A 121,896-nucleotide genomic window follows, 5' to 3' on the forward strand; every position below is an offset into this window, starting at 1 on the left:
GCTGCAAAGCCATCGGGCTGGAAATTTCCCACAGGAGTTGACCAAGCTGTTGCTCTTTTGCCCAGCTAGGCAAGCCCGCCCGGGATGTCTGGATTAGTCACTGTTAGGATCTTTGTATTTCCCCATTATAACCAGTAGCTGAAAAATTGGCAATCTATTGATGTGAGTATAGTGCTTAAACCAACTCACTCCTCTATTAATCTACTAAGGAAAGACATTAATCTACAAGAAAAGCTCTTAATGTTTTTAAGCTTTCTCTGTGCCACAGTGTTTGCTAAAATACCCTGTTTCCCCTTCTCCCTGCTGTGAATGGTACCTGAAGTTTCCTCCCTGGACCTGAAAAAGGAGTGGAGAACCTCTGTAAATGCAGAAGGAGCAGAGATGGACAGTGGACAAGACAGGATGGTGAAGCTGATAGTTACAGGCTACAGGTACTAAAGTTGGGAGAGAACAGTAAGAACTGAAGAAGGACTGGTATGCGTGGCTGGAGCTATCACCATTAGACACAGTTTGAGTCCAAGATAAAGTGTGTCTGTGTGAATTGTGAGGCACTGTAATTAATGTCAGGCTGAAAGGGCCAGAATAATTCATGGGACTGAGAAGACACAGGGTTGAGAAGTGTACAATTAATTTATGTTGAGATGGTAGGCATGCGGGAACCTCGGATTGAGGACAAGGGATCCAGATTTAGCCATTTGGAGTTTAGGAAAAAAATGAGTCTTTTGTGTGACCATACAGCAGGCTGTGCAAGTGTATGTAATTTATGTGAGTTATAGGATATTTGTTGTTGTTGCAAAATGTTGCCTGTTTTGAAATGCTAATGGCATCTTGCATCAGCAGGCCAAATTCTGCTTCAGTTACACTGGGGTACTGATAAATTCAGCGGGACTGCTCAGACATGACAGTAAAATGTAAACAATTGACTTTTTAATTTCTGGAGTCGTGCTGCATAGCAGTCATTGACAGCATGTTAAAAACATCTACATTGCAGTTATTAAATCTGTGGTTTTTCTAAGCTACAGAAAACCTGTGAAAAATCCTAATCTCTGACTCTGAAATCATTTACACCCATTTCACATGATGTAGAACTAAAGATGCACATAAAGTTACTGCACAATTATATTGATAAAGGGAAACAATTCGCTATAGAACCCTATTATACAAAATCAAACGCAAAGGAAATTTAGACTATTTAACAACCACAAGTAAATCAGAAAAGTATTTGAATCCCTACTATACAATTGCAAATGGACAGAGGTACTATTTACAGTAGAAAAGGGATGCACCCATACTTTCCCACATCAAAACTAGCACTGCCCACTATCTCTCAGACCTTGTGCAGCAGCACATCTAGCAAAGCCTGTTGCAGAAACAGGAAAGCCAACGGTGCTGGATGGGGCAATGGCAACAGCACCCTTAGGCCTGCTTGCTGCTGCTCTAAACCTATTGCGAAGGATCTGTCTAGGACCTGTCTTCTAGGGCAGCATATGGTTTGCTAAATGGTTTTGCAACTGTAGGATGGCACACATCCAGGCGGCTTTCATTCCCTGCCAGGATTTTAACGAAATGTTAACAATGTTTACACTTTTCAGTTTTGACAGCCTCTAAAAATTACCTATTTAAACCTTCTCTCCCTCTCTGACAACACAAGATCCTGCTCCTCCTTCAGATGTGAGGTGCCACAGCACTTATTCAGTTCTTCACCACGGGATTCAGAGGAGAGAAATCCTGTTGGCAGTGCTGCTCCCCCTCTGCCACATCAGTGGAGCCTTGGTCAGTGCTGCAGCTCCTGTGCCCAGGCTACCTAGGACTGAGAAACAGGAACATGTCCACACTGAAGAAATTCAGTGCCTCAAATCTGTTTTGGGGGAGTAGCAGTGGAATTTTAACAGCTGAGGAGCTTTTGTATTGTGATTGTTTCTAGGAGGAGATACATCCATAATACAGGTGTGCAAGAGATGCTGGGTGTGAGTTTTGACAGTCAACTCTCTTTAAAGATAAGGAACTGCCCCTCATTACTAAATCAGGCTCTCTCCTCTCATCCCTTTCTGAATAAACACATCTCTACTGTCAGAATGATGAAGTCTGATTCGTACCATGTGAAGTGGATTAATGACAGTTCTAATGGAAGACAGTTCTAACGAATGGAAGTTCCTCCCTCAGTACGTTTAGAAAAGGAAGATAACAAGACTTCAGGGAGACACTGTTAGTGGGATCCTACAGCACACCAGGGGACGTTTAAATGAAATGTAAAGAGCAATATTTTTTGCAGGGTTAATGACAGAGACCATAGTCAGGGTGTTTCATTTTGAAATGGACATCTGGCAAATATTGATCTACAATTGTATTTAGTGTGGCATGGAAAGTGAAGGTTGTGACATGAGCAGTCAATAGATTTTTAGACTATTGATCCTTACAGTGGCTATTGATTGGTTTTTAGGAGATAGCACAATCTATTTTTTCATTTAAGTTAGCTTGAACAAATCGGATTGCAAGTTGAGTGACTGTATATGTGGAAAGGGACTCAATATGCAAATACTGTTTTTCACCACTGGCAGTGTATTTTTAAGCATTTTTTTCTCCCCTGCTATTTAGTAGGACTGCTCAAATATAACTTTGATAAGATAAAAAGTGAAGTTGGCTTCATGGGGATCGAGGTGCCACCACCTCTCCTCTGCTGCCCAACTTCAGCTTTTTTCTCAAAACAAATCTACTTCTATTAATAAAGTCAACTGTTAGAATGAACACTTGAGGGATCTAGCTGCTTTCTGTAGATGTATCATCTATTTGCTTATTCTCATCCCATCTGATTTGCTTGCTCTCTTCTGCAGAGAAAATATGCTGTTGCCTACCACTTGGGGATTTTATATAATGTTCAACAAGTACTCTTGAGTGTATTGGATTTTGTGCATTGTAAAATAAACTGAAGATTTTTCTTTTCAGTTAAAAGAAGTTATACATGGGAAGGACTGGCATACGAGAAATGGAAGTAAACTGCGAGCCAGGTCATGCCTTGAGGTGTTAGTTCTTGTGACTGCCAGTTATATTTCAGTGCAGACTGGAGTCTTTCTTTTGACCAAGGCATAATATTCCCACTACAGGCAAAAGGCAGCTAACGCTCCAGCCATGCTGTAAATAAATTAATCCAGTGTTTGCATTTGGTCCCTCCTGCAAGAGCTAGAAACAGAACCAACGTGTTAGTTGGACAGACTCATTGCTTACCTATGCTGACTTTTGGAGTAAATAAAGTGTCAAATATATGCATTCAGCAATGCTATTTATGTTATCTAGACAAGCTGAGAATGCACCATTATGCTATACTGCGCTTTCCCAGATCCAAGAAAGCAAACCACAAATCTTTCTGCTGTTATCTAGCAAGCAGTTGTACACCACATTTACACCAACACCAGTAGGGAATGCAACCATTTTTTCAGGTGTCATATATATATCCTGACACACTGTCCTGAAGGTCATGATTCAAATCATTCTTTGAACAGACTTTTATCTAGTCTGAAAACGTTAATCACTCACATCTAAAATAAAGAAAACAAAAAAAGCCTATCAGAAGTGTAACAAAAATGAAAGCTTACCATTATAAGTTTAAATAACAAATGTTGCAATGATAAAATGATGCAATTTGACCCCTGCAGAATGAAAAACCAGGCTGTTGAGTATTCTGAGAATTCACCCTTGACATTGTTTTAAGATAAGTTTGTGTAACACACCTGCGAAAGCTATTCACTGATAACAGCTGCATACCTTTTTAGTATGTAAGAATTAGGGATTAAGAATTCAGTACATTGCATGTTTTGGTGGGATTACATGAGATATTTGCTTATAATGAAAGATGTCTCTTCTGATTTGGGAGTGAAAAACTGCAAAAGCCTTCAATTTCTTATTTTAGTGTTACATAAATGTGAATTTGACCTACAATGTGAAATCTGAAGCTGAATCACAACTACATCAAAGGACCTAGAGCTCCTTTGGTCAAGACCTAGAACCGAGCCTTTCCTGGAATGCAACTTCATTCCAGATGAAGGACTGCAAACCATCCCTCCCTCTCAGTGATGGTTTGGGATCAGAGAAGGTGTGTGGTTAGACTGGATCTGGGCCCATCTCTAATAACTGGTCTCAAAAGCAAAGATTTTTTGAGGCAAACTGCTGAACTTTCTTGACTTTCATTGATACCAAACCAGCAAACAAAACAAGGGCAAATGTCATACAGACAGCATTTTAGTCTTTAGAACACTGAAAAGTACTTTAACCTGATGTCTGTATCTGCCTCATTAGTTTTCCCTTGGTTGTAAGATAAGGGCTTGTGCAAGTGGCTGTGCAACCTAAAAGGCTGTTAATTGTCTGAAATAACAACTGAAGCAGCTTTCTTCTGCACCATGGTCTATTTTAGTGTCATAAATTCACTTTGGATGGAAGTTTCTCTATTAGAGAAGGTTTTTTTCCTCTCAATCTCCACATTTTTATGAAGAAAGAAATCAGCATTTTAAGCATTTAAATGTCTTCTGGGCAGTAGCTATTTATCATGCAAGACAGTATTCCAGGACATCTTTATTTTCTTTGAGAAACTCTGCAAAAATACGGTATAATGTCAGTTCCTGCTGGATGTGCATGCAGAGCAATATTGTTCAGTTGCCTGGTAACCAATGAGAGGGAGGCACTTCGGAAACACAGATAGAAAAAGAGAAAGAGAAAGCTTAACTTCACACACTTGAGCAGAAGACTTATGAAACTGGTATTTGTTCCAGGTAGGTCTGGAGAAGAGCTTGGGTCAAGGTTCTCATACGATTTTGTGAGGTTTTCCCCATTGAAAAACCCAGCAGGTTATTTTCTTGTGTTAGAATTTAATGACGTGGCTTATTTTTTCAAGCCATGTTTAAAATCTGCATACTTTGGAAAGACGAATGTTACTTTTTCTGAACATACATTCTTGAATACTTTTTGAAGGTGTGTTCTCCTTAGAATCGTGCACTGATAGTGTTGTAACAAAGCAAATATGCAGAAGTGTTTTGAACTGATAATGACTGACTGATCACAAATGTATTTTCAAAGACAAAATGCTCTGACAGTTCCTGGATTACTGAAGTGTGACATGTTGTAATAAAAACAATTAATAAACAATAGATTTGCTGAGTCAAACGAACAAGCGAACATGAAAGAAAACCAGAAAATATTTTAGCTGTAATTCAGTCTGGCCATTGCTTCCTGTTTTACATGCAACAGAACGTCAGCTTAAAATTAAGGCTGAAGAGGTTAGTTCATAGGAACCAGTTTAACCTTTGGCCAAGCTCAGACAAAGAGCTTGTGAGGAGTTTAACAGACTGGATTAACGTGTTGTTCTCTGACGCTTCCCTGACTTCCTGCTTCTGACCAGTGTCAGAGGCAGGCGGTCTTTTCTGCGTGATCTTTCTTGCCATAAAGTGAGCAGGAAGTGCTGAAAGCTTGCAAGGCAATTTATTGCTGCAAGATTTACAACATTGTTTGGGGAAGTTAAAAGGGTTGTGTAGCCCAAGTGAGATTTGAGATAGTCTTTGAATTTCAAGGTGTTAATTTGAATGGAACTGAATGCAACTTTTCTTTTTACCGCAGCTAGTTAAACTCAGCAGCTTTGTGAACCTTATTGATTTTACCTGTAGAATAATGTTTTACTTCATGCTGAACACCAGTTTACTATGAAGAAGGAGTGATGCATCTTTAGATGCTGATCATTTCACTCATTACTGTGTGCTGGAAAAATTAAGGTCGGAGATCAACTCCTTTGTAATAACCTTCTGTGGCATTCAGCTGGTGGCAGAGAGTTCATGTGCAGGATAAGGAAAGCAGGAAGATGATGATACCCTTCAAATCAGTGTGTTAGCTTCTCACATTCCCTCTTCTAGAACAACTAGAATATCATAAAAAAATATTAAGTACACAAGCACTGGAAAATTCTTAATTAGGATCTCACTGATTAATATTTCCTTTTATAATATATACCTAATGCATGCATATCAGGACCAAGAAGGAATTTTAGCCTAACAGAAAGCCTTGGAATTTTTGCTAGAATCATTAATCCAAGTTACTTGAAAGTCTGAAGGAAGCTTAAAGATGAACACTGTTGTTCTGACTCCATGATCATGTCACTTGTTAAAAAATCAATTCCTCCTAGTAGAGTGGTTCACTGAGCTTTTAAAGCCTTGCATCCTGCATGTCACAGCACAAACAAGCACTATTGGAGAGATCTGTAAGGGCCAGACATGGCTGGATATTCCTATCAGGCCTCATAAAAGGTGTATTCTCTTTCCCTTCTGTGCTTGGTACCTCAAAGAAAGAACTGGTAAGTGACCACGAAACCTCATTCTTTGTGAATTACTGTTAATGATGCTACACAGGAAAAATATATCAGTAATGAGGGCAGACAGCCATTCAGTTACTGTAGAGGAAGAATAAAAGCTAAGTCTGAGCTATGTCTCACACTGAATAATTGACTTGCTGGGTTGTAGGGCAAAGAACCAATATTCAGCTGCCACACTGCGATACTAGCTTATGATTAGACACGCAACATGATGCTGAAGTATCTTGATGTTCTTTTTCCACCACAAATGCTAGCAAGCTTGGGGTCTGGTCATTTGCCCGATCTTAAAAAAAGCTCTCTCACAAAGATGCAGGAACTATCATTGCTGCAAAAGTTTGCCAGAGAGCAAACCAGGGGTGACAGAAACTTACCCATACTCTGTGGAGCAGGTTTAGGGTCACGCTCAGGCCTTACCTTTTCTATTCTTTCAATCTCAACACCCCACAACACTGCAGAAATACACAGTGACAATTAGAAATACCTTATAATTATTGGAAGTGATTGCATACCTTTTCCATGGGGTTGGATCAAAATTTGATCCAGTAATTGCTCACTGAGTATAAACTTGAGTATTTCAAGTAATTTGTAAGGCAATTATTACTGCATAAAGTGTCTGTGCAATAATAATAATTGTGTATGATCTCATGAAAGGTTCAATCATTCGAAGTACTGAATAGTCTGTGTCCATCAAACAAAAAAGGACAGGTTTAGCTTTACACAAATAAGTAGTCCCATTGACCTCACTAAGGCCACTCATCTACTTAAATGTCAACATGTATCTAAGTGCTTTCCTGGACTAGAGCCAGTACATTTTGTCTTTTGTAAGACAAGGCCCTAAGAAGACCTTGTAGTCTGCAGAGTCCCAGAAAGGTGAAGCAAAATAAAAAAGGACAGTATCACACTGTAACATAGTTATTCATTTATTTAAGGAATGCAGTTTATCATTAATAAAAGACGGCAATACTAGGGGAAGGAAAAGAAACATCACTAGGTATTTGAAACATGCAATAAGCCTGGAAAGCAGAGGGACTTTGCAATCATGATTATCTTTTTAGTGACTCAGAGTTATGGGTTCTTCAGCGCTCACTTTGCAGTGGAGGACTATTTTGTACATTACTGCTTTTAGAGTCCCAGCTGTGAAGGGGGGTCATATAAAAATGAACCAAGCTTCAAAACTGGCTTGCCTGAAGGATGGAGTACACCCTTTCCCTCCTGATCCTTAGTTTCTGAAGGGTCTGAAGTCCATGAATTGCAGTCCATAAAGATTCAGTGCAGCTGAATCCTCTTGGCCCTGTTAAAAAATGGAAAAATCTTAATGCAAACATTCTTCTCTCTATCTTGGTCCAAGTGAATACAATGTGAGCCCAAGCACATCACTATGAATCAAATAGAATTCCCTTCAGGGTAGCTAATGTAGCCGTGGCCTTGCAGGTCACTCTCAGTCAGCATAGCCAACCTAACTTCATATATGTAATCTTTAATTTATGTGTTGACTTTCTCAACTGCTGTGTTTCCACAAGAAAAAAAAATCCTGTATGTAGTTCTTTTTAGTTGAAAGCATGATAAAGAATACCCTGCGAGCCCTAGGTTACAGAACAAAATACAGATATTCAGATAATAAGTAATAATAAGTTTTAATTAAGTCATAGCTTACAAGATGTAAAAATATGTAATGTCAAGCTGCTGCCCAGCACTTTTTGCTTCTCTGGGAATATCTGTCCTCTGTTTGCATTATACCAACTTTTTATCAGCTTAGCTAGCACTATTTCTTTAGGCTAAGGTAGAGCAGGAGGGAGGCTATGGCTAATTATAGTCTGCATTGAAAGAAAAGCAGCTCTGTATGTTGAATAATATGTTTTAATACTCAGTGGTTTTGTAATGTTCAAACTGTTGTATTAAAGCGTACAATCAAAATGGAAGATTTACCTTGCCTGGCTGGTATTTCAGAGAAATTTATGCTAGTGAACTGATAGGTCAGTCTTTAACTACAAGAAAAAGGAAGAATTACTATGCAGTTTGTATATTTTACATTATTCCTATTGAAGTTTAAAAATATACTAGACAACTTCAGGAAAACTAGTTCACATATAATGAAACAATCTTGATGCCATAGGGTACGGATATTTTTGCTGAATTCATTTTGGATTCCCGCTGGATTTGTAGGTCATTCACATATTAAAATCTTAAGTTGATTCCAAACCCCAGAAATTCAATAAAGTACCTATTTATGGAACCTACTGTATTTCTAGCCAGTTTTTCTCTTTTCCTTGGGCAACTCATGTTTATGTTTACAACCAGTATTTGTGAGGTGTTTCCCATACTGGGGAACAGTGCTGTATATATTGTTCTTTAGCTTTATTTAGTCCTTTCGCATAGTTTGTTTTTCCTGAAACATCTATTTCATCTGCTTTGTGTAACTACATCTATTTTTTTTCCAGAGCACAGCTTTGTATTTTATTGGGGAAAACAAAGAATCGTCACCACAGAATGTGGAAACAAAGAAAATAGTTGTGAATATGTGTGTGTGTGCACGCATACTCATCATCCAGAAAGCATGCTGATAAACAATGTGAAACAAAGCATTATTAATAATTCAACAAGCTGGATGGCAAAAAAAAAAAAAAAAAAGGAAAAAAAGCTGAAGAAAGTGTTTGGGTTTTTTTTTTTTTGCCCAGCTGGACAATATTTAAACATTTGAAGTGGTACCTCCTCAATCAGAAGTAATGACTGAAATCAGCAGAATTGAAAGTTCTGAAATAACTGGTCAGAAAAAGAGCTGAACTTAAGGTTTGGGATAAACACACCTGCATTTCTAAATGCTCAGGGAGCCTTTGTGAGGCTTTAAAAGATATGAAGTCAAATAAATCAGTCCCTGAATTTCATTGCTTATCTTATGTTAAAATGCTACACTTAATGAAGATTAATCAAGATAATTTTCCTTTCATTGACACCATCACCCTTTGCACCTGTACAGAATCATTTCTGTAAAACGGCTGGTATTATCATAGTGCCTCTTACTTGAGACTTCAAATAATATTCAAGTGTATGAGGTGCCTTAAAGTAATTAAAACAAATGAAAATACAAAGATGCAGACCTGTAGAAATCAGTGAAGCCTACTGATGTACATTAGTGGATCCTCAGGGCACACACAGTGCTTCAGTTCTTCACTGCTCTTTTTCCCAAATTCCTTCCAGATACATGCATGCACACCAGAAGACATTTTTCCAGAGAAGATAAATGATCAAGTGATTAGAAAAGGGGTCAGGAATTTTGGAGTTCCTGGATCCATTTTTAACTGTTAGACATTTCCTAAATTACCCAGAGAATGTCTTTGTGGTCTTTTGCTAGCAGATCCAAGATCACACAGTTTGCATTGCAAGCTGGGTGGCTAGGTGCCAACTCTGAAGTGTATGATGCCATATATTTATACAGTGGCAACAGCTGTGAGCCTTGATCTTGACTGGGGCCTTTAGTCTTTTCTGTAATGCAGATACAGATATGATAAATTTTAAAAAGATTAAAATCAGTAATCTGATCTTATTCTGTATAGATATGCAAATTTGTGTTCTGTTTCGCTTAGGAAGGACTTAGGAGCTTAAAGGGGGAGAAAAAGAGAATTTTCAATGGAGTGAAACCCCAGCATCCTTTTTTGCCAGAAAGTGACTTTATTAAGTACTGAAATGACTAATGTCATACAGTCAGAAGCATGCATTTGGGCCTCAGCTGTTTCTGCCAGACAAAAAGCATGCAGAACATATCAATGTTTGCAGTATAGTCTGAAAGAGAAAATCCCTTCTTCAGCCTGTGTCTGTTACTTCCTCGTTATATCTGGACATAAGGAGCTCTTGCATTCATAATCATTTCATGAGATCGGTCCCATTTTCTTCTTCCCATGTACAGTCATAACCCTTGACAGCTAAGTAAAATTTTTGAGTTTTATTGTAATACTGTATCTCAAGACATTCTTTGCTATATTTTTTCCCATCCAATCAACATTTTTTTTTTAATTTAATTTTGTCCTCTTTTGGTTTCAACTCTGTTTTCCAATTCCAGTGGCTAACAGTTCTTATTCCCTTTCTCCTACCATGTCTTTCCATTTACCAGTTCCTCTCCAATTTTGACTTAACCTTTACCTCACAGTTCACTCTTCTTTTTTCCTAACACTGTATTAGAGCTATGGAATATGATGACAATAATCCTGGAACTCATTATAAGTAAATTTTAATAGTTTTTACCATTATGTCCTTTTGTTCTTCTTTGCTGTTCCTTTTCATTAGTTTTCTCCATTCATCCTCTTCCCCTATATACTGTTTTCCTAACTTTTCTGGTGTTTGTTCCATCTGTCCTTGGGCAGTGACTTAGAAATTGCTCAGAGGATCGAACTTGTAGATTCTTATCTTAGATGGAGAAGGAAGAAGCAATTTGTACAATGAGTTCAAGGAAAGTGAAATGTGTAGACCCCTAACAAGAAGGAGGATCTGCATGGGAAAATGAAGGATGGAAGGATTTTTTTCTGTACAAAAAGGAGTCAGAGGAGTGCCAGCTGGAACAACTTTGTTTTCTCAGGCCGCTGATACATGCAGGCAAAAAGGTGAGAGAACTAGAAATTCCTCAAGTACTGCTTAGTTTTGCCATTGTCTAGACATTTCCCCTCCTGGTGACTCTTCTTCCAGGAGTATGCCATAGCAAAGAACAGAAGTGAGGAATTTCCCTTCTGTTTTTTGGCAGAAGAAAAGTGGTGCTTTCCCATTACTTCAGCTGCTGTCTACTCAGAAAATGATGGTGCTGTATATTAACAGTGAGATTAATCTGAAAATCCAGAGAATATAGGAAAATTTACATTAACGATCAGGACCCTGATTTTTATGGATGGTTTATGCGAAATATAAATGTTTTAGAGAAATGAAGAAGAGCATTTCCTGCCTACTGCACTCCTATCACTTTGTGGTAGTGGTACAATAGATGCTTAGTTAAAGTTCTGAGCAGATGTTTTAACCATAAAGCTATTTTAGTAGAGAAGTTTTGAATATGCATATGAAAGCATCTATAAATACTGTAACTTATTAGCATTTTTACAGCTAAAAATAAAGAAAACAAATATGACTGTTGGCTTACGCTTCAGAAGTTGAAAGATTAGGTAACAAATTAAATGGTAAAATTGACTTTTGTTAAAACCTGCGCCGGTTAGTGCAACATACCCAAGCCTACAATCCCTGTTGGACAAGAGCCGATGTTAATTTTACACAAGTGAGCAATATGAAAGAAATTAATGGGATTAAGGAGCTGCATTACAAGCTTTGGTACAGGATACAATCTCACTGGCTGTTATGATGCAGTCTATGTGTCTCCATGTCAAACAGCATGAAAACTATGTTCCACCATGTGTTAATAACCTTTTTAAAACCTGTTTCAAATAATTTGTGCTGTGTGACTTTTCTCAAATGACTTAAAGGAAATTCACTTGTGTCATGGAGTATGATGAGTTTAATCAAATCCTGTTCTTTCTCCACATCTTTTGTGGGCATATACTAAGAATATAATATAATTTCTTGTAGGTCAGAAAAGCTACTAGGCAAAAGTGAATAATGTAGATATTGATTGCCATTCATTCCTCTTTTATTCATATCTTTCCTCTTTCTGTGGTGTTGCGTGCTGTAAGCTTTCTAACAAAAGAAACTAACCCCATCATATAGTTAACTGTTTATCAGCACAAATGTGTATGTGTTTAACTTTCCTATTATGTCTTCACTTTGAAGACATAACACACTACAATTCCTACTATGCATGTGTAGACCCAATGTTTACCCTCATGGACATGATAAAATGAAGACAACTTTAGAGGGAACTCGGATGACAAAAATCAACCTATTTTATTTACTTACCCTCCTATCATGGAAGAGATGCAGTTTTCCTCAAAGCAGTGACAGTGTTTAATATTCTTTTATAAAGAGAATTCACAAAGCATATCATCCTGAAATGACAAACTAAAAGCTTTATGTGTTGTTTTTACTTTTTTTTTTTTCTATGTGAGAATTTAATGAAAGGTTTTGATCAGCATTAACACTTTGGTTAGTTTACAAAACAAAAATTTAGGTTTGAAGAAGTTTGAATCTCATTGTGGCATATTTTGTTTGCATGCTCCTGTAATAACCGAGTCAGATGCCTCAAATTACAAAAATAGATGACTTAAGAAATGCCTTATGTCCCGGAAGTCAAATGCCTCTGTATATATCCAAGAGTTACTAACAGATAAAAGGAGGGACAAAATGAAACCCAATTCTTTGCAGAATTCTGGCTCTCAGCCCATTTTGTAACTCTGTAGCTTCTCCTTAGGGGGCAGAGTACAACGCTGGGAGATTGCAAACACTGCTTGTATGCTCTTTTTAATGATGCATCAGAAACACTTCAAGAACAGGTTTGTTGTTGCAGTCTCTCTGGTAAAACATATGTGCCTCAGCTGAAATGCACATGATGCAAGTCTTATCCATCCTATCTATCTTTCCTAATAGAAGAAAATACAAATATTGCTCCATAGAAACCTTAGCCAATATAACAAAATATTATTGTTACAAAATAAGCTTTTTCCAAAAGGTGGTACTAAAATGAAACAGAAAAGGTTTGATTTTCAGCCTTTTCAAGAGTGGCAAACAACCAGCATGCTACTGAATAAGATAAGCTCTAATTTCCAGTTAAGGTAACTGCAGGATCCCCAACAGGGTTACTCAAAATTAGTGCCTAGGGCACGACTTTTGAAAGAGACTTAATTTCTAGTTTGCAAACTGAGGCCTTAAGGGAGCCTGATTTCCAGAGATTTCCAATTCATGTTTGCTCTTTAAAGTTCCAGTGAGGTGTCCAGTTCACTATTTTAAAGTCAGGGAATACTGTTGTTCTGTTTTGAAAAATCTTGACCTTTTTTTTAAGCATACAAACAGTTTCATTTTCAAAGCAATTTGATTTAAAGCTACACTGCAACCAACTAACCGCACAGCATGATAGTTTAGAGAAAACTTTGGAAGGATTGTGACTTGGAAAAACTGTCCTTCAGGTTTCAATAGCGTGCAGGGGAAGAGATGATTTACTGTTAATGTCTTGTTAACCCTCAACTATCAAATTTAGTAGATTGATAGCCAAACTAATTGGTATAACAGTAGGATAGACACTAAACATTCCTTAGGCAGCAACTGATAGGCTAAAATGGTTGATCTGCTTAATTAAAAAAAAAAAATCCTTGCACCTACTGATAGTATAATGAACTTTCTATAATCATAAACATAATTAATTTCAAGTACTCAATGTTAACAAATGCTTTCCAGTAAACAAATCTGTCAATTTAGCCTATGTTTGCCTACCTACATCCGTTCGTATTCCCCTACTTGTACTGTGTGCTCTTTTTATGTGCATACAACACACCTGCACTTTACAGATGTTATATACAATAATGCATTATTTATAGCTAAACTTTGGTTTGGATTAATTATGAATTAGATTCTGACTGTAATGGGACTGCTTAAACATGTATACTTAATTATAAACAAGTATAATAAACAAGTATGTGCAAGAGTGTAACCTGAACAATCAAGTCAGGCAATTAAAAAAATTATCACTGGAATTGTAGAGATACTTACAATAATGAAAAAACATATTCCAAGCAGACATGTCAGAAAAGCAACATTATTTAAACAAGATAATTGCTAATGACAATTTTTCATGTTTGGAATAAAAAGTGTTTGGGATATTAATAATAATTTGGTGTTTGGGTTATTTAAATACTGGTCATTTAGTCTCTGGTTAGAGGTTTAAACATAGCCTGTTTCCTGGCCAGTCTCTGCTGCCATGCTGTTTGAGTTAGGAAAGTTCAATGGGCAATATTAGCTTAGCTGTGGAACTCTGATATTTAATAGGATTTTATGAAAATATCCAGTATGTGCATATGACAGCAAGTTCTCACAGTTAAATATTGTCACAGAAGTGTCTTTTGATTCCATTATAATCCTGATTTCATTTTACAATTAAACAAATAGAGCCTGCTGAGGCCAGTATTGAATAATGATAACGAGAAAGTCTCTTCTCCCCATGATATTCAAAATGTTGTGGCAAAAAAAGTATATGGTTTATGTCAGTATAATGTGAACTACTTCTTGAGCTCACTGGGATAAAGAAGGTCTCTATAGACCATTGCTGGGACTTTGGTTTATCAGAAATGCTTCATTTTGTATATGGAAGTACTTTTCAACTTATGCATTCAAAATGCATCTGAATAAACGCTTTGCTAATACTAAGGAAATTCTGCAAACAGAATGGGGCAAATAAAAATCACTGAATAATCATCAGAAGAAATCTAAGATTTAGATTAGATATTAGGAAGAAATTCTTTACTGTGAGGGTGGTGAGGCACTGGAATGGGTTGCCCAGAGAAGCTGTGTCTGCCCCATCCCTGGCAGTGTTCAAGGCCAGGTTGGATGGGGCTTGGAGCAACCTAGTCCATCTAGTGGAAGGTGTCCCTGCACGTGGCAGGGGGTTGGAGCTGGATGATCTTTAAGGTCCCTTCCAACCCAAATGATTCTGTGATTCTATGATTTGGTGAAATAATTATTTGCTGCCTTCATCCTTCTAGCTCAACCTTTCTAGTTTAGTGTTTGATACCATGTTTTTATCAGTAATTGGATTTCAGTAGTTAGAATAAGCATAATGCTAGTACTATTACATTGACTTGCAGGCATGTGTCCTCAAGAGGACGTTCGGAAGTTTTACTGGTTCCTTTGTATTAAATCATCACTTTTACAGCCTAAAGTCGGGCAATGTCTGCAGGTCTTGATATCATTCATTACAGAACTGCCAAGGCTAAAGTGAAGTGATTTCTTTTTCAGTGGTGTTATCTTGTTTCTATACAGGTTGGACAGATAAGCAGAGTTGAAAAGGGAAGGGTTTTTTCTTCTTTTTTTCTCTGAGACAAGACTGATCAAATTTTGCTAAAGGCCTTAGAATTGGTGTTTTAGTATGTGCATCTTAAGTAGAAAAATGACAGAAAGCACACATCTTCCTCACCAGTTTACTGGCAACACCTTGTGATGAATGATTCTTATAACATTTTGTACCTCTTGCATGTAAATCTCACCCCCCAGAAGAAACAGTTATGATCCTAATGGGAAAGCATCTCCTGTAGGGATGGTCTGTGATGTGCACATCTACAGATACAATACTGAATGTTCCTTTAATATTCAAGGCTACCTTTCCTACTTAAATAGCAAGATGTTCAGGCAGGAGACGTTCAGATAAGGGCAAATGGTAAAATCTCAGCTAATGAAAACCACAAACTCTGGGTATTTCAAATCTGAAGTTTAATACTAGTGTCTGTCAGTATTTACAGCCTAAATCCTGCAAATGTCTAGGTTTTCATTTAAACTTAAAGATTGTTAGTAGTTTGATTAAAAGTGGGACCATATATATGAGTGATGTAGTAGTGTAAGGTCCCCTTGTCCCCTAGGAATGATACTTAATAAGTAATATCCTCCAAATAGGTTCATACTTTCCTCCAAGCTGTATAATACTTCATGGTCCCTTTTTCCTACAGTGATGAACACCATTGTCCAGAGTTGCAGGCAGACTAATGCCTGCAAGTCATGGACCAGAGATTAATGATTTATTACATGCAATTATTAGGCACCCAAAGCAGATTTATTCTGGGTGAGTGGCTTGGCACTTCCTTGACACAAACCCAAGCAGATTCCTGTATCATAGTTACTGGAACTCTTCCCTGGAAGGTGAATTGTTTGGTCCTTTCCTTGGTGCAAAGACAATTATTTAATAATGCCCATGAGCAGGTTACTGCTGAACTGCAGTCAAATTCCCACTTGTGCTCTGTCTTCCTTCTGGCCCAGTGTCTCTTGGTTTCCTTTCTGTAGTGTGGCACAGCTTCCCAAGGAAAACACTCTCATCAGAACCAGTCTGTAAGCTGGTGGTGGTCTAATAGCAGTGGGGACATGGATGTGAATCCCTTCAGGAAGGCAGGGGATTGAAATAAGGGCTGTGATGGAGACAGAAGGAGGCATCACTCCTGTGGCTCTCTGTGTTTTGGAGGACTGAGCTGGCAGCTGGCACCTTGGTGCTCCAAGAGAGAAGATGGAGGTGCCTTCCCTTTCAATACAGCTGAAGGGAGTGGGCTACCAACGGAGGGAAGCAATCTGTGGTAAGGCCCTGGAGCCAATGAACAGGACTGAAAATGTCCTCTTTTCTCTCCAGTGCTTCCACTGTGTGTCTCTGTGCCAGCACACCAAAAGGGGGGTGTGTGTGTTTTGCTACTTCATTCTAGGTATCTACAATAGGCACCTGATCTCTGGTGCCGAGGCTCCAGATGCAGTCAGTGATCTCCAGAGGGCAACTGAGGGAACCTAAAAGTGAAGTGCTTTCATTCGGCTATAATCCCACTGAGGCTCCTGCATTAAGCACTTGAGCCAAACGCTGAAGGTCAGATGGTGTGGGCCATCTTAGGTGTCTCTTTGCTCAGCGAGACTCCTCACACTCCTATTTCTGCGGCTCCTAATTTTGCCTATGCTCTCGATGCATGGCTCCCTGCCTGACTCAACTCAGTTTCAAGCAGAGTTTCAGTTCCAAGTGTAATGTGGCATTTCATTTGCCTGTATTCAACTCGATCGTGAAATATCAAGCTCTTGTAAAGCACAGCCATGTCAAGACATACAAATAAATGTGTGGCTCTTTGAATTATTCCTTGTACACAGAGTCACTCATGTTTGTCTCACCAAATGTAAACAAGTATGCATGGGTAGATTTAGAGTAGACATTAGGAAGAAGTTCTTTACTGTGAGGGTGGTGAGACACTGGAACAGGCTGCCCAAGGAGGCTGTGGATGCACCGTCCCTGGCAGTGTTTAAGGCCAGGTTGGACGGAGCTTGGAGCAAGCTGCTGTAGGTGAAAGGTATCCCTGCCCATGGCAGGCGGTTGGAACTGTATGACTTCTAAGGTCCCATCCAACCAAAACCATTCTGTATGCTCCTATGTATGGGGTATTTAAGGGCACACCGACAGTGCTTGCTTTGTTGAGGACACACTTCTCAGGGTAACCGGCAAGCCGAGTTTTCATTCGGCTTTTAACGTTCCCTCACTCCAGCACCTCCTTTCCTTCATTACTGGCCCCGGACACATCGGCTCGGGCCAGCTGTGACCCGAGGGGCAGCCCCAGCGCCCAACTCCGGCCATGTCCCGCTGGCGTCCGCGGGTCACCTCACAGCGCGCGGGACCGACCGTTGGGCCCCCGCCCTTCCTGCGTGCCCTGGCGGGCGATGCCCCGCGCCCGCGGCCGGGTGAAGGGCGCGGGGCGGGAAGGGCCGGCGGAGCCGCCGTCCGGTGTGAGCCGAGCCCGGGGCCGGCGGGAGCAGAGAGCGCGGGATGCGGCCGGGCGCGGCGCCGAAGAGCGGGCTTTTTAGTGTTAGCCTGAGGCGGCTACGCCGGGGGGAGCGTGTGGAGGAACCCGCCGATAACCCCGGGGCGAGGGAAGGGGCCGACCCGGCAGGACCAGGTCCTGCCCTCCGGCGGAGCTGCTGCGAGCTGCCGGAGGGGGGTGCTGGCGGCGGGGCCGCCCAATCTGCGCGGAGCCGGCCCCTGTGATTGGCAGCGGCGGCGGCGGGGGGAGCCCCGCTCGGTTACTCTGCCTTCCCCGGAGAGTTTCCTATCGGGGGCGGCTGGCGTTTTCCCCCCTCGAGGCTGCTGCCGGGCGTTGACCGGGGGAGGCGGCAGCAGCAACAGCACAGAGCGAGGGAAGCAACCACATGAATCAGTTTCTCTCCGTATCCGGCTCCGGGCAGAGGCGGCGACCATAGCGGCGAGGAGGAGAGAGGGGGGAAAGCGGCTACTGCAGCAGCGAGGCTGGCCGTGCCACCTTGCCGCTGAGGTGGGTAGCGGGGGCGCAGCGTGCGGGAGGCTGCGGGGTGGAGGCGCGGCGGTGGCGGCTCTGGAGGGTGTGAGGGCTGGGGTGCTGCCGCCCGTGAGGCAGCTGGATGTCGGCAGGCGGCGGGGAGAGCAGAAAAGTTGCCGATGGCGCCCGGGGGGTGCCCCGCGGGGCGGCGGCGGCGGCGTGGCTGCCGTTCCGCCGCTTCTCAACGCCGCGCGTGGCCGGAGCGGGGCTGCGGTGGGTCGTCCCCGGAGGGCATGGGACGGGCTCTCCCCCGGGCGGGGGCCGGAGCGTTTGGGGCGTGTTGTTCGTCAAGTTCTCTTTTCGGTCCCGCTCGGATGCGCCGCGATTGCGGGTTTCGCTGTGGAACACGGGTGAAAATACCGCCATGAACGCCGCTCTTGTTTTTGCTGGCTGAGCAGCCCGCGCGGCGCAGTTCCTCCCGTCCCTCTCACATCTTCCCTCACCTCCCGCGGCCGCTTCGGGCCCTTCTCCCCGCCGCGGGGCTGCGCTCGGCGTGTGCCTGGTTCCCGCGCGGCGCTGAGCCGCACCAGGGCCGCCGAGTCGCGATGCGCGGAGACCTCGCAAACCCTCCAGCCCCCACGCGTGTCCGTGTGTCCGTAGGGAGCGCGCTGTAGTGTAACGCTCCCGCCCGCCGCCCCGTGTCACGTTTCGTTTCTGTCCCTTCCCCAGGTGCCGGAGGAGCGGTGTTCGCCGAGGCGCAGCTCAGCCGTTTGTCTGTGCCCCCTGCCTGGAGGAGCAGCGCGGCCTCAGCTGCCAAATGTGCGGAGGGGAGAGACTTGTGCTCAAAATCCCCCCACGATCGTAAATACACGGAAAGCGGAAGAAGAGCTACCGCCGAGCAGCTGCAGGAGGAGGGGAGGGGGACAGCGGTATCGTTGCTGCCGTAGTCAGGGAGGCTGATGGCGGAGTTTGGCAGTGGTGGCAGTACCGGCGGCGGGGGGCTGCCTTCCTCCCCCGGGCCGGGCCAGGGGAAGGTGGCCTTCAAGGCAGGGGATGGGGAAGGAGGAGGAGACGGCGGAGGTGGTGGTGGCGGCGGCGGGAGATCCCGCTTTGACAGTGGTGGCAGCAGGGTCTCCAACGGGGACTGTGCCCTGGCGGGAGCCGGTGACCAGCCAGGATCGGCTCCTCCTGCAAGCCCGGAGTGCAGCAGCAGCAGCAGCAAAGAGAAAGGATTTACCACCAGTCAACAACGAGAAGGCAAACCCGGCATCCCCCGGAGGAGCAGCATAATTAAGGTAAGAGCACTTGCTCCTCCCCATCGGGGTCTTGCCTCTTTCTCTGTGACAGAGGCAGGGAGATGTGGGTGGTAGGTTTGGCTTGCAGAGCCTTGGCTCCAGATCTTTTATTTTTTTCTTTTATTTTTTATTTTTTCATTTCGCTGTGGTGAGGGGACTTGATTTTTCCTTTGTCAGAAGTGGACAACCAGTGAGAGGATGGCTTTATACACATCCATGCTTGGGGTGTGGAGAGGGGGAAGATGTCATGTTATGAGGTTTATTAAAATAGAAGGCTCTAACTCCTGTTGGAGAAGGGCAGGGAAACTAGCTGGCTTGTAAAGAGACAACAGGGGCACCAGCCTGGCAGGGAAAGACATGGATTAGACAGTATCCTTGTTATTTGGGATGCACCTGTGCAGAGCAATTTTGTGGCTCCATTGGCTTGTGTGCGTGACAGGCACACAGCAGGTGATGAGAGATTCTGGATCTCATTGGGCTGGGGGTGGGAGAAGGTAGGGTAGGCAGCATTCTTCTTGTTGAAAGTGACAGCGCATTTAACAGTAGGTTATGTTGTATTTCACCTATAGAAACATCTTTATCCTTAGCTATGCATATTCTGAATGCTAATGTTTCAGCTTGAAAAGTAGGGGGAGCATCAGTGGTGGAATGTAGATAAAAAGGAATGGGTTTGATTTTTTTAATACAGTTTTTTATACAAATACAGTTGTTTCCTTTCCTTAAATCCATGGTTCCTGAGATGACATTTTGTCTTGGGTTACCTTTCCCCAACTCCAGTGAAAAGGTTGAGAGAACATAAAGAAATTACTCCATTGGTATAATGACTGTATTAGCTGTAAAATGAAGCACAACTTCAAGTACTTAAGAACTGAGTTTAATCAAGGTCAGCTAGATCAAAATCAAGCTAGATTTGTTGTCTTCTTAGATATTTACATGCCTCCAAATCAGCTGTGATGGGTTGACCTTGGCTGGTGCCCGGTCCCCACCAAGAGCCTCTCTATCATAACCCCTCCTCAGCTGGACAGGGGAGAGAAAATGGAACAAAAGGCTTGTGGGTCAAGACAAAGACTGGGAATCATCCAGTAATTAGACACAGGCAAACCAGACTCGACTTGGGGAAATCAGTTTAATTTATTGCCAATAAATCAAGAGTAGGATAATGAGAAATAAAACCAAATCTTAACTTCCCCTTCCACTCAAAAAAACCAAAAAAACAAAAAAACCAACCAAACAAACAAAAACAACCCTCCAAACCCAAAACTTCTTCCCCACCCATCCCTTCTTGGGCTTAACTTTACCCCCAAATTCTCCATCTCCCCCTGCCAGCAGTACAGGGGGGATGAGAAATGGGGATTGTGGTCTGCTTGTCACACGTTTTCTCTGCCGCTCCTTCTTCCTCAGGGGGAGGACTCCTCCCACTCTTCCCCAGCTTCAGCGTGGGGTCCCTCCTATGTGAAACAGTCTTCCATGAACTTCTCCAATGTGAGTCCTTCACACAGGCTGCAGTTCTTCACAAACTGCTCCAGTGTGGGTGCCCTATAGGGTCACAAATCCTGCACCAAACCTCCTCCAGCTGAGGCTTCTCTTTCCATGGGGAAGGGGTCAGAGCCTCCTTCAGGAATCCCCTTGATCCAGTGTGGGGTTCTCCAGGGACTGCAGGTGGAGGTATCTTCATAGATCTCCAAGGGCTGCAGGGGCACAGCTGCATCACCATGATCTGCACCATGGGCTGCAGGGGAATCTCTGCTCCAGCACCTGAAGTGCCTTCCTCTTCCCCCCACTTTTTCACTAACCTTGTTGCCTGCAGAGTTAGTTCTCTCATGTATTCTCACTCCTCTCTCTGACTGCTGTTTTCACAGCAGTTTTTTCCCCTTCTTAACTGTGGTATCCCAGAGGCACTAGCATTGTTGCTGATGGGCTTGACATTGGCCAGCAGTGGGTCCATCTTGGAGCTGGCTAACATTGGCCCTATTTGGCACAGGGAAAGCTTCTAGCAGCTTCTCGCAGAAGCCACCACTGTAGCCCCCATGCTACCAAAACCTTGCCACATAAACCCAATACGTTCCAACCCTCACCTCTGTGAATTGCATATTTAGAATTACCATTAAAATCTACATCCATCACACAGTCTTAAGTCACATCAACACAAAAAGAATTCCCTACACCAAAATCCCTACACCAGTGCCATCACAGCACTGAACAAATGTAGACAGTTTACACATCCAATCCACCCCTTGTCACTTCACCACAAGTAGAATAACAAATGCCTCATGATGGTTCTGCTCTCTAATGTTAGGTCCATGTTCTGCCTGTTACTTCTGTTCTGTTGGCTGGATGATAGAAAAACGTGTGGAAATCCAAGACTAGTAGTGTATCTCAAGTTGTGTTACTGTCTCCTGGACCTTTCTGTAAAAACCAAGGAGAGAGCAAGGGCAGGCAGCAGTGGAAGGCATTTGACAGCCTGCACCCACCCTTCCTGTTAGAGCTCTGATGCTGGGCGTGTATGTTTGTGTGTGTGTGTGTGAAAGAAATTACAGCAACAGACCAGGGGCAGTTGAGCTTGGTGATGGAGTAACTTCATGTTTACTAGATTTGCCAGTGATTTTTTTTACAGGTCTAATGTTTTCCTAATAGTTTTGTTTCTCTGTGGTAGCCCAAGTAAGATACTAGTGTTGTTTGCAGTGTGTATCATGCCATCACACTACTTTGTAGTGTAGGATTTGATTATATAGCAACCTTCTGCCTCTCTGGAGACTAAACAAGGATACAATACCTAGGGATTCGTGGTATACTAAGATCAAGAAGCATGAGATAAGGAAATATGTTTAGGATTATATTTTGTGAATACGTAAGTCAAGGTTCTTAGTTTCTACACAAATGATAGCATTTTGTAATATAAAATTATTCAACTTTCTGGTATTATTACTCATGAATGCCATTTTGCACATGTGAACAGTAATCTGTTTAACTGCCAAGAACTGATTACTACACCTTTGTGTTACCGTTTAGATAATTATGACATGAGTGGAAAAAACCTCACAACACTCTATTCAAAGTTATGTGATCCATATTTATTTTATATATGACTGTTTTAATACTTCTGGGAAAAATCACTTCACGTATACTGAATATTCTTCAGCCTGCTCAGTTCAACAGTTCAGAGGTAGTTTGAATCCGGTTGTATAGGTGCCTACTTCTCAATATGAAACTTCTTGGAAGATCTGGCACGAGTAGTAAACCTTCAGATGCTTCTTGTTGTCTGCTCTTGCAGAGCACTAGTCTGTAAAACAGAGTAGAAAAAGTAATATATAATCTATTTTTGGAAAATGTTCCTAGAGTTTTAGTAACATGCATCAATGATGTAAAACTGCTCTTAAAGAAGATGTAGAGTAACCTCAGGGAACAGGTCTGTCCCATCCAGATGCAGATTTCTTATGCTTCATGCAAAACACAACATTGTTAGTTGGTCTGTAAAATGCATGTTTATAGAATATCCAATACTTTAAATGTTTTGCCTGCTGATTACTTGTAGGCTTTTGAGTCACAGACAACTGATGTTTGAATAATAGATCCAGTTGAGATTAAATTCTCTAGAACCCCATGTTTGTGCATGAGAATCAGGAGCACAGAAACATATTTTAATTTGGTTTTAGTCTGTGCTTTCATTGGTTGTCTGTTTTCATAACTCCTCAGAGCAGTTGCTGCCCTTTTTCCCTTTCCTTTCTTACTTGCAGTATCTGTACTTTCTTTTTTTCCCTGGTTCCATATTTTTCTTTCTTTTTTTTTATTTTGTGCACCTGCACCATTTTGGATTTTTCTTTCTTTTTTGGTACAAGAGGATATCCTCTTCAAGGCTGAAGTGTCATCTAGGATGATGACAGGTGGTAGGGCCGCTATTACTAGAAAAGCTAATATGATCTTCATACCATGGTAGTTTACTTTTCACTCTTGTGTATAAGCTGTGTTTAGGCTGAAGGTGTTAAAGCTTGTACTCTTCGTCTGTAGCAATTTTAATGGAATAGCCTATTTCATTGTTTGCCTTTGCTGAACCAGATTTGAGAGCTGGGGACTGCATTTCTGTGTTTATAGAGACTTTTTCACTTTCTGTTTCTTTCTGTCTGTATTCATGAGATTCTGTATGTTTCAGAGGTGGTAGTGACAACACATTCATGGGATTTAGGCTCTTCAGATACTTGATTTGTGGACTAATTTATGTGCCACTTATTGGTATGTAGTGTTTCTTTCGGTCACTGTTTTGTTTTACCATAATATTTTCCTTCCTGCAACTAACTATGGTATCCTGTAATTCCCTGTAACAGTTCCTTTAATGGTCTGTAAAATGAATTTACAGTGAGTCCCTCTTGCAGTTCAGAGTGGATTTGAGCATCCTGTGAACTTCTCTTGGCTACACTCAAGTTGGCAGTGAGGTTTCTTTATTTTTATGTGAGGTTCCTCTGCATCTTTCTTAAAGAGACTTGGACGGGGTAGGACTTCGAGAATCCTTAAGGCAGCAAATGACTTGTGGTGTGTATGTTTCCTCAGAGCTGCTTGCTCCCAGGGGTCTCCAAGAAATGCTTACAGGACCTCACAGTTTGTCAAAACTATAGACCTAGATAGAAAGAGATCCAGTGGGATAAATATGTCTTTGTTAGGAGAGGTGTTACAGTAATAAAATGAGAAAAGATACACTTAGGAGAGACTGCAGTTATTTAGGAAGACAACAAAGAGAAATAAATGGAGAAAGGTGGTTTGGCATTTTGTGAGCAGGAGTGTTCGTAGCTATATGTGTCTGGAAGAAAAGTCCAGGGTTTTTTTTGCATATAATAATACTGATCTCAGTGTCAATAAACTTCTTGGCTGATAACTTAAACAATTTTGTATCTCCATTTTATTCTGGGTGTAAACTCATGCTTTTTGTGAAGTCATGCACTTGCTAAGCGTTGGCAGCTCCTAAGTTTCAAAGTCTATGAGAAGAGAGGAACCAAATATAGCAGGTATATATTTTAGGGTATAATTTTCAGCAGAGCTTTGCTTTGGAAACTAAACATTCGTATATCTGTGTCTTTCTGTGACTGAGGAATTATACAGCATATGCATCAAGATCTTGTTTCTTATTAAAATGCCAGCATACGTTATTATCTTGTTCAGTCTTTCATGATTTCTGGTTCATACTGCGTGCCTATTTGGATCAGGTGTAAAAAATAAAAATATGGAGAACCTTACGCAGTATTTTTTATCACTGTGGTTGTTTTAGAGGCATTAATAAAGCCTTTTGCATTCACAGTAGATGCTAAAGTAGTATTTTCAGTAGAACTATGTTCTCTCCCCTCCTAAATGACCTTAGCCGTAATGGCACGTTACCAAGTCTTTGTGGAGAACCAGGCATAGATCATAAACATCTCCTTCCATCTAAAAGAATGTAAAGAACTTAGATTGCTGGAGTCAGTTTAAAATATATGAAATTACCTGATTTTCAGTCATCTCTCATGTGTGGAAAGAACCCTGGGTAATGATGCTGTTGTGATATTTACACATATATGCATTTATGCCCAGTACCTTTCAGATGTGCTAGGCATTTTCAAGTAAACTTGATTGAGCAGTCACAAGTTCAAAGGTGCTAAGGCTCCCTAAGTTGAAAGCAAGCAGCCATATAGAGGAAGGAAGGAGAAAAAAACCTAACATGTACCCGTTCCCCATGGAAACAAAACGTTACAGCATCAGCTGAATTCTTCTTAGTTACAGAATCTGTGTGGAAAAAAGACATGAATGTCCCAACAATAGAAGATGTCTTGCTCAGAGCACCCGTACTAATTGACACTAAAATTGGCACCACTATAAAGCCTATATTTAGGAAACAAGGCTGTGACAGTTGAGCTACTCCTACGTCTTACCTTGGGCAGGCTTTCAACTAGACAACCAAAGTGTAGATTTTTCTGAGGAGCTGTTTTTGGGTTTGTTTCATTTGTTTGTTTCTTAGTTTCTTCTTGTTGATGTATTGTAGATCTTTCTCATCTCTTCGGTTTGTCAGATAGTGTGACAGTTCTGCTAAGTGCAGCTCCATAAATCCTTTTAGAGGATACTTTCTTTTTGATCTGTGGATTCTCAGCTAGACTATAGAAGGTTGTTGGTACCTATTAGTATTTGCATTCTTCCTTCTTCATCCTCTACTACTTATTATGTACTGACTTCCTAATTTTTAAAAATATAATCTCTATTTTAAAACAATACAGAACACCATATAGTATCTGTTCCTAAATATTTTTTTTCTGTCAGAGCAAAGCTGTAAACCATAGGTATTTGTATATATAGTGTTGTATATATGTATTAGATGCATATGTCAGGCAGTTTACTACTTGTTAACAGTGACACTGCGCTGAGATATGTCACAGCCACTAAGTGGATACATGAGGATACTTGCTTCACCCAAGCTCAGTATGTAATTTAGTTAGCTTATGTACTGCAGCCCATGAAGATAAGGTATTTTTGCTAAAACATGATTTGAAGCAGGGGCTTAATTTGAATGATCTGAACTTCTCTGACTTCTCTTCTGGAAGAGCTTACATGTCTATTTCTGTTGACTGAATAAAGACTTTGGCTAGTGTGAATAATAGCACTTCTTCACTCCCTCCACCCCCAGATCCTTAGGATTCCACAAAACATGTTCAGTCTGTTCAGTGGTGAAAAAATAATTAATGGAATTTTAAGTCACTGTGAATTTAAATCACCTGATGAGATTTCTTTAATGCCTATTATCAGGCTTGATCAAAGGTAGGACAAGCAGTTTAGCCTTTTTTTAAACTAGGAGTTAGAGCGGTGGTCTACTACCCCTGGCTCACAGATAATACGTTGCTCCCATGATTTGTTTAAATTAATGGAAGATTAAAACATTTAAACTGAGACTGACAGGACAAGTTAATTGCATAGTTCCCCAGCCTTTGCTGGTCCATGCGTGATACTGACAGTGATCTTTGTTTTATTCCCACTGACTCTGTTAAAAAAAATCCCTTAAATAAGATTTGCTGGTTGGTTGTGGGCCAGATTAAGTTAAAACACATGTTATAATACTGGGATATTAATTCTAAAATATTTATCTTTGCACACAAATGTGGGATTGTGTTCAAAATTCAGAAATAGACTAAATCTAAGTAGAGTAGGAGATAGATTTTGGGGGAAGAAAGGTGTATAATAATTTATGTTTAACATATGTGGAGAAGAGGAAAATATGGTGAAAAGCAGCATCATATGTGTATTGTTCAAAAATAGGGCTGGAAGAGACCTCAAGAGGTCAGTCTACTCTACTCCACTGCTCTGTTAGGGGATCAACTGTTAATAAATTTCACCGTGATGCTGTTTGTCTTTTAATCACCTTTTGTTTGTGGTCCTTCTATACAGCACTGCTAGCTGATTATTCTTCTTTTGAGTATGGGCAAAGGCAATCATCTGCCTGGAGTTTAAAAGCTTGTACTTGTCCTACTGACTGCATTCTAATTATTTCGGATCGTATCTTCAATTTGTCAGGTTCTTCCTGATTTTAACTTATTTTCTAGAATGTATATAGCTTTTCCATCTTCAGGTGAACAGCCAGTTTTAAATATGCTCTCGTTTCCATCATACAGTGATACATGATCTTTTTTTTGTTGTTGTTAAATTATTGTAGTTCATGGGTTTTAAATGTAAGTTCAAATTATATACTCCATGTTGAAGATAAAAATCAGTTATTTTTACTCATTACAGCCTATAACCTGAACAGTGCTATGTTGCAGAATCTAATTCACAAATACCATTTATGAGAAAATGGCTTTCCTTCTAGTATGTTAAAATAATATTAAGTACAAATTCATAAAATACTTAATGGGTTGCAGTATTTTCATAAAAAAGGGCTCTTTGAAAGGGGTGGCTTGTTTGTCTTTAAGGAGAATAAGTAGCAAGCGTCCTCCTTGCTTTTCACTTGTGCTTATGAAGACTTACTGTTTTACACTTGATTTTCACACCTGGCTTGCTTTTAAGAATAGGGTAGTGCCATCGCTGTACTCTCTTCTCCCTGTTGTAGGAGATGTACGAGGCAATCCTTTGGAAGGATATGTTGCTCATTCTCTTGACTGCAGTACATCTCTTTGTTTCTACTTAACTAGTTTCCTTTCAGGAGCTCTCAGTATAGGCTTATTTGTCCCTTACATGCCTGAGTTCACCCACCTCTTCCCTCCTAGACCTTGACTTCACAGAACATTGAAGTTCAAGACAGTGAGGAGTGCAACGCAGCATGTGACTGGAAATCACAGTACTGAGGCTCACTGTTAACTGGTGCAGCCTTGGGAAAGTTAAATAATTCTGATTCATTTCTGCCTCTCCTGGGATTCCTTTTAATGTCATTTGACCCCTTGGAATAAGTAATAAAATATCCCTGAGTACTTCAGATTGTGTACTGTGTTCAGGGATCTTTTGGGATACCAAACACTCATGTTCTGGACATTGTAGTATGGAGTTCATAAGTGCAGGCAGACAGGAAGTGCCTTTAAGCAAACAAACAAGCAAAATCCTTTTCAGAATAGTGGTGGAGAGTTTAATCAAATGAAAAACATAAAATAACAAGATATTAATGTGGATTTCCAAATTTACTGTAAAAATACTTTAATAAAGGGAACTTATTTGTGGGTTTTATTTTGATGTAAGAAATAAGACCTCCTTAACATGGCAGGTACCTTACTCTAGTAAAAGGTTATACTCCCAATAGAACACCTCCATGCTTCCGCCATGAGGGGGTGAAACTCCCAACTGGGTAAAGACCCCCTTAACATGACAGTACCTTACAAACATATAGTGGATAACTGATATTATGCACATTGATATATGCATATTAGTGTCATGACTTTCCTAATACCTTTGCTGAAATTGCTGTAAATGTTTGGATATTTACTCTAAATTATGACATAATCAGTATTTTACAAGAAAAAGAACTGTTCCATTTTGCTAGAAAGCATTTCCACAGAATTTTCAAGTTCTTTTTGTAGTTGGACTTCTGTGATCATAGCCTTCTGTGGCTATGATTTCTTTTTTCCTTCCCTGTTTTCATTTATTTTATTTTTTTCCCTCCCTCTTACCAGCATTACTATTTTGCCTTTGCTAAAAAAGGTAGAGCATTGTAAGGGTCTGTGCATGCTTTGATGTGTTAGCATTCATGTATGTAAGCATATCCCCGTCCCTTACTGCCCTTTTTAGTGTAGGATAGGAGAGGAAGAATGATTCTGAAATTCTGGGTTTTGTTTTGTGATATGATGGAAAATCTTGGATGCTTTGTGTATTTTATTACCTAGTTCCTGATGGCAAAAGTGTTTGACTTTGTCAACTGCTTACTCTTAACTGCATTCCTTAAATTAAACGTAAATGACTGTTTATTTAAAATAAAAATAAATAAATAATTGCTTAAGTCTTTGTATTATTAAAATGTAATTTGGACTAAAAGGACAGAAATTCAGTTCACTGTCAAAGCTTTTGTTCCTTCATGTTATTGCAGGTGTTTTTATGATAGGCAGTTGTTTGTTGCATTTAGTCAACTCTTGTAAACCCTACAGGAGCAATTGTTTAAAAAAAAGCAAGACAGCAACTGTGTATGCTCTACCATGCTTTAGTAAATTAGAAGCAGAATAAGTATCTTTCGCGTACATCATTTGCTGTAGTAATATTTACATTCAGTACAATATTTGTTTTTATAAATAAGATACATTTTTGCTACATAAGGCAGGAAAACATCAGTAATAGTTGGAAATAAATCACTTCAGGGAATAGCTTGAATCAGTTGAAATGTATTTTGCCATTTACAAAGAATTGTCACTAAAGCCGGGTTTTTTAGATACGTTGGTAGCAGATTGTTGCAAACAGCATTTCCAGTCTGAGTCCTAGAGTTAAAGACCTAATATTTATGCGAAATGAGAATGCATTTGGTCATGGCACATTACTACCACATAGTGGAGAAAGTAGAGCAGATGAACTAGTTTTGGGTTCAGATAGTATTGTTTTTCTTGCTTTTGAAGAACCCTCAAGAACATTTTGTGGCTTACTTGGAGGTACTTCATTTGTTAAACTCCAGTTCTTTATTTTCTCTTTGTTCTCCCTAGTTGTAGTAGTTGCAGTGGTACATCTCATGAGCATTGTTTGAGGTTGACAAAGTTGACGCTTTTCAGCTTTATTTGTTTCTCATCTTAAATAACACATACCGTGTACCTTGTGTTTGGTCCTTCTCCTTTGTATGAGCAGCCTGACTTTGAGTCTGCTCTGAGAGTAGTGGTAGTGTTCAGGCAATGAGTGCTTTTAGTTGTGAGTGGTGTCTTCTGGTATTTTGTAGATTTAGAAATGAGGCCCTGGAAGAATTTGTAATGTTATGCTTTTACTATCCTGCATGGCCTGGTTCTGGTTTGTGTCACCTTGTCTCTTGTGTCACTCTGTCTGTTTGTCCCTCCCTTTCTTTGGTCTCTCGCTATCCCTCATACACCCTGGGTTTTCTGCTTCAGCAGCGGAGACCACAGACTGGCCATATTCTGCTTTTCTTCTTTAACAGCTAGTGGAGATCCTTCTGTTTCCAGCAAAGCACTAGAACTGAGCAGAGCTCTTTGCAAGAGTTCAAGCCTGCTTGCAAAATCCCCCAAAAGGAGTAACAAAAAGGGAGTACAGATTCCTATGCAAGGCTGCCAACCTTCACAATGGGGTGAAGTCCCTCAGGGTTTGAGGCCAGATGAAGGCTGACTGCACAGCTTAGGGTAGATGAATCTGTTTCCCCCAGTCTTCAGAAGTTGCCAGCCCTTGTGAACTTAAGAAAGGCTGCCAGAGTCAGACCGGAAGTCCATTTGGCTTGTTAGCTTGCCTCCAACAGCAACTGCTATGAGAAGGAAGAATAGAAAAATCCTCCTTTCCTAACATCTGCTTCTGGCCTTAAGTGACTTGAAGCTAAAGCCCAGTTTGACTTCTGTAGGCTTTTCACTGCTGTAATGTCCTTGTGGCAGCTTCTTAACTATATGTTATGTGAAGAAGTCCTTTTCTGCCTGGTTGTACCTGGCAGGTACTTAATTGTTTACCTGCTGGTTTACCTTACCTGGTTCTTGTGTTAGAAGAACACTTTCAAGTTACTTGTATCTTGAAGTCGGAGTCTAGTTGGAGGCCGGTATCTAGTGGGGTGCCTCAGGGGTCAGTGCTGGGGCCAGTATTATTCAATATCTTCATCAATGACCTGGATGATGGAATTGACTGTACTATCAGCAAGTTTGCTGATGACACTAAGCTGGGAGGAGTGGCTGACACGCCAGAAGGCTGTGCTGCCATCCAGCAAGACCTGGACTGGCTGGAGAGTTGGGCAGGGAGAAACTTGATGAAATATAACAAGGGAAAGTGTAGAGTGTTACATCTGGGTAGGAACAACCTCAGGTTCCAGTACAGGTTGGGGAATAACCTATTAGAGAGCAGTGAAGGGGAAAGGGACCTGGGAGTCCTGGTTGATAGGAGGATAACCATGAGCCAGCACTGTGCCCTTGTGGCCAGGGAGGCCAATGGCATCCTGGGGTGTATTAGAAGGGGGGTGGTCAGTAGGTCAAGAGAGGTTCTCCTTCCTCTCTACTCAGCCCTGGTGAGACCGCATCTGGAATATTGTGTCCAGTTCTGGGCCCCTCAGTTCAAGAAAGACAGGGACCTGCTGGAGAGAGTCCAACGCAGGGCGACAAAGATGATTAAGGGAGTGGAGCATCTCCCTTATGAGGAAAGGCTGAGGGAGCTGGGTCTCTATAGTTTGGAAAAGAGGAGACTGAGGGGTGACCTCATTAACGTTTATAAATGTATAAAGGGTGAGTGTCACGAGGATGGAGCCAGGCTCTTCTCGGTGAGAACCAATGGTAAGACAAGGGGTAATGGGTACAAACTGGAACACAAGAGGTTCCACTTAAACTTGAGAAGAAACTTCTTCTCAGTGAGGGTGACAGAACACTGGAACAGGCTGCCCAGGGAGGTTGTGGAGTCTCCTTCTCTGGAGACATTCAAAACTCGCCTGGATGCCTTCCTGTGTAACCTCATCTAGGTATTCCTGCTCCGGCAGGGGGATTGGACTAGATGATCTTTTGAGGTCCCTTCCAATTCCTAATGTTCTCTGATTCTGTGATTCTGTGTCAAGAATAGAGAAAGGTGTTCCTCACATTTGCTTTTATGTCATCCTTTTTTTTTTTGTTCCCAGGCTAAAGAATCTGAATGTATTTGGTTGTTACATCTATTCAAGCTTTTCTGTGCTTTTTAAAATTCAGTTGCCCTTTAATGTATTTTTTCCTTCTGTTCTATTTTTTTTTTTTTTTTTAGGACTAAAACACTGTTGCAAATACGTGCCAGTTAATGTGTTAATCCCCTATGGCATAATGAAGGTTAAGCAATATTGTGATGTTGAGTTGGATTGTAATATACTTATTTTTAGTGGTGTCATCATCAAAGGTTTAGATGGTATCACTGTCACTAATTGGCAATGGGAGAGTGCTGTTAAAACCTTTGACTAAATATTTAAAACCTCTCTTTGAAGAACTGTGTAAGAATGCCTGTGCTGGTGATGATGCTTGTGTTGGAAGTGACTGGCATTAACATCTTCGCACGAGATAGAAGTTCTGTTAGAAATCTTTTACCATATTATAAAGACTTTATGGTGCTGGTGGCACACAAATTGCTGATTAGCGCATCTAGCTCCTAGGTATAGTCAAGTACGTTTGTTTGCCTAGTAACAGAATGAAATGGCATGGACATTGCATAAAGCTGAAAAATATAGTACTAATAAAAGTGCTTTCCTTTTATAGTAAGCTGTTAAATATGAAAGAGGAAGGACCTTGTTTTTGTAAATGCAATCTGAGTATTTTGGATGTCCTAGATTTTTTTGTTTTACAGTTCTTGCCCAACACTCTTGTTAATGGATTATTTTATTCAATCTTATACTTGTTTTGCTTTTGTAATTTGTAAGGCTGTTCAGGATGCCCGTATCAGAGTCCAGAACAGCAAAGAAGGCATTTCTGGTCTTTAGTAAACTCAGACAAAGTATAACAATGAGACCAGAGAACTTCCTGAAAAGCATCTAACATTTCACCTCAGGGAAGAATTCATCTGAGGGTTAAACTGGTTATTACATGGTTACAGTAACAAATGAAGGATAAAAATAACTGGAAGTTTTTAGATCCCACAAGATTGATACAAAAGCATTATCTTGGAAGGAAATCCCAACACTTTGTCACTTCAGCTGTTGAAAGTAGAAATGGTGTGAGGAGTCTGTCAGGATACTGTCCTGAGTTTTTCTTAGGATAATCTCCCTTCCCCTTCCCCCCTTCCCCCCCCCTTTTTTTTTTTTCCTTCTTTTTCTGTTTTCTTTCTTTCTCCTTTGAGAAACTTTCTGGCTAGGAAAAAGTAAACTAGGAAGGAGAGTGATTCCTGTTAGCCTATTCCTTCTCAGCCAGATTGATGGAGAAGACACTTCTGTTATTCCTGAATTCCTGAGGATTCTGGAATCCTCATGCTTTTGTGTGTCCACTTTGTGACAAAATCTAGTATCTGACTCATAGTTTCTGAGCATTACTTTCAGCAGTGTTATTGTTACGTAATTCTTAACTTTAAAGGCTTCAGGTAATTCTACTTCTTGTTTTTAAAAGTCTGATTATGTGCTTGTTTGGTTTTTTTTGTTTGAAAATGACACTCTGTTGGAGTAACAGGAATAGAACATGACATAGATTTAAATTGTTTTATATGTGGAAATAAATATTTCTGTCCATAAATATTGAACTTCAGCTCCCAAAATAGTAGTTGCTCCTGCCTTGCCAGGAGAAAACTGATCCTGGTAACTGCTGATGAATTTTTATATTAACCAGAAATCACAGCTCAAATACATGCTTTCAGTGTGCTCAGCTGCAGCAACTTTTTTTTTTTATTATTCCACATCTGACTCGAAATTCAACTCTGTCTGTGAGGGATACATAAAATTTACTATAATCATTTTGAGGGGGAGGTAAGTGTGATAAAAAGGAGCTTTTGTAATAAAAAAAGTGTGATAAAAAAGAGCTTGTGATTAAAGCTTTGGCCTCTAAAAAATTATTTACAAGATTAACCACTTGCTACAGACCTAAGTATCTTGAATTAATTTTATTTAGAAAAAAATAGATTCCAGTATTTGGTCTGCAAACAATCCGTGCATGTATTAGAAATACAGTGAAGTAAATAATTTTTGAATTTATTTCAGGTATTTATCACTTTTTCTGGAGAATTTAGTAAAATTACATCATGGAATGCCACTAACTAAATGCATCTTTTGCCAAGAAAACATACCACCTTGTGGTTTAACATGGTGCCACCATGAAATAGGTTTTGTATTAATTCAGTGGGTGCTCAGAGTACTTTATCAAATAGTGCCTGAGGCGCTGGCGAAATAAGATTTTTCTGATGTGTTCTGTTAAAGTACAGCATAGCTGTTAAATGTTTAAAAAGATTTTGTATAAAATAAATACAAGTGAAATTATTTAGTATATAAAACAGAAATTCAGAGCAACATTATCTTTTTTTCCGTTCGGTTCAGAACCTTACCCTTATCTGCTGTGTCACTACAGTTTGCAAGAGTCAAATTTGATTGTAGTGAAAGCTACTCCTTACTGGTTTTTTTTCCGTACTATTTAAAATATTTAGAACACAGTTATGTATTCTAGAAATGCACACCTCGTAACTCTTCCATATTTTAAATTTGTGATCTCCATCCCTTACTGTGGTTGATGGGAATAAGTCATGGGCTTCCGCTGCAAACTTCTTGCCTAGAAGACATGGCTGACAAACTTTTGGAGGTCCTTGCAAGATGATGTAAACAGTGTTGGTCTTGATCTGATGATAATGTAGTTTAAAGGCCTTCTTAACCTTCTGTGTCCTTGAATGCTGATTGTGTTCAGGATAAGCCCAGTATTATTGAACATTCCTGTCCATGAAGCTCACTTGTCCTCATGGAAAGAAAGCTCAGTAGTAACTTCTTCAGCCTTATCCTTGAACTTTTTTGGGACTCCCCAGCTGAATTTTCTTCCTTTGTTGATATCTCAGTTGCTTAAAACGGTGTGTACTCTTTTAATTATTTCAGTTGTCCTTTTCTTTGGTTTAACTGTAGTGAAACCCTTTGCAATAAAGTGTATGAAGTTCATGTTTTGCATTCCTATTATGTTAACCTACAGTACTGTCTAACCTTAATGTTCAAAAATCACAAGTCAAGTCCTCAATCTCTGAGTATTTTTTTTTTTAATAGTAAGACATGAAAAGTAAGATATTGGTTTGCTTTCAGTGATCTTTTTGACATAAGACATTTTGCGCATGTGCCATATTTTCCAAATATGGACATAGAATGTATTAATACATGTAAAATTCAAGTTAATTTGGAGATTCTGGGATCTAAATATCCGTAAAGGCTTTAAGAAAACACCCTGTATTGTTGCCATAACATTTGGAAGACCAGATAATGTTAGATGATAAAACATGGTAATGATAAACCATTCTACTTTCCATCTATTTACATAGGTGGTCTGACTCTTTTGGTTTTGTGTGTAATTGTTTATTTTTTGCAAGACTAGCAAGGTGCTAATATATATTTTAAGTATTTTCAAACTTCTCTTAGCAAAGATTTTATGGTCTTTGTAGTTAAATGTCTAATGTTTAAGAAGAATGTTAACGGTTCTTTAAATTGTTCCTTAAATATAAGTTGGTCCTTATATAATAAATTGTTATATTTGAACTATTTGTTTTGGCAATTTGAGAGTAATTGCCATACATTTCTGAATGGTGTTAGAATAGAGGCCCTGCAAGCTGTGATAACATAAATAAGATGCTCACAAACTTTTCTTTAGCTGACTATTTATGAAAATTTCTTTAGAGGATAAGAAATCTGGATAAAGAGTTCCAAAAAAAGTCTCAGAACTTACAACCAGATACAGAAATCTGAGGACCTAAAACATACCGGTTTAAAAAAAAAGGTTATGGTAGTTTAAAAATTCTCAAAATGCTGTTCTTGACAGGCAAAACTTCAGAGAAAAAAAGAGTGTGAGGCCCCAATTTAAAGCTATTAATTTGTTAGAGAAGAAAGAAAATACTTAAGTATTATTTCAGGCCAACAACTTGGCAGGAATTTAGATCTGAGTCCAAGGTTTCTGAAACTAGAGGCTTGAGAATGTTAACAGGTTTCAGTGCTAGTAATGAAGGGAAAATACAATGATTTCACAGATAGCCGAGAGATTAATCATAGTCACAATGTTTAAAGGAGATATTTGGAAACTGTAGAATTGCATGCAATCACAAACAGAAAGAGGTGTTAAGTGTTGGTGTTGAATGTGTTCCTTGTTGCTAAGTAGTAGGGCAGTTTTTGAGAGGTGGTGGAAAAAAGAAAGGATTTCTGCTTGTGGGTCAGGAGGAGTTTTATGCCAAGAATAATGTGACTGAATGAGGCAAGATATTTTTGAGTCCTCTACCTACAACTTTGGTAGCTCATAAATGATTTCAGCATGGTATAGCATTGCCAGGTTGGACAGGGCTTTGAGCAACCTGGTCTAGTGGAAGGTGTCCCTGCCCAGGGTAGGGGGTTGGAACTAAATGGTCTTAAGGTCCCTTCCAACTCAAACCGTTCTCTGATTGTGAAAAGCTACACTTACTAGTATTCTGTGATGGTGGGTTTTTTTCGTCTTCCTGGGAGTCCAGTTAATTTCTTGCTGGAAAGTGTCTTGAGAGATCTTATTGTTAGAGGCAGTTGTTGAACAGCAGCAAAATCCTTCTGTGACTTGTCAAATCATCTTCTCTCAGCATTGCAGTGTATGAAATTAATGTGACACTTCTTAACCCTCCCTCTGGAAATAGGGTTCTTTTTATGGTGGTTCTTACTTTGTAAGATTTCTTCCTTAATGTAGGTGGAATAAAGTTTTGTGTCTAATATAGTTTTCTTTAGTTTCTACGTTGCTTTTAATGAAAGTCATGGTCATCCCAGGGAGGAAGCTGCATTTTCTCTCCAGTGTTCCAGTGGGAAAACAAGCAGGACTGCCATTCTTGCACCTGCTACATTGAAGAAAGGGAGAGAGACAACACTTTAGAGAAAATGAAAGGTATTTGGACTTTTTTCTACATTGCACTACTGCTCACTAATAAGAAATGTTCTCATCTAACTGTGTTTATGTAGATGATACAGGAAAATTCACTATGTCTGTGGTCATTCTATGTGTTCCACTAGCTGCAGTTCTGTGAGGCAGAAATTATGCTGCTTGAAGCTTCCTCATTTCCATCCATGTTGTTTTTGTAACTTGCCAAACTCATTACTTGTTTTAACTCGGCAATGAAAAGCCATTTCTCCTTGCCTCCAGGAAGTCTTTGTTTTAATGTAATTTGTTACTGTAAAACACAATAAGAAATGTACTATAACTGTAGGAGACTTTGAACCGGACTGTTACTGAAAAATGTACTTATCTCACATTTTACATTTTATTTCAGTGCTCACAAATAACTGATTGGGAGAAAGTGACACCTGCTAGAATTTTATAACCCTGTTTTGTTTACATGTAAGAATCAGAAGGAAAAAAAAAATCCAAACCAGAGCAGTCTGGATTTAAGCTGTAACTTCAACCACAGATAATAGAAAAATTAAAAGTTTATGGGCAACTTTTCTCCAGTTCCTTGACCAAGCTATTTTGAGATTCCTTACTAAAGGTATTTGTTGTGCTCAGCATTTTATAATCTATTTTCCTCCAGTGATTGCAAAGCTTATTAGGGCTGAGACACTTGTTTGCAATTGTGTAGAGAAACAAGGTCTCAGAAATCAATGTAAGGGACAGATCCATGATCAAAAAACTGTTTCTTAACAAATGCTTTGGAAAGAAATCTGACAGTTTTTTAAATAGAATGAAATAATCACTTGATGCAAGAAGGTGTTTTCTAAGGTAGCATCTTGTAACTTACTCACTTTTGATTCCATCCACATGATACCTTTTTACTATTTTTTGTTTGGGTTTTTTTTGGTTTGTTTTTGTTTTAAAATATTTTTTTGTATGTGTGTGAGACTCTGGGTGTCTCTTCTCTGGCCTATCTATTTGAGTTCTGTATAGCTGACCTATGTTGGTAGGCAAGAACAATAAAAAGAATAGTGTCATTTTATTTTCTTCTACTATATGCGTAAAATTATTGTACTATATGTATTTCTTCTCCTTGTAGCATTCGTGTCCATTGTGTATCACTGCATATTTTTGGAATTTTTTTTTTTCTTTTAAAAGGTAGTAACATAAATTTATCGTCATTTTCTTGGGCCAAGCTTGTTAGATAGTTCTACTTAGTTCAATGTACAAGATTAACTGAATAGACTACTTCTATTTTCGTGACTGTATGCATTTTAAGGGGAAGACCAGTTTACCAAGAAGACAAGATATCCTATTTAATATGAGTATTGTTGAATCAAAGTTATACTTTCCTATGAATCAAGAACAAATATAATGGAATGTTCTTGATTCACAAGATTTGTTGGAAGAGCCAAATGTATGAATGAGTCAGAGTTCTGTTTGCATTTAAAATTGTCAATATAAACTTAAAACTAGAGATATTTAAAATATTCCTAAATTAAGATTAATTAAAATTACAAGTTACCATTCAGGTTTATTTTGTCGTTTGTAGATAATTAACTACACAGGAAGAGAATGTTGTGTTGCTATGCTCTTTCAAATTGACCAACTGGCTTCTGGTGCACGGTGATACCAGTTTGCAGTTCCAATGCGTTCGTATTGTTAAAAAACCACACCACAAAGCAGGTTGTAGCGTTAAGGGAGAGTGTTTATATAAAGGGAAAAGGGAAAGGTACAGAGTGCTGGAGTTGCATATCTCTTGTGTTCTGGTTCTACATCTCATTTTCCTTTACACTTTGATGAAGCCAAGGAGAGAGAAAATGGAAAGTAGCTCAAAGCTACCTTATATATTGCTCTTCTCTTGGGGCAACCACAAGTGTGGTGGTAGGATCCTTGCCATGAGCAAAAGTAGCTTCATGGGTTGTTGCAAAGGCTAAGTTCCTTAGTAAAACTCACTTCCATCTAGCTGGTATTCCTGTTGGGGAAAAAACCGATGGGTTTTGGAGGCTGTTGAACTGGTAGTGGAACTCTGTTCCAGTGGAGTGCTATAAAGCAAGCATGGTGGTGGAATAATCTCCCATTATGTGAAGTGAATCAAAGACTTAAAAACAGCAATATAAATAAATTTATTCTCAAACACACATCTCTTAAGCTTTCTTAAGTCTTCTTTTAACAAGGACTTTTCTGCATCTAGCCCTTTTGATGCTTTTCTGCATCATCCTATCTCCAGTGAAAGTGGGCATGCTTGAGTAAGTGATTGGATGATGCTCTGAGAAGCATACAAGGAAAGCAGAGCTGAAAGTCATGTAGGCAAAGGCTGAGCAACAGGGCAAAAGAAACTGATAGCTCAGTGCCCACTGGATAGATACTAGATGGAACAATCTGCTTGGAAAAATACAGGGAGTGGAGTTGCATGGCTTGGCAAAGGCTGAACTCAGTAACTGGTAAACACAACATGGTGCGAATGTCCCGACTGCCCTGTCCCTGATGCACAGGCACTGGCTGGATTCTAGCCCAGGGAAGGATGAGGTACTAAAGTACCGCATTGGAGCCCCTCTAGCAGCCCAGGTGCTTCACAGTGAGGTCACCTGGAGGATATGGTCACACTAGGGCTAGTGCAGCCATCACTGCTGCCTTTGCCTCCGGGGCTACTTTGCCCTTGAGCTGTTGACTGCAGTCAGGGCTGCCAACCTGGAGAAGCTGGGTGAGAGCTGCAGTAGGGGAACCTTGTAAAGCCGAGATCCAGCTGTGCAGCTTCATCACCTCTGCAGAGTTGGAGAGGACTCCGGAAGGTGCCCAGGTGCTGTTCTAAAGGGAGCAAGCGCATCTTTCATTCATTATCTCAGAGACGTCAGTATGGAGGAAGGAAGAGATAGGCAGTGAAGCCCTGGTCTGTGCTTTGACCTTAACTACAAAAAAGTTCACTGCTTGTTCCTCACCATCTGCAGCTTTCTGCAGAGAGAAGTGTGAGGATGAAGTAAGTATGTATCGTTATCCCTCAGTATTGACCTAGTATTTTTCAGTGACTTATTGCTCAAGGGTTTTCTGAGTCAGAGGTGGTATTCTCATATTTAGTATCTGCATTTAAAGGACATTATTTTTCCAAGTTTATTTCTGAGCCCTGTACACTTCGGCATCTGTAGTGTATCTCGTGGCTCAGAGTTCTGTATCTTGAATGTGTTTATAATGAAAAGGTACCTTCTTGTCTTTATTTTGAATCTGGCACATGCTAGCTTAATTTGATGTCTCCTTAATTCTCTTTATAGGGTGAGATGGTGAGCAATCATTCCTTATTCATGTTCTTTATTTCACTGTTTAATTAATATTCTGATGTTGCATTTGCTCTCTTGTAAAGTACTTGTGTATGATGTATAACTTCAAAGATTTCTTGAGATCTTGGAATCATATTTTTAACATAACGGCTGTCTTGTCTGCTTGAAAAGTATTGAAGTCTTTTATAAATGATGTGCTGTGTCTCTCAGCCTCTTTTTCCTCAGCGTTTGAAAGTATCTTGAACATATGTGGAATCTCAATGCAAAGGGATCTTATGTGTCATATGTGTTGACAGGAGTTATCTCATTTAACTGTAAGCCACCTTTCACCTGTAGCAGAGCTCTTCTATACTAGCAGCTTATTTTGACTTCATGAACTTGTGTGCTGGTAGCAATTTCTCACTGACAGTCTGAAACATCTGTCATGTCAACATCCTCATTTAAAGTTCGGCATTTCTGTTTCTCCATATTGTCTGTCTGCATTGTTTAAATGTCTCTTTTCTGTTTTATCCTCATTCACTATTGAAGTGCAGTCACTTTCTCTCTCTTCCTTGAGTATACAGGATTCTTCCACAAAGGATTCATCATTTTAAAATTTGTGCTGTTGAATCTATAAAGGCTTTTCTCAATGATTAAATTTCAAAAGGTTACAGGAAAGTGTTGAATTAACTTCCTGATACTGTTCCTTTTTGGTTTAGATGAAGCTTTCTTCCAGCATGTGCTTACACTGTTTCTTACAGTTTTGGCAAATCTGCTTGGAATTACTCTTTCCAGAATTAGCCTCTCTAGTGAGAGATGAGCTTTATATTATTATTTTTTTATTCTCCTTCTTTTCCATTCACCTCTTTTACCCATATAAAAAGAAACCCCTTCGTAGTTCTGCAAAGGATGGGAATGATTTGATGACTTCTGTGTGTGGGAGAGAGGTTATTTTCTTCATTCTTGTTGCCTTTTTCTCTTTTCAAGGAGTTCAAGCTGGCCTTTTGTTAACAGAAATTGCTTGCTGATTGAATCCATTAACAGCATTCTTGCATTCAACTTAAGATACCTGTGGCTATGTCATGGTGGGTACTGGAATTATTTCTTCATGCTCAGTGGGGAACGAGGAATTGTGGTTTATATGAGAGGTGAAAATGATCAGAAAACTGTTCAGTGATTATCCATAGCATTTACTAATAAACTGATGGGAATTGATGAAATCCAGTTGATCTGGAGGGTCCTTAGCAGGCCAGTCTGAATCATTTGGAAGTGGAGAATATTCTGCAGATGTGAAAATGACAGTTGTCAGTGTTCATCCCTAAAAGCTGAGGCTACAAGAGAGGATTTCTTTCACGGCTCCTGATTAAGACTAAAGCTTTATTGCTGCCATGTATTTATTACTGATTGAAAGAAGGCAAGATAAAAACTTTGTATTATGTCCATGCTTAAAAAAAAGTAAAATATATATATATTAATTGTAGATCCAAATTAGAATTAAATAAAAACTCCAGAATCTTAAGGAAAATGAGCGTGTAAGTCTGTTTGCTTAGAATGGCAGAATCTCTGGCTGGAGGATTCACAGAAATCGTAGTTTTATTTTCAAGTGATAGTTCTTTTGTTATTTTTGATACTGGTTGAGGGCTTTGAACTCTGGCCTCTTTCAAGACCTTTGGGAGAAATCTCCGTTCCCTCTAAGGGAAATGCGAAGAATAGCTAGTCCCTCACAAGATTGTTGCACACATTTTCTGTCTAGAGTACTAGAAACGACAGATAATTTGGAAGTAGAATCTAGAAAAAACAATCTGTACTGCGACTGGTTAGACTAAACAAATAGCAGTTTCTGGGGTACTGAGAAGAAATTTGAAAACACTCTGGCAACACAGCTGTTGAGCATGGTAAAACTACTCTTAAGAATCTTAAATGATTTCTGTGTCTTACAGAAGTTTGTACAGGTTTATTATCAAAATAATGACAATAAAACCCCAGAAGAAATTGAATTGGTAAGTTTTCTTAGTCAGAAACTAACCCTGCAGCATTTTTCTTGGCTACCTCCCCTCACCTTCAAATAATGATCTTTTAAAAACTGAAAGGACAATGTTATTAATCCCAAGAATGTGCTAGTGATGATCCTTTTAGCAGAAAACAGGGCTGGAAAATATCTTGAAGTTACCATATGTAGTGGGTTGACCTTGGCTGGCAACCAAGCGCCTTTTCTCTGTGTAGTTGGGTTTAGTATGCTGAGGTCTTAAATAAACCACTTTTTGTGGTTAGCTGTTGACAAATGCAGGGAATGTGATACATTTGTGTTTAGAAACTTGCATACAACTAGTATGGCTTTGAAAAGTGAATGCCTTTAAATGCTTAGCAGCTCTTTGGAGTACTTAATTTTAAAGTATTGCGTACGTTAATTAAAAATTTTGGCTCAATCTGTGGTAGAGATTGAATCAGCTGATGCAGAATGAAGGCCATCAAGGCTGGCTTTACAGGTGTGCTCTCTTCAAATTTCCCTTACTGCTGCTAATACCAGTTTATTTCTCTTCTTTAGTTGTGCATGCCTCCTCCCATCATTTTCCAGTTAAGAATAGAGTGGTGTTAATAATGATAAAAAAAATTTAAAAAATCTTAAGGTTTTCAGGCTTCCCAAGATAAAAGATACACCCTGATCATTTGGAAAAGGGTGACAGTTCACTCCTCTCAGTGCCGGAGAACCAAAATCTCCATGAGTTTTTCAAAGTACAAAGTTAATTTTTTGTAACAGTGAGAGACTTTGATCAATTCTAATTTTCATCTCACAGTCTACCCAGTGTTTCAAACTTCCTTATAATTTCAGTAATTGTGTGTAAATTTTTAGGAATTAGCTAGAACATGTAGGTCAAAAGTCTGATAAGATAATATTTTAATTACATTCAAAAACAATTAATTGCTCCTGAACTCCAAAACCTTGTCTTGAATTCAGAGAGAAAGTGCTATGGCTTGTGATCTACATTACTCATAATATTTAGGAAAAGGAAGTTTGTCTTTCACATAAAAACTGTTACACTGAAACTGTAGAGAAATGACCATAGTTACTGCTCCATTGTTCAAGTAGCTTTATTTCCTCTATTATGCAGGTGAGTAGCTTAGCAGGAGTTAGTTTGAGAAATAGATCCTAGATTTTGTATTGCCTATTACTCTTTTTCCATGTGTAGGTATTTAAAACAGGACCATTAATTAACTGCTCTTGAAAGCCCTTGTGTATTTTTGCTTGTATAAAATTTTGGTTTAGATGTTTGACTTACTATAATTTATAGGTGAAACTTTAAAGTTATTATCATTGTATAAACAAAATCAAAGATTTTTGATTCTCGTAGTTGTTCCTCAGTGAATGTGGGGGTTTTAAAAAGTAAAGTATTAAATGCTTACAGAAAATGCGAAGCTTGACTTGTTTTCCTGTAACTAACTGCATTGGCACAAGTAGGTGCAATTTTATACATGAATGATTTTGAATTAAATAAGAGATACACCAAGTGCTAAATTAGCATTAATTAAATTGGCATACATCTTTTACTACTTTCTGTAGCCATCAGAATATTGCCAGCTAAAGTGCTCTTTGGCTGACATCTGAACATGTATTGTACATTCTTTGAATATTGCAATTTGAATATTTTACGAAAGAAAGCAGTGTTAATTTTGCTTCTCTATTGTTACAGAGGTTAGTATGTGAGTGTCCTTAGTATCTCAGGCTCTTCCTTGTGTTTTTATGTAAAGCAAACAGGAATTGGAAAGAAAGTCCTTTTGCCATAGAAGAACTTACACACTCATTTACCATGCAGCGCACTAGCCTTGCATGCAGCTGAACAGGCTAGCAAACAGTCATCAGACGGCTTGAGAAACAGACAGCCGTAGACAGAACTGTTACTGATGGAAAAATACGTTCCCAAGCTTGGCATCCGAGTCTGCCACTGCCAGAAATATCTATGAATGGTCTGTTTGGAAACACATTAGGGAGAAAATGTTTAAAAGAAGCACAGTATTAATACTACAAACAGGAAGAAGCAGTGCCAGGATAGAATTGGTTTTATCCTTTGGCCAGTTTTCTTTCTAGCTGCAGTATGGTAGAAGGCCAAAGTGTGAGTTACGAACTGTGTTTCATTCCCACCATATAGAAGTTGCAGAGAAAGGACTGCTGAGCAGGCATCCACTATCAAACAAGTTTTAGTCAACTGTTAAACAGTGCCAAATAGTTGAATTTTTGTTTGTGCATTGTTAGGGAAAGTTTATTAGTCCAATTAAAGCATATTAGTTCTATTAAACCTGGTATCTTCAAACAGGATTGAGAAACTGCTCTTGTTTTAAAATTTGGGAATAGAAGAGTACTAGAATGGTTAATGCTGGAACATGGATATTATACTATTAAAAGCAATTGTTTGAAGAGGGTATTTTTATCTTTTTCTCAGCAGTCTTGCATTCCTTAGTTGTTGTAATTTTAACATGTAAGACTTGCCAAAGTTAGATAGAATGTGGGAAGAACATACTTGTTCTTAATTAGCATGCATTTAGAAGTTAGGGAATGGTGGTGGGGGAAAAAAGACACTGCAGAATCTAATATCTCTGCTGAATTCTAGTACTTACATCTGTTACTATGTTCTTAGTCTTTGAAATATAAAATAGGGGGTTTTTTTTTTAATGTTTTAAAGCTTAAGAAAAAGGTGTTTGATAGATGAAGGAAGAACGGAAATGGTGAAAGGTTATCAAAGAGCCAATGGGATATTTTTTTTTTTTGGTTGCAGCACTGAAATGAAAATATCAAGCCATACTGATACCGCACTTTGCACTCACTAAAGTAGAAGTAAGCAGCTGGTATATAGCTTAGTGTTAAACACCATAGTGCAACGGTCGTACCAGTAAAAGCAAAAAATTAACTTCCTGTGTTGTGCTGGAGAATGTTTGCACGTGCTGTTCTCAAATGAAGACCTGACCTGTAAGGAAGTGTTTGCTGATTTTAAGTAATGAGGTAATCATCATGCTTTTCTGTGTTGCCTCCAAAGACATGACTTTGAGTAGCTGTTCCCTCTCCCCTTTGTTAAACCTACCTATGGAGAGAAACTTTATGTATATTTTGCGGTCATCTGAACAGCATTGCTTTCTTGACTTAAAGTCAGAAATAATAAGAAAAGTGCAGATGGGTTTCAGCACTTTGATTTCAAAGAAAATGACGCGAGCAAAACCATCTTTCTAAATTGCAAGAGTGTATAGTTTGGAGACACTTGAAATTCAAAATGTCACCTTTCTATTTCATTTGAACTACTTCCAGAGTGCTTGTGATAGTTAGGCAGGACAAGTGTGTTAATAAAACAGGGTAAAATAAAAGAAAAGTCACTCAAGCTTGAAGATAAATAGGCACTTTTTAAGTTGCTTGGGTATAATTCATAGAAATAAGATACCAGAAATATACAAATGGGATGATCACTGACAGAATCTTTTTACAAAAAGATTTTCACTCCTGTAAAGACAGTAGCTGGCCACAGCAGCTATGTGACTGCCCTAATACTGTCTGTTCTTGGTCACAGTATAAATGTACCTTTGAAGGAAGTAAGAAAGAAATTGCAGTCTTCCTTAGTTGCAGAATTACTTGACTAAGAATGTTCAGAACTACTGATGATAAATGAATACTTACTCCAAAGAGTAAGAGTGGAAGTAGTTCTGTATTGCCGTTTATAAATGTGCCTGCACAGTACCTTTCTAATGCTAGTGCAAGGGACTTGGATGCTGGGGAAGGGGTTCTATCTCTGTTCTATGAACATAGTTTCTAGAGAATGAGTTTCATTCCACTGAAGTGCTGTTTTTCAGTAAAAAGTGGTCCAAAGGTTAGGTTAGTTAACCATGTGAACCACTGCTGAGAAGTCACCACTTCCTTCCTTTTTCCCCCTCTTTTCATTGTGACAACTTCTTTGAGCTGCCTTTGCCTTTTCCTCCAGTTCCATGATCTCACAGATCATCTTCATCATTCCAGTCTTGATTTCTTAAAAAAAAAAAACAAACAAAAACAAACAAAAAAACCCAACCAAAAACAACACCAAAAAACCCCCCCAAACCCCATGCAAAATGGCTTTTGTCATGTTTGTCACCTGTGCTGTTTGTTTTCCTCTGGTCACCCTCATCAGGCTACTTTCTTTAGTGATAGTTGCCTTCTTACTTCCCTCGCTTCACCATGCATCGTTTTATTTTATCTAGACCTAAGGTTTTACCACTCCTAGTGGGATATTCTGAAGGACTCTTACCTCTCTAATTACAAATGCTATCTTTATTTGCTCTGCGAAGTTCATTCAGTGTGTCTTGTCAGCAGTGAAAATGAAGTGGAGTATACCTGTAAATGATTTAATACTGAAGACTCTGGTAGCTCGACGTATGATAAAATTCCTGATCTTGAATAACACCTTACTGCTTAGCAGTTTATAGAGTGCAGAACAAAACCTAGGGACTCATGATTTATTTTTGTGAACTCTGGGACTGGCAGTTTCTGGTAACTATGTTCAGGTACCTCTCCTAACAGCATCTAAGCACTATCACAGTAAACTGTAGAAATTGCTGAACTGACGTAGTTTTGCATCCACTTCTGTTTAAATTTTGGAGGGCAGTGTAGAGTTCGTGTCTCTTCCTACTGCTGGCCTTCAGGAATTAGTCAAATGTGTGCAAACATTTGTAATCTCTCACCCGAGAGCAGAATAAATTTGCTGAGCCAATTCTGTAGTCAGTGTGCTTGCGGTGGCTGTTAGCATTTTCTTAGATTTTATAACATGGCAGCCAGAAATGTATATAACTAACAGAATCAGTTAATTACAAAGCAGCAGCTTGTGTCAGTTGTAAATAATAATAGGCACAGAATGCAGCCCTAACATTAGCAGTTTGTTTTTGTAATGTGTTTATGGAAGTATACTGTTTAGATTCTATCATTTATTAAAGCTTTAAAAATATTTATATTGGCCCTGCTGACATCTCAGTTTCCTGGTATTTATTTCAGTGTCTATATGGTTAAAACAAAACTGCAAATATGATTTGAAAAGACTTGCTGTGTTACACTGTATAATGGGTAGGGCAGTGTTTTGAAAGCTACTCTTGCTATTCAGAGAATATCCTCCTTCACTGAGGACCTTGTAAGTGGAGAACTCTAGTGTTACATATTACAAGTGATTAGTAACAAGGACATGAATTTGACAAGCTAATATACAGTGTAGCGCTGGAAAAAGGTGTAGGGAATTGACTTTGAAGTTCCCAAGTATAAATGAATAGATGTAAACCTGTGTTGCCCATTGTGATTAAGGTCTGTAATAGGAAACTTCAAAATCAATGCAGATACTTAAATAGCTTCATTTTTTTTGTTAAAGTCAGAACTTGAAAATTATTTCCTAACTGGGGTTAACATTTTAAGGTATATTGGGATACATTTAACCATTTACACATGTTGTGACAGATTCTGAGTAAAATGTGGGGTTCAGGCACATACCTCACTGCTTTACTAAGAAGCAGCAGGGTTTTTGTTTGTTTGATTGTCAGTAGTCTCAGGAAATAGTTTCTTCCTCTCCTGACCAAAGCAATTCCATGTTTGGCATTGAAAGTTGTCTGAATTGCCCCAATATCTTAGACTAGCATACACTTTGATATCGAATCCTTATTTGTCCTTTAGATCATTAGACCTGGAGAAGAGAAGGTGCTGGGGAGACCTTAGAGCAGCCTTCCAGTACCTAAAGGGGGTCCACAAGAAAGCTGAAGATGGACTTTTTACAAGGCCGTGTAGGGATAGGACAAAGGATAATGGCTTTAAAGTGGAAGAGGGCAGATTTAGATTAGACATTGGGAAGAAATTCTTCCCTGTGAGGTTGGTGAGGCACTGGCACAGGTTGCCCAGAGAAGCTGTGTCTGCCCCATCCCTGGCAGTGTTCAAGGACAGGTTGGATGGGTCTTGGAGCAACCTGCTGTAATAGAAGGTGTCCCTGCCCTTGGCAGGGGGTTGGAGCTGGATGATCTTTAAGCTGCCTTCCAACTCAAACCATTCTGTGATTAGGATCTATATCACTAGAAAAAAAAGGTGTAACTGTTTTCATGCACTGATTGTGACTGCTGTCCTTACATCAGTATAGATAGGTAGTAAAATACTGGAAGTGGAATGTGTGCACTACTGATTACTTAATAAGCATTATTACTTAAATTAATTATGTTTATCTGGGTACTTGACTGTGTTTGCTGCTGATGCAATCAGAAGTTTCAGAATAGCTAAATATGTTGACATTTTGTGTAGACAAGTGTGTGTTGAGAGATCTCTGAAAAAGGTTATATAAATTAATTGTTAATGCAGATGTTATAAAAATTACTATGGAAAAAAATGCATGGAAGTTAGAAGTGTTAAATTAGAGTTCACTTGGTTCTAATTTACTTCAGAAGTATTCTGAAGTATTTAATAATTAAATATTTAAATTAAATTAAAGTAATTAAATACTTCAGAAGTATTCTGAAGTATTTAATGCGATTATAAAGTATTGATAGGTATTGCATTCTGCTGCAGCAGAATCCTGTTAGACTGGGTTGCCTGGGGAAGTTTTTTTACAAATGGAAGCATATACCAAAAGATGAGTCTGCATTTTTATATAATTAAAGAAATAAGGTTCCTGGTCAACAACACGTGCTGATACTGGTCGTGTTCTTAGTTGGTAAAGTTTTATGACTTCATATATGAGTAAATGAAAATGAAGTTCCGTTTTGGTTCTACGGTGGAGGAAATCCCAGATCTTGCAACTTGTTGCCAGAAGAGGTAATGATGACTGTTGCCTTTCCCACATTCAGGAAGTAATTCAAAATAACTTTCTTCCCTAGATTTTCAGAACATGATGTCCTCATTTGCAAATTAATTTTAAAGGGAAGAAATAAATGTTACTTTTTGATATTTGGAAGGGGAAGTTGAGAAAGTGTTTCTTAGTGTTGTGATGTGAGTTTAGTTTCGGGTTTTATTTTTTTAGATGCACTGAACACTTACAAGGGTTCTATACATTCGTATGGGCACAGGAATTGATAGACATTAATAGAAAACGTGTAAAAGCTATAGTCAATATAATGACTTACTAGCTGACAAGAATCCAAGTGTCTGGAGTCAGCTTCCCCCCTGTCCTCCAACAAAGATTAAAGTCAGGAGTGATAATGCTGATTATTTAAGGGACTCATGCTGAATTGTTGAAGATTCTGGAAACAAAGCGGAACATGTAATTGGTTTTAATATATATTGTTACCTGTCAACAGTGATCAAACCTACTGTTTTCTGCCTTGAGTAAGTAGCACTAGCTCTTAAATGGATAGATGTAATTTACTTTTCAAACCAAATCAGGGCATTAGCTTTCAATATTTTTTATGCTTAGCTGACTACAATTCTGTAAAACTCGAAAACTACTGCCCATAATAGCAGTAGTAAGACAAAACATGCTTTAAAAATTGTATTTGTAAATTAGAAAATCTCGTGTAAATTGCAATTGCGTAAGCTTCAAAGGAGTACAGCGTTTTTCAAAACTGCATTAACTTCATCATAAAAATGCTCCACTCCAAAACAATGAGGTGTAAGACATTGCAGCATAGTACCTTTCTGAGATGGATTATAGAGTAATCCAGAGCAATTTCTGGTATTCTATAATCAGTTCTACAGCCCAGGGGAATGGGATATGCTTTATTTATGGGATGATATACTATGAGGATGTTCTGGGACTGATGAGAGATTTCTGATTACCATCTGCTGCAAGTACTCAAGCTTCAGAGTGGGTTAACTATGTATACTGAGATTGTAAGGTCTTAAATCCAGCTCTAGGCTGTTTATCAGTAGGCTGTGTAACATCTCCTTGGATAGAATGTCTGAGCCTTTGTGTACAACAAAAGAAACTTGGCACTTGGGAGTCACAGTGTTAATGAAGCAGTTTTTCAGTCAAACTGCAAGTTTTTGTTCCTTAAATGCTACTTTTCCATTTTGGAGAAGACAAAATTCAGAATTGAATCTCTTGGCTCTAAGGATGAGACAGTGGCCAAAATGACTTTGTAGAAGTTTGCTGTATCAGCAGCTATGGTTTTGCTGTCTGAATAAACTGAAGCTGAAGTTAGAATATCCTTTTGTTTGAAATTCTGAATCTAAGACATGTTTCAATGCAGATTGAATTCTTGAACACTTGACTTCCGTGCATCTTTCTGGTTAGGAACACAAGGTGGTTTATGGGTAGTAGAAAAAAACGGGGCTTTATAATAGTAATTGTAAAGCTGGATACATATCTTTAGAAAACTAAGAACTTCACAGTAACTATTGTGAAGTTCTCCTGTTAAGCCGCATTCTTGAAAAGGCAGCAGTACAGGTAGCTATGATATGGCAACGGGTTGATGAGTTTTGATGAGCAGCTTAATTTTGCCCACCTTTTCCAGTGAGAAATACTGATTCGAATCTCCCTTTTTCTCACACGCAATTTTTAGGAAAAATGTTGGAATAAAATGCTGCGACAGATGTCTGTTTCCTTTTTCAAATTTCATTAAGATATGCTAATACATCTAAAAGCTGTGAGTAGGGGACTGTAAAAGGGAAACACTAGGTGAATATTTAAAGTATTTACCTAATCTGTGTGTTCTCAGAGAAAGCTAGTTTAAAATATAGACGTATCTCTTGCTGAAAGAATAAACTTAATTGCATTGATAAGGATACAACCCTTTCTTAGAAGAATGACAAGACCTTATATAACTTCTCTTGTGCTTCACTTGTCAGTCTGTCATAATTTTCCTGCTTGACAGTCTTCTGTGGGAATTTGCTTTCTGTTTAGGGAGGCTTTTTACTATTGATAGTAATGTAACTCTGGTACTAGTGAAGCTATATAATTCTTTTATGAACCATAATTCATAATTGTAATCTAACTGAAGTAGTTTCTCACTTGAATAGATTTTGCCTTCCTGCAATCTGTTGCATCCCAAATAACTCCTGATGTGTGGTTACTCTGTTAGTTGAAGCTGACAGCCTGAAAAGGGAGCAGGGAAGCTTTTTCATTATTCTTGAAACAGCTGCAACAGGAAAGAGAATAAAATGTGCTTAAACTCTTTTTGGACTAGTGCTTTTCCAAGCAACTTTTAGTAAACATATTTTGTAAAGGCTATAAAATTAAAATGCATGTTCTGAGAGCTGTCGTCTTTGATTTTATTGTTTATTGTAGTGGTAGGTTAATTAATGTTTGTGGTATGATCAATGACCTCATGAGTGGTAGTTAGAGGCTGTTGTGGTTGAAGACTTGGCAAATACTTTTAAATGAAAAACACTGGCTAGTTTTTGCAAAATGGGTGGTAATCTTTCTGGCAAGCTAAAGTAGCATTAGCAGAGGAAGAAACACATTTTTGTTATTGACTAGAGAACTTGGATTTCTAACTTCGTGTTATCACTGAAATAATTTGTTTTCACTCTTTGTCTTAGTTGCCTAGGAGCAATTGGTTTACAATATTGGAAAGTACAGAATAGTGGAATTTCACAAATCAGACAGTACTGTGATCAGGAAATGATGAATAATTTTGGGTTCTTCTGTCATGGTTGTTGTTGTTGGGAGGCATACTTCTTTACTAAGATTTTAGTAGTGTCTGCAAGAAAAAAAGAAAACCCAAACCTAAAACCCATGGAATGAAACTTGTACATATTAAATTTCCTGTGAAGTTACAAGAGGACAACAATTGGAAACTGTACAATGGGATTATCAGTTAAATTCTAAAAGTCATAGAATTGTAGAATGTTTTGGGTTGGAAGGGACCATAAGATAATCTAGTTCCAAGCCTACTGCCATAGGCAGGGACACCTTCCAACTAGACCAGGTTGCTCAAGGCCCCATCCAACATGGCCTTGAATGCTGCCAGGGATGGAGCATTCACAGCTTCCTTGGGCAGCCTGTTCCAGTTAATGATACAGATCTGATTGCATCAAAATTTTATAGAATACTTGCATACAAGTTGTCATATGTAGTAGTGCCCTGATTTCAGAGCAGCAGGCTTTCAGAACTCAATCAAAACACACTTCAAACTGATTTTTCAGTGCCTTACAATTAGCAAGAACTACCCAGATCTGTAGACTATGGGCAGTTTGAGTCCATTCAGTAATTTATAGGCATAAGCTGTTTGAAGAACAGTTTACGGGAATCTCTAGAAACATAGTCACTTTCCATCTAGTGGAAAATGTTATTTGAATTACAAAGTTCTCTCACAACATCCAAGGCCCAAATAACGCTTATAATACCAGAGCACCAGGTAAGTGGGAAAGAAAAAAAGAATAGTTGGTATTCATTTTGAAAACTCAATGAAATATACAGAAAATGAATGAAAAATAAAATTGATTTGAAAATGTTTATTTAGATTGGTCTTGAAGTATTACCCAGTGCTTTCTCACATTTTTACATCTGCACAATACATTCTCTACATTTTATAATGATGAAGATGCACAGTATTGCTCTTACGAACTCACAAGAGTAAGAGTCCAAACACTTTTCCAGGCATTTCGTCACTTCTGAATACACAGTCAAGTGATCATATCTGTGGGCTGGAAGCAGGAGCTCCTTTGTTGTTGCATAATGTGACATTCCCAACATTCTCTGAGTTTTGAAAGTCCCTTCCAAGAGTGTTAGCCCTTCACATTCAATGTAAATATTTGTAGATATATTCAATTACTATCAAGTGAGTAGCATATTACTCCCAAAGGAATGTCCTGTACTTTTGGAACAAACATTTTGAAGAGTATTAGCTAGATATTCTGGCTAGGAAGAGGGAGAAGTATTTTGACCCATCTACTTCTGAATCACGCTGGTTTTCTAACATCCTCTAGAAGTGTTCGTATTTAGAAAGCCATATTATACACATAGACATGTGCATAAGTGACCATTATACAGATAATTTTTGAGTTCCCTATTTCAACTTGGTTAACACATGACTCTATAGGTTTAACCTGAAAAAAATTTGTCTGCAGAAAACAGTCAAAAAAAGGAAAATAATGATTAAAAATAAGCTTATCCAGTTCACGCAAAAAAGACAATGACAAAACTATTTGATTTGAAGATCATGTCTGCTGTGCAACCCATCTTCACTACTGATTCTAATCCTGTAAAGTCAGTATCCACAAATAAGCAGAAACTACAGTGGAGTAATAAGGGGTTCCTTTTATAAGAATGATTATATGGGGGGTGGAAAACCCGAAACAAACAAACAGTTACAAGGCACATAATAAAGGTTGCACTTAAAACCAAATTTATTACTTCATTTTTTAGATACGAATCAAACTTAAATGTTATGTTTCTCTCTTATTGAATATATTATCTGACTTCAACTAAATTTCTTCACTAAGTGCTAGCAATTTGCAAAATGAAACCCTACCTAAGGTTTTCTGGGAGTTACTGCAAAGCATGTGAAACAATTTTATTAGAAAATTCCAGGCAAAACCTAAAGTTAAAAAATAAAAAAATCTGTAACAATTTTTTAATAAGAACTTTTGGTTCCAAAATTGATGACATTTATACTTTGCCCTGTCTCTAATTCCACCAACAGAAACTTTTTCTTTGCTTAACCACTCTCTAACTACTAGCTGCAGGACAGCATCCAGATTTTCCTTGTTGATCTGTTTTTAAATCAAATGTTAAAATCAAGTATTGTGGATTTTCAGTGCAGTGCAGCTAAGCAGAATTTGACTTAATCCCCTTATAATAACCCTACAACTAGCTTGTTCTGGCCATTTCCAGTACCTGAAGAGGCCCTACGAGGATGTCAGAGAGGGGACTTTTCAGCGGGGACTGTAGTGACAGGACAAGGGTAATAGGTTCAAACTTCAACAGAGGAGATGTAGGTTAGATAGAAGAAGAAGCTATTTACTGTGAGAGTGGTAAAGAAAGAGGATAATATCAGTGGTCATATTTGGCAGGATGCAGTGCTTGTGGTTTGTTTTGAAGTAGAAACTATGTGAGACTGGAAGATGGCTATTCCTCATCCATTTTTATGTTTTGTGTTTGTGTGTTTACATGTGCCCTGGGTTCAGCAGTAGCAGTCATTTTTCTCCTTCTTAGTAGCTGGTGCAGTGCTGTGGTTTTGACTTTCAGCCTGAGAACAACGCTGATAACACCGATGTTTTTGTTGCTGCTCAGTAATGTTTAGCCTGACCAAGGACTTTCTGAATCTCATGCTCTGCCAGGGAAGAGGGGAAGCCAAGAGGAAGCAGAGACAGGACACCTGACCCAAACTAGCCAAAGAGGTATTCCATACCGCAGCATGTCATGCCCGGGTTGTAGAGCTGAGGGCAGTTACCCGGAAGGGCTAGATCACTGCTCGACTGGGCTGGGTATTGGTCGGCGGGTGGTGAATGGTTGCATTCTCTTCCCTTGTTTTTTCCCTTATCATTATTATTACTGGTGGTAACAGCAGTGATTTGTGTTATACCTTAGTTACTGGACTGTTCTTATCTCAACCCGTGGGAGTTACATTCTTTTGATTCTCCTACCCATCCCTCTGGGAGCAGGGGGAGTGAGAGAGCGAGCTGTGTGGCTGGGCTTAAATCACGACAACATGTATGTATACACCCAGAACCCCCTACGTTTCTTTCCCCTCCCAGGTAGAATTATTACTATTATATTATTCTCTTCTTTTCATTTAGCATAGGGTATGGTGTTCTGTACTTGAGAATCATGGCTTGGTCCTACTGTAAAAACAGGTCCTTTTTTGTCTCAGAAATTTGAATCTATATTGTGAAGTGTTTTTAACTCTAAAACAGAAGACATGAATGAGAGATTAACGTTGAAAATAAGAAGTATAAGGAGGCCGGAGTATTATGTCTTTTTTTTTTTTTTAACTTTTCAAAAGCATGTTACTTTTTTCCTTTTTTTTTTAATGAATGGAAAAACTGCAAGAGAATCTTAACTGGTTTTTTTTTTTTTAACAATTTTTAATACAACATGGGTTTTTTTTGTGTGTGTGTGTTTCAATATCAGTTATTGGAGAGTGTGATTATCTGTTTTTCCCCTGCTGCCACTGTGCTGAAGAGGAACAGGGTCAGCTGTTTTGAAAGTGGTTCCAAAGCTGTGTTTTCTTCTGTCTCCAGTCCTAAGCTCGAAGAATGATGCCAAAACTCTTACTGATCATCTCAGTGTGTTTTGTTGAAAGTTGTTATAAATAAAATAACTCCACTGGTTATTTTTTTGGTTGTGTTTTTTTTTTTTTTTTTTTTACTGAACTGATGGCATCTGCTACAAATGAGCACTTTCCTTTATACTACAGGCTTGCTCGGCTAGTTTCCTTACAAACCCAAGACATAATAAAGAGGAGGTACTGTTCTATATTGCTGATTTAAAAACTTAGCAAAGGGCTTGTAAACTAAATAGAAAGCTGTGATTCTTTCAGAGAATAGTGCAGATTACTTTGAAATGTAAGTGTGGCAATAGTGAGGTAAACAAATTAGAAAGGTCTGTGTGGCAGTGTGACTAACTGTATAGCCACTAAAATATTTTTGATAAATGAGAAAACATCCCGGTTTTACTGTCTTTTTCTCCAAGCCTGTAGTCTTTTCTCTCCTGTAAAAACTATATCTGTTTTTTATAAAACCAGCGGGGACTGATCTTTTTTGTATGTGCTTCCTGTCTGGAGTGCTCAAGCAATGGAAAAATAATTTGATTTTAATGTTCTAGGATGCTAAAGTAAACCCTCAGGAGGATTCTTTTGTTTTGGGGGAAGCAAATGATAGTTATGTGTTTCTCATACAGTGTATTTTCCCTTTAATGTTTGGGACATCCAGACAGGTTGCACCTCCTTACTTAAGTGAAAAAAAAAAACCACGGTGAAAGACAGAGAGGAGTATAATAAATTAGTTACCTTGATACCTTGATCATTAGAGCTTAATCCAAAGATTCCCCAGTTGTATCTATGAAGTTAGATTATAATTCTATGAGAAGATAATTTTTCCAGCCTGGTTTCCCAAGTGAGTTATTGCATCTGCCTGCCACTACCTAATTTCTGCCAAATAGAGAGTAATGGATAAAGGTATTGGACACAACTTAGTTTTTATAAATTTCATGGGCATTTACAGCTGGGTGGAGAAAAGTGGCACTGTTTATTCTTCATTACAGTAACTTAGGAAAAGTGCAATCACTATGTGTTCTTTTAGTCTTACTGAGCAGGCAACACATCTGTTGCCTTGCCTTTGAGCACAGGTGTCGTCACAAATGAGCTACAACACATCCACTCTCTTGGCTGTCCTGCAAGCCACGTGAACAAAGTACCAAGAGGAAAAGATTAGGATTCACGTAAGGTAAAGTAGGAGCACTGCTCAGATGGGAGGAAGCAGTGGAAAGGATGTGCATGATTGGGAAGATGAGGGATGTGATTGAAAATGAGACTTACAGCAGTTGTGGAATCTGGCAATGTGAGAATATGTCACTTCAGGCTGTGCTGAGGTGTGTTGAGGTTGAGAATGATTGTTTTGCTCTCCGTGTTCACTTCTGTCAGTTCTGTTAAGAGAAATTCTCTCTGAAACACCCTTCTGGACTGGGGCTCTTACAGTGCTGCAACAGCTGTAGTGGCTCGATGCGGTGCAGTGGGTTGCGTTCATGCATGGCACATGCAATTTTAACGTAAATTGGAGTCTCTTGAAACATCCATAATTTACATTAGCTGACCATGACCTCAGAGGTTGCCCTGGTAACTGGTGTCCCAGGAGCCTCTAAATATACCCGAAAAGTGTCCCAAAGTCTACATGCCAGTGCACTGTCTAAAAATACTGAGTAATTATGTTTATATTTAAAACCAGTTATAGCAAGGTGGTTTTAGTAGCAGTCTCACCCAAATATAAAAATAAGAAAAATCTGCAAGATAGCATACACTTTGAAATTATGTGGGTTGCCTAAAAAGACATCACTGAGCACTCTCCCAAATTGTGAGCCATTATTTGATGATACCTTCTACTTTTACCATAATGACTTAATTAACAAATTAAGTTCATTTAGTAAGAATTATATTTAAGTCATTAGAAAAATGGTTAAGGAGGATTGGGTTAGAGATCATTTGGACAAACTTGACATCCGGAAGTCCATGGGTCCTGACAGGATGCGGCCACAAGCGCTGAGGGAGGTAGTGGACGTCATTGCTAGGCCACTCTTGGTCATCTTTGAAAGGTCATGGCAATCAGGAGAGGTTCTTGAGGACTGGTAGAAAGCAAGTATCACCCAGGCTTCAAAAAGGGCAAGAAGAGGGCCCTAGGAACTACATGCCAGTCAGCCTCACCTCAGTTCCTGGTAATGATGATGGAATGGCTCATCCTGGAGGCCATCTCTAAGCATGTCAGGTTAGACGTAAGGAAGAAGTTTTTTACTGTGAGGGTGGTGAGGGACTGTAACAAAGTTGCCCAAAGAAGTGGTAAATGCTCCCTGGCAGTGTTTAGGACCAGACTGGACAGAGAATTGGGCGACATGGTCTAATGTGAGGCATCCCTGCCTGTGATGGGAGTGTTGGAACTAGATGATTTTAAGGCCCTTTCCAACCCTAACCATTCTAAGATTCTATGATCAGGAGTAGTCAGCATGGATTCACCAAAAGGAAATCATGCTTAACCACTTGATTGCCTTCTATGATGGGACAACTGGCTGATGGGTTGAGGGGGAATTAGTGGATGCTCTATATCTGGACTACAGCCTTCAGCAAGGCTTTTGACAATGTCTCCCATGGCATCCTTGTAGGCAAGCTCAGGAAGCGTGGGCTGGACAAGTTCATGGAGACATGGATTGAGAACTGGCTGAATGGCATGTCTCAGAGGGATGTGATCAGTGGCAAAAGCCTAGTTTGAGAACTGTAACTAGCAGTGTTCCCTATAGGTCATTACTGGGTCCAGTAATGTTTTAACTTACTCATCAATGACTTGGATCAGGACAGGGTGCCGCCTCAGCAAGTTTGCTGATGACACAAAACTGTGAGGAATGGCTGATAACCGAGTGCTATGCTGTAGTTCCGAAGGATCTAGACAGGCTGGAGAGATGGGCAGAAAGGAATGTTAAGAAACTCAACAAAGGCAAGTGCATAGTCCTGCACCTGGGGAGGAATAACCCCATGCACCAGTACAGGCAGGGGGCTGACCTTCTGAAAAGTAGCTCTGTGGAGAAGGACCTGGAGGTCCTGGTGGACAAGAAGTTGTCCATGAGCCAGCAGTGTGCCCATGTGGCCAAGAAAGCTAATGGTATCCTGGGTTACATTAGGAAGAGCAATGGTTAAGGTAGGTAATCTTTCCTCTCTACTCAGCCCTGGTGAGGCCTCACCTGGAACACTGTGTCCTCCTCTGGACCCCCCAGTACAAGATGGAGCAAGTCCAGCAAAGGGCTATTAGAATGATTAAGGGTCTGGAGCATTTTCATATGAGGAAGGGCTGAGGGAGCTATGCCTCTTCAGCTTGGAGGAGAGAAGGCTCAGAGGAGTTCTGATCAGTGTGTAAGTGTCTGAAGGAAGGGTGTCAAGAGGATAGAGCCAGACTGTTCTTGGTGGTACCAGATGATGGGATGAGAGGCAGTGGGCATAAACTAAAACACAGTAGTTCCACCTGAACATGAGGATGTCACCCTCTTTACTGTGAGGGTGAGACACTGGAATAGGTTGCCCAGAGAAGTTGTGGAGTCTTCCTTCCCTGAAGATATTCAAGTGCCTTGCGTACACTATCCTGGTTAGTGTGCTCTACGTGACCCTACTTGAGCAGGGAGGTTGGATTAGATGACCTTTGGTCGTCCCTTCCAGCCTCAACCATTCCATGATTCTCTGACTTCTTCCTTCATATGAAATAAAAGAAAGAGGCGTGGATCTTGCACACTTTCTGCTTTCACGCTGTTTGCCTCTAGACAAAGGAGCCAAGAAGGTACAATATTTTAAGACTTCAAGTACATTATATAATGGTCAGATTCATTAATAAAATTTATGAACTCATAATAAATGATAAAATTAATAAAATTGTTTCTCCTCCCTTATGGAAAATCCATATGGATTAGCATTATTAGCAAAATGTTTGACAGTTTAGCAGAATTTTGGTAGGTCTAACTTCTAATAAGGGAATAATTCTCTTCGTTGTATGTAATTGTTTCCTTTCTTTCCCACCCTTGCTCTCAGTTGTGAATCCTGAGGAGGAAGTGGCTTATTAATGTTGGCACCTTGCATTTTTTTATGCAGTTCAGGGGAAGAGTGAGCTGTATTGCTACTAGCTTTCAGTTGGAAGATGCATAGTCTCACCTGTGTCATAGAATGCCTGTTCTGTCATAGTTACCTTGGCTTCTGAAAAGCTTTTTCTTTTGTTTTGTGGACAAGCTATAAATAGAAATTGTAGAAAGCAGTCTAGTTTATTCCCATTTAGAAAAAATAGGACTTGTGAATCCTTATTTAAATCTTGACATGTGGTCCGTATTTAAATTTAGTAGCTGTACAGCTTGGTTTCAAAACATACGTCAATGGAATTTTCCTAGTAAAACAAGAATTTGGACCAGTGTCACAAAGACTTCCTGATTGTACTGTAATTTCACTAAAATAAGAGGATCGGAAATGTGTACACCGGTGACATAATTATTGGATGGTAAATAATACCACTGAACAAGAATATATTAAAATATCAAAAAGTGTAACAGTTGCTATGGTTGTGTGTTTTATAATAGAGCGGTCCATTCCTGAAGTAAATGCTGATTTATTCTTTAAAAGGAATCCAAGTGATATTCTTAAACTAGTTTGTGGTTACAGTAGTAATTTTATCTAAATACTGTTTTTAAATAAAGAAAAAAAGATTACAAGGTGAACATTATGACCATATCAGGCAAGCTTTAGAAGGTCGTGGATTCTATAAATACTGGCTTGCTGTGGCAACATACAAATAAACCAAAGGAAAACATATATAAAAGTACTACTCATCTCTGTTGCTATGGATTAGGGAACTGACTGTGAGGAAAAGAATACATGATCTAGTCCCTTGTCTTTTATGTCCCTGAATCTTAGTTTTATCTGTATAGCCTTCATATTTTTTATCACTCTTTATCTGATGGTGGCAAATGAGCCAGTCTGTTTTCCTCAGACTTTGGACCACATTTGTAATATTTAAAGTCAGTTAAAACAAATTAATGTCACACAGTGAGTCAGAGCTGCAGCCTGAATTTGGAACAGGTTCCTGAAACTTGTTAAGAGTCTTTGGTTGAAAAGCATCCAAAAGATTTACTGTTGTTTACCCTTTGGGTTCAGCTGTTCAGTTTGTTTCTGGAATGAGCCCAGGACAGATGTGTGTGCAGTCTCACCATTAACACTCATTGCCATCCAGTTACTTGTTTTTTATGACTCCTCCACACATTGCAGGATTCAGAGTTGTGAGAAGTCTGTCAGTTTTTCTTGAGGAGTCTTGTACTGCTAATGTATATGTCGTTCAGTTGTGTCCATAACAAAAGGATGTGTATGGCAGACTTGTTATTCATAAAGTTATATATATATACCTAGACTTTGGGTTTGGATATGGTAATTTACTTTTAATCTTCAATTGAATTGCAGTCCTCTTACCATACAGTACCGAATTTTAGGAAAGTTGCCTGTGTAATCAGTGAATAATATAATTTCATGCATCCATAAAATGTGTATGTCTTCTCTGAATGACATTTTTTCAATCTGGTATATGGGAATGAATCTAGAATCATAATACTGTAGCTGCCAAATACAGCAAAGTGCAGTGAACAGCGAAATGGAGTAGAAAATTTTGGATATGTTTTCATGCATCTTTTTCATGGAATGGAATACTGGTGCTGTGATACTGCTTCAACAACTATTAATTAGGAACTAAACAAGGATTACTGTCCTGTAAGATTTCCTTGAGATTGAAAATCCATTATTGTAGAAATGATGATGTTAGACTGTTCATTTTAGGGTGCCTGACTTCCAGCACCTCTTTAAAGGAATGACATATTGTTGCTAGGGTTGAAGAAAATAGATCACTTAAAAAGCTTTGGTAGAAGCAGATGGAAGTTGAGCTCCAAAAATCTAAGCTGGTCCAAGATGTCTGGGGCTATGTAATAATAATTTTGGAATCTTTTAGAACTTTGTGGGTTTTCAAAGTGCCTTTTAGTCTTGTCTAGTTTCTAGACCCCTAGAGTTATCTAGTAGAGTTATAACAGGGTAAGTTTCTAACAGCACTCTTGCTTTGAGTTACCTTTTTTTCATGCATCACTTAGAAACAATCCAGAAACTCTGAGAAAACCATATGCTGTAAGTCATAAATCTTAGAGCATGGAAGATATTATCTTGAGGCTTTTCAGAATGAAAGAGTTCTTATTAGTCCAGTAATGATCGTAACACAGTTCAAATTACGTATGGTAAAAGTCCTTCCCACACAGTTTCTACTGTATACCCCTTTCTGTGATGTTATGGTTTTGCCTTAAAACTATTCTTACCCACTTTGCAAGGTTGCATTCCTTTGGCTAGAAGTAATGGACTGTTGAATCCTTTGGGTGTCCAGTATCATCCTTTGCATGTGCTTTCAAGGCCAGCTGATGTCTTCCCAGCTCTGTGCTCTATGCTGTTTTTATTCTAGGGTGACCGACTGTTTATTCCACACAGGTCATCTACTCCTTATTACTGTCTGTTAACTACAAAAATACATGGTGTTACATTGCACGATTGACCATAATCTAAACCAAAGCAGGTAATAAACATCTTGGTGTTAGATTATTGCTCTTACGACTAGACAAGCTCCAAGCAGGTCATGGCAAATCCAGACAAACCTGACATGCCTGAGGCTTTTGGTATTATTTTAGCTCAAAGCCTGTGGCCCCTTAGTACCAGTGTCTTAAGAAGAGTACTTCAGCTAGCCTTTTATGAAGCTCTGATCTCCCCTAAGAGAACAAATCAGTTGAGATTAGGGTAATCTTTACTGCTTTAACAAAATGAACTAATTTTTGCAATCTTACAGAATAATTCATATGTTCTAATACAGACAAAAGACTGTCTTCCTAGAAAGAAGTTTCATGATTCTCTTCTGTGTATCCATCACTTGTCAGTACCCACTAAGGCCAGTGGGGTGGGTGGTTTTGTTTAGAGGCAATTTACAGCTGTGGTGATAGAAAAAAGAGAGTGAATAGTACAGTGCTAGCTTTAAGCACTTCAGGCAATACGTGAATTTCCTACATTGAAAGAGATACCTGTTGATCATAGCAGGGATTTTGACAGAGATTAGGATCAGTTCTGGAACCTTTCCTGTTTCTTCTCAGAATTGCCAATATCTTCTGTGGGAAGACAGCAGGCCGTGCTCAGAGGAGATAAGGAATCTTAGTCTCTGTAGTGGCAGAGGGTGTTGTCTTTCAAGAGACAGGTATTCTACATCTGCCTTTCTTGGAACAAGGTTTGACTAAAAATGTTGCACAACAAGCTTTTGTTTTTCTTATCGTGCCCTCAGGAGTTGTTAGAAATGCCATAATGTCTGCTGAAGAAATCTGAACGAGGGGCAGTAAAGAGAGGCAGTTCAGAGGTTTAGATTGGAGGGTTGTATACCTGTTTTGTTTTGTGTGAAGCCAGAATGAATAAAATGAAGGGTAAAAATTGTTCTTTGACTAAAATTTTACTTGCCTCTGGGAGACAGCATTGTGGAAACTGGCAGGATCTTTTCTCTGCTTTGGACTTAGTTATGTCTGACACAAAATTAATTGCATATGAACTCCAGTAGGATTGTGTATGCTTGGTTGACTTGGAGATCCAAGGAGGTCTGAACTCTTGATCTATGCTTTTTTAATTATTTGAATTTTATTATTTTTTTAATTCCTGGCTGCTAGTTTTGGAAAACTCGTGGAGTCTGGTTGTTCTTAGATCTCTTCTTTTGTCAGATTTAGTTGAAATCAAGAAATACATTCTAAGTTAGGAGGAAGGATATATAAAGAGACAAACATAGGCAATGTGATCCCTAGGATTATTTTCCTAGGAAACTATCTAAAACATATAGTTCATTGGTAGCCCTGGAAACAGCTTGCTTCTCTCTCAATCACTTCTGTCATAATGAAGCTTACTCTGCCATGATTTTCCTCACATAAATCTGTAGCTTGCTTTTAAGAAATAGTTTTTATTGTAACTAAATGCCAGTGTGAGAAGTGTGCAAATAGTGTGGTATGAAAAAGAGTGAGATGCTGTGTATAAACTGGGATAATTCTGCTGTGGTTGAGTGCAAACCATTTAATGGAGCTTTCTGAAGTCTGAGCTCGTTCAAATTCTGGAAATAATGTTGTGTTGAATGGGACCTGCAGGAGACGAAGGGTATTTAAATGGAGGGTATTTATAGTAAATTATTGAGCCCAAAATGAATCCTTTACGATGTAATGCATACAACTTCAACTGCTCTCAAAAATGCTAAAGTAAATAAGCTGGTGCAGTAAACTGGGACCAAACTGTTGTTGATTTTCCAAATCTGTAAAATTTTTGCATTTTTCTATTGTAAAGTTAGTTTGTTTCCTTTTACAAGTTCAAATAGCTAGTTTATACGTTCGTAGATCATTGAAATAGACTTGCAGCATAGAGCAAATTAGTGAAATAAGATTTCAGTATATATTGAATGAGAAGTTACCAAACATCAATAAAATAGTTACACCACTTACTGCTTGTTCTTCCCTATCCTGACAGTTAAAATCCAATGACAGAGAACAAATTGACCAGCAACAAGTTACTACAGATAGGAATAGACAGTTCTGGTAACACTGTCAGAATGCTTTTGCTATGTTCAGTTTACTTTGTACCTCAGAGAATTAGTTGATTTATAGCATTTTGAATTATAATGTGGCTATTTTTAGTTCAGAATTCAGAAGTGAGTAGTAGATAATGAATTCTATACTCAGATGTATAGATATGCAAGATGCAGTATTCAGATAATTTAACAATTTTGTTAACTTTGCAATTAACCATTGCATCAAATTAATTCAGCAAATTGTTTTCCCTTATATGTATTCTTTCTGTTCTGTCTTAGAACAGAAATCAAAATCTTCTGAATCAGCATTCCACTAATGGTGCATCTGCTTCCTCTGTTTTTATGCTTCCCTTTGGCTCCTCTGTCATTTCAGACTTAAGTTCTGTTGAGTCCAACAGGGCAAGTCATGCTGCAGCATGAATTTACCAAAATATGTGGAAATCCGGGTAAAGCTGGTTAAAGATGTACTTTTAAAATGTTTTACATACAGTCTGTTTTTCAACCAAAAAAGCAACAGTTTCAAATTTTAATGTCTGTGCTTTTCATTGTTTTCTTTTTACCTAACAATCTTTTTTGGCTTTGTAAGAAGTTAGAAGATTTACTGTTTTAATCTGTGTAATAATTAAACTATTCAGAGAGTTTAATATACAAAATGTAGGTCCTTCAGTTTATTATTGTAGCACTTGAATGCTTGCCTTTATTCTCAGGGTTCAAATCTAAGTATTAATACTGAGGACTTGTCTGCTTGTGACTGGATTTATTGGTAGAGGTGACCTGAGGGGCAGCTCTATTTTTAGGGACTGCACAGATTCTAACAGCAAGCTTCTTTTGCACATGTAATTTAACTACTGAAAGGAGGAAGCTAAGGTAACCAAAAGATGCATTTGCAGATACAACTATGTCCATTCTAGTCTTTGGTACACTGCTGTCATTTACAGCTGGGATTTTCTTGACGTTACTGTTTGCTGTACAGGCAGATTTTCAAATATAATCTAAATATACTCTCCAGCCCATGTTGATTACACTATCTGCATATGCTTTATGTAATTATATATATATAAATAAAATTATGTAATTTATATTAATATTATATATAATAACATATAGTAAAATATATAATAATAAATATATATAATGTACATATGGTATATGTATAAAAGTGGCTACTGTGATTTTTTTTTCAGTTCTGGTTAATAGTATTAGGAAAAGAACACTTTTTTTGCATAAATGTTTCTGTATTGAAGATGAATGTTCAAAAGTTTTTTAAATATTATTTAAAATATGAACTATTGAAATTTTAAAATGTATTTGGAAAGTTTTTTGTAAATCAGTAATTATGACAAAACTGAAATGAAACAGTTGAATGTGGGAAGCTGGGAAACTGAGAGCACAGTCTGCCCAGAGAGTGGTAGATGCTCCATCACTAGAGACATTCAAAGCCAGGCTGAATGTGATTCTGGGCGACCTGATCTAGATGAAGATGTCTCTGCTCATTGCAGAGGGTTTGGGACTAGATGACCTTTGAAGGTCCCTTTCAACCCAAGCTATTCTGTGATGCTATGATTCTATGATTCATTATTGCTCATGCAAAGTGTTAAATACAATGAGCTGTGAAAATGAAAAGTAGGTTTATTTTTACCTACCATATTATACTGAAGTTTGAGTGCATACTGGATCCATAGCCCCCCGCATCTAGAAAAATTCAAGATATTTGACGTTTATCTTAGCACCCCAAGTGCTAGAATTCTAATTTATATTGAGAATTTGTACTAAGATCATCAACTGCTTGCTAATATGCTGCTGTTGTACATGGGATTTCAGAAGTTGTCTTCAGCGTATTTGTTCTTGACTCTTGCATCCTTAATTGCTTGACACTTTGAAGTCCAGTATTAATGCTTGTTCAGCATTTCTCACAAGGTAAACTTGTAGCTAAGAATCAAAAAAGACCCCTTTAAAATAGTAAAAGTCTTGAGAAGATGACTATAGCTGGTAATTTTTATTTGTTTAATTGTAATTGCTTGGTAAAGCATACAGATGACTTCTTAGGTTTGGTTTCTCAAAGCTGTGAGCACTTACATGAATTTAAAATCTAAAGAGCATATGTCTTGCTTATTTTTTTGTTGGCTTAGGCTAAACAGATACTTTACACTATTTGGTTTTTGTTGTCTTTCTCATGTCTTTCTGTTACAGTCATCTTGTATTAAATATTTATAGTCCACTGTTCTAAGTGCTTGTAACTGTTATGAATAATTAAACAACAGAGTTAAAGGGAAAGAAGGGCACTGATGTAGCATTCAGAATGAGAATTTCCTATAATTGCTTGACAACTGTAAATTACATACATCTGAAAATCAACAAAGAGAACATATCAGAAGCAGCGGTGTGTGGTTAGCAAAGGTACTTAGGTTTGTGTCTTCTCTGCCAATGTGATCACTGAGTGATTGTAACCTTTTGTCTAATTCATAAAAATTATCCTCCTTAAAAATAAACAGTTAATTATCACTCTTAATTATCAGTGCCATCTAAGTAATGAGGTTGAAATAGCAACTCAAAGAATTTGCAAGATAATATTTGTTTAGCAAGTAGTAAGTTCTGAAAAATTGCAACTTTTACGCTTAATTTAATATTGAATTATGTACAGCTACTCTTCATGGTATCGGAGAGATAATACTGGTAATGGTCACTCTCCTACTTGACAATGAGAAACTTGCCTCAAACCACAAAAGCAGAACAATTCAGTTTGTGAAGGCCCATCTCTTTATTTAGAGCTATTTTATGAAATTTGCTAGTGCAATTGCAGTTAGTCAAGAAGCAGATCTGAAGAGACCGTTCATCAATCACTAGAATGAATAAAACCAGTTGATGAATAGAGGGCTGCAGGGCAGAGGTAATGATAGTTTTTAGAATTAAAAAAAAGTCTCAATTTTATTCCTCTTAAGACTGAACATTTTGCTTGGATGAAATAACCTTTAGGCGGTAATTTCACTTCTGTGTTGTTCCTGGAAAGCACTCAGTGACAGGAAAGGACACAAAAAAGCCACCAGGAACTTTCCAAGAGAACAGATGACATTTGGATTGAAATTTGGACAATACATACAAACTGTCAGTACAGGTGGCAATGAACATTTTGCTATATGAGTGACAGTGAAATTGCATGATTTAGTCAGGTAACCTCTTGCAGAGAGCTTGGGTGGGATAACCTGTGTGGATGTGTGAAAAAGTCCTCTAAATTGGATCACACCTCCGTGGTCAATTTGCTGCTCATTTTTGGTGAGCAAGAGTTGTTTTGCAGTTATGGGAGTATCACGCAGACTACTTACCATGGTAAAAGAGAGACAGTGTGCTTTTCTGCTTTCTGACTAAAGTAGTAATTTATAACAAATGCAGCTATTTTCATTTGTTGACTGCACTTGCAGCATTGAAAAAGACGAATCTTGCCTGCATGGATTAAGAGGTCCTTTTCTTTATTACTGGTTTTTTTTTAATAATTTGCATTTACATTTATGTAACTTTGCATCATGGGGTATGTACCTGTGATGATACCCTAAGATTCATGCTGTACAAGCTTGTTTTTGTCAGGTGGTTTGTCTTCTTGTCTCCCTTAGCTCTAAGTGACATGCAGAACATAGGAATGTTGATATTCATAAAACGAAACTTAAGTCAGTTAATTGCAGAAGAGCTTGGGCATCCCAGCTCTCAGTGAGAATAACTTTCCTCTTGGCATTGAAAATGCCCTTCAGCATGATCTCTCAGAATGATTCCTTACTTGTCTTCTGCGATTCTACCATTTTAAGTCATGCAGAAGTGTGAAAAGTACCATGTACACACAAATACATACAATTATGTTACTTTTAATAATTAAACCTTTGGTTCTTCAGAAGTAGTTCAGTTTGCTAGGAAGCCTGTAGAGTTAGGTTCATGAAGTGTTTTAAGTGTTTAAGGAAGTGTTCAAGGCCAGGTTGGAAAGAGGTTTGAGCAACCTGGTCTAGTGGAAGGTGTCCTTGCCCATGGCAAGGGGGTTGGAACTGGGTGAGCTTGAAGGTCCCTTCCAACTCAAACCGTTTTATGATTCTATGAACTGCTTCTCAAAGGAAACAGTGAGAGGCTGGCACAATAACGGTTTCCCTGTTTTGTGAACAGAGGACTGCTGCCTTCATGTTTCAAAACGCCTTCAGTGAGTGTCTTTTTTTGCACCATTGTAAAATTTTTCAAAGCCTTATCTAATTCTACGTTGCTTATTTGGAAGTAATGTGGAAACAGCAGTCTTTAACTTACGGTCAACACGTTGTGCACATACCTACGCAGAAATTGCCTTGTGGGTTGTGAATCAGATGGGAGGATGTCTGGGCCTGCTAGGTAGGAAAGTTGGTAAAAAAACAAGCCCCAAAGAAAACAAAACTAACTCTTATGTCTGTGGGAAACTTTGGAAAACCTGCTGGCAAGGCTTTACCAACAGGAATAGAAAAGGGTAGGGAGGCATGAGCCAGTGCTCACGCTCACCTCTTGCTGATCCTGCTGTTGGCTTCTCTTTCCTTTCTGATGCTGAAGAGGAGCAGCACAGGGAGAGGTGAAGCAGCTTTCTGCAGATTCTGTGCTGCATCTGAAATCACAAAAGTCTTAAATGCAGTGACTGTGTTATAAGTCACCCACATGCTGTATTTTTGCTTTAAGCTGTGAAGCCTGACAGCTGTGTTACGGAAGTTACTTATTTTGCCAATTCGGTCAAATTGTTGTTTATGCCTGAAATGGGAAATGGGAAAATGCTGTACTTTCTACCAGTGGAACTGACTTGCAGCTATGAATACTTAAAAAAAAAAAAATAATCTGAGATTCAGCTTCAGAATGATTGCTGTAGTATTCTGCATATTAAATCTTGTCAACAGGTTTTGAAAAGCTTGTGAAAATGAAGCTTTGCTGTAACATTTGGGTATTTAAAACATTATTGAAGAAATGCAAATGCTCTGAGTTTAACTAGTAGTGCATGACTGCAGAAAGAGTGTCTTGCTGGTTTTAAGGATAGCAGCAAAGACTTGGAGGCTTCTTCACTCCTGAGCCACACTGAAACCTGTTGAGTGCACTTGCTTGTTTGAGGCCTCCAGTACCTTCACCTGTAGTGTCAGCCTTGTCATCTTCAGTTATTCTTCGTGCTGAAAGTGTATATAACTATTATCCCTTTGTCTGATCCTTGATGACTGAAAAAAGAAAATGCTTATACTAAATGGCAGTTTATAGTAGTTAAAATGGTCTGTCATAGTTTAGATATAATTTCTTAGTAAATGAGAAATAGGAGTCTAAAACACTTTCTACTTACTTATTACTTATTACTCTTTTCCTGCCATCAAGTAATTTTTAGCAACTTTCTGACAATGCAGTCTCCTCAGGTTAAGACTGATCAGTAACTTCTGGTTTTCATAAATAATTATTGTAGTTTATATGAACTTGGTTAAAATATTGCTTGTATGGATCTGAAACATACATGTTTTGCTTTTTTCAAGCTTGTGAAAATCAAGCTTTGCTCTATTGAAGCTGTTGCCCAGAAGCCTGAACTGTAATTAACTCAATAAAATTAAAAACTTAGATGCTCATGCCAAGCATAACTCAGTGCTCCCAGCAGTGTGAGTAGTTTCCTTTCATGGTTCTTATTTATTTTGAGATAGACTTTCCCTTTTCCCCTGCTCATCTGTATTGTAAATGAACCCTTGAAACCCAAGTGCTCCTTTATTTTAATATCATGAATATGCAGATGTACTTCCATATGAAGAATGCCTCAGTGTTTGACTTTTTTACTACTGTATTTTAATATTCAGGTATAATATTGTCAGGTTCTGTAATTATGTGTATTGCTTTAAAATATAATCATGTTTGTGTAAGTTACAGTAAGTACTGCTAGAAGGCAAATGTACTTGGACCATGGAACTGCAGAATGGAAAAGTCTTAGTTACTACCGACTTTTTAAAATCTAGGTCAAAATCGAACATAGTATAAGTAATTAAAACCACTTTATTTTCATCAGAGTAAGCAATATCAGATTGTTTACTTTCTTTTGAAAAACGTGGAAGAATTTATGGGTGCTGAGTTAATATGGTGAAATACCACTGCAATTTGATGTTTTGTTTTTTAAAAGGTTATTAATTGACCCTCAAGGAATCAGGCATACATTTTGCCATTAAAAACATCGCCCTAAGAAGAGATGGCTTCACTGTTTTGGTTTGTTAGCCTCTGTCACTGTTCTGTCATTTAACTGAAGAACATTTTCAAACTGAGCTGTCGTTTCTTTTTTAGTTCTCTTTGTAAAACTTGCAATATGACTTGCAAACACTAACAGTGAGGAATATGATACAGTTAATGTTTTGAGACATGAAATTTGTTCATACTGCTTTGGTGACTTAGCACTGGAGTTAGAACATTCTCTTACTTGCTCAGCTTGTGTCAGCTCTAAGAGCTGAGTGCGAAGGGAGCAAATGGCAGCATGCCTGTGGGTGTCTTGGGCATCTTGGTGGAAGAAGTGTCTGCCTCATAACAGAGGTTCATGGAAAGATCCCGTGCGACATACTGTGAGAGCATTTGAGTGTTGAAGATCCTAAGGATACTTAGGACAGAAATATAGAATCATGGAGTGGTTAGGGTTGGAAAGAACCTTAAGATCATCTAGTTCCAGCCCCCTGCCATGGGCAGGGACACCCCACAGTAGACCAAGTTGCTCAAAGCCCCATCCAGTGTGGCCTTGAACACTGTCAGGGATGGAACATTTACCACTTCTTTGGGCAACCCATTCCAGTGCCTCACCACTCTCACAGTAAAGAACTTCTTCCTTATATGTAACCTGAACTTCCCCTGTTTAAGTTTAAACCCATTCCCCCTTGTCCTGTCGCTACAGTCCCTGATGAAGAGTCCAGCGTCCTTGTAGGCCCCCTTCAGATTCCGGAAGGCTGCTATGAGGTCTCCACGCAGCTTCTCTTCTCCAGGCTGAACAGCACAAATTTTCACAACCTATCTTCAAGCATACTTAAAAAAAAGTTTCTTTACTCTTAATAAACTGAACAAATGGCTAAATAAGCTCTTCTGCAGTAAGTTTTACAAGGAAAACCTTAGTCTAAACTTTATTTGCAAAACCATATCCCGTTATTTCCCTGCTCATTGTAGTCACAGTCTTTAACTGAGTTAAATTGCCTGCTCTAAGCCAACAAGGACAACACAGGATACCATATTTCTCTGCTCTTCTTCAAAGGTAAGTTGTAGTAGTCACCTCTCTCATACAGTATGCTCACATTTTCTGCTGTCCTGTTTCCTTGAAGAGAAGCAAAACAAAATGAGCCAAAGGAGCCCTGAGAACCTCAATTCTGTTACTTTATGGTGTTGGTAGTTCTTTCTTACTCCTCACCTTTATGATATTTTTATGAAATTGTGGATGGACATTCTGTGAGGATGGACCAAGAGGAGAGATTTTGTTTTCCCTAAGGACATAAAGGTCTCTTGTCAGGTCATATAGGATCTGATTTCAACAGAACAGTTTTAACTGCATTGATTTTAATTCAGTTATTTTTTTTATAAAAGTGAGTTATTCTGTTCTTTCCTCCCATTTCTAGTGGGAAAAGAACTCTGATACTTACCCAATCACGTGGCAGATTGTTTCAGCTCACTAAAACTGCAGAAAACTAATTCAGCGAAAAAAGATATTTTTCATTTCCCGAGGCATTGAGGTAAATTAACTTACTGTGGGTCAGAGAGGTGCTGATGTGGGCCTGAGGGGGTGAGCTGGGCAGAAGGGAGATGCAGCTGGGGTAGGAGGAGGAAGAGACAGGACAGGAAATTAATGTTGTGAAGAGGGTTTGAAGGGGGAATTGTTTTAGTGTGTTACGAACTATGCAATTAGCTGATCTGAAGTAATATAGATCATTTTTGTTTGAATACTGAGCTAAGACTTCCCCCTGTGTCTGTATTCCTTTAATGACAGTATTCCTTTAGTAAAAAAGAAAAAGATGATAAAGGGAAGAATTGTTACTTGTGCATCTAATCTTCATATTTTTCTTTCCTCCTCACTGTTATTTATAACATTGTGTAACTGGGTCTGTCTGGGGTCAAACCACCACACGTTAAAAAAAATACATTTCTCTTAAAAGGATCTCTGCAAACAGCAGATTTGCCATGAATACCAGTTTGGAAAAATACTTAAATGCTGAGCTCAAATATAGTGATTCACTGTGAGTGGGAGGCCCTGTGTTTTCCAAATAGCTGATGTTTTGTCTCCCCCCAAATGCCTATTATTTCAGTTGAGGACTCGCTACTTTGTATTAAATACATCTGTTCACTGCTGCGTACTATTCATCAGTGGCTATAGTGCCATTCAGAAACCATTGTACATGATGTGATTTAGTTTGTGCCATTTCTGAAGTGTTTGGGATTCTGTCAGCTGAACTGCTAATTAGTAGGAGAGTTTTTTCCTGTTTTGATTTTCACATACTCTGCAAGCTTTAGACGGCTGTGTTAAAGCATTATAAAGTATATGGCTTTTAGTGAATTTGGGTCACTGTGTTAGTAAGAATCTCCAAGTAATGGCAAATTAAAAGGTACTGACTAGGAAGGAACAGACATACTTGGCTGGAGGAGAGAGGCTGAGTGGTGGGTGTCAGCAGGTTCTTCTGCTGAGTTGTTGGTTCTGGGAGAATTAGGCTGAGAAAGGGTGCCGCAAGGACATAGACCTCCCTCCTTCCAGGGTATGGCTCCTAATGGTGAAATGGCTTTCCTGCCGCATCTTCTCTGTTCTTTCCCTCCCCCTTTCTCTCTTTTCCTCACCCTCTTGCAAAGACAACTCTTATTCCACCTTTAATTGCATGTAACTTTTGAAATCAATCCTAAATTCTATGTAACAAAGATGAAACATTGCTGACTTTAGTTACCTGTTGTTTTCCTTCCTATTTTCTACTGACTTTCTCACACGAAAAGTTGCTTAGCTTCTTTTATAATGCATATTCTGGAATAACCTGGAAGCTGTATGTAGGCTACCTAGACATAATAATGAATTCTTTCTTGTGTGTTTGCAAAAATAACTTGTCCTGTTTATTATTGCTGGATCAGTAAAGATATATTTTCAGCAAAACCCCTAAATATTTATGCAATGAAAATATTTATAAAGGGAAGGATAATATGATACTGACCTTGCATTTGTAACTCATTTGCTGATCTGTGCCTTCATTTATCTCTCTAAAACCACAGATGAAACCTTGAAAAGAACAAATTACTGGCATTATTGTGTTTTTATTAAAATGCATTTAGAAATTGAATGTTTTAAAATACTGCCTGAAGTATTTGGTTGGGATTTTTTATTTTCCCTCTCCTTTGAATAGACATAACTATATATAGACCTAACTATATATAGACTATATATATATATATATATAAAACATGCTTTTTTAAATATAAAGGAAATCTGTAGAATTCAGGGTTCTGCAGAAAAATGTTTAGGAATCTTAATTAAATAACTAAAGCTTCATTATTGTTCCTTTTTTTAGCCACTTCTTGAAGTAGGCTTATGTTATACATCATATAACATAAGCTAGGTGATTTTGCAGTTGCTGCTGAGTTGTATTTGATGAAGACATGGCCATTTTCATACTCAAACTGGCTACTTAAGTATCACATGCGCTATAAAACCAAGTCATCAATGAGTTGTATAGTGTCAGAAGAGTAGTTCACTCTATGTTCGCCATGAAGATCATTAGATTGTCTGTTCTTGTCATAAAGCAGTAAATTGTATTGCAACTGTCAGCTAGAGATCTACATTAAATTACTTCTAAACCCTGCACAAGGGTGACACACAAGCTTTCTTAGGTTTTGGGGGGTTGGGGAGAATGCACATCCCAAATTACAGTTTGATTGTAAGCCCTCTCTGTCATGTGACCTGGAAGAATGATTTTAAATGGGGCCCTGAGCAACAACAAGCCTTTGGGCAAATTAAACGTGAGATAGTTCATGCAGTAGCCCTTGGACCAGTCTGGATCGGGCCAGATATAAAAAATGTACTCTACACCGCAGCTGGGGAGAATGGTCCTACCTGGAGCCTCTGGCAGAAAGCTCCAGGGGAGACTTGAGGTCGATCCCTTGGCTTTTAGGGTCGAGCTTTTCATGCTATTTGACATTAAATAATAGAGTGATTAAAAAAAAAAAAAAAAAAAAAAAAAGGAAGAAATTAAACTTAGGCATGGTCTGCATTCTTACCTACTCACCAGTAACTGCTCAGAGTATAGCCACAACACTGACCCTCAGAATCATGTTCACTTAATTCAGAATTTACATGCAAAAAAATTAATTGATTTATTTAAAAGCTCTTGAGACACTATGTGATTGCAATCTTGTAACTACACATACGTACAGACATTGCCAGGCTTTGCTAAGGCAGAGTCACTCAGCATCCATATTGTTTCTAAGCCTGTTTGGGATTAATTCAGTAGTCATTCTTGGAACTGTGGCTCCTGTGGACTGCCACAAGATGTGTGATTTTCTTCACACATTGTCAAAGCTCAGGCATTCACAATCAGAAAGCCTGCAGTGAGGTGCTGTGGTTGAGGGAGGTGGCTTGTACTCTGTTCTTTACGTAGTTGCTTGGTTGGCAGAGCACTCACCTACCCATGAAGTGGTTGGTGAGCCCTTCTGCCTGGGGATCTTCAGATGAGCAGCTCCTCATGTGCTAGCCACATGCTCTCAAGAGGAGAATGGAGCTGCCTTCCATGCTTCTGATGAACCTCTGGTATACAAACAGAAATAGAAATTTTGTATGGTTAGAGTGTTAACAAGAAGCAGCAGATCTGTCACTTGGGGAGGCAGTTATCCTTACACTTCTGAGAGGGCAAAAATTCAGTCTTCAGGTCCCTGCTGCATGGAGTGTTTGTGCATTTTGCATTCAGGATCACCAAGTGAAATGTTTATGGAGTAATGTCATCAGGGACTTTCACTTCGCAGACCAGTGCTCTGAAAATGTGTCATTCTGCCACTTCCTCTTGTTACCATTTTCTTTTCTTTGTAAAGTCCTGTGTCCCAAAAGAAGTACCTTAGTGGGCTAAATGCAGATAAGGGCCTTAATGCTCAAATCCCAGCTAGTATATCTGTGTCAAAGCTGCTTTAGGTCTGCATGGAGAGAAGCAGGATTGCAGACACTCATTTCTGGCATGTTCATTGGTGATTGTAAGGACTGTTCTGTACTGGCAGACGGAAGGACTGTTGTACACAGTGCTCTGGTTGCAGATCCTCACTTCCCACCTCGGGGGGATGGCAAACCACTGCCTTAGGCTGTAAATTTCTTCCCAAAGTGTTCTGGATTCTACTGTTCTAAACTTCTTGGTAACTTTGGGATTGAATGTTTTAAGAACTACTTCTTTTCCCAGGGAGTCTTCTGAGGCATGATTCATTTGGGCATTTACAGGTAATAAAGTTCATGCTCTGCATTCTTTTCTTTAGTAGATGTTTTTTAAACATCTATCATCCTGATCTCTTATGTTACCAAATCTCTGAACTTCATCACTGTGCCTGTCAGTACTTGTGGTTGTTGGAACTGCTCTTTAAGTAATTCTGTGGTAAAGTTGTGTGTATTAAAAGCTTTGCCATTCAGGAATGGTGTATCTCTCAGCATCCAATTCAAGATTCTTTGTTGTCTCCGGAATTCTGTTTTCTAGATAGTGCTGTTTTAGTCACACAACTATTTCTTTGTCAGTACCTGCAAAGGAATAGAAAAGAGGTTATCATGGAGATACTCTTCCCTGCTTGCTCATTTTAAGCTGTTTTCTCCAGCTGTCTCTGTCTCTTCAGTGCCATATATGACAGCTGGGATTATTTCTGGTTTTTACACTGCTAGATATTTTGTTTTCTGTTGGTACAAACTCCTGAATAAACTGAAGTCTCTGTGTTGTCACTTGTAGCAGATATTAGCAGAGTTTCTTAACAGTTACATCTGTGGTCTGGGCTCTGTCTCAGAACTTCTTGTAGGTGACCTTGGATGTGGCACACATGGTTTTAGGAAATGTATTGATGAGGTGGGGATCCTGGTTTTAATGTTAAAGGCATAGACCTTTTTCGTGTTTGGTAAATACTGATTGTGGTCAGGCAAGGTAATACTTCCCAAGCCTTGACGATTCTGGCGTTAGGAGGTTATCTGTCAGCTGTCCCTGACGGAAGAGTTCAAGAAATATATTCCCCCTCCTCTATCTGTGACTGAGAAATCTGGAGCATTATGGAGTTTCAGCATGCTTCATTCCAAACCTTAAGGTATTGAACAGGAATCTAATTGCTCATTTCTGTGGGGCTGTCCCTTACCACTTTTTCAGGTTAGGAGATGTAGATATGTAACCAGACAGGAAGCTGGGCTTGAAATAGAGCAACAATTTTGCTAAAAAAATCACATTTGTAATTTCTTAATTTTTAAAATTAGGGAAAATGGCTTTTATTTAAGAGCAGTCCTTATGCCCAAAGGCATAGGTGTAGTGAGATTCCAAGAGTCGACCCTGTGGAGTATCTATTGCAGGTGTTTGATCTGGAGTTGGAAGTAGAACAGTCCTCTGAAGGTTTATTCACTTTTACTGGTCTCTTGAGAACTTGAGCAAAGCAAATTCTGCTATCATTAAAGGTGCAAGAATCATATGGTTGATTAATTTTCTCAAAGACAGAACAGCAGCTATTCAGTGTGCTTACTTTACTAATCACTGTTTTTGGTGAAAGCCTTTTTGGATGCTTATAAATCAATATACAAAACCAGAATTCTGCATTTTTATTTTAATGAAATTGAGCATACAGCACATATACCCTGAACTGGAAATACATTCTGTAATGGATGTTTTTCATTTGAACATCTGTTCAGCATAGTGATTGTGAAAAGTTTTCTTTCCCTCTCCTTTTTGCCATATAAGCAATGCTGATTTGCACTGGAACATAGTTCAGATGAAAAACTATTAGAGGGAAATTCAACATACTGCTTGTATAAAAAGTATTTTTTTGAGCTGTGTTGGAATGTCAAAACAGTTCTAAATAGAAAGATTATTATTATTTTGGACTAAAACTTAGTTTATCAAGACACATGATGTTCTTAGAAAAAACAAAACCAGCATCTTTTCAATCTCAGAAAATGCAGATAATGAAAGCACACAGGTTTCTTAAACTCACTTTTTTCTCAAGAAATTGATTGTACTTAAAGTCATCTGTTACGGATTTATTTGCGCTTGTTTGAATTAGTGCCAACAGCAGAGGTAGCTAAATTACATTATTTCCTCTCTTCCGTTTTCATATGGTTTATATAAATGCAGTTTTCTCTCCCCACTTTCTCTAGTAAATTAAGACCTCTGGGTTATTACATTGTTTTAAGAGCAAAGGAGAATCACTTTTGGTCCCTTTCCAACCAGGTCTTGCATTTTCCCTTAAAGTTCTTCCTAATGATACACTGTGATTTCTGATTATATGCTATGGGCAGTCTGTGGGAAGAACGTGGATGGGTGCAATTGAGGAGGGAACTATGCATAATTGAAGTTAACATTTTGTATGCTTAGATTAGGACCATGTCCTATGAAATTTATGTGGTTAATCGTGTATTTACGTTTCTCTGGTGTTCATAAGGACTCTGTCAGCATGGTGTTAAAGTATTATATTCCGCACTGACAATCAGCAAGTATTTGTCAGACCATATAAGGACTCAGAAAAGCTTACTTCCTACTGCCTTGGCTTTAGAACCCGTTATTTCTGTAAGTAGGTTATTACTGATAAAGTGCATTTATACAGCATTATTGTTTCATTAGCATTCAAAAGTTGCTTTGTTTACTTTTGTGTTCTTATAAATATTAAAAAACAAACCCTAACCCTGGAAGATTACTTATACAGGCAAGAACACATATTAAGCCATGATCAGTATTTTCATTTGTGATGATTCCATTAAGTATTTCCGTCTTACTGGTCATCACATAGATGCTAGACCTTTTTGAACTACTTTATGAACTTTTAGCTTGCAGTTGGAAACTTTCAATGTTGAGCAAAATCATACTGATACTTGTTTTCTTTTTTCTCACCCTTGTTTCCCAGGATGGTACGAAACAAAAGCGGGAACGGAAAAAGACTGTGTCATTTAGCAGTATGCCAACTGAGAAAAAGATCAGCAGTGCAAGTGACTGTATAAATGCAATGGTTGAAGGCTCTGAGCTCAAAAAGATTCGATCCAACTCTAGGGTGTATCACCGATATTTTCTTTTAGATGCAGATATGCAGTCTCTACGCTGGGAACCTTCAAAGAAGGATTCTGAAAAAGCAAAGATTGATATTAAATCAATCAAAGAAGTAAGAACAGGAAAAAATACAGATATTTTTCGGAGCAATGGGATATATGACCAGATATCAGAAGACTGTGCATTTTCAATTATATATGGAGAAAACTATGAGTCACTAGATCTTGTTGCTAATTCAGCAGACATTGCGAATATTTGGGTTACTGGCTTAAGATACCTGATTTCTTATGGAAAACATACTCTAGATATGATAGAAAGTACTCAAGATAATATGCGGACTTCATGGCTTTCACAAATATTCAGTGAATCAGATGTAGATAATTTGGGACATATACCCCTGTGTAATGCTGTACAGTTTATAAAAGACTTAAATCCTGGTTTAAAAACTAATAAAATTGAACTGAAATTCAAGGAGTTACATAGATCCAAGGAAAAAACTGGTACTGAAGTAACAAAAGAAGAGTTTATTGAAGTTTTTCATGAGCTTTGTACCAGACCTGAAATCTATTTCCTGTTGGTTCAGTTTTCAAGCAATAAAGAATACTTAGATACCAAGGACCTCATGATGTTTTTAGAAGCAGAACAGGGTATGGCACACGTCACGGAAGAAATAAGCCTGGAAATTATTCATAAATATGAGCCAGCCAAAGAGGGGCAGGAAAAGGGTTGTCTTTCTATAGATGGGTTTACAAATTACCTTACTTCACCAGACTGCCACATATTTGATCCAGAACATAAAAAAGTTTGTCAAGATATGAAACAACCTTTATCTCATTATTTTATAAATTCGTCTCATAATACATACTTGATAGAGGATCAGTTTCGAGGGCCTTCTGACATCACAGGGTACATTCGCGCTCTTAAAATGGGTTGCCGAAGCGTTGAACTGGATGTATGGGATGGCCCGGATAACGAGCCTGTGATTTACACAGGACATACAATGACATCACAGATTGTCTTCCGTAGTGTGATTGACATTATTAACAAGTACGCATTTTTTGCTTCAGAATACCCTCTTATTTTGTGTTTAGAAAATCATTGTTCCATTAAACAGCAGAAAGTGATGGTACAACACATGAAGAAAATTTTGGGAGACAAGCTACATACGCAGTCTCCAAACATAGAGGAGTCTTACCTTCCATCACCAGAATCACTTAAAGGGAAAATACTAATTAAAGCAAAGAAGCTTTCCTCCAATTGTTCTGGACTAGAGGGAGATGTTACAGATGAAGATGAAGGAGCAGAAATGTCACAGAGAGTGGGGAAAGAGGGGGTGGAACAGCAAAACTTAATGACAGGGAAACGATTTCAGCTCTGCAAAGAACTCTCGGAGTTGGTAAGCATATGTAAATCAGTTCAGTTCAAAGAATTTCAAGTTTCATTTCAGCTCCAGAAGTACTGGGAAGTGTGCTCCTTTAATGAAGTGCTTGCTAGCAAATATGCCAATGAAAACCCGGGAGACTTTGTCAATTATAACAAACGTTTTCTTGCAAGGGTTTTCCCCAGTCCCATGAGAATTGACTCCAGTAATATGAATCCCCAGGACTTTTGGAAATGTGGTTGTCAGATAGTAGCAATGAACTTCCAAACGCCTGGCTTAATGATGGATCTTAACATTGGCTGGTTTCGACAGAACGGCAACTGTGGCTATGTCCTTCGTCCTGCTATTATGAGAGAAGAAGTATCCTTCTTCAGTGCAAATACAAAAGACACTGTGCCTGGAGTTTCGCCTCAGCTGCTTCATATTAAAATCATTAGTGGGCAAAACTTTCCTAAACCCAAGGGATCAGGTGCCAAAGGTGATGTTGTGGATCCTTATGTCTATGTTGAAATACATGGAATCCCTGCAGACTGTGCAGAGCAAAGGACTAAAACTATGCATCAGAATGGGGATAATCCAATTTTTGATGAAAGCTTTGAATTTCAAATAAATTTACCAGAACTAGCTATGGTGCGTTTTGTAGTACTGGATGATGATTACATTGGGGATGAGTTTATTGGGCAATACACTATTCCCTTTGAGTGTCTACAGACTGGTTATCGGCACGTTCCTCTGCAGTCTTTAACTGGTGAAAATTTAGCACATGCATCCTTGTTTGTGCATGTGGCCATTACTAATCGAAGGGGTGGTGGGAAACCTCATAAGCGGGGCCTCTCTGTGAGGAAAGGCAAGAAATCAAGGGAGTATGCTTCCATGAGAACATTATGGATTAAAACAATAGATGAAGTGTTCAAGAATGCTCTCCAACCTATTCGGGATGCCACGGATTTGCGAGAAAATATGCAGGTACAGTTTTTACAATGAATTTATTGGTTCTTACGTGTATTTTTGTATTATGATGCATATGGAATATATGTTTTTGAGAGTCTTGCTGTATTTTATCAGTTACATTATTTGTGTCTAATGCTGAACAGCTTTAAAAATGGATTATGTCAGAGCAGCCTTTTAGGTGATACTGTCTGTTGAGGTAACTTGGATGCATATGCATGTTTTGTGGAATGTAAACTGAAAATATGACTCAAGTGTTAGAACTCTGGCTTGTTGACTTGTCCCGTCTCTTTGAAGGAATGTTAGAGGCACACTAGAAGAAAGTATGGCGCTATTTTAGTTTTAGAAAATTAAGTCAAATAGAAATGCAGGAAGAAAATACATCTATCTCCTGATAGAAAAATGAGAGATTATGCCTTATTAGAAAACTTCCTGTATGTGAAAGTATGTTTAGCGTAGTTTCACTGAGGTTTTGGTTTTTTCTCATTCCCAAATAGAAGGCAGTGCTTTCTGAAGCATGTTTGTTTTCCATGATTCTTTCTAGTACCTGTATGTTAGAAATACACGGAATTAGTGCTAAGGCATTAGGAAGCATCCTCTAGAAGAAATAACCTTACCTTAAAGGTCACATAAAATTAACACATTGAACCTCAAGAGAAAGTACAGGCTGAGGTGCTTGTTTTTCTGGAAGTCAAGAGATCCCACCTCAAAAATGCATTGGTTGGAGATTCCATTAGAGGTTCCAGGTAAATACACCCTTTTAGACATAGATTAAAGTGGATTGTAAGGTTGTATTTTATTCAGTAAAGCTTTTAACTGTCTATAAAATTCTGATGGAATACTAGCAGTGATCAATTAAATAAAGCATAATCATTTCAAATGAAGTGACCTATTAAATCTTCTTATGTAATGTTAAAGGGAAACTGATTGAAGGAAATGCCTGAGACTTGATTCTGGCACATCAGTGTAGATAATTTTTCTTCATGAATAATCTTATATTGAAGAGATTTTAATAGTAATACAGTTTTAAAACTAATTTTTCTTCATATGAAAGAAGAAATTAGTACAGCATTGTGAAGTTCACCCATCTACTTGGTATATAAAACTACTACACTGAAAGATTATTAAAAAAATATGGGGATGATATTTTGACTCATAAATGTTTCACATTATGGGTAACATGTAAAGTGAACTTTACCTGTAGTTAACCTACTGAAGGCTAGAATTCTATCATGTAAAGGATACTGTGTGTTAAGATAGCTTTCAGTGAAGAGCTTAACCTAAGATTTGATGAAACACTGAAAACACAGGTTTTTTGTAGCTACCTTGAACTCTTAAGTGTGAATGCTGCAGTGTTTTCCAGAAATGATATAATTGAAACCAAGCTCTACAGTGTGGTTTCTTTGAATATGAGATATTAAAAGGTATTTTATGTATTTTATTCTGTCAGTTTGAAAGTTGTGCTAGCAACTAAATTCATTATCATCTCTCCAAATGCTATTAAGAAGATATTTTAGGTACATGAGGGAATAATGGTTTTGCATAGCTTTACTGACAGGTTATGTAATGTGCATAGTTTAAACTTTGCAAAACTAAGGTTTTACAGCTAATAGAAGTAAATAAATCACTCAAAATAAATATGAATAGGAATGTGAAATTTGTTTGGTTTCTATATCACTGAAATTTTGTGTTACAAATTGTTATGACTTTTATGATAGAGAAATAATGTGCCCACAAACCAGCTTATAAAAAGCAAAGTGGTTTTTTGTGGTTGTTTGTTTGTTTGTTTTTAATACAAGATGGAAGAAGAGAAGTGCAGATGTGAGTCTAATGGTTTCTCTAAATATGTGTAGAAATAGCCAGCCTTTTTTCTTCTTTGTTAGGTACTACATTACTGCGACAAAGGCTAATGTCATAACTTGTTATTACATATTAATCATAATTAATGTGTAACATGCTTGATTAAACTGGCTGTGATGTTGCATGTTTGAGTTGCTTGACGGTATGAGGGATAGTCTCTGGATACAGAGTTGGAAGTCCAAAGGCAAAGAGTTACAGCTATAGTTCTGTCCTGCCTGCAGTTAGTTAATATGTATGTTCCCTGGTCCTCCTGCCTGTAAAATTGATGTTCATAACGGCTTACCCGTGATGTTTATCTCAAACAAAATCTGTTTGAATGGGCTTATCGATGTCTGTCTTTTCAGTTATTTGATTATTGTGTCGTCAAGGTGCAGTCCAATTAATAAAAGTAATTCCTGTTTCCTGGGCATTTACTAGATGCTACTAAACATTTACTTAGAGTTAAGGTACACTGCAACTGACTGTAGTAGATGTAATCTAGTATTCATGTCATTTTACATGAATATGCTACATATACGTATTTTGAAGTCATCTTTGGGTGTTCTGTCTCATGAAGTGACAACAAAATATTTCATGTTTGATTCCTGTTTGCATTAAGTTTGGCGTTATGTCTAGGAAACTTGCCCATAAATGAGTTGCATCATGACAGCAAGGAGGAAGGTGGTTTTGATTAAGATGAAAATCTGAGTCAGATACCCTGCTTGGGTAACACATGAGAGAAAGGAGCATTGAGCACATTTGTAACTTAAATACACCATGTTTTTGTTTTTGTTTCCTGCAGGAACAGAAACTCCAGACCTGCCTTAGATCACCAGCTCCCACTTGGTACAAAAATCCTAAATTCATTACAGTGCTGAGACTATGCCCCTCATGGAATTTCAGTGGCTACTTGGAGTCACGTTGTATTTCTAATACTGGAAATTTTCTTAAAGTTTAAATGTGTAGCTTTATATTCTACCATATTGGATATAAAATACAACTATAATAAATTTAAGGGAAAGGTACAAATTGGTATTTATATTAAGGTGCCTTAAATATTCACTTAAGTGTGATTCTGTGATAGGAATGACATCGGTAGTGGAGTGCTGGGTTTGTGAATCACACCAAATGGGAGCCAGCAGATCCACAGCACGTCTGGACTATAGTTCAGGTATGTTTAAAGTTACAAATGTGCTGAATTCCTCCTTCCATGTCACTTTTGCTGATTTGGGATGTTCAGCACCTAATATTTTGTTTCTCTTGGTGGCATTTTAATAAATATTATGAAACATATTTTAGAATTTTTAAAAATACATAACCAGTATGTTTTAGAATTCATTTATTTGCATGGTTAATTTTAGTAGTGGTAGAGACCAGACATACTTGTTCTAAATAGGCTGGGTTTTTTTTTTCCTATGACAAGTATTGAATTCTGTTTGAATTTTTAACATTTTTGGTAACATGTATCTGTAATATTGATTACTTTAGAGAACTGCCAGCTCTTCAGGGAAAAGCTGTGGTAATTCCACATAACAGTTCAACTATAACAGTGAAGTATTTTATCCTGAAAGAATAAGACATTAAAATTCATATTTAACTGTAAAGGAAACTCTTTCTTTCCTTTTTGCAGAATGCGGTAGTTTCATTCAAAGAATTATGTGGCCTCTCTCCTGTAGCAAATCTTATGCAGTGCATTTTGGCAGTGTCTATGCGCTTGGTTGGGCCTGATAGTACACCCTTGGTAGTACTGAATCTCAATGATCAGTATCCAACTATGGAGCTCCAAGGGATTGTTCCAGAGGTCTTGAGAAAGATTGTAACAGCATATGACATGGTGAGTAATCCTTTGTGGTTATTTTATGTGCTATTTGAAAGACCTTCTTTTTGTAATATACAGACCTTCTTTTTGTAATAAACAGTGCCTTGCCTGTGTTGAAATGTCATTTTAACCTGTGACTTCCTATTTCATGATGCATTTAGTCTGTTTGACAGTGATTCCCATGAATGTACAGCAGCTGATAGTGTTTTCATATTGAGTAAAACATAGAGATTAATAGATGACATGCAAATACATGTTTGCACACTTTGGAAGGCAGAGTGGTTCTAATCAAGAGGTTTTAACATGAAGAGGATGTATTAATTTACCTGTTTTGCAGTAACTTGAAACTTTTTGCATATTTATAAACCTCTTACATTAATTTGCTACTTTACATTTTCCAGTTTGTGGACCTTGATTTCTTTTGGCTTTGACTCAACATAGGAACAGAAAAACATCAGGGAATGCTTTAAGGAGTTGTATTTTTATAAGCACCTTGAAGTGTTAATTCTGTACATGCTTTTTCATTTTCCTTTGCTATATCTTTCTTATAGATCTGATTTACTTAGGCATTTTCACATCTGTAAGCAGCTGTAATATTAACTTCAGCCCTTATACTCCAGGAAATGCATCAATTGTGTATTTAGAGACTGGAAATTAAACATTTTGCAAAAAGGAAGAACTGATACACTGGGAAATACTGATTTACATCTGCTTTTCATTAATTTAAAGCATGGAAAAAGAATCCAGACAAGTGTGATTTGAAATGGCCTCCTTATTTCTGCTGAAGTAATTTGGCACAAAGTAATCGAGCCCACATTTGTTTAATAATTTCTTCAATTTGATATATGATTGGACAATAAGTAAATGTTTCTAAGATAATTTTGTTTGCTAAAATTAGAAACCTCACCTGGCAGGGTCAAGTCACTGTTTTAGAAACAGTCCATGCTATTTAAAGAAAGAAAATGAAGGAAAAGAAAGCAGTAGCCAAGTTTCATATCTGTCTTTAAAACTGCTTTCTAAAGAAAAAGTAGCTTTAGAATAGTGCTCTAGCAAGGTCTGAAAAGGACTCACTACTAAATAGCAATTTAGGTAGAGTTTATGGAGTTCAGTGATGATGTAAATACAGTATTTGCTTGGAATGGTAGCAGAGTTACAAGGAGGTAGTGGAAAAATCCCTCTTAGTGGTAGCTTATAAGATGTCACTGTAATTAGAATGCAAACAAGCTTGATTGTTGGGATTGCACCTGTAACATACATAATGAAATTCTGTCCTCTTGATGGAGATATCTCTACCTGAGGTTTGTTCTGATGTGGTAATGCTTTTTCTAAGTTATTAAACTATTCCAGATACTTAAAATCCTTTTGTAAGTCAGGGTGCTTACATAGAGGTTACTCATGACTCCAGAAATCTTTCCCATCCAAGTTTGGTTTGTCTCTTTGTCTCTCACATGCATTTCCCTCCTTCCCTGAATCCTGTAGTCTACACATGATTTGAATATTTGTGTACTTTAGAAATGTATATTTTCATATGTAAGAATAATAGAATATTTATTTAGTGGCATGTTCAAACAATTTTTCCATCTCCTCTTCCCTAAAGGATAAAGACTCACTTTCAAACTAAAAGCATGATAGTACTTCTAGACATAAGTGGTATTGAAAAATAAGTAAAAATTAAGTTTATTTTCATCAAATAAAACTTCTAGATTAATGAGATGCGTCTCAATTTGTGGTCTTGCCAGTACCCTGTCCAGGTTGACAAAAGGTTTTAAGGCAATTAAATTTGTAGGGTGTACTGGAAAAAGAAATCAGCCACGGAAACCATGCTGATAGCTCTTGCTTATGAAAGCACATTGTGAAACAGTAGGAGACATCCATCCATATCATCCTTTTCTCAAGGAGAGGAGTTGTGAAGCTATTTACCTGATATATTAATATTTGCTATAGTGGCAAATGTTTAGAGTCTGATACTGTCATAGCTAGTGTCCTTTTTGTATGTTTTTTTGTGTAGATTAATAAAATGAGCCCTCAAAATGACATGTTTTATCTCAATGGTTGGTTTTGGCTTCAGGATTTTTTTTTACATGATTAATTTACAGGTGGGTGTAAAATTCAGCTTAAAAATGAGAATCCTTACCTAGAATTAAGAAACGGTGGATGTTGAAATAATAATTAGCCACTTGTCTTGTTTTCTGCTGTCTTAGGCCTCAATATAGGTCAAAATTATTATAAGTATGTTCTTCCAGTGTGTCAAGTACTACAAGTATGAGATCAAGTTGATAACAGAGATTGTGTTAAACGTTTATTAAATAAACTTTGGTAAATACCACAGGCTGTCATTATCTTCTGTGCATTCTCAGTATGGCACATCATAATAATATTCTCAAATTACTGCTGTTTCAGGATCATGGTATTTTTGGCAAATGAAGCGATTCTTATTTGTCAGATATACTCTTTATAAAATGAATAATAAATGTAGACAACAATGTTTTTAATTATTCAGAATTTGTTTATGTTGGGGTGCTTAAAGATCTCAGTGTTGCTCTGTAAAGTGAGAAAGGATGTAAGACCTTTACAGTGGGAGAGTCAGTCCACACTGAAATAATTACAAAAGAGTGAAATACTGCAGGGGCACGTGGAAAGGTGAAAATACCTTCAGGGTAGCACAGGTAGATGTATTTTTTTAGAAGCAGTGAGGCAAATGATAGCATGTTAATTAGCATATCACTAGACGCTTGGGGTTTTAAATGTAAACAGGACATAATCCTTCCTTAAATTGTCAGCAGTCAGTACTACATTAACGAGCTGTAAGTGATAAAGTCTAGTACTATTCAGAAGTTAAAATACTGTATTTTTGAACCTAATGAGCAATTTGTCACCAGCATTATTAGAACCAGAAGCTCACCCAGGAAATAAAAGGATCTTTTGCTTTTATCCATGCTATAAGAGCTGGAGTATCTTTTCAGAATAATGAGAAACAAATATAACTGAGAATTTTTTGAGAAAGAGAGAAGTTTAAACTGTGTATTTTTCTCTAGCTTCTCCATGCTCCTGAGTATTTTTCCCTTGACTTCTTTTCACTGTTTAACAATGTTTTATTTTTCCCTCTCGTTCATGAACTTCAGCTTCCTTTATGTGATACTTCAGCATGCACTCTGTTGGTGTCATCACACCCATCACTGATCAGTGCTGCAGACTGAAGCTTGGAGTTAAGGCAAGTGCCTCTTCCACACCATTGCATGTTTGGTTTTTTTTAAGATGTCTTTTAACCTTTAAAATAAACAGTGTAAACCTCAAAAAGTTATGCTGGGGCAAGAGAAAAAGAATTAATTGTCTCAATCTGAGTCTGCAGCATTATTCAGTGATGAGTATAATAGCACTGCAGTGATGTGCTAGAGAATCATACAAATGAAGCCAGAGGATCATACAGATGTGCCCTTAGTGGAGGATGAAGTGTCCCATTGATGAAGATGAGGTTTTACGGACTTTGCAAGCAAACATTTACTTCTAAGAGAGAAGCTAACCCAGAAAATACAGAGAACTGTCCCTGTGTGAAAGATAAAGTAGTGCTGCTGCAATACTTAGGATTAAATGATTAGGTAATGCTGCTAGATCCATTTTTTCACAGTTTCTGATGGGGATAGGCTGGAGAGCAGGGCTGTGTTTATTGGTGATGTAGGTTGTGAAATTATAAAAATGAGAGATATTAAAATGCAGCAAAGCTGGTAAACCAGAAAACACCATGTGATTAATAGCTCTACAGTAAGTTTAATTCCAGTTACCTTATTGTTGGCTCATTTCAACTACTGACTCAATCCAGCAGGTTGCATATGCATCACATGGAAGTTAATTTCATGTGAAGGAGTTGCAAATTTGGCCGATGACATAAACTAGCTATAATAGTCTATATTTTGAACTTGAACATATCTGTCCTGTTGAGAAAGAGATAGTCTGACAATATACCTTGCAGAGTTATTGACTGGACTGGTACTAGTAGAATTTATTAAATGACTACCTAAAAAGGACTGATTGTCATAGTTACGGTAAAGTTTAATAGTCCTCTTGTAATTCTGCTACTGCTCAAACCCCTAAATATTCTTTACCTTTAAAACTCAACTTGGTAGGTGTATATTAATCGAGTGGGGCACTTCTGTATCAAACATGTTCTGAAGGAAGCAATATATTCATTGCCTCTTTCACTGGGCCTAAAAAAGAATGATTAGAAGATCTGTTTTGGGTTATGCTTACCTCATAAAATCTGTATTACCTTGTTGTCGATGTAGGTCCTTGGTTGTGTAGGTCCTAATTTGCAAACATATTAAGGTGCATTTCATTCTGCTGTGGTTATAGAATTGTATCTTGAGAATAAGTAGATGCATATCAGCTTATTAGAGTGTCAGAGTTATTTATCTGAGAAGCCTTTGTTCCACAAATTACCCTTTGAGGTTGCAAACTTCTGGGGTAACCGGAAGTGCTAGATTAAGTGCTGGTAATTACCAGTTTATCTCCTAAACTGGAGTGAGTGAATAGATTGCTTGTACTCTTGCCTTTCTTTTGATCTAAATACTGAATTTCTGATTGTGATAGAGAAGGTTGAGTTCAAGTTGGTGACCAGTCTCCTGCAGTTGAACTCAGTCTTTGGGTCTCATAGGGTTTTAGATCATGTGATACCATGTGACCACTATCTGCTTCGTGCACATGAAGAAAATCCAGAGTTTTCCATCTCTGCCTTTTCTGAGGAATACATGACTGCCATAGACTGTGATAGCTGTGTTCTGTTTCCGGGTTGGTTCAGAATGTTGTTTTTGAACCCATGTCTTCTGGAGTACAGCTCCATGGGTGTTCCATGTTAAAATTTAACTCTTAGCATCACCTGCCTTCTGAAGCAAAGAACTTAGGCTTTGCACAGAAGGTTGAAAAGCTTTGATACTGAAGAGAGTAGCTACATAAAAATAAGGAAACTTGTTAAAAGAAAAAGGTAAGGGGACTGTTCAAAAGAACAGATGTCATAGGCATTCTAACGATACCACACTCGGAGCTCGAAGTAAATATGTCCCACTTATAAAAAAGGAGGAGGTGCTATTCAAAAGAAGAAGGTATCTTCCCAAAAACTGAAGTCAGGTGAAAATGAGAAAGATAGGATAGATATTTAATTCTGTAATGGTTAAGTAAAAAATATAAGAAAGCTGACAGTGAAGAATTTCAGGAATGACCTGCACGGACTGAAAAATAACAGAAATGTCTTTTCTGAAAATACAAGAAACAAAATAAAGAATATGTTTGATCACTAGTTGATCAAAGTATAAAAGAAGGCCCCAGGAAAAGAAATAAAGCCACAGCACTAAATCAGTTTTGCATCCATTTACCTGTGGTGATCAAGGGTTCATATGAAGTGCTTTTTTATGAAGAACACATGGGAGAATTCATCTCCGACTGAAATGCTGACTGAAGATACTACACAGGAAAGGCAAAATGACAGAAAAGATTACCAGAAAGAGGTGATATTCATTCAAGGGTTCTGAAAGATCTCAAGAATTGATATATCCGAACTGCTAATTGTTGTGTGTATCCTCTCACTTAAAACTGACTATCAAAGTTGTTAGTGTGGTGCCAGTGTTTTAAGAGGTTTCCAGGGAAGATCATGAAATTACAGAACAGACAGGCTGACATCTGTACTGTGAAAATGGGTAGAAACTATTATGAAGGGAAAAATCAGAGGAAACATGGAGAATCATGTTGTGGAAGAGTCAATACAGTTTTTATAAAGTGAAGGGCTCATTAATCTCTTGGACTTATTTGAAGTCAAAAAGCAAGTAGACGCAGAAGATTAGCCTGGTTGGATTTTCTAGAAAGCATTTGACAAAGTCCCTTCGCAAATGCTCATACTGTAATGAAGTTGCTGTTAAATTTTTTGTACTTTAAAATTCTTAGCTCTTTTCTCATAGCTGTAGTAAATGATAACTTTAACCTGATGTTCTAACAGGAAGAGAACTGTTAAAAGATAGTTAGTTGCTTGTGTTTATTTTTGCAGTAGGATGTTTTTGTAGTGAGTCAGTTAGAGGTAGTAGGTATAGCTCCAACAACTTTGATCTACCTTAAATAGCTAACTACTCTTGAAGATGTATGATGTAATGGAACCCCCAGGTTTGCGAAGATCTTCAAGGTGAGAGAAGTGTGAGTATTAAAGTTTAAACAGTTTTCTTGATCTTGGTGGATTGTTATAATGTGTATCAAAAAAGTAAGTTTCAGAGTTGGCAATATGAATGCAGTGTTTAAGTACCAGTAACACACGCTGTTTCTATTATTGCCTTTGGCTTTGTACAGTATGTTTACTTTCATTATCAAGTCTCTGCAGAGTTAGAACTGTCTTTAGGTAATAAATGGATACAGTTAAGTGGTGAAGAGATTTAAGGGAAAACATACATCATTCATTGCAATTTAATATTGGAAATAGCCCAGGTAATATTTTTTTTAACATGTTTAACAAATTAAAATAATTGTAGATACTGGATTTTTTAGGCTAATATAAATAGTTACTGACTGTGTAGTTGTTAGTCTGTCACACGAACTGATGGGGAAACAAAGTATTGATGGAAAATAAAGTTAATAGCTTGGGCAGTTTCTTCAAAAAGAGTTGTGTTGCTTATTATCAGTTTTTATTTTCCTGTTTTATAACAGGACAGTAATTTTAAACTGAATGTTGCAATTATGCTTCTAAACCAGAGCTGCAGATGATAACCTCAGCTTATGCTGGGCTTTTCAGTCCACAAGGGCAGAAACAAACATCTAATTTAGGATAGTCAGACTCCAGTGCCAAATGTTGTAAAGTATGAGCTATTTTACATTGATTGAAAAGCTCTGCTAATGACAACTTGATGCTCTGGGAAGTCAAGATTTCTTCTTTCTTTTTTTTTTTCTTCTTAATAAGAGTATGAACAGTGAAGCCTTTTGTATCCTCTTACTAATCCCATTATGGCTAATGGCTGACTCACAGTATTCATAAGAGTATAAAATAATACAACTACTTAGAGAGGGGAGTTCATCTAGCTTACTGTCCTGTTTCTAATGTAGTTCAATGAAATGTTTAGGAAAGAGCTTAAAAATAGGTCAGATGAATAGCAATTTCTCTTAAATAAACTCCATATTTTCAATAGTAGTTCTCGTTCTCAACAAATTCTCAATCTTCTGTTTGTCTCTTTGACTCCTGCGTGAAAAAATTGTAGCTATTGGAACTGTTACTGATGGGTTTAGTTTCAAAAATAACACTACCTATTAATTTTTTCACAAGGACGATAAATTTCTGCTTCCTTTACAGATATATTTTCCTTTTATATACATTTGCTTCCTCATTGTCCACTTTCTACATAGTGTTTTCATCCTATCAGCTTCAGTTTAAAAGTGATGAAAATAATTTTGCTGTAACAGCAAGAGTGCCAGGAAGGCAAGGAGGAATGACTGTTGGGTTAAAAAGAGTTTAATGTCCTGGTGTACATAGTTTAGAAGAGAGCTGCTGATTGTTTTATTTACTCTGTCTTCAACCTAGCCTTTCTCAAATACTTTACTCATGAGGGATTAAGAAGGAATGTAAGACTTTAATGTAGAACTTGTGGACTGTTTGTTCCTTTTGGTAAATTTTCTTGAACTTTGGGAAATCTAATTCATTCTGGGATACTACAGAATTAAGAACAGATGATGTCCTGTTTTTTCTCGGGCCTACAATAGCTGGTTTTGGTAAGTGGATGTTGTCTCTTATACTACTGCACAACATTATGGCATAATCTCAGCCTACTTCTTACTGAAGGCAAAAGCCTGTGTTCCATGTATGTGTTTCCAGAACATAAAATATCTCAATCAGAGATGAGAGAATAAAGGAAGGCTGAAAAAGTGAAATCATGCATCTGTTCCTGTGTGTTGCTGACTTAGGTACAGCATTATGTTTATATCATAATATGTCAGTGAGTTCAGGAAGCATAATGGAAATTTCCTCTGGATTTATCTCACAAGAGGCCAGTGTTTTAAAGTCTAAAGGGAAGCATAATACTGATGCCATAATATGTAAGTTATGTTTGAGGGAGGTGATATTTCCCCACTGTTCAGCACTGGTGAGGCCATACCTGGAGTACTTTGACCGGTTCTGGGCTCCCCAGTACAAGCATGGGCATACAGAACACAGTCCAAATGTGATGAAGGCCATGAATAGAAGACCACAAATGCGATGAAGGGACTGGAGTATCTTTCGTATAAGAAAAGGCTAAGAGAGGTGAGACTGTTCAGCTTGGAGAAGAAAAGGCTCAAGGGGATCTCATCAATGTATATAGATGCCTGAAGGGAAAGTGTAAAAGAGGACAGAGCCAGGCTCTTTTCAGTGGTGCCCAGAGGCAGGAGAAGAGGCACAAAATGAAAGCTAGGAGGCTCTGTCTGAACATCGGGAAACACTTTATGACTGTGAGGGTGACTGAGCATGGCAGCAGGTTGATCAGAGAGGTTATGGAGTCTCTACCCTTGGAGACAGTCAAAAGTCTTCTGGAATGGCCCTGGGCAGCCTGCCCTAGGTGACTCTGCTTGAGTAGGAGTTGGATCAGGTGACCTCCAGAGGTCCCTTTCAACCTTAGTGACTTTCTGTTTTGGTGTTAAATTTCTATTCTTACCTAGTTGGAGAAATAATTTCTAATTTAGACAATGTTTGCTGAAAAACCTTGTTGCTTTGAAGAAAATTTAGGATTATGTGAGGAGTCTTCTGTGTGTACAGAAATAGCAATTAGCAGTTTTGTTTTCTTATCTTGCCACTTTGGACTATACTTTGATAGTAGAAGGGTCAGTTATTCTTCATTATAGAGCAGCTTTGGACTGTCTGGGTAAAAACACACCTGAATTTTATCTATAATGAAGTTATTATTGATTGTTGTCTTGAGCCAGCAAGGTTAGTCCTAAAAGCTTCATACTGGAGATGTCTGCTTTACTAAAATTGTTTTTTACACAGAATCTTTATGACTGGAGGTAGTTCTGAAGATCGTCTAGTCCATCCTCCTTTCTCAAAGCAGGATTAGATAAAGCAGGTTGCTCATGACTGCATCCAGTTGGCTGCTGAATATCATCAAGGATGGAGACTCCACAGCCTCTCTGGGTAACCTCTTCCAGTGTTTGGGCCACCAAGATTCCCCCTGAGCTTTCTCTGCTCCAGGCTGGATAGTCCCAGCTCTCTCAACCTCTCTTCAAATTAAAGATGCTCCAGTCCCTTAACTCTGTTTGTGGCCCTGCACTGGACAGTAAGTCCATATTTTTCTTGCACTGAAAGCCCCAAACTGGACTGTGCACTCCAGATGTGGCCTCACCAATGCGAACTAGAGGGGAAGGATGTCTGGGATGCCCCGTGTCTGGTTTCCTTTTTCATGAAGTGCTGTTTGCTATTTGGTGCCATTTGCGCTATCATGGACTTCATAAGTTAAGAGCACCAGTTTGGCCACTGAATACTAAACTGTTTTCAGAAATAGTGTGGTTTGTGGTATTTCTAATATGCTGAGATTCAAGATGAAAGGAGAATGTGAGTAGCATTTTGTGGAGAAACCCATTTTAATAAAGATTTGGTTTATACCTGCTGTAAGGATGGTTTCATTTTTACTGTTTGAATGCAGGTCTAACAGTATTGGCAACACATTCACAGATTCGAAATATAAATGTGCAGTGTGCTTTACTTGGTAAAAATAGAGTTCATCCTTGGTGTTGCAACTCGGTCAGCGAAGTTATTTTCTCTCACTGAGTTTCATCAGCCAGACACAGTTTATCACTGGCTGGTTTTTCCATTTTAAAATGCAGCTGATGTCTCCCTTGGTGTGCTATTAGCTAGTTCCACATGTAGAGAAATCAATACATCCTCTGGCTTGATATTATTTTGGTTTTGTTGTTGTTGGTTTGGTTTGTTTTTTTATTTATTCATTTTTTTTTAACTATTTATTTCTCAATTCTGTATTCTGTGTTAAATGAAAATATTTAGGGTTGAGTTCAAGCTACATCTTTTCCCTAAGTTGCAGGCATAAACAAGATTTTCTGTCTTCTACCAGAAAACCTGTTTTCATGAGCCTAGTAGAAATAGATCTTCAATTGTTCAAATTCAGCTGAAATTGGATGAATGGTTTCAAATATATGTATGTGTACTTATGTTGCAGCACTTACATACATGCATAGACATACACAGTGTTAGTTAATAGCATTTACCTCGTTCCTAAAGCAACAAAACTGACTTAACAAAGATTTGCAACATAAAAAATAAGCCTAAAGGATAGTCTGAACATACATATTCTTTTTAAAATTGTGTAACTGTCTCTGTTAATGAGGAAGTGCTGTTTTGCTGATTAAGAGGATAGATACAGTTTTTTATATGACTTTTTAACTTGGTTTGTGAATACACAGTCACCTAAAGGGTGGATGGTACTGTTAGCAACACAGTTCCATCAGTTTGAAATAAGAATTGTTTTGATTTCTAACTGCTGTTGCCATGCTTTTTAAGGCAGGGACAGTAAATAATAACAGAGGTCTCTAATCTTCACTAAGAACTCTGGGCTATCATTTAGTGTTTATTTCTAAACTCCCTTAAGAATAACTTACATATTTTTTTTACATCTTGCTTGACATTTGTCCTTTTGTTAGAATTGCTGCCAGCTTTTCTGGTAACTACGTAGAATGGTTACATGACTTGACAAATAGAGTTTGATGAATAGATCAAACTGTCAGCCTGGCCTCTGCCAAACTGTGATGACTTCAAGTCTCAAAGCATACCGTTCTGCATTTCCTATTTTCCAATGACCAAGAAACAGAAGTAGTCCAGTATGTAGTGAGTACAAGAGCAGTTCTCTGGTCATACTGAGATTGTAGTGGATGGGGGAAGTGAGGGGAGAATTGAAGCTATTCCAGCAAGTGTTATACATTCTGTATTTAAAATATGTTTATTCAATATTTTGAATCTTTACTTCCAGAATGGGAATTAGTATTGTAAAAGACTTACTAGAAAGTATAACTACTAAACCTCATATGATATCCATTCTTATCTTGGAATAGGTATGGGTAATGGCCATTACATTAGCATTTTTAATGTTCAGCTGGTAACTGGTTGATCCCTATTAAGTTTATTTGCATTTATCTTTCCAGTTTTGTCACTGAGAATAGTCTCAAATGTGGCTGTAGTTAACAAATACCTGTTTACTGATAGACTTGTTCAATATAGACTAGTCTAATATATGCTAGACTCAGTTTTCTCCTGAATTTCCAGAACTAACTTGCCTTGAGAATTTCATTTCTCATTCTGCTGTGTATTGTTTTTCACACTGAAGCTCCTACTTGCTCATAATTTTCTACTTCGCTTTTATACCAAGCACACACATACATACAAGTATCATTTGGATCAGGCTAATTTGCTCTCTTAAGTGCAGCCATTTATACTTTGTTGTTCCATATGCTGTGTCTACCAAGTGTCTTTCAGTCTGTTAATATATACATGAGTGTTTTCATGATGTTATAATTTTGACTTGAACACCAGAACGAACTTGTATTGAACACTCCATAAGGGTCATGTAACAAATAGCTGAATCCATACCAAAAGTTGACTGCATGGTGAACAGCAGTAAAGGTATGAAATTATAATGAACTAATACTATTACTTTATCAATCAAACACAGCTAAAAGGTGACACCTACTCGTGCACACAGCATACTGGTCTGTTATTTCCTGAGTGAAAGGCATAAACAAAATTGGGATGTAGCACAATATTGATTTAATGGTAGTGACAGTCAGCTCAACCAGTTTTGCTTAGTGGTGCTGCTATCTTAAATACAGTTTTGTATGTATTTTAGAGACCAAAGATAAAAAAAGTAATTGTGATTGGCCTTGGTAATATAAAAATTGATGTTAGAATAATTTCTGTCACATGAAATGCATTGACATTTTCCTTTAAAAGTTTCAAAGAGAATGTTGCTTTTGATCTGAGAGTATTTGGGGAAAGCAACTTCCCATACCAAAATGGTGAAACATGAAATCTGCACATTATTTTAGGTTCTTCTTAAGTGTTAGCCTTGCCATGATAAAAGAGCATTAATACAGCAATTAGTTGAATTTCCTTTCATCTGCAGAACTAGTACATCTTTCTTGCTGTGTCAGTACAGAAAACAAAGAAGCCATGATGTAAGCATTTTTACTCATGTTTGAACTCTCTTATTACTAATTATTACTCTTATTACTAAAGTATTAGAAAGGTTTGGGTTTTTTTGCCTTAAAATGGCATGTTCCTGCTCATAGCAGCAACTGTGGTCTCCTAAGGAAAAGAAATTTCCACATGAACACCCCCATAAGTAACATGTTAAACTTCAGTAATTGTTTTAGTGGTGAGAAAACTATCTGCTTGAGTGAATACCAGAGATGTCTGTGGGTAAGGCATGAAGCAAAGTTGTTACTTCTCAATACATACCCTCAGCTGGAAAATCTGCAGAGTTCCATCTTAGTTGGTGTGCTTTCAGCTGAGCTTCCATTAAAGGGTTTTTCTTTAGAAAAACCAGGTAAAGGAATAATTTATTTTCCTTATCCTCCAGTACCAGCCTCTACTGATTTTTTTTTCCTCTATAGAGTGTTGTCTCATTCATATGTACAGGTCAAGCCACAAAAAAGGAAAATGTAGAGGAACAAATCTGGAAAAGCAATGGGATGATCCTTAGGAAAAAGGAAGCAGGGGGTGGTGAGTGATCATCATCCGGTATGTCAGAGTGTGTGAGGAAGAGGAACCCTGCATGCAGGTTATCCCACTCAAGCCACCAAAAGTGCATTACCTGGCAAATGGTTGTATAATTTCTACTTGCTTTGATAGGCAATGAACTGTGGAGTAGACGTTTTACTCCAGTGTTCACAGATCCCAGCCCAAAGCCATCATATTTTTTATGTCTTTATGCTACGTTTAGAGCACTTCTCTGCCTGGTCATAACCAGCAAAATGAATGTATTAGTTATGTTAACAACAAATATAAGATTATTGATTTGAGTTCAGATTTAAGCATCTTCTATGGATTAAAATTTTTCAGTAAAAATTGAATTTTACTGATATTTCTGTATATTTTTTATTTCTTTTCTCCACAGATGATTCAGACCATCAGGACTGTAGTTGAAAATACAGATAGCTTATATGAGAAGATAGTACAGTGTCAGAAATCAGGTAAGTACAAGCTGTTTTTTAAAAATATTATAAAGAACTGACTGCATTTTTATTTCCAAAGCCCTTCATGCAGTTTAATTCAACTGTAGAAAAACAACAAAAAAACCCCACACACCAAAAACTCCCACCAACCAAAAAACCCAAACAAAAAAAGATTATTGTGATTTAGGCACGTAGAATGACAGTGAAAAGGACACTTCAGATCAAAGAGCCATAGAATTACAGCTTGGCTTTGGAAATTGTAGGAATTTTATATATGGACAGCAGCTTGTCAATATAGACATTTCCACAAATGCAGACATAGGATTACAGGAAAGAAGGAGACTGATCTTTTTGCTAGACCACTCTCCATCATCTTTACCAAGTCTTGGGAAACGGGAGAGGTGCCTGAGGACTGGAGGAAAGCAAATGTCACTCCAGTCTTCAAAAAGGGCAAGAAGGAGGACCCGGGTAACTATAGACCGGTCAGCTTCACCTCCATCCCTGGGAAAGTGATGGAACACCTTATCCTTGGTGCCATCTTAAGGCATATCAAGGATAAGAGGGTTATGAGGGGCAGTCAACATGGCTTTACCAAGGGGAAGTCATGCTTAACCAACCTCATAGCCTTTTATGAGGAAATAACATTGTGGATGGATGATGGCAGAGCGGTGGATGTGGTCTACCTTGACTTCAGCAAAGCATTTGACACAGTCTCCCACAGCATCCTCATAGCTAAACTGAGGAAGTGTGGTTTGGATGATCAGGTAGTGAGGTGGACTGTGAACTGGCTGAAGGACAGAAGCCAGAGAGTTGTAGTCTATGGGGTGGAGTCCAGTTGGAGGCCTGTATCTAGTGGAGTGCCTCAAGGGTCAGTACTGGGACCAGTATTATTTAATATATTCATCAATGATTTAGATGAGGGAATTGAGTGTACGATCAGCAAGTTTGCTGATGACACTAAGCTGGGAGGAGTGGCTGACACGCCAGAAGGCTGTGCTGCCATCCAGCAAGACCTGGACTGGCTGGAGAGTTGGGCAGAGAATAACTTGATGAAATATAACAAGGGAAGGTGTAGAGTCCTGCATCTGGGCAGGAACAACCCCAGGTTCCAATATAGGTTGGGGAACGACCTGTTAGAGATCAGTGTAGGGGAGAGGGACCTGGGGGTCCTAGTGGATGGCAGGATGACCATGAGCCAACACTGTGCCCTTGTGGCCAAGAAGGCCAATGGCATCCTGGGGTGTATTAGAAGGGGGGTGGTCAGTAGGTCGAGAGAGGTCCTCCTTCCCCTCTACTCGGCCCTGGTGAGACCGCATCTGGAATATTGTGTCCAGTTCTGGGCCCCTCAGTTCAAGAAGGACAGGGACCTGCTGGAGAGAGTCCAGCGCAGGGCAACTAAGATGATTAAGGGAGTGGAGCATCTCCCTTATGAGGAAAGGCTGAGGGAGCTGGGTCTCTATAGTTTGGAGAAGAGGAGACTGCGGGGTGACCTTATTAGTGTATATAAATATATAAAGGGGGAGTGTCACGAGGATGGAGCCAGGCTCTTCTCAGTGGCAAACAATGATAGGACAAGGGGTAATGGGTACAAACTGGAACACAAGAGGTTCCACTTAAACTTGAGAAGAAACTTCTTCTCAGTGAGGGTGACAGAACACTGGAACAGGCTGCCCAGGGGGGTTGTGGAGTCTCCTTCTCTGGAGACATTCAAAACCCGCCTGGACACATTCCTGTGTAACCTTATCTAGGTATTCCTGCTCCGGCAGGAGGATTGGACTAGATGATCTTTTGAGGTCCTTTCCAATCTCTGGCATACTGTGATACTGTGATCTTCCTTCACAATCACTTTTTTTAACCATTTACTCCTATCTCCTCTTTCACTGTGTGAGAACTTTTCCTCTTTTGACATAGTAGCCTAATGTCTTCAGGAGCCTTGGTGAAGTACCTTGCCTTTGGGTAATTACATGACAGTAGTTCAGGTGTTTTGTCCTTGCATTTCTCTAGATCTGTTTGGTGGATACCTTCTAGTTCTGCTGATTTGTTACTGTTCTATCTGTTCAGAGTAAAACTGGTTTTGTAGACAGTTACGTCTGTCAGGCTTTTCAAACCACATGGATGCAGAAAGTCTTTTTTTAAGCTTCATTATGACCTATTGGTCTCACAGGTTCTCTGCAAGTTTTTCTGGTACATATTTGATAGTTCTGGATTTCTAATCTCCCCATTATTCATAGCACACATTCCTAAGACACAGAACTATCAAAATACTTGAAAATTTTTATTTTTCCTAGTTACTTCAAGCTGCATAACATGAATAATCATAAATACCATGAGTGAGTATTTATGATTATTTTGTTGATAGATTCAGAGATATATCTAAAACTACTCTGCAGATTTTGTTTTCTTAATAGTAGCAAATATGGGGCTGTATTTTGGATCTGTGCTGAAAACAGTGTTGATGACCCAGAGATGTTTTCATTACTGCTGAGCAGTGCTTACACAGAGACAAGGCCTTTTCTGCTTCTCACTTCACCTCTGAGCCGCCTGGGGGTGCACAAGAAGTTGGGAGGGGACACAGTCAGGACAGCTGACCCCAGCTGACCAAAGGGATATCCCAGACTGTATGGTGTCATGCTCAGCGTGTAAAGCTGGGGAAAGAAGAAGGAAGGAGGGGGACATGTTCTGCGTGATGGTGTTTGTCTTCCCAAGTAACCATTATGAATGATGGAGCCCTGCTGTCCTGCAGATGGCTGAACACCCATCTGCCCATGGGAAGTGGTGAATGAATTCCTTGTTTTGCTTTGTTTGCACATGTGGCTTTTGCTTTACCTGTTAAACTGTCCTTATCTCAACCCATGAGTTTTCTCACTTTTACTCCTTCAATACGCTCTGCCATCCTGACACGAGGTGTGAGCAAGTGCTGGTGTGGGGCTTACTGACTGAAGTTAAAGCACAACAACAAAACTCAAAAAATACCATGCTGCCATGAAGTCACTGTCTTGCAGACTTGCACACTTAACTTCTTGAATCATTTCCCATTTTTGTGGTTATAGTGTGCCATATTTTTTTAGCTTTATCAATGTCTGAAACAGTTTAGATCCTTGGTTTAGAAGTAAGGCAAAAGCTAGTTGCCTGTTTTACCTTGTGTTTTAGAATTGTTGCCTTTCAGAGAGGATTGCTTTCTACTAGCTCATATGAATTCCAGTAAACTTCCATATATTTAATTTTTTTGAGTCTTACAACCTTATTTCACATGAATTGAAACTGGGGCCAAGAATCCTTTGTTTTAAGAATGCTAAAGACTTACTGCTAAAGACTTCATGTTAAATAGCAGAGATTTTGATCTCATTTAAATGAGAAACTTCCAGCTTGATAACATAAGCCTAAATGTGGATTATGCAATAGATCCTGCTATTTAGGGCTGGTTTAGCCCTGCAGGGTCAAGGTACATTTTAAGATGAATGAGCTGAATTGAATTGCTTTTTAATATCAATGGTTTTTAAAGATTCCCTTATGACTAATTGATCTCATAATATTACTGTATTTAATTCTGAGTAAAAGATTATATGTTTTCCTATATAGTTTCTTGATAAGGAAAAAGCAAACTTATGCCATTGTCTGGGCTTTTTTGCTCTACTCAAAGAGTGGAAAAGCTGCTAAAATGAGAAGAAATACTGAAGCTGCAAATAAGTAATAAATTTTTGTTGTCACAAGTAGTCTTCTAAGAGAATTCTGTTAAGCAGACAAAGTTGACTTGCTCCATTAAACTGTTTTCTAACTTATGTTGAATAAGACTTTTGGCCTCCATTAAAATTCAGAACTAATTTTAAAATAAATGCACCATTATTTCTTACTTAGTTTGCTCATCTATTGCATAAGCAGAGATACAATTCTTTAGATGGCTGTTTTCAGAATTCAGGTTCTTTGCTGTTAATTTTCCTTAAGAACACTTAACTATAAACTTCTCAGTTTGATTCTTTAGAATTAAACCACATTAAAAAATTCTCTGTTTTCTTCCTATTGGCATATTAACTTCAGCTCAACACATGCTGTTCTAAATGAAATAGTTATCAAAAGTATTTTAGATACATTAACTAATGAAAAGATATGGGAACATAATACTGCTTTGGTTCCCACTGTACTTCTCATTCTTTAACAAAGTTAAGAAAAAAATCTGCTTGACTTCAAAATTACTGCAGTGTCATTAACTTGTTGCTGTTAAGCCAGCTAAAGATCCTGCAAGAAAATAGAATAGGAGATGTAAAGGAACTGAAAGATAATCCAGTCCATCCCCTTAATTGTAAAAAGACCTGAAATTCTCCTTTGTCTTCTCTAGAGTAAAGCATTTGAATGTCCAGGTCACCTTACCCCATTCCTAACCTCTTTACCCATCTTGCATCATTCTTGTATTTCTCTTTTGAATCTTCCTTATTTTCCTTTTGTTTTATATTTAAATACTGCCTGAGCTCATCACTGGTTGAAAGAGAGAGCTATAGCTTAGGAATTTGTTTCAGTGTTCAGCAGTGGGAGCTCAAAAGGACATGCAATATGCCAAGTATTCATTAAATGATCAGGGGGCAAATAATGAGCAAACACGGTTTGCTGGTGACAAGGAATTACTGAACATAATCAAAGGTAGATATGGCTGTGAAACAGTACAGGAGGATCTCGTGACACTGAGAATTACAGTGTGTGAAATGTAACATCAGTAAGAGTAAGTTAATGTGTGTATGGGAAAAAGTAGCCTTGGCAATACCTACGAAAAATGGTGTTTAAGGTTCCTGATTTTATTCAGGAAATAAAGGTACTGTATACAGCTCTAACAGTGTCGGTTTACTGCTAATATCATGCAGAAATACACATTCCAGCACTGTGTGCTAATAATTCAGGTCATTTTTTTCTGTGTTGTTTAAGACGTATAACTTTCTGTAGTCATCTGTGCAGCCAGATCTCTTGTTCAGGTTCTTATCTTCCGGTATCTCAGCTACACTGTCCTTTGTCTCTGAGATCAACCCTTACAGTTTTGCTTTATGTATGCCATTTTCCTGGCTGTCATTTTGATGATGTCTGTCCTTGTATTCCTTTCTGTACTTCTTCCTCATTGTATATCCAGACTGAGCTGCTTTCACTTTTCTTCTGTTTGCTCATTTGGTAGCAAGTTTCTACTGCCTATATACATTGTCAGCCATCATCATGCTTTCTGTCGTGTTGTCCCACATGCTCACTGTAAACATCCACCAGGCTGCTTCCTTTGAATTGTTTTTTAAAAGGCATCCCACAAATGTAGCTAGATTGACACATGTCCTCCTACCACCTTAACCAAAATAGTTTTTGCTGCTTCCTTGTCCTCCCCACTCTTTCTTTACCCATCTGTTCTCTTTTTTTCTCATACTTTGATTCTAACTTGTTGGAGCAGGGACTGTCTTATTTATTCCATCTGTGCAGTGACTAAAATAGCAGGGACTTAGTTTATTAAATAATGCAAGTAGTAAAAGATGTAAAATTAGTACATTTTCTAACATGTACTCCAAAGCAGTCCTTCAGGAGTGTCAGGATACAGTTTCAAGAAAGGGAATATCAAGCCATTCTGGATGCTGTCAAAGATAAGCACAGTACACAATATCCATTGGGAAAAAGTTATGTCTTAGCTGCATGTAGAAAAAGATGAGGATGATAGCTATACAAGCACTGCAAATAGTTCTTGTTTTTTAAAATTAAAGTAAGAAAGTCAATTTTGTTCTAATAGCTGTAACTCTCAGTTCCCCACTGCTTAAGCTTTTCAGCAAAACAGTATGTTTACTGAGCTGTTTCTTTTACTATTTGTTCCTGTTATTTGCATTCTGAATTGGTTTTTGACTTAGGATCCACCAAAACAAAGCATGTAAGATGCAAAAAAGGTAGTATTCTATGTTATGTACAGATTAGATAATCCCTTAATAGAGGCAAAGAAATTTATACAATTAAATCTTGATGAGCGCTTTTGACTGGGTATGCAATTGAGGTTTTTTTAAGCAGTGAAAAGGAGTGACTACATCAGTTGTTCCCAAAATTTTTGTAGTTATCACTGACTTGAAAGAGAATTTGCAATATTCATGTCCTAGGTACTGTGGAGTTTACACAAGTTCATCAGAATTATCCGTGTCTTCTGAAATAATGCCCCTTATCAGCCAGTCTTTGGATGAGGAGGCACTGCCTTGAAACTATGACTTCATATGTAGGGAGTGAAGAAATGCTGCTTTATCTGTTAGTGCTGGACTTCATAACTGACCAGTGTTTAATGTGTTTACATCAGTGGGACATGCTGATCTTAGAATTGAATCCTTTACTATATTTTTCGTGAAGTTCACTGTTGAAAGTAAACAATCTACAATATTTACCACCATCAAATAAACTCCAACATCACCTGCTATGACTAAAACAGCACTTTGAGGCCCCTCTCAGTCAGTAATCCGTTTTTCTGGAATACCTGATCTTCTCTGTTTTCTCGTTGTTCCCATTTTTTCTAAGCCAGCTATCAAATTATTGTAAGTCCTTTCTCCACAGTTGTCACAACATCATTTTAAAGGTTTGTTAGCACAGTAGGCTGTCTCTGAGAGTTAAGGAAAGGTGTTAATAAAGGACATACTCAGTACAATCCTTTATATGTCTCAACTTACTTTATGTATTCAGTCCATCATTTTTACCTGGTTTTATTTTTCTTTCCTCTTTACTCTGTCTGCTTCATTTTTATTACGTTTTTTTCTTCCTATTTGTCCTTCTTCCTCAGGCTACTCCATTAAGCATCTCCAGGTACAGCTCCACAGCAGCTCAGGTTTTACTGTCGTATATATTCCGTAGCTCTGTAATGCTGGTCCTCTCCTATGCTTTGAATATTCTTGAAGCCACGTTCTGCTGGGGGGGTTGGGGTGGGGGGAAGTGCTTAGATCAACTTTGGTAGTGTTCATCAGTCTTTTTTTCTTTGCGCTTAAATCTCTCTACTGTTATTCACACCAGTCATACACCATATTTTTCATATATTGCTCCTCATATTTAACTCACTGTAATGCACAGAATCATAGAATGGTTTGGGTTGGAAAGGACCTTGAGATCATCTGGTTCCAACCTCCCTGCCATGGGCAGGGACACCTCACACTAGACCATGTCGCCCAAGGCTCTGTCCAACCTGGCCTTGAACACTCCCAGGGATGAAGCATTTACCACTTCCTTGGGCATCCTCTTCCAGTTACTCACCACCCTTACAGTAAAGAACTTCTTCCTTACATCTAACTTGAGCTTCCCCTAAGTTTAAGCCGATTACCCCTTGCCCTATCACTACAATCCATGACGAAGAGTCCCTCTCCAGCATCCTTGTAGGCCCTTTTCAGATACTGGAAGGCTGCTACGAGGTCTCCACGCAGCCTTCTCTTCTCCAGGCTGAGCAGCCCCAACTTTCTCAGCCTATCTTCATATGGGAGGGCCTCTGATCATCCTCGTGGCCCTCCTCTGGACTTGTTCCAACAGCTCCATGTCCTTCTTACGTTGAGGACACCAGAACTGCACACAGTGCTCCAAGTGAGGTCTCATGAGAGCAGAGTAGAGGGGCAGGATCACCTCCTTCGACCTGCTGGTCACGCTGCTTTTGATGCAGCCCAGGATACGGTTGGCTTTCTGGGCTGCGAGCACACGCTGAAGCCAGCTCATATTCAGTTTCTCATGGACCAACACCCCTAAGTCCTTCTCCTCAGGCTGCTCTGAATCTCTTCTCTGCCCAACCTGTAGCTGTGTCTTGGATTGCCTTAGATGGTGGTGGTTTTTGGGGATTCTGATATATTTTGCAGAAGGGTGGATGATCTTCCAGACTTCTAGATGTTCTCAGCATTCTTGCTCACTCCTCCCAGGGCAAATGCATAAACTAACACAGACTTTTGTATTGTCTCCTGAGGTTGCCCCTTCATATGAAGCCTTTTTTTCCCCTACTGTTCATGTAATCCTAGCCAAGTAAAAGATCAGATCTTATTAATAATGACCATCTAGAGCTCCATGCTCAACTTTCAGCAACCTCTGTGAGAAAAAATGATTGGAAAACTTGGTTATATACTGGAAATCAGGATAACATTGTAAGAGGCTAAAACAGAACTGTTGATTTTAAATAGCCTTTCCCAGTACAGGAATATTTACAAAATTAACCTATTATATTGGCTTGTAGTTTGTACTTTTAGCAGTTGCTTATACCTGCAAAAATGATTAAAGAGTTAAGATGAATTATATTTCTTAAGATATAGAGAAGTATTCTAGAGTGCACAAATACAGCAGACATTTTATGTACCAAGATCTGCTCAAAGGCTACGCTGCTGTGCTAACTAGAATCCAAAATGGTAAGAAAGGATGAGAAATCTGTTTACTCCCCTGTGGATTTTCTGTATCTACATGTGACAGTTTAACTAGTGCACCACCTGCTGACAGAGACCAACCAACAGTTCCAAACTATCTGTAGATGAGGGTTAAAAAAAAGGCAAAGGTAGTGAAGTGTTATAATCAGTATGTTTGAAAGACAGATTTCATAACATGCTTTATTGGATGAAGTGCTGGAAAGTCGAACAGGATTTCAGAGGTACTTTCCTCCTCTTTATATTTTGAACAACAACAACAAATCCCAAGTTAAATTTATCTTGGTAAGATGGCTCTGGGTTTAAATTGAATATGTTAATCAGGCAATTTGAAAGAAAAAGGTACCAAATTTCTCTGGTGCATTGGGTGATAGTAAAGAAAAGAGAAGTTACATTACTGTGGAAGCAAAAGAGGTAGTAATTACTATTGCCAGTGAAACAACATGGGCTCAGGGGGATCTGAAGACAGGGAGAAATTACAGTCTACCATAAAGCAATGTCTATATTAAGTCTGCTTTCTAGCATTAGATAAAATCAAGGTTTTTTTTCCTTAGACTTTTGTTGGCCTCTCTTGAGGATCAAGGCTGATAAATAAAAGATGGAAACAGCAGCCTGTGGAAAGAATCTTCTCCTTTGTAGTTCTGTTTTTGCCTTTTAATGTCAGTGTTAGTTCATTCTCCTATGTGGTAAGTGGCTTAACTTCACCCACATTGGGAAATGCAGTCTGTCTTTTCAAAGGACTGTCCTTGTGGAATTAATTTTTCTGTACATTGGAGGTGGAACACTGCACATTGCCGTAAAGGTTGAAATAATTGAAAAATACTGAACAACTAATTTTGTTGAATGTATAGTTTTGTCAAATATTAGTCTAAACCTACTGAATGCACATAATTCAGACCTGGAGCTTCTTGAAGCTGAAGCACACTTAGGATATGCAAAGAAATTCTGATTCTCTAGTTATGACATAAAATATTTTGAGTGACTTCAGTGGGAAGCAGGTGCTTGGGAGTACTTGAGGATTTAATACTCATTCCTGTTAAGACTCAGGTTTTGCAGTTAGCAGTGATACTTAGATAATACAGAGGTGTTCTGACTATTAATTTATTAAGGTTCATCTTAAGCTTTTGTACAGAAAGTGTTCTGTAAGCAAAATATGTGAGAATTTGCAAGTATAGTGACTTCTGTTTCTTCTCTAACATGATTTATTTGATTTATTGTTGATGTGATCTAGTAGCCAGACTCCTTTCCCAATCACTTTTCTGATAAACTTCATTTTAGGAGGAAATTGTTTGTGAGATTGAAATACGTGACTGTTAAAGGAATATAATCTAGAGTAAAAAAACTCAAAAACATATTTAATACTGTAAGAAAAGTAAAACCCTGGCTTTCAAAGATGTGGCCAAGTATAGCAGTTGAATGTGCAGATTAAATATTTATATGTGGAAATGAGTACTTGCAGCTTAATTTCCTAGAATTCTTTCCTATGTCACCATTTAACCTACGCAGTGTGGGAAGAAATATTGTAATGTATAAGTTGCTTTCTTGGATTTTTTTCTTGGAAAGAACTAATCTGTCTGTGCAAATTATTCACGCAAACTTAGTAAGTGTTCAAGATGAGTGTACATCGTACTTTAGCTGCAGTATGTGGTAACTTAATTGAAGCTGTATGGTATTTGCCTTCCATTTAAAAAAATATTTAATGTTTATTTTTATTACTTATTACTCTTTTAAAAAATAATTTATTTGCTTCTAAATCAAAGTGCTCTACCAAGAATGAAATAAAATGTATTTGGCTTGACTGAAGTTAAGCGCTTACTTGCAGTATTATCAGCATGTCTTTTATAGACAAACAGTTTGCTACCAATTTCATATTAGGTCTACTTGGTAAACACATTTATTGCCAAAGTTTTACCGTTGTGCTATTTGATTAAGGTATTTGTTAAGAGAAAAAAACCCTGCATCAGGACGAGCCTACCTGCTGTGTAGTCGTGTCTCAGCTAGTTGAAATCATGCTCTTGGCAAGAAAGCCTTCATCAAAGAAAACAAAGGAGTGTGTTAAGTTGAGATTTGGCTAGAAATACAGTATAACAAGTGTTGTGCTCACTGTTTTGCTAAAGATTCCTTAAAAAATTAGTAACTCAGCTTTCAGTTGGTTGTATGCCAGGGCTTTGTGATAGTAACTCTTACAAAAGTAAACAAATTGCAGACTTCCAAACAGTCTGAACTCCTTCTTACCTTACACACACGCACTCCAACTCTCTGTGTTTCGGTCTCTTTTCACATCTTGATTTTAATAAGCATGTAGTTATCATCAGAATTTTCCAAAGAGAAAATACATATTTTACAGTTTAAAAAACCCAAAATATAAATACATCCAGCTCAGTGACTTAAGGAGGCTTACCTTTTTAGTATATGCTTCTTAATTAGTTTTAAAATAGCAGAATCACTTCATCTGCTTTATATGTCACTTTTTAATCAGTATCTTACTTATACTACTTTGGAACTGTAGTGAAAGCTCAGTAGTGGGAGGAATTGCTAACCAATTTTAAATAGGTGTTATTTCTAGTTTGTCATTAAGGATAGTGAATTTCATATGGCGTTATTTCATTTTGAAGAACTAAAAATAACCTATTTTTTTCTAAGCTAAATACATTTGGAGACGAGTAACTTTCAATAGTGTGTATATATATATATACACACAATGTTGGTTTTCACATAAATCTCCAAATTATTTTCTCATCTCAAGATACAGTGTTGGCTCTCCAACAGCATGCAAGGCAGCAATAGAAATGCATCTTTCTTGTTCCAGCATTTCAGGTGTCAGCAAAACAATACCATGCCTTTTGTAAATTATGAAAGGTTTTGTATCTGCTGAATATATTTGTGATAATTAAAATATTGAGAATCCAGGACCATAAAATACAGCTAAGATTGCAATCTGGAAATTATTCTGAGAAGTGATGGCTCAGAATTCTTATCAGCCTGTCAAGACTGTTATATTGCCTTGTATGTTTTATTTGGGAAGAAAAAGTTTGTTATTAAAGTATGTCATAGCAATAAGACACCCCACTTTCTATACTGTCATCAGCCCTTGTTTAGTTCAGAAACAGAAATATCCTTCAGAATATGCTAAGCATAAGTTAGTGCAGGTTTGAGGTCTGCAATGTAATACTATTTAGAGAGATCATCATGCAGTTGGTTGAGGAAACACAGGGCTAGGAGGTCCTGAATTCTACTTCCAGGCACAGTTTTTGTAAATTGATCATGTCAGCTCTATTTTAAAACGAATATGAGTTTTTTATTTGAGTAATTTTCTGCTTTTCAAGGCTGCTTACAGAACCACATCTACAATGGTTATAAATTTTACATAAATTCCTGTTTTACAGACAGATACTCATCCTAATATTGTCCTTTGGCTGAAATGATTCTTTGATGTCCAAGGTCTTACCTGACTGATCTGTGTCTAGGGAGCAATTACTCCTCTTCTGGTTTTCTTTTTGCTAGACTAACCTAGCAAGTTTTTATTAGACTTCTCACATGATGCAGGGTTCTTACTTCATTGATCAGCTTTATAGCACTTCTCTTTTCCTCATGCTCTTTGAAGTTATTGAAAATGGGAGAAAAGAATTGTACATTAAATTTCAAAAGAACATCTTGAATGGCAAAGTATTCCCAGAAAGGATGAAGGAGTTTTAAAGCTATCTATCTAGTGCATTCCAGGGTTAGGGGAGAGGATCTGAGCGAGAGGGAAAAGCTGAGATAATCGTGAAATTCAAACTAATCAGCATTCACTGGGGAACCAGAATGTGATTCAGCACTGAAGGGGAAAAAACAGTGATTTGGAAATACTGAAAGACTTCTTATCAGGATGCTTTAAAGAAAAAAGTGTACTGCAGAGGAGAAAGATATGCTGTGAAATCTTTGGTTGCAATTGGGAAAATTTGTTAGCAGCATTGTATTCAGTTTAAAAACCTGCTGTTAAATCACGCTATTCCTATTTTGTAATATATATTGTAGCGTATTTACATGAGTTACAATAGTTGGGATGAATGAACTCCCAAAGTTTAGCAATATAATCTCAGCATTTATGGTTCTGTATTTTCATGGTGCTCTAGAAATGTAATGTTGTAAGTATGGATCTGTGCCTAATCTTTCCATGATCATATTGGAAGTTTATTTTTTGGATGATGTGAACAGGAAATGGATACTTGGAAATAGTGATGAATAAATGAACTTCAATTTCTCACCTGGTTAGAAATCTGTTTGGGGGGAATAAAAGATGAATGGTTTACTTGAGGCTGCACTCCAGAGGCAGAGTTAGAGCTATGGAGAAGTATTTGAAATAAAAATGATAGAGTAGTTTAATGCAGGAAAAATATTTGGCATGTATTTTCCTTGTAGTAAAACTTAAAATACTAAGAAAAGCTAAAAAGAACAATCTTTTCTTCTAAATGAACTTATGAATAATTTTTTAATGTGTGTGTAGAGATGTGTGTGTGTGTATATGTATACACACACACATATATATATGTATACACTGGCCTGAGGTAAGGGAATGTACAAAAAACCCATTCATTTGTATTTCATAACAAGACATGAGTGTCAGGTAGAAAGATTACAAAGAATAGGTACCTAAAAATGTCCTTAGAAGTCAGTTCACTGTAGGATTGACAGCCACTGCAAGTTTGTATGCATTTTCTATGATAGTAAATTACATATAAATTTTGAAGCACATACATTCACTGGGCGAATAGAAGACCTCAGTCAACTTAGTTATAGTTTTTACTTAAGCTTATAACTTGATTTTACATTCGTAGGTGTAAGTCACAACCATTTGCCAGCCTTGGCCTTCAGAAATACCTTTTATGTTTTTCCTGATGGAGATTCTGAGAGCTCAGTTTAACATACGACTTCTATAGGAGAGCTGCTGTAATCCATGTCGGGCTGATGTGTGTACCCTTGGAAGGACATTTTACTTCCCCTGCATGAGGGAGGCCATTTAAATTTTATTTTTATATGACTTGTAACAGCAGCATGGAAAGCAAGTTATTTTTCTTACATCTGTGCAGTGCGATGAGTTAAAATTAAAGCTTTGGTCACTCTACTCAATGTTTAGGTCAAGCTAGTATGAATTTTGCCAGAAATTTTTGGTTTTAAGTGTGTCAGATACGGGTTTTGTGGACACAGCAGTTTGCGTGGGTGTGGTAAAATGTCCTTAGCTGTTCACTTGGTACTCCTCCTTCACAGTTACTCCTTGTCTCCTCAGGGGTAAGGTGAGAAGGCTACTTTCTGGGCTGGCCGCAGCATGTAAGCTGTTAGCTAGACAACTATGATGTAATTCAGTGCATAAAAGAGCAAGGCACAAAATAAAGCTGTTAGGATAAAGTATTTCATGAAATTACTGTTTCCATCCTATAGCAACTCACAAAAAGGATTTTACATATGGTGCAACAAGTTCAGTTGTGCTTAAAGAGTATTTTCGTATAGCAAACATTTGCTTGGCTCCATCTTTGTATGGCAGGGACCCAACAGGTACTTCAGTGTGGATTTTGGCTTAGGGAGATTTGTGTATGTTGGCATATTTATAATGTTGCACATACTAGATCAGATACATTTGTGCTTGAAGAATAAAATTTCTGAGGGTGTTTCACTGTCCTTTTTGCCTTACTAGTTTCGAATCACTATCTCTGTGATTACAAAAAATGTGTTAAAATAGCTACTGTATTCCTCTTTTATTCTCTACAGCAATGGAGTTTCATGAAAATCTGCACAATATAGGAGCAAGAGAAGGCTTAAAAGAAAGAAAACTGCAAAAATCAGTAGAAAGTTTTACGTGGAACATTACAATTTTAAAGGTAATGTATCTTCCTTTGGTTAGTTACTGTGTTTTTCCATTCACAACTGACATTCTAATATTTTTACTGGTCATTATTCTGTGTCACAGTTTAAATGGATTTATTCACTTCTTTAACCATGTTCAGTTTAATTTATATAACTTGAAAACACAGCAGGCTGTCAATGTGGATTTTTCTTCTTTTTTATTGTTGTGGGGGTTGTTTCATTTAGTTTGTGTGACATTTTCTTCTTACAACCTTTTCATGTTAACGCGATCTGCTGTAATCTGAAATACATGGGTGAAACAATTAAGTGTTGATTTGTGCTGGGAAGAAGCTATGCTGCTGTTTAAACCCTGCTTTGTGATTTGGAAGGGAGTAAGAGTGTTGAGGTTAATGCTGTTACTGAAAAACAAAAGGGAAGGTGTTGCTGCTGCAGTCAGTGATGAATGATGATTAACGATACATACAAATTATATTATTAATTCAGACTGGAGTAAGCTGAGCGTATATGAGCTAGAGATTCTCTTTGCATTTTATTGAGTGCATTTGCTTACATTTTGATGCCATAATAAATGATGAAGTATAAAAATACCTTTAGCCAGAGACCCTCAGAAAACTAGAATGTTGAACAGTTCAGGTTTCTTATTGCTGGTCTTTCATCTCAACAGAGTATAGAAAAATTTATAGAGATAGCAAAACTGCCTCCATTAATTTATTCCCTTGACACTATCCTTCTAGCCCAAATTATTCAAGTTTTGTGTTTAGATGCACTAATGAGTTCTTCTGTCCCATTCAATCAAATGTTTCATCACTACATTAAACTATAAAGCCTGTTTTAATTATAAAGTTATTTTCTCCCACATATTTTTTTATTGTTAGTCCTTAGTTAAAATAGAATTCCCTATCACCTCTTCTTACAGTGAACTACTACAGAAAAGCAGTAATGTATATGTCTTTCTCCAGCTTTCCATGCTGGTTTCAACTGTTAAGCTTTTCACAGTGTTGCTTGGTGCTCTGTACTGCTGTTTGTGCTGTACTGCACAGATCTAATGCAGAGGAGAATCAACATGAGACAAAATTTGCTACAGCTTATACTGTTAATACATTCTGAAAGTATGCATACAGGTTTTACTTACAGGTAAAAGGAGCAGACTGTCACTTTATTAGAGTGGAGTTTCCTGAACACATACCTGCATGGGATGTGTCAAGTACCACTCCTGTGCTACTTAGGGAATAGAGAGGAGGGGAGTCAGTTCATTGGATTTGAGAAGATGTCAGAGAACTAAGTTACCCCTTTACTTTTCTGTCAAAGGCATCAGATACCAGGTTGGATAGGCAGATCTCTTTAATATTGCCTGAAACAGCAGTACCTTTACTTCATCTCTACTTTCCATTCAGAAGATAAGGGTTGGTGGGGAGGAGGTTTGAGGTTGATAAGTGACTGAAATGTGAAGTCGTGATTTCTGTGTGAGCCAGAAATTGGAGAACCCATGTGGCAGATCTGGCTCTTCAGAGCACAGAAGGGCTTTTGTGCGTATCCTTAGGATTAATGTAATTACAGAGTTAGAAGGCCTTGCTTTTGGAGAGATTATTGAGAAAACTTCTTCATCATTGACTTAGGTTTTTTTCTACTTGCAGAATAAGGTCCCTTCTGTAGGAAGGTACAATTTGTCCCATAATTAATACTTTATAAAAAAAAAAATAAATCTGTTTTTAATCAGTCTGTTGTCAAAACTTTAACAGGAGTGTTCCAGAAAGTTCTGACACATTGTTACATCTTAAAAGGTATTTACAGATCATACATAGTCATCTATTAAGTGCTGTTATTCACATTTAGATGTACAGAAAGTTACAGGTTGTGATTTGTTTGAAGTAACACATCAAGGTTTTTTACTCCTAACTCTTACCTGTAGGCTGTAACCATAACTTCTCTTGTGTTACATAATTAAATAGAAAAAGTTTATCAGTTTCTAAGCTGCTACTCTTCCTGTCCAGAGAAAAAGACATTATGCAATCATAATTTTGATCTAATGACGATGTTTTTCCATTCCCATTTTCCCAGTTCTCTAAAAACTATGTGAGGACAGGGATGGAAAGTGAATGCCCACATTTTTTAGAGCGAAAATTGATCAGGAGAGTGACAGTCTGAGAAGAAGAAACTTCTTTTTTCTGTTGAAACTTCTTTTTTCTGTTGAATTCCATGCCTGTGTCAAATTAACTTCCCTCTTGAACAGCACAGAAATAACACCCTGTCTATTTAATGGTCCCAAATTTTGCTGTTCCACAAGCAAGACAGTTAAGCAGCCAACACGTCGAAGGCAGTGCCGTGCTTAGATGGATTTAACTTTTTATTCTTCTTGTAATTAGGAACAGTATTTTACATGGTCTCTTGGCTATGATTTAGGAATTGCTGTGTGGCTCTGAACAGCCGTATTAAGCAACTCTGCTTGAGTGCCACCCTCAGCTCCCTCACAGAGGAGTCATAGAATGCTCATGTGGTGTAGCTGATGGATTTTCCAAACCAATTAAGCTGCATTTTACCCTCCAGGTACATATTGATTTTTAATTTTTTTTTTCCAATTGGGACATTTTGACTACAGTTGATGCAATGGAAAGATTGATAAAATAACAAAACAGCTTAATTCTAGGGGAACTCTTTGTTTAGGACATCTGTTGTAGTTGTTAAATATCTATGTGTGTGTGTAGTGTATGCGCACACATAACAATTGCTACTTTAAAGGATTTTATTTTTCCTAATTTGAAGCCGTGTGGACAAATAAATTATTGGTATAGTGTGTTTGAGTTCAGCTGAAACATCCCTATCCAATTCGTGTATGTGCACACATTCCAATTCTAATGCACTCCATATATGCACATAGAGGTATTTGTTTAACTTCAGAACATGACTTACAGTAAATTTAGTCTGCTTTAGTGAACTTTGTTGCCCATCTGAGAAATATAGAGATTGTACAGTGTTAGAATATGCCTCTCTTCCAAATAGTTTGAAAGATCATTTGCTAGTAATTTATTTATTGTTATTACTCAGACTGATGGCTCTCATCGTTTCTAAACATAGATAATCACATTTCCTGCCAGAAAGAGTATACAGTTGACGGAAGAAAATGACTCGCTAAGTGCTGTTGCAGCAGACTCCTACAAACAGCCTAATGTAACAATTTGCAGACTTTTGTGGCATAGCAAAACTTTGGGGAAAAAGAACCTCTAGAGTCTCAGAATATGAGATGCCTATAGGAAGAGCATAACAGCATCTTCAAATTAGTCTTTGCAACAAAGAGCTGTTCTAAAACGTAGGGGGAATTCAATGGAAGCACTTGGAATGAAGGTGGGACTTCCAACTCCAGCATTTGTTAGATGCTTCTTATTGGCTGTAAGCTTTTAGACATGTCACATTAGACAACATGAATTACTTTCTCTTAAAAGAAATCCCAAGACACACAGTTAATGGCATCTCTTATCTCTGTAATGACATTGGTTCCGTACCTACATTATTTTTATAAATGTATTTATAAATGGAACATTCAAGGCAATTATAGGGGTGCAGCTTCTTACTTTATATATTCAGAAAGCCTCCCACATCGCAGTTCAATTTAAATATCTGAAACTACTAGTCTCTTGATATTGGACTGATGGGATTCTGGTTCTTAATTAAAGTCATGTTTAGAAGTTAGGAAGTTATGTCATTTATGTCCTGATTCTGTAAATGCCCTCAGAGCATGTCAGCTGGGCATGGAGCACTGTGTTATAGTATATATGTGGTATATACTGAGCAGCAAGCTTTGAGAAAGGATACTGGCTTCTCACTTTCCTCATACAAGCTTTGGGTCCTGGAACCTGAGCTAAAGCCCAGTCATTACTGATACAGTTTCTTGGAAAGAATGCTCATGCAGTTATTTCACATGTCATCTCTACATCTCAAGGGTTCACACATTCACTGAAGAATCTGTTAACCAAAAATCATAAGTGAATATTTACCAGATTATAAAGGTAGCTGTGCTGAGACATAGTTGATGCTATGTCCAAATGACTGAAATAATTTCTCATTTCATAGGTATGAGAACTGATAAGAACCATTTTGGGTTTGATTGAAATTACCCTTAAGTTACCTTTCAGGAGCTGTGATATAAAAACACTGCCTCTTAGCCAAAAGCTTCAAAAAACCTGAACAGATGATTTTTAATGTTGATTTTAAAAAACCCTAAACAAATAAACCAGATAGCTGATGCAGGCAATATTGGAACAGAGAGGTAGGAGGGATATTGAATTGGGCTTCCACATTAAAATTCACATCCCGTATCGTTGTTATGTTTATTAAAAGTTTATGAATGAATATCAGTTTTTTTCTTCAAAGAAAAAGTTCTTTAAAGTCTTTTTCATGTCTGCCTACAAAACAGCTTGGTGCTTGGTTCTGTTTGAGAAGCTTTTAAACATCAACATATGAAATAGGTATCAAAGTTACATAATACTCAGTTCTGTTAGTGAATTTTAACCACAGTGAAGGAAAGGGAACAGTGATTGCTTTCTGCTGCTGTGAGAACTGTGCTCTCACAGTTTTGTTTTCTCTTGTGTTTTGTGAGGCCTGTATTGGTCCTATTCCCAGTTGGGAATTACCACAAACTGCCTGTTAGCCACAGTGCTGGGGGTAAATTTGAGTTTTGTGGTGTGTTAGCCAGACAACACTAAGGACAAAATTAATTTACACTTTGACTTATCTGAGGTGAAAGCCTGACAAGGCAGCGCTACATAGCAAGAAACATGCTCCAGATCCCAGCATTGAGTTGTCTGTGAAACCAACTTTGCTTCTTTGTATGTAGAGGATTTTGTGTTTCTTATAATAAATCTGCTTGACTGAAGTTCAAGCCATTGATAGGTTTCTCATATTTGCTTTATAATATGCATTCAGAGCAAGTAGCCTACAGCAGTTCTGGGGCTGGTAAGAAGATGAAAACCTGAGTAGCCCATGGATCTGAGATATTACCGTCTTCCAGCTTGTAGTCAGCTATTACATTATTTTTTAAATCAACTGCTCCTACTGTGAAAATCAGGATCTTATGCAGCTACAGAATGAATAGAATATAAAGAATTGAAACTGAATCTTGAGAGCCCTTGGACAAGAGGTATTTGATGTATAACTATAGGGAAGCTCTTTGAGTTCTTTTGATTGCAGGGAGCAGGGGGGGGCAATTTTTTCAGATGCATTGTATTACTTTATCTTTTCAGATGCGTTGTGTTACTGTTCAACAGTGTTCACTGTGACTAGAACTTGAATTTTTAAGATGCATACTGCTTTTTTCCCCCAGCATATGGCTTCCTGATGGTACATCAGCAGAGCTAGGAACTTACATCAGTTGCACAGACCTTTCTCACTTGAGCTTGTGCATATTCGGTAGCAGTGGTTGGCTCTTGTTTCATCTTTGGATCAAGACATGCCAGCAGATAATGACAACACAGTTTCACAAACATTTTTCTGAGTTCAGTGGCATTCGGAAATCAGTCACTTCATTCTAAGTGTTGTAGAAGAGAGTAATGTACACAGATCCATTTTTCTATTTCACCCTTGTCTAAACTTGATCCCACTTGGCCAGATGTGTTTAATCTGGACCCCTCTTGTATTAAATAATCCAGTCCCTTATCCCAGATCCTCTCTTGTCTACTAAGTTAATCTTCCCTTATCATCAGTATTTTCCCCATTGCTTTCCAGTTTATACTGCCTCCTCTTTGCCTCCTGTAGAGATACTCCTGATGAATCTTTTGTTTTCTCATCACCTTACTTGATTTCATTGTATTCTACAGTCTTCTCCCTGCTCTGCATGTTCCTTTGTCTCTCTCACCAGCTTTTAGTCTCATTACCAAGTTCTTTCACTCTTTTTGAGTTGTTAGTCCTTCTACTCGTCTATCATATTCAGGCTCTTTTCAACATGGTGGACTTTGTCAATCTGTTTTCTTTCTGTATTCCAATCCCAAATGTTGTCTCAATCTTTCCCTTTCTCCACTCACCTGTCTAATCCAAATTCAGTGTTGTCACCCTGTGTTCGTTTTTCGTTATTTTGCATTCTCCTCTTTCAGCGAGATCTAGTCTACACAGTCCAACATCCCTTTCCTCAGTCCTAGACTTCTTGCCAGGTCAGTCCCAAAGATCACTCTTGACCCCCCCTTTTTTCCATCTGCCTTCTCTGCAAAGTCCCTGCCCCAGGCTCTTCCTCTCCTCCTCCAGTCTGTCTTTTGGACTGCCTGCGTTGGCAACCGAGCGTCGGTGGTAAGACAACTTGGAGAGGCCGTACAGGACAACTCCAACTTTTTCTTCTAATGCATGTTCATTATTGTGTGGGAATGGAATATGCATTGTCTTGCCACATTGCTGGAGCTGTCAAGAGATGAAGAATGATCAAGAACAAATCCTGAGTAATTGTACTAACCATGTTCAAAATCTGATTTTTGTGTATTAAAAGCACATAACTGGATTCACTACTTTCTGCCTCTGAAGTAATTTGAATTACAAGTCCTTACTCCAAGTGGGAGTAGGGAGGGAAGGATAGAAGATTGTTAAAAAAATTCTGACAGTATTTTCCTGTTTTTATTCGCAGAAGTGAATTAACCATATGGATGAGGGTAAAGAATAATATTAAACAGTAATAATAATAAAATCTGCCAATGGCAAAAATCCTTCGTAGAAAGTATAAGCTTAAGTAGTTAAAGTTTGGCAAGCACATAAGCAACTGTGAAATCATGTTTTTTTAAAATGAGAAGTTTTGGGCAACCTTATTAATAGACTGTTGCTCGCAGCTCTGCCTATAATAAAAAAACTTGATTAAAGTTCCAGAACTATATTCTGCTAATCCATGTAAAATGGATCTTGGGCTAGAAACAGATGCACTCCAGATATGACTCATTTAGTCTGCTAGAGTGTTTTAAATTAGCCTTTAGTTGTTTGTCAGTTTGGAAAAAAGTATGTGATTTTTTAACAAAGTAGCCATGGTTTTCTTTAGCTGAAGCTTGTGCTGTGATTGGTGAACATGTAGATTTTTTTTTTGTGTTTGGTAATCAGAAAAAAACCCCACTTTGGCTGTTATAGTCTTGGATGCGGGGAGGGGGAGGGGAGCATTATGTCTTTGAAGTAAGCAATATTTGTTTTCAATTTGTGTGCCTCAAATGCGTAATTCTGCTTACTTCATGCAATAGTATTTATGTTCTGAGTTGCTAAAGAAGTAAGGCAAAATATCACACCATTAGTGCACACATGGTTTTGGCTAACTGCTGTTCTACCTCTCTTCCTTCATTTTTTAAACCAAAAAGTAAAGTTGGAGTTCAACCTTATCTGGCAAAGTAGAAGAGGCAAACATATCTTTATGTCTTTAGAAGACAGACTCGCATCTCTTCAGAAGAAGGGTCTGACAGGAGCCCGGATTTACACAGGACAGACACGAATACCCCAGTTGCAGGAAAAGGTGCAGTCAGTGTTTATACCTTACTAGACATTATAGGAACTGACAGTTTCAGGAAACTATAGTACCTGAGGTTGGTTTCTTTGTGTGTGTGTTTTTCTCCCCTTCAGTTGGAAATGACACTGTTCAAGATCTGGTATTTTTGAAGTACCATTTGCTTTTCTGTAATCTGTGGGGCAGTTCTCCTTTAGGAGGGCAGGCACAGTGCAATCACTTCAGCCCTTGCAGACTTTCTGCATGTGTTTGTGAACTGTGCTGTGTGCACTAGTAAGACAGGCATGCTCACCATGTGCTACAGCCTTGCTTGTTCCCTCTGGGCAGGGTAGGCAGGTAACGGCTACAGGAAAGGCTGTCCATAGTCTGATAATGAGAGCTGTTGCTGTTAGAGGGCTTTGATCAACACAAAGAGATGGAGTAGGTAATAGTGCAGGACAGAGCCAAATCACCTATGTCTGGGACAGTTTCTCTTACAGCTTTACTTAAAACTTAATTACCATGAAGAGTAAGAGTGCAAGTAAAGAGGAATAGCAATAGTGCTGAGCTGCAGACAACCCTGTGAAGTCTTTATCATCACTGTCCGTTTTATATGTTGGTTCCTAACCTGTATTTTCATATTTTACGCTTTGACAAACATTGATCCTTTACCATGCTACTACTGAATGAGTCACATTGCTAGGGAAAAGAAATCTCTAAGGACCAAAAACCAAAAGAGTTCAATGACTCCCTCAAGTATTAAAATCAGCCTTCACAATTTCTTCATGCAAAAACATTTATAGCCCCTGCAGACTATAAATACTGCACAGATTACTTTCCTGAAAACCGTTAGGTAGAAATGATCCCGTTCCCTTTTGTTTATGCAACTGGTTGGCTCCAGAGAAAGTAAAAAGCTTGGTTCTTTCTAATGTCAAATAACCCAATTTCGAGGTTTGGTTTAGGGTTTTTTGGGAGGAGGACAGGGTGGTTTTATAGTTGGGTTTTTTTCCAGCAGGACAACTGTATCATTAATCTGAAACAAACAGAAGGGAGAAGGGGGAAGAGAATCTTATTATCAATTGTGTATTTTAATTGCATTTTTGCTTTTATAGGGACAAGCTGATCTTCTCAAATATGCTAAAAATGAAGCACTGGAGAATCTGAAGCAAATCCATTATGCCACTCTTTCATGTGGACTCAATAAGCCAGGCACTGAGAATGCAGAAATCTCAAAGCCTCGTCGAAGTCTGGAGGTCATACCTGAAAAAGCAGGTGATGAAAACGGAGAATGAGAGTATGCTCGTCTCATAATTATGGAGTTTATAACTCTGTGACCAATTGTAGCTGCATCGGACATTTGCTTTGCACTTACTATTGGAAAATATTTGGAATTCTTAAAGCACAACTGGAGAACCTAATTACAATCTGTCAAAACTGTGAATGTATGTAGCAACTCTGCTTATGAAGGCAATGATATTGTGCAACATGGGAATTACATTATTGGCCAAAATATAGTATGTATGTAAAAGATACTGTAATTCAGTAATAGCGTGCTGAAAGGTTCATTATAGTGCCATAGGGAAATGAACATTTTTTTAAATGAGCTGTAACTAGTGGGAAATCAGTTGACAGAATTCGACAAGATGCCTTGATTTTCAAATGAAATGGATGCACAGATCCCTTATTTCATTGTACAATTTGTTAATTGTGCTGGTGCAGTGAATTATTCTCTTGAAAATCAGGCCCAAAAAAGTAGAATCCACGTGTTTCACACTATATGTAATTCAGCAGCTCAGATATTTGGGTTTGAAGTGGTATTCATTTTATTGTTGAGCCATAAATTAAAATGAGAATGTAATTAGACAGTGATCACTGACTTCAGTGCACTATAAGAGAGCCATTACGTAAAAGGAAAATGTGCAATCAATCTGATAGCCTGTGTCAGAAGATGCATACCTATTTTGCCTAAGATCTTCTGCAAATGCGTGTAGATAATGTGACCAAACTGCAAGCAAGATATTGTAAATAGTTTTTCATTTTGTGAAGTGCTCATATTAAAACAGGTTTTATGAGATTGCTCCCAGACAAGTAAAGCTTTTAACTAAATTTTAACTTTTTTATTTTTCAAGTATTTTCTTCCTTATGGAATAAGTGATATCTCAATAAGCAGGTTTGTCAAAAAAAAAAAAAAAGAAAAAAAAAAGAAAAAGTATTGCTGTTCTGTTTTGGTTTTGGTTTTCTGACAACATTAGGTAAAGGTATTGTAGCTGATATGCTCATTGTAAAATACTATACCAACCTAGAGTGTTCTCTTACTGTTTCTGATTTAACAATAAAATGGACTATATAATTACAGAAGCTAATAAATTTGAAGAAAAAATTCTACAGAGATCAAAATGCAGCTTTTGTTTGGTTGTGAGGGAAAAGGGAAGATGGTGATGTCTGTTGAAAAGGATTGTTTGAATTAGAGGTCTTCAAGACATATATTCTACTCTGATCTTTATTTTTTTAACCAATTCAAGATACTGTTTCTGCATTCAGATTGTAATGAATATTTATATTTATATTTATAACATCCTTTAAATGTCAGTGAAGCTCTGACCAAGAACATCGGTGAACTCATGCTTAATCTAAACTGTTAGGGACTTAGATTTGTTTTCTAGTCATTATAAAATGAGAAGGGGTGCAGGGGGAGATTAAATCAATTTCCATAGTGAATGCCACATTTTGAGCATGCACTTTCAAATGCCAAACTGCATGGGTTAGGAGCAGTTTTGGAAGGTGCTAAGTTCTTCTATGTCTAGTGACAGATCATATGCCTCAGTGTTACAGTCTTGCCAGGAGTGAGTTCTATTGTGTATTGTACAAAATGAAACACTGAAGCTGTGGGAAACAACTGTAAACGGTTTTTAGACAGTCCTTCTCTATGTTACCAGCTGGAAGTCTTTCAATTGCACCTGAAGTTGATGGGAAGCACCATGAAGTTCAGTGTTGCTAAGTGTATTCTGAGATGATATGAAATCAGTCTTCATTCCATAGCCGGTACGAAAGAGGGCCAAATCTGTCAGATTTAAATCTGATTTATCTACAGAAAAATAACTGTGTTACATCAAAATTCAGATGGGCCATAAATATACAAGGTCAGTTTCACTTTACCAAGAAACCCAAAACGTAGGCTGTTGAAATTTTAGTTTCGAGTTTAATCCTGGTTGAAAGATGCCAGTACAGTTAGCATTATACTTCAGAGGGGCCTAGAAGTCAGTAAGGCTCCATTTCCAGTTCTGGCCCACCTCTGCTTGCATGGTATTTACAAACTGATGTAATTTATATCACAAATGAAGCA

At 38.1% G+C, this 121,896-nt stretch overlaps 1 protein-coding gene across 1 annotated transcript; it reads left to right on the forward strand.

Moving 5' to 3' along the window:
• Window positions 1–19,146: 19,146 nt before the first annotated feature.
• Window positions 19,147–119,845, forward strand: PLCL2 (phospholipase C like 2; the record flags this gene model as incomplete). The annotated part of the gene is made up of 6 exons (XM_080609827.1): window positions 19,147–19,511; window positions 77,627–80,113; window positions 83,565–83,768; window positions 96,863–96,938; window positions 111,029–111,138; window positions 119,666–119,845. The coding sequence occupies exons 1-6, from the start codon at window positions 19,176–19,178 to the stop codon at window positions 119,843–119,845; spliced, it is 3,393 nt and encodes a 1,130-aa protein (XP_080465953.1). The 5' UTR covers window positions 19,147–19,175.
• Between the last annotated feature and the right edge of the window lie 2,051 nt (window positions 119,846–121,896).

Source organism: Psittacula echo, assembly GCF_963264785.1.
Source record: "Psittacula echo genome assembly, chromosome: 2".
NCBI classification, from domain to species: domain Eukaryota; kingdom Metazoa; phylum Chordata; class Aves; order Psittaciformes; family Psittacidae; genus Psittacula; species Psittacula echo.